Source organism: Gallinula chloropus, assembly GCF_964237585.1.
Source record: "Gallinula chloropus genome assembly, chromosome: 15".
NCBI lineage: Eukaryota > Metazoa > Chordata > Aves > Gruiformes > Rallidae > Gallinula > Gallinula chloropus.
This window is the reverse complement of record NC_140100.1, coordinates 14074073-14189364: the sequence shown is the minus strand read 5'-3', so window position 1 is coordinate 14189364 and position 115292 is coordinate 14074073. Positions and strand designations below refer to the sequence as shown.

At 43.9% G+C, this 115292-nt stretch overlaps 1 protein-coding gene across 2 annotated transcripts; it reads left to right on the top strand.

Annotated features, from left to right (window-relative positions):
* Positions 1–43858: 43858 nt before the first annotated feature.
* USP7 (ubiquitin specific peptidase 7) lies at positions 43859–113010 on the top strand (the record flags this gene model as incomplete). Of its 2 annotated transcripts, XM_084270965.1 has the most annotated exons (30): positions 73995–74058; positions 79851–80049; positions 81312–81450; positions 82186–82274; positions 82971–83079; positions 86403–86533; positions 89302–89356; positions 89875–89955; positions 90046–90136; positions 90921–91003; positions 91852–91961; positions 92743–92899; positions 94149–94293; positions 95517–95647; positions 96727–96861; positions 97052–97153; positions 97818–97923; positions 98305–98397; positions 99239–99306; positions 100856–100956; positions 102337–102490; positions 103630–103697; positions 104729–104837; positions 104933–105010; positions 105368–105468; positions 106049–106148; positions 106933–107052; positions 108328–108399; positions 108997–109087; positions 112210–113010. In XM_084270965.1, 30 exons carry the CDS (start codon positions 74016–74018, stop codon positions 112314–112316), a joined length of 3168 nt encoding a protein of 1055 aa, XP_084127091.1. The 2 variants fall into 2 exon arrangements, with proteins under 2 accessions (XP_084127090.1, XP_084127091.1); XM_084270964.1 differs by lacking the exons at positions 98305–98397; positions 99239–99306; positions 100856–100956; ... (8 more) ...; positions 108997–109087; positions 112210–113010 and adding an exon at positions 43859–43940 and having other exon boundaries at positions 73954–74058; positions 97818–97940.
* Positions 113011–115292: the final 2282 nt, after the last annotated feature.

Below are 115292 nucleotides of genomic sequence, written 5' to 3'. Positions count from 1 at the left end.
GAGAAGAGGGTACTAGGGACCTGGGGAAGGGAAGAGTCACACGTTTTCTGGGACTGGAAGAATAGTGTAGCAAAGGAGTCCTGCAAGAGTGAATGACCATTAAATGGGGAATGAAAACATTGCTTGGGTAAGTTGTGGAGGGGGCAGCAAAGGAGGGAAGAAAAAGGAACCAAAGCACCATATGCAAAACCCCCTTAACACACCCAAGCTGTTTTCTCCCCTAGGATGCTTGGTGCCTGTATCCTCTGAACAACACTGATTCACTAGAGAATCTCCCCACCCTGGTAAACAGAGGGTGAACTTCATGCTGAGCCACTCTGACCTGCCATGGGTGGCCTGGAACAAACACAGCTCTGCTGGTTCTGGTTGCTGTAAGTAACTTGTTGGCCAGAGTGAAATGCAGAAAGATTAGGAGATCAGTGACACCTCTGCAGTGAATGTGGCATCTGAGTAATCTGGGTGCTTTGCCTCTTAATTTCCCCCATGGGAATGCTGTAGTGATGAGACCAGTGTGGCATCCCCAGTCTCAGGAGATAATTACTGGAGTATGATGAGCTAACTGTCAAAGGCTCTGCAGGCTTCCTTGAGTCCCTTATGCAGACACTTACCAGGAGTTTAATTTAATGATAAATAAAGGAAAACATTTCTACATAGGATAATATGGAATGGGAGGGTTTGCTGATAATGCAGAGCGAACACTAACATTGTAAAATATTTGAGAGATGGTTCAATACAGACCTGAAAATGTTTGCTCAGTGCTGTGGCCAAATGTGGGAGTATGTGGACAAGGGAACTTTCAGGGTAGTTTAGGATAATGGAGGAACTGAAGGGAACATCAAGAGGAGTGTGGCCAGCAGGTCACAGGAGGGGATCCTCCCCCTCTGCTCTGCCCTGCTCAGGCCCCACCTGGAGTGTTGTGTCCAGTTCTGGGCTCCCTGGGATAAAAAAGACAGGGATCTCCTGGAGAGAGTCCAGAGGAGGCTACGGAGATGCTGAAGGGCCTGGAGCATCTCCCCTGTGAGGAAAGGCTGAGTGAGCTGGGGCTGTTCAGCCTGGAGAGAAGAAGACTAAGGGGGGACCTGATTAATGTTTATCAATATCTGAAGGATGGGCTGCAGGGGGAAATGGGCAGCCCCTTTTCAGTGTCTGTGGGGACAGGACAAGGGGCAATGGCTGCAAGTTGGAGCATAGGAAGTTCCACAGCAACATGGGGAAGAACTTTTCCCCAGTGAGGGTGAGGGAGCCCTGGGACAGGCTGCCCAGGGGGTGTGGAGTCTCCATCTCTGGAGAGATTCCAGCCCCATCTGGACGCTGCCCTGTGCAGTATGAGCTGGGGAGCTGGTTTGGCAGGGGGTTGGACCCCATGGGCTCTCCAGGTCCCTTCCAACCCCTGGGATTCTGTGAGTGTGGGATAATGAAGGAACTGAAGGGACCAGGACTTCAATTCACCAAAGAGGAAATAAAAACCAGATCAGAGTGACAATATTTTCATTTCACCATCCTGTCCTTTGGGCTCAGACTGTAGGTGTGCCAGCCTCCAAAAAAGCAGGTCAGCAGGGAGGGAAATTACCTAGCTGGAAACTGGAATGTTTCTCAGGCAGAAGTTTTCAGCCCAAGTAGGAAGCATAAGCAAGCAGCAGGTATCTGTGAGAATCCTGGCTTACAGAGAGCAGCAGTGCACTGTTGCAGAGCAGATAATTGAGCCTGGTATCGATGAAATCAGTTGGGCTTTTATGTATATTGACTTGTTATTGCTATTCCCCACTGAAAAGCTTGAAGATAGAGCACCCTTACTGGAAACACTTGCATGGGTCTGACAGAGAAACAGATTTACAAGAGGTTGTTGGCTTCAGTGTGTGAGGGTTGGTATGATCTCAAAAGCCTCATATTCTCTTGGAATATGGGAAGTAGATAATAAAGGAGAGAAGGTGAAAGGATTTATTTCCCTGTTTGTGTTCCTGGGTAAAGGTGTGTTCTGAAACACAGAACTCATTAAGCCCTGTAAAAAGGCTGAGTGGGGGGTTGGCTTTTAAAATGTGGATAACCTTAAATAAAAAAGGAATGTTGCAACAGTCTGCACCCCTCTTGCAATTTCCTGGGAGCACTTTAGTAGCAGCACATCTAACACTGTGATCAAAATACTGTCACCAAGAGGCAACTTGAAACTGTATCATTCAAGCTTGGTCCATTTATTTTTGCCTGAAACTGAGATCCAGAGAATGTTTGCCCCAAAAGCTGTGCTTAAGATGGGAAAGAAAACACTTTGACACTGTGGGGGCAAAAGATGCTCAAAACCTCATGTCAGGGCTCTGATATCAAAATCATTACACAATCCAGAGATGGAGCAAGACCTCCCTTTGCCTGAAGGACTACCTGACTGCACTGGGGTGCAGATCCTTTAGGGGTAAATTCAAATTCCACCAAAAAGGGTTCCAGACAGTTTTCAGTGTAACTGAGGGCAGAGCAGAGAGGGACAATCCCCTCCCTGTCCCTGCTGGCCACATCTCTGGTTACACTTTCAATAGCAATGGCCTTTCAGTTTTTGACCAAACTATTTCTTTCAAAACCTACATCTCTTCCCACACTCTTCTAATCAGTTGAGTAGAAAAAAATATCAAACCACCTACTCCCATGTTATAGGGACTGACTGTTCGAGTTTAAAGCATTTCAAGGGCTAAATATAATATTTGCAGTTCAGCAGCTCAGCTACTGGAGGATTCAGTAGCTGTTTGAATACCAGTAATCTCTTGAGACCCTGGCCAGGGAAGACTTCATTTAGTTTATGTGGGAGGAGGATGCACAGCACACTCCCCAAAATGCATCCTCTAACTTCTCTGCTCAGCTCTCCACCTATACAAGGAGATACCACACCTCTGTTCCATAAGAAGCAGGGAATGAATACCTGCCTTCAGGGATGCTTGTAGTGTCAGTTCTTTAAAATCTCCCTAACAACTTGTCCTGAGCAAACAGGATGTAGTAAACTGGGGATGGTGACAGTCATTTGGGCTCAATGAGTAACACAAGTGGTTTCTTTTCTGGAGTGTCTGGTTTTGTAGTGCAAGCAGAGTAAGAGTGATGTCCTATTGACTCCACGAGTGCTTATGGAAATACCTTCTTCATCAGGAAGATTGCCTAAGATCAGATATTTGTCATGAAGTGTTAAAAAAAATATTTTAAATGAAACATGACAAAAATACTAAAGAATACAAGGTTTAACAGACATGTGCTGGATTAACAGGTATAACCTGACAGTATCACCTCTAGCTGCTGGCCTGGCACATACCAGAGTCACAGCCATGGCAGCATGGTTAGTGGGGCTGTATGGGAGACAAACACCAGCTCCCATGGTGCAACCCATTGACTTAGTCCAAAATCTCTTCCAGTGGGGCTCAGGCTGTGAACTAAGCCCTATTTCTTCATGGTAGGAGCTAGCTGTACAGGGGAAGAGGGTAATGTTGTAGAGAAAATGACTAGAACTTCATCTCAGGTCCATAAATCTGCACCTGGAGTGCTGGGTCCAGTTCTGGGCTCCTCACCATAACAAGGACATTGAGGTCCTGGAGCGAGTCCAGAGAAGGGCAGCCAGGCTGGGGAAGGGGCTGGAGGGCAAATCCTCTGAGGAGCAGCTGAGGGAGCTGGGGGTGTTCAGCCTGGAGAAGAGGAGGCTGAGGGGAGACCTTCTCCCCACCTCCCCTGCCCTGCCAGGAGGGTGCAGAGAGGTGGGCGATGGTCTCTTCAGCCAGGGGACAGGAGCTGGGACAAGGGGCAATGGGCTCAAGCTGTGCCAGGGCAGGGTGAGAGCAGATGGGAGGGAAAAGTTCTTCCCTGGCAGAGTTGTCAGGGCCTGGCCCAGGCTGCCCAGGGAGGGGCTGAGTCCCCTTCCCTGGGTGTGTTTAACAGAGGGGAGATGAGGTGCTCAGGGATCTGGTTTAGCTCAGGATGGGAATGGTTGGACTGGATGATCTTAAAGGTCTTTTCCAACCTTGTGATGCTGTGATTTCTGTGAAATCTCCCTGATCCACACCACAGAGAGGAGCGTTGGACCACAAAATGTTGCTTGTTTGGGAGGAATTGGAAAGACTCTCCCAGGTTTGACCCCATTTTTCAGTAACTCTGCAGCATGAGAGAGATGCTGCGAATGCTTCTTCCCATTGCAGCAGTTCAGTGGAGTACAGGGGACTTTAAGTGGCACTGCAGCTGGGACTCAGGCTTTGAGTGCTGCTTCAAGACTTGAATATATTAATTTCCTTTGAGAAGGATGAGGAAAGATGCAGAGAGTGGAAACATCCTCCGATGGGGCAGTTTTCTGGGTTGCTATGGTGAGACTGTGTCCTGCTGTGCTCTGGTGTAACAGCCTTAGAAATACAATGGCTAGAGTCTCTTCCAGTGCAGATTTATGGGGATGCTGGAGCACTTACTCCAGCCTGTATTTTTCTCTCCCCATTGCTAGAGTCAGTTGTTGTCAACAGATATTCAGTGACACTTCCTGCATTTCACTCCTGGGAACAGGACAGAAACAGAGCCTTGAATCCAATAAATATGGAAGTAGGATAAGCTTCCTTTCTTTAAAAAACTCTTTTTTTTTCTTTTTTCTCCTGTATTTTCTTTGCCTTTTACTCCAGATCTGAAGTTCTGGTTCTGGCCTGGCAGTTTGGGTCATCTCTGCCTAATTTTACCATTTCAGCTCATCCCTGTTTTATTTCCTGGGAGATGAGGGCAGTGTCAACCCAAAGGAGGTGTTGGCAAAGGACAGGCACTGACAAAAAGTCCCTCCCCACCATTTCTTTTCTGTCACATCTGCATACCAGGTACCAAACCAGATCACATCAACACCAGCTATTTTTTTATCTTTCTGTGTTTGGAAAAACCCACTAGTTTTCAGTGAAATCAGTTGCCTGAGCTGGCTTGTTGGCCCCGTGTGATATGGAGGTGGTCAGACACATTCTGGGGACAGAGCAGGCTTGAATCAATATAAAGTCATTAAGAAACAACAGCTAAATATTGTGGTGTAAGTCATTCCTCTCTTTTGTGGTGTGAGCTGTCTAACTCTTCCACCTTTAAATTGTCTTTTTGGGAGGAAACCGAAAGGAGATAAGAAGAGGGGGTTTGTTTTTAGGCTTTGGCCTTCGCTGAGGAGAAAGTATCAGCTCAGGTAATGAGAAAATCTCATAAATAATTTGAGTGCAACCTGTAGAACACATAAGGCATGCCAAAAACTCAGATCAAGTTTATTTTTAGATTTGTGCAGGGCTTTAGGAGGCTCTGGCAGCCCCCTGGGGTGGTGCTGTGCCCATCCAGATAGCTACTAACCATTATTACAATACCCTGGTGCAAAACAGAAGGTGAGGGGTCTGCTCTGTGGGGAGATGCTGGATGCCTGATAGCCAGTGGAACCTGGAGGGGCTGCTCATGCTGGGGAGTTCTGAGCTTTAGCATCATTTGGAGGGCTGGACTGGTTTTCTTTGCTGGTTTGACTCTGTCAGAAGTTTTAAGAGACTATACTTTACCACTCCTGGAAGGACAAGTTTGGTAGCTTAATATTTCTGATGAGTAAAACAGAGCTAGAAGGGACCTGTGATGTGTTTTCAGGGGCACTAGATTGGTCTTGTTAGATGTTTTATAAATTACTTCTAGATTTGGGGGTTTCCTGTACCTCTGTAATCATCCCAGGGAGTCAGCAATGTCATCAGCTGTTTGATAAGTGTCGCTGCTTCTCCTGACTTCTTGCTGGTCTTCTCCTGAAGACACAGTTTGCTGCTGACACTGCTTTTCTGTTGCTTTTATTTCCCCCTAAAACTGGTGTGGGTGACACAACAGAAGGGAAGGAGCCATCCAGAGGGATCCTGACAGGCTGGAAAGGTGGGTCTGGGGGAACCTAATGAGGTTCAACACTGCCAAGTGTCAGGTGTTGCACTTGGGCTGGAAGAATCCCAGACATAGATACAGGCTGGGAGAAGAGCTCCTGGAGAGCAGCCCTGCTGAGCAGGACCTGGGAGTCGTGGGGGATGAGAAACTTCCCCTGAGCCACCAGTGGCTCTGGCAGCTGGGAAGGGCGATGGGATCCTGGGCTCCATCAGCAGAGGGGTGGCAGCAGGGACAGGGAGGGGATTGTCCCTCTCTGCTCTGCCCTCGGGAGGCCCCAGCTGGAGTCCTGTGTCCAGAGCTGGGGCCCCAGCACAAGAAAGATGTGGGACTGTTGGAGAGGGGTCAGAGGAGCCACGGAGATGATCAGAGGGCTGGAGCAGCTCCCCTACAGAGAGAGGCTGAGGGAGCTGGGCTGGGTCAGCCTGGAGAAGAGAAGGCTGTGGGGGGACCTCATTGCAGCCTTCCAGTCCCTGAAGGGAGCAGAGGAACAGGAGGGAATCAGCTTGTTCAAAGGGCAGAGACTGGCAGGACAAGGGGGATGGAGTGAAGCTGAAGGAGGGAAGGGTTAGATGAGATATTAGGGGGAAGTTCTCTCCAGAGAGAGTGGTGAGGGGCTGGAACAGGCTGCCCAGAGAGGGGGTGGATGCCCCATCCCTGGGGGTGTTCAGGGCCAGGTTGGATGGGGCCCTGGGCAACCTTGTGTAGCTCCAGGCCTGGAGGTTGGTGTCCCTGCCTGTGGCAGGGGGTTGGAGCTCTGTGATCCTTGGGGTCCCTTCCAACCCAGACCAGTCTGGGATTCTGTGATTCTATGAATTGTTCTGGTGCCCATTGCACATCATGTTTTGCAGAGAGTTTTCTTCATTTGGGGGAGAGGTGTCATTGTGTATGTCTTTCAAAAAGCATGCTTGTATTTTTTTCCTCTCATCTAAAGATGACTGTGCCAGGTTCTTGCCTGTGAATCAGTGGAAACAGGTTCTAAGAATACATATGGGCTAAAAGATGTCTAAAGTTCCTTGTCTGGGGAAGCCTTGGTGTCTTGATGTGACCCAGCCAGCTACAGAGATGTTGGGAAGGAGGATAGGGGAGAAAATATTTATATGGACATTGAATATTTGAAAAAAAAAATTATTGATCTGGTCTAAATAATTATTAATCTGTTTCTGTAAATAGCCTTGAAGTATCACACTGAGTTATAGTTGGGAGGGGAAGAGATGTGCTGCTGATTTTCAGTTTGAGGGCTTAATACTGCATATATATATATATATTTATAGATGTTTTATCTGAATTCATAACAGATTATCCCTTGGCTTTACATTAGTATATAATATTTCTAATATTCAGAGATCCATAATTCAGCACCTGTAATCAAATACTTGGAGATGCCATCAGCTGAGTTATTACCCCCATCTGTCTGTATTTCAATGGGTAATAATTTAATTAAATCAGCACTTAACTTCTGGAGTCCTCTGCACAGAAATGAAGATCAGATGGAACTGCTACCCTGAACTTCCTTCATTAAGGAACTCCAGCCTTGATTAGCAGGATCTGAAGACCCAAATATTTAGAACTTGTTTTCCTAAATGTCTGCCCACAGGGGCATTCACAGGACAACCTCACATTAAAAATAGAACAGAAACACTTCAGAACCCCCCATGAGAAAGGAGATGAGAGCAGTGATACCACCTGCCCTGGCCACGCTGATGGAGCAGGGCACAGCTGGATGGCTCCTTTCACCAGACCTTCTGGGGACAGGCACTGGCACACAGGGAGCAGGTAAGAGGGGGAAGTGTCTGCACTCCTTTCCTCCCTGAAAGCTTGTGTGTGAGAGAGGTTGCTCTTCAGAAAGGTCAGGAAGATGGTATATCACACTGGGAAAGAACAGCAGAGGGATGCTGGTGTTGCCCTCCAGTGTCTCAGACATGGGAAGAAGGCTCAAGTCCAGGTACAGTGTTGGTTACCCTCATGATGACCTTTGTCATCCCCTGCAGCCCATGGACAAGACCATGGTGCAGGTTTTCCCCCTGCAAACCATGGAAGATGTTGGGGAGCAGAGATCCCCACCTGCAGCCCGTGGAGAGGCACCACTCTGGAGCAGGGGCAGACATATGGAAGATGCTGTGACCCACGCTGGAGCAAGCTCCTGGCAGGACCTGCAGCCTGAGGAGATGCCAGGCCAGGCTAGAGCAGGTTTGCTGGGGGAGCTTGTGACCCCATTGAGGACCAGGCTGGAGCAGTTTGGGCCTGAGGGACTGAGAGACATTCTGTGATTGATGGCTGCACCCATAGCAGTGACCCACGCTGGGGCAGCTGGGGAAGAGCTGAAGCCCCATGAGAAAGGACTCAGGTTGGAGAAGTTCCTGCAGGACTGTCTGCTGTGGGTGCAGCAGGGGGAGGGGGTGTGGAATGGCCCCCCTGGCTAAGAAGGAAACCAACTTGGCAAGGAACTGACCCAACCCCCCATTCCCCACCTCTCCAGTGACACTTTGGGGGCAGAAGGGAGCGAAATCCAGACTGAAGTGCAGTCTGCTGAGAAGGGAGGGGTGGGGGGAGCTGCTTTAGGATCTGGTCACACTTCTCATCCCCCGACTCTGGTGTCACTGGGGGTGCAGGGCAGGGCCATCAATCAGAGAGTTTCCTTTCCTTTCTTCTGTGCTGAGTCTGTTCTGCCTGTGACACTGATTGTGGAATGATCTCTCCCTGCCCTTATCTCCATTCTTGAGCCTCTCAATAGATATTTTCTCCCCTGTCCAGCTGAGAAGGGCAGTGATAGAGCAGCTTTGGTGGGTGTCTGGACTCCAGCCAGGGCTAAACCACAAGACATCCTGGGCTGCATCAAAAGAAGTGTGGCCAACAGATTGAGAGAGATGGTTCTGCCCCTCAGCTCTACTCTGCTCTGATGAGATGTCACCTAGAGTACTGTGTCCAGCTTTAGAGCCCTGAGCACAAGAAGGACATGGACCTGTTGGAGTGTGTCCAGAGAAGGCCACAAAAATGATCAGAGGGCTGGAGCACCTCTGCTATGAAGCCAGACTGGGAGAGTTGGGCTTGTTCAGCCTGAAGAAGAGAAGGTGTTTCCTGGCAAACAAAAACGCTCAGAGCCCGGATGTCAGGAGCTGCTTGTGGGCTGCTTGGGGAGCTTTCAGGCCAGCTATGTCTTTCAGTCCTGGCTCCTTTGGTTTGGGAGCTATTGCATGTTTTGAAGTGAGTGCTGCTGTGACCAAGAAAAGCTCCAGGGGGACCTTATAGTGGCCTTCCAATACCTGAAAGGTGCCTGTAAAAGCTGGGGAAGAACTGTTCACACTGAGCAATGGGACAAGGGGTGATTGTTTTAACTAGAACAGGGGAGATTTGGCTTGGATATTATGAAAAAAATTCTTCAATATGGGGGTGGGGGATCACTGGAACTGGTTGCCCAGAGAGGTGGTGGAGGCCCCATCCATGGAGATGTTCAAGGTTGGGCTTGATGAGGCTCTGAGTGACCTGATCTAGTGAAGATGTCCCTGCTTAGTGCAGAGGGTTGGAGTAGATGGCCTTTAAAGGTCCCTTCCAGCCCAACACATTCTGTGATTCTATGACTCCTCATTACCTTCACTTGAATAATCTGCCTCTAAGCCCATCTGTGCTGTACTTGCAGGTGAGCTGTTTTTGTGAGGAATGTTGAATGTGTGATTTGGGAAAAAAAACCAACTCCAGAAAGAGATTTTTAAACAAATAAGCCAGCTTTGTCAGCAGAGGCCAAGTCAGGTCATAATCCAGAACTAAGTATTCTTTGTACCACTACAGTTTAAAACAACTGTGGCTCCAACATGTCAGCCTGAGCTGTGCTTTAGACTCTGTAAAAACTCAGTCAGACTCTTCCTGTGAGGAGATGTGTGCCTTGGGCAGTGTGCAATCCAGCTGGTGGGCTTGGGAACCCAGGGAATTGCTGACATCCCACTGCCCCTTCCAACACTCAGGCAGCTTTGATGGGCTTTGGCACCAGTGGAGCCAATCCTTGAAATGACCCTGCTGAAAACTAAGGCATTCCCACGTGTGTACAGGCTCTGCAGAACAAGAGCTGCTTGGTGGTTCCTGCACATCTATGTGTGACTGAGAGGTCCCAGAGCAAGGTGTGACAGCCCTAGAGATGGGACAGGAGCATCCCCTGTGGCACAGGCTTTGAGATCACCACTTCATACAGCATAGGGCCAAGCAAAAGCTGCCAAAGGCCAGAGAGCCACTTAGCTGGACGTACACTGTGCACCTGAGCAGGCAAAGCTCTTCATTGCTTCCAAGAGGAAAGAACCCTGGGAAAGCATTTCAGATTGCTTCCGAAATGCAGGTCTAGTTTTTCAGGCCAACTGAACAAAATGTCTGTCTAGAGAGCTCCAGAAAAAGGAACAAAAGTAAACTATAAATATTCAGCTCTTGACTTCAGGTTTTAATAAATGATGAGCTCTGGGAGAAGCATTTTTTCCTTCAAATATCAAATTTCTTGATTAATTTTCTAAGTTGGTTATATAGTGCTTGTCACCTTCTCTCTGGGTATGATACAGCAGCGTCTGGCAATGCTTTAAGATGACACATCCCAAAGGAAATTGGGTCCAAGGGTCTAATGAGAAACAACCACTCCCCTGTGCAAGCTGTATCTCTGTATCTGTGCCTGTATCTATAAATAAAATCTCTGGCACAGGAAGGTCTGATGTGAGACATGATGTTCAAAGATTACTTGACCCATTTAAAAATCACTGAGAGCTCTGGTGGCAGCCCCAAGGCAGGGTGATGGGCAGAGGCTCACCCTGCTGCTCTTTGCCAGCAGACCTGCAGCGTGAGCTCTCTGTGATGCCCTGTGCCAATCAACATGCTGACTGACACTCAGCTGCCTGCCACAGGCCTGGCACAGGATGGGATGGATCTGCTGCTTGTCCGTGGTTCAGAAGCACAACCAGCACACCTGTGTTCTTGGGGAAAGCCAGGCATCCTCAGGATGTGTCTCGTGCCACCCCCTGGTATCACTGGCTTTGAAAATCATAGAACCCCAGACTGGTCTGGGTGGGAAGGGACCCCAAGGATCACAGAGCTCCAACCCCCTGCCACAGGCAGGGCCACCAACCTCCAGGCCTGGAGCTACACAAGGTTGCCCAGGGCCCCATCCAACCTGGCCTTGAACACCCCCAGGGACAGGGCACCCACCCCCTCTCTGGGCAGCCTGTTCCAACCCCTCACCACTCTCTCTGGAAAGAACTTCCCCCTAATATCTCATCTAAACCTTTCTTCCTTCAGCTTCACTCCATCCCCCTTGTCCTGCCAGTCTCTGCCCTTTGAACAAGCTGATTCCCTCCTGTTCCTCTGCTCCCTTCAGGGACTGGCAGGCTGCAATGAGGTCGCCCCACAGCCTTCTCTTCTCCAGGCTGAACCAGCCCAGCTCCCTCAGCCTCTCTCCGTAGGGGAGCTGCTCCAGCCCTCTGATCATCTCTGTGGCTCCTCTGACCCCTCTCCAACAGTCCCACATCTTTCTTGTGCTGGGGCCCCAGCTCTGGACACAGGTCTCCAGCTGGGGCCTCCTGAGGGCAGAGCAGAGAGGGACAATCCCCTCCCTGTCCCTGCTGCCACCCCTCTGCTGATGGAAACAGGAAAATCTCCATCCAGATGCAGACACCTTCTGCTCCAAGGGAGGTTGTTGTGAAGTCAGAGCAGGCTTAGGCCCATGTGAATGATTAATGTGACCTGTCAGCAGTGGTTGTCATGAAGCACGTGGCACACGTATTGGCACCGCCCGTGTCTGGCGGATTCCGTCAGCCACAGGGCAGCTGGGATGCGTGGCCAGCTCAACATCAGCACACCAGTTGAGTAAACAGTACGGAATCCTTCCACCAGCCTGAAACATGCCAACTGTTCTGTTCAATCTGGTTTCTAGATGGATACAAGTAGGAGAGAGCTGAGCACTCGCTGGGTCCTGCAGCACTCGGGCCATTTGGTGGGAACTGAGGGAATGAGAGGATGTGAGTTCCACTCAGCTGATGCAAAGACAGCAATTCTGCCTGTGTTGTGAAGCTGAATTTCAGGGGACAGGCAACATGCAGTTTGCTCCAAATTCCCTGTAGTTGTTCGTGAAGTAGTTGTGTCACTCACAGTGTGCTGGCTCCTGGCAGTGGTGGTTGCAGGGACTGTGGGTTGGTTGGGGGCAGCTCTATGAGGTGTTAAGTCCAATTTAAACTCTGCTTTTCCTGGTGTAGCCATAAAAAATGCAATTTGCCAGGCTAGGTGTGAGATATGATGTGTTTGGGCAAATCCTTATGATTTTTGAAGTGCTCTGAAAGTGGAAGAGCTGTGCTCAGTGATTTACACTCAAGGCAAAATACCCTTAAGCATATAATACCCCTCCCTCACCCTCACTGGGGAAAAGTTCTTCCCCATGTTGCTGTGGAACTTCCTATGCTCCAACTTGCAGCCATTGCCCCTTGTCCTGTCCCCACAGACACTGAAAAGGGGCTGCCCATTTCCCCCTGCAGCCCATCCTTCAGATATTGATAAACATTAACAAGGTCCCCCCTTAGTCTTCTTTTCTGCAGGCTGAACAGCCCCAGCTCACTCAGCCTTTCCTCACAGGGGAGATGCTCCAGGCCCTTCATCATCTCCGCAGCCTCCTCTGGACTCTCTCCAGGAGATCCCTGTCTTTTTTATCCCAGGGAGCCCGGAACTGGACACAACACTCCAGGTGGGGCCTGACCGGGGCAGAGCAGAGGGGGAGGATCCCCTCCTGTGACCTGCTGGCCACACTCCTCTTGATGCCCCCAGGATCCCATTGTCTCTCTCAGCCCCCAGGGCACACTGCTGGCTCATGGCCACCCTGTCCCCTGCCAGGACCCCCAGGTCTTTCTTTCACAGCGCTCATCACATTGTCTCCTCCAAACAGCCACACTAGCAGAAGACTTCACAGAGCCAGCACAGGAGATCAGCTTGGACATTTGTCAGTGGATCTTCTCTGTAGCAAAGGTATTTCCTGCTTGCACAGCCATGAATGTTGCCTACCGTAAGGCACCAGAGTGTCACAAAATGCTGTAGCTGTCACTCAGCAGCTGACTCAGTATATCCCAAAGCAACGTGATCCCTACCTGCACTTTGAGGAACTTCATTTAGCAGCTCTGGAAAAGTGATCTCCAAATACACCGAGATGGCATGAGTGGGTTCTGCACTGCTGCTTCCTGAGTTCAAGAAGTTGGGTCAATCTGTGCTCTGTCATTCTTCACTGATGGGAAATCTTGCTCCCAAGGCTGCTGTTTTCTATGTAATCTTCCTAATTTATGCACTTCATAATGCATACATTTTCCTACTTTCCCCAAGAACTGTTTTTATAAAATACTTTAAATGCTGCATTTCTGACATGTGGTATATTATTAATACTTTTAACCACTTAAAACCACTTTTAAGGCTTAAAATTGGAAAAAAATCCCTAGTTGATAAACATAATTTTCTTAACCTGTGCATCTGCCAATTGTTCATTAAGCCCCCTGAACACCAGATCAAATATATAATCAATGTTACAGTGGTTTACAGGGCTTTTTCTTTTTTGTTGATGGAAAAAATTATTGGAAACTTCACAAAGACCTTGAGATTCCTTTGCCTATGGCCATAGGTGGTTCCCAGGACACAGAACTCACTTAACCCCAAGTATTACCAACCTAAGGATGGGATACATTTGCTGTTGCTTGTGACGGCAGCTGGATTCTCTCAGCTGCTTCTGGGGTTTAAGATGATTTTGGATGAGCCCCTAGGGGGTCTGCAGCAGACCTGGTGCTAATGATACTGCAAGGAAAAAACGTGAGCATCTGAGCTCGAGAAGAAAGTTTAGATGTGTCTGTTGTCCTGTGGTTCCCAGAGGAGCCCAGCCCTGGGAAGAGATGTATTGGAGCTTTATGCAGCCATGTATATGCTGCAACACAGCCAGTGGCTGTGCTCGGAGGCGCCTGATGCAACAGGTTTGTTAGACAGGCGGACACGGGGATGAGCTCTGCGGGTGTCTGTCCGTGCACCACACTGCTCAGCAGAGCCGAGGGGAAGGGCGGCTGCTTGGGGCACTGCTCAGTACGGCCGGGGCAGCTGGAGGGGCACTGTGGCTCTTCTCCCATCCCCTGCCTGGAGCAGCCGAGCCAGCAGCCGTCAGACAACGCTGCGTTTACCCTTTGTGAATGCAGATGTCCGTGTTCCTTCACTCATCTCTGTTTGCCTTCCTTGCAACGGTGTGAGAAGATTCCCAGCTGAGAAGATTCCCACTTTTCCCCCGTAAGGGTGAGGGAGCCCTGGGACAGGCTGCCCAGGGGGTGTGGAGTCTCCATCTCTGGAGAGATTCCAGCCCCGTCTGGACGCCGCCCTGTGCAATATGAGCTGGGGAGCTGCTTTGGCAGGGGGTTGGAACTGATGGGCTCTCCAGGTCCCTTCCAACCCCTGGGATTCTGTGATTCTGTGATTCCTGCACCCATACTGGGATTCCCTGCACCCATACTGGGGATGTATGTTCCCCAGACCCCCCGGGTGAGCCTCGCCCGCGCCCCGCTCCGCACCTCCCGCACTCTCCTGCTGCCGCAGCAAGCGCGTCTGATCCCCTCTCCGGGTGTGTTCCGGCTCTCCCAGCCGGGAGACGCTTCCCTGGGCCCGCCCCGCACCCCTGGGAAAGGGGAAAGTGCGGGGGGGGGCCCGCGGGGCTCGTCCCTGAGCGGGACCCTGCTGCCTGCTGCTGCCCTGCGCTGTCCCCTGCTGCCCACTCCTGCCCGCTGCCGCCATCTGCTGCCCGGCCCCGCCGCCCGTTGCTCCGGCCCTGCTACCCGCTGCCCGCTGCCGCCCCCTGCTGCCCGCTGCCGCCCCCGCTGCAGCCCCCGCTGCCGCCCCTGTTACTCGCTGCCCGCTGCCGCCCCCGCTGCCGCCCTTGCTGCCCACCCCTGTTACTCACTGCCCGCCCCCCGCTGCCCACCCCTGTTACTCGCTGCCCGCCCCTCGCTGCCCACCCACCCCTGTTACTCGCTGCCCGCCCCTCGCTGCCTCCCCCCCGCTGCCCGAACCGAGCTCCCCCCAGCCACGAGGGGTGTGTGCGGTGCTGTGTAACCCCTGACGCAAGCTCTGCCTATGGAAAGAGGTGGTTTCGGGATAATTTCTCGTCCCTCTAGGCTAAGGCAGGTTCCCTCATTCCGTTAACCCAATCCCCACCTCAAGGGAAGGCGAAGGATGGTCAGGCTTCCCAGCAGGCTCCCACCTGCTGACCTTCCCTTCTTCATCTATTATTATTCTGAAATTGACCCAAAATATATTTAGAAATTCAAAAAAACCCAACTTTTCATCCAGAATAAACCCTGCCTGGTGCTGTGTGGGTTGTTACACCATCACCCCCAGCACTTCAAAGTGAGAAAATAAATAATTAACCATAAATGTCACTTGAGGACTAACGAGACGTACACATCCCACGTGTCATAGGGAACGTTTGCCTCTGGCAGAAACCATCGGTTTAAACTCTACCTGCTGCTTCACCTGGGAAATCTCAGTTTCCCCTGCAGGTCAATAAGTACTACTGGGATCCCAAGGTTGGGAATGTGTGTAAAAGTGTTTGTTCCCATGAAAGGAAAAGCTATTGGGGTTAAAAATAAACTGAGTGATGCAAGGAGTGAATAGGAGGAACTCTGTGGAGACACATCCCGAAGCATTGATCAGTCTGTGCACCACCTCTCCGTGGTACTTGAAGGGCCATTCAGACCCCTCTTACTCCTTGCTCATGAGAAACCACAGAAATCATGGAATGCTTTGTGTTGGAAGGGACCTGAAAGATCATTGAGTCCCAGCCCCCCTGCCATGGGCAAGGACACCCTCCACTCAATCAGGTTGCCCAAAGCCCCATCCAACCTGGCCTTAAATCCTTTCAGGGATGGGGCTTCCGCACCCTCTGAGCACCCTGTGCCAGGGCCTCACCCCCCTCAGAGCAAAGAATTTCTTCCTGACATCTAATCTACACCTGCTCTCTTCCAGCTTGAAGCCATCCAGGAGAGCTCTGCTCTCCCATTACTTGGCACTTTCTTTTGGGAACAAATCTTTACCAGGGGTTCTAGGCCACATTTAGTTTCCACCTCATTTCAAGTGGCAGCTTCACCTCCTCTCCTGATTTCTAACCCTGTGCTCTTGAGAGGGGTGGGGAGGGAAGCGAAATCTGTGCTGAAATGGTCACATATTGATGGGATTCTAGTGTATGGGGTTTTTTAAAAAATATAAAACCCCAAACCATTGTGAAATGCCTGAGCTGGGAACTGAGAACTGGCAGAGCTGCGGGAGCTTGGGCACCTGAAGGGCCTTTCCTGCCCACCAGCCTGCTTCAAGTACAAATGGGTGGTCGTTGCTGCCATTAAGAAGGAAAGATAAAGGGGGAGCTGGGGGAGCCCAGGAATGCCAGACTGTTAGCTGAGGCTGTTAGCTGACATCCCCACCCATCTCAGCGCAGGGGCTTGGGGAGCAGCCACCCTTCCCCAGATGGCTTTCCTATAAGGGACATACACACACACACACCAAAAAATCTCCTTTTCTCTAAAAGAGCTCACCTTTGGACCACAAGCTTTTATTTACTGCTCCCAGCTTTGCATACAAATCCCAACCAGCACTATTTTTAGCTTCTGCAAAGATGGACCGTGATTTACTTTGTTCCGATGTCCTTGTGCCTGCAGCAGAGAGCAGATCCCCGCTGGCTTCTGCTCTGGCAACTCTCCCTCACTTCACATAGAGCTACATTTCCTTGGCCAGCATCCTCATGTAGCAGAGGGGACTTGCATACAGTACTTGGTAAGGGGTCCTTACAGGCTGACTCATTTGATTATCAGCAATGCTTGGTAGGGCCAGACTGCAGAGGTTTAAACACCATCTTCTGTCCTCCCCAGTTCCTGCTGAACACTCGATGTGTTCAGATCCCTCTTGGTGACTCCTGAAGTATGAATGTGCTAAGATACAGAGCCTCTGTCATTGTGCACACTGAATGTCTGTATCAGTGCCATTGCCTGTGGCCAAAACAGCGAAACTTTCCTCCCTGCAGAAGTGGGAGCAGAGATGGCCCTTACAATGCTTGGCTCTGCTTAACATCACAGCCAGTTTTACAAATTGAAGATTGTTTCAGCAGCTTTGAGAAGGTCCCCCTTCCTGCACCAATGGCCTCACCTTTGAAAAGCCTTGTGCAGAGATAAAGCCTTTGGGAGAGGAAATCAGCTGGCAGGGCTCCTGGGAGTGTGGCCCTGACAGCCATGGGTCTGGGGAGCAGCTCTGCTGCATGCTTGGTGGTTCAGCACTCCGGAGGGAAGGACGGAGCTGGTCTCTCTCCCCAGCCTGTACGATGGATGGGAACAGAGCAGCAGACAGGCATTGCAAACCAAAGGGTGTCAGGGGGCTGTGTTCCACTTGGTAGGAACGGGGCAGTGCAGCATCATCACCCCCCGATGCTGCTGCCTAGCATTAGGAGCAGGTTCAAGGTATCTGAGTTATCATGACATTGTGATGAAAGCCACTTGCTCATGGCCACAGCACCCCAGGAAATCCCTCTGTGCTGGTGACAGCAAGGTACGTGCATTGCAGAGCATGACGGGCGGTGGAGAACGGGGTCGGCAGCCAGAGGGAGCAGCTTGGCCTCCCAGCCTACTGCACTGCGAGCTGCAGGAGCAGCCGGGCCCCAGAGAGGCTGAGCAAGGGCTGGTTTGTTCGAACAGACATATATATATCTACATAAATCTCTCTGAATGGTGTCTACAATGGGCTCTTCCTCTCCAGAATCATTTCTCTCCAGTGTATTTGCACAGTGGTGCAAATTTCAATCCAGTGGGCCGCAGGATGTTACAAAGGATAGCTATCCCACATTGCTCCCGCTGTCCCAAACCACCAAAGGGACTCCTGTCCTGCCCCAAGGGATTCCCGCAAACCTCCCGCTGGGCGCAGCTGCACACTGCCCTCAGGGATTCTGCCCTCAGGGATTCTGCCCTCAGGGATTCCCCAAAGCTCCCTTCCCGGATTCGAATCCACCCGCGGGGCGAGCACCAATGCTCTTTACCTCGCACAGGACGGCTCCTCACGACTTACAGGTGTCCCCAACCCGATTATATTACAAGACATGTCTTTCCATCTCCCCAAGGGACTGTCTGGAAGGATGTTTCTGGGGTTTCTCTCTCCGCCCCCCCTTTGCTTTTGAAGCCGGCTATCCTTATTTCCCATTCGGTCCCTCGCAGACTTTTTAACAAGAAACCCACCTTTTCTTTGCCCTTCCTCAGCCGCTTCCCTCACGGAAAGGTGGAACCGCGGCTCCAGGCTCCGCGCTCGCTCCGCGCTTCACCGCACATCTCACCCACACCCGTCTCCCCGAATGTCCCGCCGCCAAGGCAATACCGAGCGTCCGACTTCCTTACCTTGGTCCTGCACGGAGTTGCCCGGTCGCTATGGCAGTGCCCGCTATCCTCCCCTCTGGGGCACTAGGTCTGCCTGTAAAACTGCTCTCAGGATCTAGTCAGCCCCGCGCTGGATCCCCCGTCGACGGCACACGAGAGCCTTGAAATCCACGGGACGCTTCTGCCCGTCCTGGGGCGGCAGGAGCCCCTCACGGCCACGAGGTCGATCCCGGGTGAGCCCCCAAAGGTCCCAAGGGAACGCTGGCAGCAGTTGCTCTAGTGAAGCAGTGATTTATTACGTTCTTGCCAGGGCGGGTGGCCTAGCAAAGCAGGCACGTCTGTGGGCAGATCTTGCAGCATTTTTATACCATATTCCCGTTCGAAATCCCTTCCCTGTTTACCTGTGGGTTCGGCGTTTCCAAGGTTTACGGGCTCAGCCTTATTCACAACAGCACACGGTGTAATACACATCGCGTGTCTGGCAGGGTGCTGCTTGCCATTGTTGAAGGAAACAATATTCCTGAGCTTACTGAGCAAAATGCAGTATCTTTCTAAGTTACTATTGTTTCTCTCACATAGCCCTTAACTGTTGCGCATCTTTGTTTTGTCTGGGCCCATTGAAGCCAAATGGGGAGCCTCTGGCTTGCCTTTGTCTCGCTGCCGGGCAGCTGAATAGTGGGGCTTGGTTGGGACTCGGGGTATATTGTTTGTTGAAGGAATTCAAGGCTCAGTCCAGGTTTCAGTTCATTGAATTATGCAGCAGTGCCCCGATTAATCCCGTTTTACAGGACAACTCAAGCCCGAGCCGATACTCAGCTCCCTGTGGGCTGTCTCTGCTGAGATGGGGCCTCAAGGCGATCCAAGGATGAGTCGGGGTACAACCCCCACCGTGAGTCTCCTGATGGGCCGGACATTGCCTGTTTGTGGAACTCTGAGCCAGACGATTCCTTACATTACACCCCATGCCCTGAGTCACAATTCAACTACTTCTATGTTCTCACTGTCCGTTGTATGGGTATAAGTTTCACCTGTATCTTTCAGCAGAGCTCTATTCCTCAGTTTCTCATTCAACCCTTACCCAAGAGAGCAATTTTACCACAATTCTTCAACACAACCCACAGCAAAACTTACTACAATAATGCAAATTATAATCATTAGCTGTGTTCTCCTGTATCTTATGCGCTATCGGTTGCGTATCCTGATTGACAGTCGTCATTTACCTTCCTAAATCAGCATAGAAAAATGCCACAAGCCCATTTCAGTTTGCAAAAGCAACATTCCCCAGCATTTTCCGCATTTTCCTAGCCTGTAGTGCTTATCTTCCACATAACACCCCCCCCTATTTACCTGTTAGAGGGAACAGCATCTCTTTAAATTACATGGGGTCTTTTTTGCATTATATGAGTTTCGATTACACTCAACCCACCGACTTCCACTCCCTTTAGCTTAAAACAAATGACCAAGTCCTGTCACATGGTGAAATTTTGCACCTCATCGAAAACATTCATTTAGGGCATCAGGTTGCTTTGCTGAAGCTGCGTTACAGGCTCCCAGCAAGCAAAGACTGCTGTTCCTCCCCTTTCACAGGGTGGAAAATCCATCAGGGAGACTGGGAAGGGTGGGTGTCCAGCCAAACCGGGCTGGCTACCTGGGCCACCCCTGTGCCTGGGGGGCTAGCCAGGGGCAGCATGGTATTTAAGGGAGAAAGGAGGTTGAAAAGGTACGCCCAGTGAACTGAGTGCTTTGCAAATCACGGCCATTAGGTCAGATTATCATTAAATCCCCGCTGGGGCAGAGCCCTGGGGCCACACAGCGAGCAGTGTCTGTGGCAAGGAGCACCTAACCCTGCCCGGGCTGCTCGGCCGGGGCTGGACCGCGGAGGGGCTGCGCGACCGCGGAGATGTTGTCCTCCAGGCCTGGAGCTACACAAGGCTGCCCAGGGCCCCAGCCAACCTGGCCTTGAACACCCCCAGGGATGGGGCACCCATTCCCTCTCTGGGCAGCCCCTTCCAGCCCCTCACCACTCTCTCTGTAAAAAACTTTCCCCCTAATATCTAACCTAACCCTTCCCTCCTTCAGCTTCACTCCATCCCCCTTGTCCTGCCAGTCTCTGCCCTTTGAATAAGCTGATTCCCTCCTGTTCCTCTGCTCCCTTCAGGGACTGGAAGGCTGCAATGAGGTCCCTCCACAGCCTTCTCTTCTCCAGGCTGAATCAGCCCAGCTCCCTCAGCCTCTCTCCATAGGGGAGCTGCTCCAACCCTCTGAGCATCTCCATGGCCTCCTCTGACCCCTCTCCAACAGTTCTACATCTCTTCCTGCTCTGTATCCAAGCTCTATATTCTGGTGCAGTTTGCAGAAACAAACATTTAATTTTCTACTCTAACTACAGCTGGAACGAGGTTTAGGAGACACAAGTAGTTTCACTTCAGAGAACTGGAAAAGTGCCTCTGTGGGAACAGGGTTGTGTTAGCAGAGTGGTTTGGACTGAATGACTCTGCACACAGATTTTGCTGTACAACAAAGCAAAATAAAAGATTTTTTCATCCTTTTTGGCTGTTAATTTTTCCAGAATTTGGCTACCAGGGTAATTGTCTAGGATGGTAAGCAATTGAAATCTGTTTTGCATATACGAGTATAATGAGGTGTTAATATCTGGCATTTCCACAGTAATACCCTAGAATACTCATAAGATAAAAATACACAGCCAGGAAGAACAACAGGCATCTCCTGGGTTGTCAACAAGGAGTCTCTGGCTTCAGTGCCTTTTTGCAGCTTTTTTAAAATACAAATTGAGATATAGGATTTTAATTCTCTGTGACTCAACACAATGGTCATAATGAGAAAACAATACTCCTTGGACTTCAAGCCAGGGCAGCACCAGCCTCTTCCTCTCTCTGTCCCTCTGACTGTCTGAATTACAAGTAAAATATGACCTGGAAGACCAGGAGTGATGTCCATATGCAGAGGACAGCCCTGTCTTGCTGCCCTTGAAGCCCCACTCCACCACGAGCCATCCAAAGGCCCCCACGCCACAATAAAGTGCGTTTTGGGCCCACGCCAGCACCCACATGGGAGGATATTGGACCGGTTTTTGCTTTGACAACAGGAAGCCTGAGACAAGGCATTTCCCATCCTTGTTCCAGCATTATATGAATGGCCTTTAAAAGTGTTGTGGAGAAGGAAACACAAAGGACTGTCCCACACAGGAATGTTTTTTAACAATGCCCCTGTTTTCTCCACATTTAGCTGCCTGGCTGAGCACACTCCCTCACAAGTCAGTGCAATTCTGCTCACATTGTGGCATCTTCCTCTGTTCCCTCCTTTTGGTGGCACTAAGCAGGAGACCATGTGCACTCAGGAAAGGTACTCTCAAGTGGGGCTCTGCAAAATGCTGAAGATCCTTCCTTGCCTGGCTCCCTGGGACACATTTCCAACAGTATGTGGGGATTTAGATCCAGACCAATTTTCCTGGTACTGACCAGATCAAATGTTTCATATCATTTGATCTTCAGTCATCATCACTTCCTACGCATGGGTGAGCAGTTCTCCATTGTGCTTGATGTCTAGGGAGAGCTTCTCCCAACTCTGACCCCACTACCTGACCCTTTCTGGCTTCTGTCCCCTTCTGCGGCCCCTCCTTCCTGCACCTTGTCATCTCTGCAAATGCCTTTTCTCCCCATCCCTCTCTCCCTGCCTTAATCCCTTCTTCCACTGTACTTCTAAAATTGAGTCTTGTCTTCAGCACCACAATTTACAGCTTAGACTCATCCCAGTCATTGGGTCAACAGCTGGATCTACATGAACATAGGTGATGCCTTCATCATTTCCCTTCGTGTCCTCTTCCTCACCCATCTCATGGAGCAGGTGAGATGTTGTCTTTGCACCTCAGGAAAAGAGGATCTGTTCTGAGACCAGCCCAAGGAAGGGGAAGGACAGGACAGGCCCTGGACCGACTCATGGAAAGAAACCTGCTGCTGAAGCAGCTGCTGAGGCTATCTTCACCTAGAGCCCTCGCCTGAGCAGCTCTCAGGTCTCCCAAGTCCTGTCCTGAGCAGACATGTTGAGCCACATCTTTCTGAATATTCTTAAACTAAAACCAAAGCCCAGCTCAGGAAGCTGTAACTTCTGTTGCTGTCCTTGTCTGTTGGTTTGTTGGGTTTTTATGACAACTAACGGGGAAGCTCAGTTTCCAGCTCATTCTCCCAACACAGTGCTGATTGTGGCTTATGGTCTGTGTTAGATCCCCCTGTTCCCACTTGTCACTACAAATCCATTGCTGACAGCGTGTTAAAAAGGGATTTCCAAGTGATGGATGATAAAATGGAAATTTTAATTCCCTTTCCTATAGATGCTGAAACTCCAGGTCGTACTGGGTTCAGTTCAGCAGCCATTGCTGGCTTCTGGGCAGCACGTCTCCAAAACACCATGCTGAAGGCTGATGCAGGCTAACAGCAAGTACTGGGACAGCTGGTGAAGCTACTAGTAGCCTCCTGAGAGTGTATTTTTATTATTTTGATTATTGGCCATGATGTTTCTGCACTTTTACAGTACAAAAATAGTTGGCATGCCTTCTGTCCATTAATCAATGCTTAGCTAATTCACAGATAATCCATTTAAACTCTTTCTGTAGGTCTTCCAGCCCTTGGGCTGCTCTGGAAGCTTTGCTAGAGTGCTTTTTGGAAAGAACCTTTCAATGCTTCAGATAGTGCCTGAGTTTTTCACAGATCTGCTGAGTGGGGTGATGTTTATCTGAGCACTCACCTTTCATTGGCACCACATGGGAAATGGGGCAATGAAAAGGTAAATGCTTCCCTGAGGGTCATGCAACAGTCCAGGGAGAGATGACCTGGCCTTGGACCATGTGGTGAGTAGATATCTGTCTCTTTAGGATTGCCAAACTGATCTCATCACTGGCTTCTTGCACTTGCCACTTTTTTATCTCTAATGATGTACTGACAAAATTATCCTTCATTACAGAAAGTGCATGCTGTGTACACACAGACAGGAAAATAAGCTCTGTAGTGCAGGTGGGGCATGCTTTACTCTGTCAGGAGGTAATATTTACCCACCAGCATCAGTCTGGAACTATTGAGAATAATAGAAACTGGTTAAGGGTTGAACTGCCCTTGTGTCGTGGTCTACAGTTCATCCATAAAGATACAAGTGATTCTTTATTTTCCATTTTATTTTCTTTTCCTGTTCTGCCATTTTCTCCAAGGTCCAAAGCATCTTCTTGAACAGATCTGACAAAACTGTGACCATTGAAGCTTTCAGCTTGGTTCAGGGTGCTTTTCCCCATGTCTTTTACTTGTCTTTATTTCTCCTTTATGAGGCTATAAACAGAAGAGATGCACTATCATCTCAGTATAATAAACTAATTGTTAAGTCACTGGATGGAAATAAATCAGTTGTTTACTGAAGAAGAGGTGAAAAAGCAAAGGATCCCAGGCCTGAAGACTACCACCCATTGTGTCATCCATCAGTGAGCTTCTGCAGAGGAGACTGCAAGTGAGACTTGGATGTTGTGCAAGTTGAGCTACACATCTGCCCTTCATGAGAATGGTGACCAGACAAGTTGACCCTCCACAGTTGGGCTGATGTCACCCTAATGATGGTGTTGGTAGCCACACACCAGGTCCACGGTTTACACTTACTGCTCACAGATTCCTGAAGAGGCTTTCCTATGCTGTTATTGCCAGTAATTCTATCTCTACCCTTCCTGACTGACTACATTCAGTTAGTGTTATTGGATGTAAATGAAGAATAGAGCCCTGCATTTGGTCAGAAGAGTGCTCAACTAGCAGTCATTCCGATGGGACAGTATGGAGGACTGGATTAAATGGGAGAGCCAGCTCTTGACAGCAGACAAATTTCTTCCCCAGCTGATATCAGACATAGAGGTTCACATCCTCATCTATGAAAACAGATGTATGCTACACCAGAAACCACTGCTTTTCTTTCTTTCTCCAGTTGGCTCTGATAGGAAAGGTGAAAGGAGGTTCAGAAGGTTAATATTTATAGCACTGACCTATGACCAGTTTGGACAAATTGGTCTGATGGATTTTCAGGGGAACCTCAGCCTCCCAATCTATTTTACTGTTATGCATAAAACAAAGAACATATTTATTTGTGGGACATATCAACTTGCTTAAAACAACACAGACAAATGAAAACGCAGCCAACTTCCAGAGAGGGAGGCTAATGGTTGTTGGGTGCTCAGGGTTTCTCAGGTGGCATGCTGTGCTCCCAAAACCTCAGTGTCCGACGCCAGTGGCCTGTCATTGGTGTCTGGCTCTCCAGATAACCAAGCCAAGACAGGAGCTTATTTGTCCAAATTGGTCATAGGTCAGTGTTCCTCAGCCCACCCCACCTGAGAGCAGGCTAGGGGTGAACAGGGAGCTGTGAGGGGACACAGCCTGGACAACTGACCCCAATGACCAAAGGGATGTTACAGACCAGATGGCACCACAGTCATATAAACCTGGGGGAAGAAGAAGGAAAGGGGAGGGCATTTAGGGTGATGGCATTTGTCTTCCCCGACCCTGCTGTTCTGGGGATGGCTGAGGACCTGCCTGCCATGGGAAGCAGGGAATAAATTCCTTGTCCTGCCTGGCTTGTGTGTGTGGCTTTTGCTTTACCTGTGAAACTGTTTTTATCTCAACCCACGAGTTTTCTCACTTTCACACTTGTGATTCTCTCCTCCATCTCACTGGGGAAAATGAGTGAGCAGCTGCGTTGGGCTTAATTGCTGTCTGGGGTTAAACCATGATGAAGCCTTTTTCTTAAGGAACAAGGTAACTGAGTTGAGATTGGTTCTCAGATGCAAATGGCATCTACATATCCTCTGGCATACTAGAGCTTTTGAGTGTGTTCCTGTCACATGGAGGGTCATATGTTTGGAAATATGCCCCCAGAATCCTTTATTTAACCAAATCCAAACTGCAGACTTGAGTGGCTTTTCCATGAGGCACTATTTATGTTTACCCAAGAGCAGAACCACAGGTGCCTGGAAGCTGACAATCTTTCCACCTTCACTCTGGAAAGAGTTCTAGTAGTCATTTCATATAAAATTGCTTTTATTTTGTCTTGTATTTGCTTCTTACCTATCTCTTTTCAGCCCATTAAGAAAAAAAAAATCACTTAAGAAATATCTTCCATGATGTTTTGCTGTCACCTGTTTCTTTAAGCTGTGATCACCAAAATCAACCCTGACCTAGTCAGGTCAGGATTCAGCCCTCATGCCTGGAGGGTCCATGTAATGAGGAGCCAGGAAGACTGAAGAGAAAAAAAAAAAAGCTATTCTCCTTAAAATTCTCACTGGCATTTTATTTTCAGTGAAGATTTGGAAATTCTTCCTACAAGAAAGACCCAGAGCTCCAGAGCTTTTCCTGGCTCTTTGGCATGGAAATATTTTTACACATCTCGTAAGGACACCAAGCTCTGGTAGGACATAGAGAAATTAAATCATTCTTCAGTAATGGCTACATCTTCTGGGATGCAATCAGTGACCTTTCCAGGTACATTATCAGTTTCATGCCCTCTGATTTGCATCGCTCCCTAAACCCTACAAGCTCGGACACAATGTCCACTGAAAAGTCTTCCAACCTGCCTAGTCTGCTCCCAGATGGGAACTTGTCAGTCCTGCTGCTGCTCTAGTATCAAGCCCAGACTTGTCAGCAAAAGACTTTTCTTTCAGGAGTCCCATAGGCTGGAAAGCAGATTTAGTTTCATTATCATCTCCTGTGAAAGCAGGATGACTCTCAGTCCTGGGAAGAAGTAGGTCATATTAGGGAGACTAAAGAGATTACGGCCAGTTCAGTAGGACGCTGGGAAGGCCACAGACTTCTCCCCTGCTGCAGTGGACAGACCCTGTGCAGCACATCTGAATGTGCTGGATGTTCCTGACAAGGGAAAGGCTTAAATCCTTGTTCCTCCAGTATACACCTACTTCCACCTCAAATACAGAAATGAACAGACATGATGGGGCCCAGGGAGTCATTGCAAAGATGATGCAAAACGACTCCCATTTCACTCTTGACTCATCTCTTCATTCACTAGTCCTTGAAATTCCCACCGTCGGGGTGGGAGCTGTGAGTGTGGGGGGGGCGTAGGGCTGGGCTCAGACCACAATCCCTACTCTAAATCTCCATCAGCTGTCATAACAGCAGCAATTATATCCTCTCCACTGCCTCTAGAGGGTAGAGCAGTCATGAGTCTTGAACAGGGCGGGCAGGTTGAACAGTGCCATCTCCTAAAAGTGTTATAAATCCCTTTAGGAACCCTGCACCAGCCCTGCCAGTCAGCACAGCCAGCGCTGGGCCTGAGACTGGTGATGCAGCAGTTCTGCAGCGCTCTGCCAAAGTCATCCCACTCCAAACGTATTGATAGCAGTCGCATGGAAGTCCCAGGAATGCTATGGCAGCAATTGTGCAGGACAAATAAAGCTCCCATTGTTGCAGATGACTCTGCTTTCAATCGCATGGGAATCGGGGACCGCAGGGACTTTTGCCTGATAACAGCACCATTTGCACTACTTTTCTAGTAACACAGGGCTTGAACTGCAGCATTAAAAGACACCTTTTGGGTTTTCTTTTGGGGCAGCTGTTTCCTAACTGCTTGCAGTAGTTTTCTAAGCAGCTAAGCCTGCTATAGTGTTTAATTCTCGTGTCCCCAGCCTCGCTGCACTGTCATTTGAACTGGCACGTGTTAATGCATCATCAGCCACAGACATGTCTGGCTCTTCACCTAAATACAGAGGGAGTCCGCCTCAAAGACTTTTGGGGGAGAAGATGTTTATATCACAGGAGCAGAAGACAAGTCTGTAATCCAGGGCTTGTATGATTTCTGAATTGCTGAGTGGAAGAAATAATGCTCCTTCCAGTATATCCTTTGATAGAAAGACTTTTTATATTTAAGTATGAAGTGTGCAGATTCACTTCAAGTAGTCCTGCTCACAACCTCAGGAAGCACTTCTGAAAACCCTTTGGATTTCACTTGCTGTAAATATTTCTTCCCTAGCATAAGTAAAAAATACCCTAGGCAACTCCTCATCTGATACTTTAACGTTACAATCCATACACTTGTGCCCCCAGTCATCTGCCAAACTGCAGTTACTGAATATACAGCACATACAGAACAGTGATACAGCTTCTTTCCAGACAACAAGTGTTTCATTCGTTTAACAACATTGTTCGTAAAGCATTGAAGAAACTCCACCCAGCTTCTGCAGAGAAGGACCCGGGGTGGCCATGAGCCAGCAGTGTGCCCTGGGGGCTGAGAGAGCCAATGGGATCCTGGGGGCATCAAGAGGAGTGTGGCCAGCAGGTCACAGGAGGGGATCCTCCCCCTCTGCTCTGCCCTGGTCAGGCCCCACCTGGAGTGTTGTGCCCAGTTCTGGGCTCCCTGGGATAAAAAAGACAGGGATCTCCTGGAGAGAGTCCAGAGGAGGCTATGGAGAGGATGAAGGGCCTGGAGCATCTTCCCTGTGAGGAAAGGCTGAGTGAGCTGGGGCTGTTCAGCCTGGAGAGAAGAAGACTAAGGGGGGACCTTGTTAATGTTTATCAATATCTGAAGGATGGGATGGAGGGGGAAATGGGCAGCCCCTTTTCAGTGTCTGTGGGGACAGGACAAGGGGCAATGGCTGCAAGTTGGAGCATAGGAAGTTCCACACCAACATGGGGAAGAACTTTTCCCCAGGGAGGGTGAGGGAGCCCTGGGACAGGCTGCCCAGGGGGTGTGGAGTCTCCATCTCTGGAGAGATTCCAGCCCCATCTGGACGCCGCCCTGTGCAATATGAGCTGGGCAGCTGCTTTGGCAGGGGGTTGGACCCCATGGGCTCTCCAGGTCCCTTCCAACCCCTGGGATTCTGTGATGCTGTGATTCCCTGAACCAGAAATTCCCCATTTGTAGGCACCCAAAAACTAAAAGTGTTACTGAACTTTTATTCCAACAATCTGGTCTGCCTGTATGGCATGTGTTATTTTGAGATTAATCAGAACTCGGTTTATATAAATCAGCCTGGGGACAGTAATATGTGATAGCAGCCGCGCTTGTTTATAACACAGCCTTCTATATGGTGCAAAGTCTGAGTTTGGTTGTTTATAGCAGGCCATGGAAAGGCATGCCATGCCTTGGTGCTGCATTTTGATTGCTCCCCTGATCTGAACCACTGAAAGCCACAAAAAATGTTGGCAGCCCTTTTTTCTAGAGGTTTATTTCACTGTGTTGCAGCATGTAGAATAGGGGGAAAAAAACAATAATGAAGTTAAGGCAGACAGTTTCTAGGGGGAGTCTACGCTCCCTCACGCAGCCCCGAATGACACTGTAAAAGCACATGTGTCTCCATATTGGTGTGGGGACAAGAACCACTCCAGCATGCTGAAGTGCCAGCCCCGCACATCCAGGCCCTGCACATTCAGGCCCAGCACATCCAGGCCCCACACATCCAGGCCCCGCACATCCAGGCCCCACATGTCCAGGCCCCGCACGTCCAGGCCCAGCAGTGCCACAGCTTGTTGCCTGCAGACTTGCAGCCAACTCAGCCAAGTGGGTCTCAAAGAGGATGCAAAAAGTGGAATTGGGATGGTGAGAGAAATGTTTGTTTTCCCACTTCACCAGATGCCAGACATCTCAATCTGCCTGCAATTTGGGGAGGGAGAGATCCCCAGGGGAGGAGGAGGGAAGAGCACAGAGGAGACTGCTGCTTCCTTCACTCTCTCAGCGTGGCAACCCATTGAGAAATAAGAGAAGACAGACAAGAATCTTGTTAAAATATAGTCAGTTAGGGCTATGGACTCTACAAAAGGAAGAAACGTATAAACAGTGCTCTAGGAACAGCAAAACCAGTAAGACTCAGTTTCTGAATGTTCTCTGGTGCAGATTCTCTGATGTCTCAGTATTTGCACACTTACACTCTTTTGGCAGCTTTTGTACGTGGGGAGACACGGTGGTTTTCTTCCCTGTGCAGCTCTCTCACAGTGATGTGTGAAGCATTCTGGATTCATTCATTTGGGAGGTAATCTCCTCGTTTCTTCTGTGGAAAATTAAGAATGTGCCTGACTCCACACAGACACACTGAGGCCAATGCAGAGGGCACTTCCTTGCTGCTAAAAGCAGGCTGGCACGCTTGAGCTTTGCCCTAGGCAATCGCAAGTAACATCACGTGTCTGACTTGGGGATCATCTTTGATTTATAAGCCAAACAACAGGCTTTTTCCTAACGGACTTCCCATGGTTCTTCCCCAGCTGTGCAGAAAACACATGGAGGCTGGAGATGGCAGACAGCCCATCCCAGCGCTCCCAGTTCACCCCATGCACTGCAGGAGCAAATCATCAAAATAATACCCCTGGTGACTGGGTCTCCATCAGCTCTCTCATAACTTGTCCTCATAAAGCTCTCAGTGATCATTTGTGAGGATCATTTGTGAGGCTGTAGGAGGCAATGGGAACACAAGGGGCCAGGCCTTGCTTTGCAGTGAAGATGGTTGTTTTTCTTCTGAGTGTGTGGTGCTGGTGGGTGGCACAGACCTGGTTTATGGCCGTTGTAAATGCTCCATGGAAAGTCACCCGATGCTGCTAGCTTAGCATGATTTTGGTTTGTGGCTCATTGTTTTCCCCTTTGTTGTGCTTCTCCAGTGACACGATGTCTCCTCAGACTTGCAAGATGCAATCTCTGCAGTAGATTAACAGCACCGGAACCATCCAGTGCCCTGAACTGGCACACAAATGTAGTGACTGCATTGAGCTGTCGGGTTTATGGCAGTTGAGGATTTAGCTTGCAATTAACAATGTTGTCTTTGTAATTCTGTTATTGGACTGCCCTGCAGCTCCCTGGGAGCTTTCACCCATGGCTGTCCTGGGATGTCCCCACAGCATGAGCTGACGTGGGTGAAGGAGCTGATGCGTGTGACTCTCTGGGAACTTGCTCCGGGCTGTGCTCTCCGTGCAAGACCAAGATATTCAGAGGATATGCTTAAGTAAACCTTTTGGTTCCCTTTATCAGTTTTTGATATCTTCCTTTAACCTTAATATTGTATTTCTAGTTTTGGTGATCATAATGACTGCTTTCCCTTCTCTATCTGTGAACATTGCTGCTATACAGTTGGATTGTCCCGACCAGGGTACAACAGTGTAAAGTTTCAGGAACTGTTTTTAATTCCATCAAGAAAAAAATCAGACTTTTAATAGTTACTTTGGTGCCAACCTTTTCTATTATGGATGGGATACAAATCTCAGAGTGCTTCATTATTGTTACCCTGGTGTCCAGTTGCCCCTGTTTTTGAATTAGCTGGCATTCCTTCCAGACACCATCAGTGTGCTAAGATGGTGCTAAACCTTACAGCAAATTATACAGCAAAAGACCATTTTGCTTTTCTGTTATGAAATTCCTCTGGAATAAAATGCAGAACACCTACAGGGTAGTTTTATTCTTTTGTGCTCCTTTTATTTATTTAAACTGTTTTTCTGCTTCCTAGATTCAACCATTATGGCAAGCAGATCCTTCAAGGAAAGATTCAAATTTCCTATCAGAGAGGCCATTGATACCCTGCTTCTCTACTCTGCCCTCAGGAGGCCCCAGCTGGAGTCCTGTGTCCAGAGCTGGGGCCCCAGTACAAGAAAGATGTGGGACTGTTGGAGAGGGGTCAGAGGAGCCACAAAGATGATCAGAGGGCTGGAGCAGCTCCCCTACGGAGAGAGGCTGAGGGAGCTGGGCTGGTTCAGCCTGGAGAAGAGAAGGCTGTGGGGGGACCTCATTGCAGCCTTCCAGTCCCTGAAGGGAGCAGAGGAACAGGAGGGAATCAGCTTGTTCAAAGGGCAGAGACTGGCAGGACAAGGGGAATGGATTAAAGCTAAAGGAGGGAAGGTTTAAATTAGATATTAGGGGGAAGTTCTTTCCAGAGAGAGTGGTGAGGGGCTGGAACAGGCTGCTCAGAGAGGTGGTGGGTGCTCCATCCCTGGGGGTGTTCAAGGCCAGGTTGGCTGGGGCCCTGGGCAACCTTGTGTAGCTCCAGGCCTGGAGGTTGGTGTTGGTGTTTCACTGAGATAAGCCTATTTCATATAATTTATATGTTATTTTTTTCTGTACAAACAAACTCCCAGTTACTACAATAGGCATGTAATTGGTTGTTGTGTTAGTTAATTATGTGGCCAAATAATCTCTCCCTAAATAAAGCTCGAAGAATCACACACCATCAATCTAGGAAAACAAATGAAAACAAGATTTTCTACATAAAAATTTGTAAAAAAGACTTAATTCCCTTACTCTCAAGAAAGAGGGGACTGCTACTGAGCCCAGAATCTCCTGTTTGCCTCTGGTGAAAGCTGGTATCCCCCAGGTAACTCTCTGTCCTGGCAACTGATGGTTAGGCATGCTCAGGGAGTATTTTCTGCCATTAGGGAACACCAGATCAGTTATTTCAGTGGTGGGTGTCCCATCCCTGGGGGTGTTCAAGGCCAGGTTGGATGGGGCCCTGGGCAACCTTGTGTAGCTCCAGGCCTGGAGGTTGGTGGCCCTGCCTGTGGCAGGGTGGTTGGAGCTCTGTGATCCTTGGGGTCCCTTCCAACCCAGACTAGTCTGGGATTCTATGATTCTATTCTATGGTTTCATTGATTAATCTGCTTCGTGTTCTGTCTTTTGGAAGTGGAGAGAGGTGGATCCAAGTGTAACAGGGCAAGAACGAGGAAGCTCCTCTGGGCAGGAACCAGCAGACAGCTTATGGAGCCAGAACAACAGGAAAAACAGCATGAGGACCAACAGGCCTTTCTCCTTCACCAAGGTCATTGCTGTTTCTCTTCCTTGAAGTCTCATATCCCCAGAAATTATTCCTGAACTAGCCCTGTCTCCCTCCAGTTTCCAAATGTGATGGTTTCTGGTGGGAACCTTCAAAGTGCTCTGAAGAATTAAGCTTTGGAAATTTCTAGCCTCCCTGATGATTATAAAATGTCTCTTTTTTTCCCCCAAAACAGTGATTTTTTTCCCCCCAAAAAAATAATGGGGAAGAAAAAGTACTGAACCAGAGTTGTATGTGATAGAGAAAGAGAAGAGTGAGTGTGGGAGCATAAGCATCACACAAGGAGCATGTGCTTACATGTCTCTATGAAACAGCAGTTTCCTTGCAGTGCTTCAGACCACAGTGACTCCTGGGCAGAGAGCCACCCACAGTACCCGCTGTCTCACTACGGAGTGACCTACACACCAACAACTGCCTCCCCCTGCAGAGCTGTGCCCTGTCAGTGGACCCAGGTACATTTTGGGCTTCCCTGCCCTCAGGAACCCCCATCTATGGTATCTTCCCCCTCCCTGCCAGGGCTTCCTCCTACCTGTGGAATTTCCCTTCCCTCCAGGCAGCAGGTAAGCCTGAGCTACCCTCCTGCCTCCTCCCACCACCACACTCAGCTGTAGCTCTGCTCAGCCACCTCCCAAAACCAAATCCTTTATTGCAAACCATCAAATGTCAGCCAGAGTCTTTCTGGCTGTGACTCCTCCATGTTTCCCTGCTGTTCTGATGCTGTGTATATAAGAGAAATTCTTCACTATTCTGTCTCCTTCATTGGGGAAGAGAAGGATTGAGGATGTTTCATGAGTTTCTAGATAGACAGTGCTCAAGCTTTTGCCTGTAAATGTTCAAAAATAGTTTATCAGTATGTCCAAGCTCTGCACTGCCAGCAAAATCAGAAGAACAATCTGCCTGGCCTGTAGTACCTGCACAGCACCTCTCCATCGCTGCTACAACCTGGTACTTATCCAAGCTCCAGCACACTTAGGCCTGTAGATTAAAATCTGCAGTTTGAGGTTACACTGCCTTCAGCCCTACTCCTCTCCAAGGAGGAGACATCTGATCCTCTGAGGAATCAGGTCCTAGGTTGCCACCACAATATACTGAAGGCAAAGAGCTCTAGCCTGGGTTGGCCTTAAAATAGAACAGCAGCAGTCCCCAGGCTAATTCACAAAGGGTTGTCCTTGCTTCTGAAGGTGGTGACACTTGGCAAGAGGATGGGAAATGTGGCTAACAGTAGTGACATCTTTAGGCATACTGATATTTGCAACGTCTCATTTCTGGGACTGTGTGATACTGGTATAAATCACTGCTCAGGAACATAGGAAATCAGGATGTCAGACTGACAAAAGTTTCCTACCTTCTTGGAACTAGTGCTTAGTTGTTGTATGAAGAGGTGATCAGCAACACGTTGGAAGCATCCTTAAAAACCAACCAATTTAACCACTAAGTTACCCTCATGTTTAAACAATACTCTTCCTACTATAAATAATTTTCAGCTCTCAAATTACAGGAAATAAACAGGAAGAAATCAATTGCCTTAGATTGCAGGTCTGTAAATGGGTGTATGTAAAGTTATGAATAGGAATATCCCCCTTGAAAAAACCTGTGTGTGAGCCTGAAGGTCTCAGGACTCATCCTTTCCCAGATCTATCTGGGCTGGCTAGGGCAATCACTATCTTCTCAAGTCCTAGGAGTTGGTGTAAACAGTACTTCAGTCTATCTGCTAATGCAGGATTGTACCCTACTATTTTAAACCTCTTAAGGGACAGGCTTCTACCTCTTTCCTTGAAAAGTATGTCCATGATCTAGTAAGTAGCACTGGTAAGATATTTTTACTTAGTCTGCCTAAAGGTTTTGAGAAATCTTCTCTCTCCTCTCTTGCCTCAAATTCCCAGAACAAATACTGGCTCTCTTTACTTTGTGCCAGTTTAAATCCCAAATATTTTGCAGAATAATCCACTTCCACATTAATGTATGCAGGGGTTTGCCTAGTTGTTGGTTTGTTCTCTAGTTTTGGTTAAGCTTTAATGCTGTTAATGTCTAACGAGATCTTATACTGTACAAACAACATCTCAAACAGTATTGATTGTGAAATATCAACTGCCTACAAAAAGAAAGTTATTGACATATAATTTTTCAATTTGAAGAGAATATTGAGATTTTTGTTACATCTTGATTACTCAGAATCAGATAAATGCAGATCTTTATACCCCTAAGAGGTATAAAGATCCATACAATAGTGGTACCAGTTCCAAGAACAAGTCAGTGGTCTTCACAATTGGGTCAGCTGCTCTATGTAGCCCTAGTTTGAGCAGGAGCTACTGCTTTACCAGAGAAATAATCAGCCAAGGGTGGCAAAACATAAAAGAGAATCACAGACTCACAGAATCCCAGGGGTTGGAAGGGACATGGAGAGCCCATGGGGTCCAACCCCCTGCCAAAGCAGCTCCCCAGCTCATATTGCACAGGGCGGCGTCCAGACGGGGCTGGAATCTCTCCAGAGATGGAGACTCCACACCCCCTGGGCAGCCTGTCCCAGGGCTCCCTCACCCTCACTGGGGAAAAGTTCTTCCCCATGTTGGTGCGGAAATGAATGAGTGGGAAAGGAAGGACAAGGACAAAAGCAACAGCATTGGATCCATAGGCTGCATTCAGCATATTCCCATTCAGGATTTTTGTTGTTGGTTTTGTAAGTATCAGTAGCCCTTGCAATGGGTTCTGCCATCAGAATTTGGAAAGAATTCCAAGGTGTGATGTTGGCACCAACTGAATGTTTAAATAAGTTTCATATTCAAATAAAAAACCAGCTTGTATTAAATATAATTAATATTCATTGCTAAATATTGAGGAGGAATAAAGGTAGTCAGATGCTGTGTTTGGCTTTGACTTCACTGCTGTGGAAATGTTAATTCATGCTCTCATCTTTCCTCCCACACTCTATTGTCAGTTCTCCCTCTATGTTCTTTGAAAGTCCAGCTTCCTAACCTCCTCCAAATGTAAACTACTGCTGAAAATAGGAAGAGCAATTATGTGATTCCACAGGCAAACAACTCTACCAGCTTCTGTTCCATTTCGGGATCCCAGTTAAATTCATCCTTCTTATTTTTAAGTTTTCAAATGCAATTGCCCCAGGGAACCTTCCAGATCTTTATCTCTGTGCTCCCAGCACTGCTTTCTCTATTTCTCTAATTGGTATCTTCCTTCTCCCTGCAACATTCTGCACAGCTCTGTCATTGTCGTGGTGAGAAACTCCTCCTCCTCAGACCCCACATACAGGAGCAGTTTTGTAGCAATTATTTCTCAGTGTCTACTCAAATATCTGTAGCAATCATTCCTGTTCACATATGCCTCTGAAATTATCTCAGAGGAGGGGGAGGAAAAAAAATCTCATTATCTCGTTTGTTTCTTATTGGGTTTTTTTATTATTATTTAGAAAGGCTGAAGATTTCTTTTGTTTATTCTGCCCTGGGTTCTGGGTTGCTTACACTTTGATCTCTCCAGATAACTCATAAACACCCAGGAGGATGGCAATGACAATAGGGCTGACATAAGAACAATCAGAGGACAGGGGTGTCTAACTAAACTACTTCTTCTTCCTTCCACTGAACTCAAATTCCCAGTAATAGTTACAAGACAACTTACTCTGGAAAATATATCAGCAGTTCTATCTGTATCAAAAGCCAATGGGCTTTCCCAGCAGCAGCTCCTTGTAGGAACAGTAAAGCTTCATAACTCTGACATTCCATCCACACACACACGCACAGGCACAGAGTGGTGGTGGGGTTAAAAGCTTTTGTCCACTTTACCCTGAATTTCTGCCCTGAGATAAAAACTCAAGACACTGCATTGGTTCTTGGATCTGGCTCTACAGGGGTCCCCAGCATCACCACAGGATCAGGGTGCTCATTTGCAAGTGATGGCAAGAGTCATATCTACTATAACTTAGTTTTATTCCCTGCAAAGCAAAAGGTCTATCTTCCCAAGTTTATATTTTAAGAGTTTGTTTCTGTTATTAATTTAACTTCTTTTAATTCATTCCCTTTCTACTAGCTTTTCTTTTTTCGCCACATAACACAAATGGATTAATTCAGCCAAGGCTATATAACATTCTTTGAGGTAAAAACTGCTGTCTCAGTTGTCATGTTTTCTTTAGTCACTCTGTGACTTCAGATTTTGTGGTGCTTGCTGGTTAAACAGTTTACAAGACTAATCTCAGTACCAGAATCTGTACAGACTCCACTGACTTCAGTGGGTTTGTCTGGACTGATCAGATTGCAGGATCAGGTCCTCCTACATTTGTACTGAGCTCTCCAGATGATAAGTAATGCATTGAAAATAAATCAGATTTACCCCTTAATATATCACAGATCATTCTAATATGATAAAGATTCCACGCAGTGACAGCATCACCTACGCTAATGCTGCCCTTGCCCCCTTTTCAGGGTTTGTTAAACCTTCAGGATGAAGTGAAGACCGGGATGATGAACCATAGAATCATAGAATTATCAGGGTTGGAAAAGACCTTCAAGATCATCAAGTCCAACCATCAGCCCTACAACACTGTAACCTCTAAACCATCTCCCAAAGTGTCACATCTACCCGTGTTTTGAATAGCCCCAGGGACAGAGATTCCACCACCTCTGTGGGCAGCCTATTCCAATGCTTCACCACTCTTTTGGTGAAGAATCTTTTTCCTAATATCCAATCTGAAAAAGAACCAGGGGCAGAGAGGAGGGAATCATTAATGTGGACTCCTGAAAAGAAAAGATTTCTGGAGGTTTTTCTTCTGAGGTAGAAGGTAGAGGAAGGAGATAAGGAAATCACAGTGGATAGTTGGCACTGTAGGTCTCAAGCTGATGCCTTGGCTGCCATCAACTTCATGGCACAGAAAAGTTAAACTCAGTACCCAGGTGGGGATATGATGTGCAGACAGGCAAAGGGAGGTGATCTCAGGGAGGACAAATGGCTCAGACTTTGAAGTACTCCAAATTTTCCTGTTATACTCTGTACTTAATTTCACTTGAACATAATAGGTTATGTTTGCTTTTCAGCTTCACCTTCTGGCCAGGAAAGCCAATGGCATCCTGGCTTGTATCAAAAATAGTGTGGCCAGTAGGTCTGGGGAGGGGATTGAGCCCCTGTACTGGGCACTGGTGAGGCTGCACCTCGAGTGCTGGGTCCAGTTCTGGGCTCCTCACCATCAGAAGGACATTGAGGTCCTGGAGCAAGTCCAGAGAAGGGCAACCAGGCTGGGGAAGGGGCTGGAGGGCAAATCCTCTGAGGAGCAGCTGAGGGAGCTGGGGGTGTTCAGCCTGGAGGAGGCTGAGGGGAGACCTTCTCCCCACCTCCCCTGCCAGGAGAGTGCAGAGAGGTGGGCGATGGTCTCTTCAGCCAGGGGACAGGAGCTGGGACAAGGGGCAATGGGCTCAAGCTGTGCCAGGGCAGGGTCAGAGCAGATGGGAGGGAAAAGTTCTTCCCTGGCAGAGTTGTCAGGGCCTGGCCCAGGCTGCCCAGGGAGGGGCTGAGTCCCCTTCCCTGGGTGTGTTTAACAGACGGTGAGATGAGGTGCTCAGGGATCTGGTTTAGCTCAGGATGGGAACGGTTGGACTGGATGATCTTAAAGGTCTTTCCCAACCTGGTGATTCTGTGATTCTGCCTTCTTGTTCAGAGCATGACATCATTTTCACAGCTACCCTTAGTTGATTAATTACAGTTGTACAGAAGAAGATGGACCACTAAAGTACCTTTAATTCTTTGTTTTTCACTTTGGATATATATCATGGTAACAGTTGACTTTCTCTGTCCAACAAAATTTGATGATTAAAAGGAATCATTAGACATTTCAAAGATGGGAAACAGAGAGTGGGTCACCACCTATGACCTGACATGTAAACATACAACTTCTAGTGAAAATGGCTTGTTTTCATTGTGAAAATTAAGCTTAACCAATTTTTTTAAATAGATATGACATTAGATATCTTAACTGTATGAAAGTCATATAAGGATGTGGCTTTGAAAAACTGCAGAAAATTATACATTAAATCATGGAAACCTTGGAACTATGGCATGTATTCAGATGTAATGGATTTATATCTTCTATTATTAAGGAATAATGATTTATATCTCTCCTTGAAATATAGTTAAGGAAAAATCATCAAATAAAATATATTTGAATTTAAAATATCCCTGAAAATTTTGTAATTATGTATTTTAGGTTAGTTTTCTGAGGAAACAGAGCATAGGTTATTGCACTGCCTGCCTGTCACTCTCAACAACAAAAAAATTATACAGGTGTTGAAGAATGAACTAATAAATTCCTGCAAACTTTGAGGAAATTGCCAGCTAAGTAAAGAGGATTATTTCAGTTGAGAGGGACTTCCAGAGGTCACTGGATCCATCCCTGCTCAGAGAAAGACTGGGGTTACTTGGAGGTATCTGTCACTTTGTGGAAAGAAAAGCCATGAAAGCCCAGGGTTACTGCAGGGTATCGAGGGTTAGAAAATACATTTATAGGATGGGAAACTTCATCCATCCTACTACTTGTGCAACAAGTTGTTACAGTTAAATACATACGTTGGAGCCAAGCAAATTACCAATTTTTCCATCGAATTTTGTGCCTTTAACAACATTTTCCCCAGTTGCTTTCCTGTCTTGTGTTGCATTTTTGACTCTCTAGGTACAAAGCAAGTCCAGCAGCACTAGCAATGAGGTCAAGAGTCAGAAGGACCATGAACAAGAGAACAGAGATCTTCTGGCAAGGAGGAGAATATTTTAGCTCCCTCTTGTCACTGTAGCACCAAGCATCTCCGGTCAGGATATGGGGAGAAGAAGCAAAACTGTGAGAGAGCAGAAGAGACTACCAGTGTGGGGAAGGCATCCTGGTACGGGCTGGTGTAACTGTGGGAATGGTCCCACAAGTGCAAACTCAATGTCACCAGGCAGTTTGGTGCTGGCACAAAGGCACGTTTGCCTCAGTGTATGTTCATCCAGAAACAGGGTAGAAGCAGCTGCACAAGTGACAACCCCAGTTTTGCTGGTTATGTGCATGTCTATGAAGGGTGGGTGCTGATGTAATTGTCCTTCTGTCATTACATGGCTATAAAGCTCCTTAATTACAGATGTGGCCACCTGCACACATCACAGAGCACTGCAAGTGGTGCTGGAAGTAAGTGTAGAAATTGGCCAGGGGGACGACATCTCTGAAGCTGAAACCAGGGCAGCAAATGCAGCCAAGTGAAAAGCAAGATTCCTGAAGCAGGGAGTAAATAAGCTGGGTGGCAGAAACACTCCTGGTCCAGCTGACTGTAACATGGGGCAGAGGAAGGACTAAGCATCCTCCTCCTTTCTTCCAGCTCAGTTGTCTGGGGTTCCCTCCCAGTTCTCCCCGGGGTGGCCATCGGACCCTGCTGGAGAGTATCCCACTTCAGGATCCTCAGGAGCAGCAGGGCAGCAGCAGGGCAGCAGGGCAGGGTGAGCCTCCCTGGCTCCCCCACACTCAGGATCACTCACCCAGAGGGCAGAAACAAAGTGGAGACACAGGGCTCAGCTCTGGTTCCTGAAGACTCAGCCTCACACATAGGCAGGCAAATGCCAGCGAGTGTTTTAAAAATTAACAGGCTGACTTGGATTTATGTTTAAATTTCAGGGAGGCTCCAGAGCAGGTCAGCCTCAGAAATGAAGCCCACTTCTTGAATGGCGTTTTAAAGATGACAGCACCTCTTTAACTTCAGCTCTCACTGTGATGACCAGCGTGGAGGGAACGCATCTGGTCAGACAGGGCTACCGACCCACAGGGTAAGCAGCAAGGGATCTCTCCTTTGCTCAATCATCCAGGATCGTGACCTGAAGGGTGAAATCCTCTGCTTGGGTGCAGCTTCACCAGATTCCCCAGTGTTTTCTGTGGGCACACAGGCCAAGAACAACTGGATTAGTTGACAGGATAGAGACAAACCTAGACAAGGTTCAGTAAGTGGGTGCAGGAAATCACAGAATGCCAGGGGTTGGAAGGGACCTGGAGAGCCCATGGGGTCCAACCCCCTGCCAAAGCAGCTCCCCAGCTCATATTGCACAGGGCGGCGTCCAGACGGGGCTGGAATCTCTCCAGAGATGGAGACTCCACACCCCCTGGGCAGCCTGTCCCAGGGCTCCCTCACTCTCCCTGGGGAAAAGTTCTTCCCTGTGTTGGTGCGGAAATGAATGAGTGGGAAAGGAAGGACAAGGACAAAAGCAACAGCAACGGTTCCATAGGCTGCATTCAGCACATTCCCATTCAGGATTTTTGTTGTTGGTTTTGTAAGTATCAGTAGCCCTTGCAATGGGTTCTGCCATCAGAATTTGGAAGGAATTCCAAGGAATTTGCCTAGGGCGGATGGGAACCACTTGCAGAAGGACTTGTCAAGGATAAGTTGTGCAATACAGAAATAGAAGGAAAAATTAATAAAATGGAAGGGATTTCCAGAAGAGTTGGATAAATGAGCGATTGGTCATCAGTGCTGGAGCACAGGTGGGGTGAAGCATGGGCAGAGTCTCCTTCTCTGGAGATATTCCAGCCCCATCTGGACGCCGCCCTGTGCAATATGAGCTGGGGAGCTGCTTTGGCAGGGGGTTGGACCCCATGGGCTCTCCAGGTCCCTTCCAACCCCCGGGATTCTGTGAGTCTGTGGTATGACTGGGTGGTTGTACAAAACATGGCCATCCTCTCCTTCATCCTGTACTGCAGAAAGGTGAAGGGCAAGAAGTTTCAGGCAATGGGCCAGAAACATTCAGCAGAAATATTCCTCATGGAGCTGGGATAAAAGGTTAGCATGTGTTGAGATCTGTACTTCACCTTAGGGTTGGCAATTGGTAAGATTTCCATTTCCTACCTAGAAACAATCAAATCACAGTGCTGATGGTATAAAATGCCCACTATTTAATGTTTTCAGAGATGCATTTGAGATTATTATACACACATACTTTAAAAACGATTCCCTCTGAAATAAAAGTACCTGAATCAATTTTCAATAGATGTTTTTTTACTACTCACAGTTATTTTCACACAACAGAGATGACATATTTTCCAAAAGATTTCAGGGTACTTCAGTTCCTGTTGTAGCTGGACTCTGAAAAGATAAACTTCACTTAAATTTGAAATATACAGAAATAGTGGGTGTGTGTATATGATTGCAATACCATGTCTTCACAAACCGAGGATACCTTGTTCCTGTGTCCAGTCACTGACAGGAAAATTCCTCCTCCTCTTCCCTATTGCCCTTCCCACAGCAAGGGGATTATAAAGATGTGTTTTCATGACTTCTGCTCCTCTGAAACAGGAGAACTCAACAATTTTTGAAAATGAACTGCCTTAAAATAAAGCCCAGAGAAGTTTTTGTATACAAAATAATGGTTCATGATGACATCAGCTTACGGTTAACTTCAGGGATTCCTTCATTCTTTGCAGTAGTGAAATTGTTTTCCTTGCCCACAAACCCAGCGTCTGTGGCTGGAGAATCAGGTAATAACCCGTTGCCACCTTCTTGTTGTGACATACTGGTTCATCCAGTACTGGGGATCAGTCACAGAGGGAGGATGGAGGGATGAGTTGAAACCCGTGTATGATTTAGGACATTGGAATGGAAGTCATTAGGAAAGAGCAATTGTTCTGGCAGGTAATTATAGACTGGCAGTGGGGAATACAAAGCTTAGGACTTTAAGAAACTAAAGATACATGCATGTATCTCTCTCTGAACCACTGTCCTAATCCCCTTGTGTTTAGCAGATTTGCCAGGTTTTTGCCTGGGTCAGTAGCAACAAACCTTTTCCCGGTTTGTAAATAGTTTTTATTTAAACAGCTTTTGAGAATTGAGAGGAACCACAGGGAAAGCCAGGATCTACTTTTCAGAATGGAAACTATCAAATCTTTTCAAAAGCTGATTTCCCCACCAATAGCCTCAACTTCCCTTATTTTTTCTCTTTTTAGCCCTAGACTTTTATTATTTAAGGCAGTGCTTCACACTTACCCCTCCTGCCGACTCCTATGCTGCTAAGGGCCAGCCAGAGCCTGGACAGGCTGGTCTCATCCCCCAGGTAGTTTTTGATGTGTTTATTTTATAAACTAGAAAACAACAAACCCCCTTTCACTTCACTTAACCACTCGCAGTCAGATCAGTGCCGATCAGGTACATTTTCAGGTCCTTGGAGAGGCACAATTTTGCATGTCCTGAGCCCTTCCCTTCACAGACCATTCTCGCTGACAGTGTTGCCCAGGATCAGGAAGGAAACACTGTGCTGTTTACAGCCACTCTCCACAGCCTCCCAACTACTCTCATCCCTTTTATTCCTTCTTCACTCTAGCTCTGAACTGGGTGGGCCACGTGTTATTTATTCACCTCCACCCCTGCCTTTTCTTTTCCTCAGAGGAAAAGACAGGTCTCTTCCCTGGGATGGGCTGCATCCTCCACACAAGACTCACGAAAACCAGCGTTATCCAGGGGAGGAATAGTCTTGTTTACAGATGTATCTTTTTCCCCACAACACAAACGTGTCCTTCACCCACCTGCCCATGCCTTACAGAGGCGGCGGCCCGGGGACAGGGGGCAGCGGCGTGCCCTATCAAGCCCCAAGCAGGGCCCGCCTCACACGCGGCGCCCCCCGCCCGGCCGTACCCTGGCTCCCGAGCCTGAGCACGGCGCTGGGAAGGGCCCCCACCGAGCCCCACACCCAGACACCCAGATCGGCCCGGGTACAAGGCGGGAAGCGTGCCTGCAGCGGGCACAGAAGCACCCAGGGCCCACACGCAGCACGGCGGGTGTCCCGGGCCCGACCCGCAGCCCCCGGCAGGCCCCGCGGCGGGGGAGCGCGAGGCCGAGCGGTGGCGATGGACGCGAGGGCTGCTCGCCGGTGAGGCGCGGGCGGCCCGGCGTCCCCGCAAGGCGAGCGTAGGGCGTGGCCCCGGGCCTCCCGGTTCCGTCAGGTGGAGCCGGAGCCTCCGCTCCAGCGGCCGAATAGGGCCCAACACCTCGGCCGGCGACCAGCAACGCTCGCGCGGGGCTCCTCGGCGGCGGCCGCAGCGTCTGCGTACCGCGCGCAGGTGGCGGCGGCCTGTGGGGAGGCCGCGCCGACGCCTGAACCCGGCCCCTGTGGCCCCGCCTCTCGGGCCTCCTGTGGCGGCAGCAGTAGCTGCTGTTCCCGGGGCGGCCGCGGCGCTGCCTCCCCTTCCCCGGCTGGCTGGGCTGCCCCTCATGCGGATGTGACATTTCACGGCGTTTACCGCAGCCGCCATTTTGAGACAGAGAGCGCTGGCGGCGGCGGAGAGGCACCAGCGCGCCGGGGCACAGGCAACGGGGGCGGCCCGGGGGCCGGGAGCAGCGAGGCGGGCGTCGGCCAGCGGCTGTGCTGGGGCGCTGGGGGGGGCGGGAGGGCAGAGGAGGGGCCCCGCGGCGCCTCCCCGACTTCGCAGCGCCGGGGACACCTCGCCGGGGGAGGGGGAAGCGCCGGACCCTGCCGCCGGGCCCTGACTCCTGGTCTCCCGTTCCCCCCTCCCCCTCCTCCCGGTCCCCTCCCCTCCGGCCCCCGGGGAAGCCGCCACCCCCGGCCGGTCCCTCCTCCCCACCCCTTCCCCCGACCGGGTGCCGCCGCCGAGATTGGGCGAATAGCGAGCAAATACGTGCGCGTCTCACTGCCTCCGCCGGCTGCCCGCTCCCTGCCCGACGGAGCCCAGCCGCAGCCCCCCGAGGCGGGTGCCCAGTCCCGGCCGCTGCCCAGGCCCCGCCGCTCCTCCGCCCCTTCCCCTCCCGACACAGGCCTGCAGCCCCCAGCGGGAAAGGCCCAGGCCGCCGCCGCCGCCGAGCCCGAACCCCAGCCCGACATGAACCACCATCAGCAGCAGCCGCAGCACCAGAAGCCCGGGGAGCAGCAGCTGAGCGAGCCCGAGGACATGGAGATGGAAGGTAAACCCGAGGCCGGGCATGGCTCCGTCCCCTCAACTCTGAGGAGTTTTCCCCCTCGCCTCGCTGCCTCCTCTCCGTGCGCCGCGTCCCTCACGGGGAGCTCCCGTCCTCCCTCCGCGGTAAACGCGCCTGGCCCTCTCCTCCTGGGCGAGCGGGGCTGGTCGGCCGCCGCTCGCCGTCCCGTGTCCGGCCAGTCCAGGCAGCCGGGCTTCCCCTTCCCGGGGCACCGGGAGCACTGCCCAGTGGTGTTTCGGCGGGAGTGGGGAAAGTTGCGGCCGTGAGGAGCGATGCGGAGCCGGGGGAGGTGGCCCGGGGAGGATGGGGGTGGGGTGGGGGGGCTCTGCAGGAATTTGCATCGTGGAGGGGGAGGGTGTGGGGGAAGCGCTGCTACAAAAGGGGACCCGCTCCCCCGGGGCGAGGCGTGAGGCTGCGAGCCCGGACCTTCGGCCTGGCGGAACCTGCCAGAGGGAGGTGAGCCGGAGAGGGGCGCGGCAGGGGCGCACAGCCGCGCCCCGAGGGCGCCCGGCCGGGGGAGGGGACCGGGGTCAGTCTGGAAGTACTTGTGATTTCGAGGGGGGAGGGCTTGGCATTCCTGGGGGGGGGGAAGGGGACGCGACTGCCCCGGGGGGCTGCCAGGCCCCCGGGCGGTGAACGGTGTGCTGCGGGGCTTGGCCCGGCGCCGGCGTCCCCCCGCTCCCGCTGGCGGGGTGGGCGGTGGGTTTCAGCCCTGCCCGGGGCCGTGCGGGGTGGCGCGGCGGCTCGGCCGCTCATTGTATGCAGCCAGCCACGCTGCTCGCCATTTTTAATTAACCCTCTTCTGAGGGTTATTTACAGAAACCGCTGCCGGCCGGGCCTAGCGCGGGGTCGGCGGGCTGCTCTGGCCATGTGTAGCGCCTGCACAGCCCTCGGCCCCGATCCTGCACCGTCATGCAGTTGCGCTGGTTTCATAAAGGAGGCACTACGTTTTCAGGCTTGTTCCCTTCTCCCGTCCGGTGTCGTCTCCAGTGGTGCCTTTTTTTTTTTTTCCCCTCTTCTTCATTGTGTTGTTATTTTTACACACCCTCTCCCCTTTGAACGTCACCTTCCGTGTGAATTGAAGGATGTAAAATTATTTTTAGGTATATGTACGGCAGGATTTTGTTCCCTGAGGAAGGGCAGCCACAGTGTGCTGCTCTTGATGGTGGTATTTGACTTGGAGGTCAAAAACACCAGCTACATAAATATCGTTAGCAATGCCTGGCTGTGAAGATGCCAGTTCTGTTATGACCGTTTTAATCAGCAGTGTCATAAATATTTGCTAACACAAGATATTTTGGTTGGAAACGTGTCACTTGATGTAGTAAAATGTACCTATCTGCTCAATAATAGCCACTGAAATCAGGAGAAGCAAAGGTGTTTCAGTGGAAGTTTGTCACAGTGACTGTGAGATTACATTTCGAGATTAGAAGGTCATTACATAAAGCCTTGCCTTCCTAAACATAAATATTGAATAAAATAATAAAATAATTGCTAGAACTTAGTTGCTGTCGGAGCAACTGCTTTTGGTTTTCTGGTAGAAAAATCTCTGAACTGGTGTTTATAGACTGTGTGACAAGTATGTGCAAGGAGGTGATTTAAAATGTACCTCATATTTGTTTGCATGCACACAAATATAAACATCTTGTGGCTTGTATTTTCCAGCAGATTGTTTGATAGCCTTTAGCAATCTACTTTTTCTCAGTATCCTTTTCAAGTCCTTTAGAAGATTGACTGTATTTAATGTTTTTCTTTTGATTTTTATGGGCTTGATGTTTTACCATGATGCACACACTGTGAAATGCTGAACTTTTTAATGTGGTTTAAAGGTGTCCTGAACTATTCTGGATTTCATCCCCTCTGTTAGTGGGGACACAGGAGTCCAAAATACATGCAGAAGTCCTTTTGGTGGCTGCAGAAATCTTATGCTGGTAGCCACCTCCATTGGAGGGGTGAGGAAAGACTGTATATCAACATAGTGACATGGAGAATACAGGGATATCTCAGAAATGTATTTGAGATCTATTAGGCTGCACACAGCTGACTGGTGATATTAGGAACTTGATAATCTGTGAGAGTTTACAGAACTACCTGTTTATATAGAAAGAAAAGCAAAAAAATTTAACCTTTGGAGATCTTTTTGCAATACTGCTTTTCCTTGAGGAATGCGTTAAATTTACAAGACTGCAGTGATCAGATTATTGCTAACTTTTATTAAAAGCTGAAGTGATGGATATACATTCATTTAGCATGTAAACTAATGTTCATCATCTTAATGTATGGCTGTGCTTTCTTGAGAGAGATATTTTAAAGCAGTGAGGAAAATAATAACATGTAGTTAGCTTAATTTTAACATGCACTGAAGAGTCTTGGATGCCATTCTTCAGTGAATGATCATGTTAGATTTAGGAGGCATGTGAAGAATGCACAGTGGAAAATTGCACATCTTCATTTTGAATTACATGAAGGTTCACTTATTCTGTGTACAGCTATACTAGATGAACAATTTTTGAAGAGTGAAGTAACTTTCAGATGTAGTAACGAAAGTGTGTGATTAAATTTGTTGGCATCAATTCAGATATGGTATTTTGAGTGTCTGCTCTCATATCCCTGTTTTTCTCCATACCCTTTCCCTTATGACTAATTTACTCATCTTTGGTGACCTTATGGACACTGTGTAAACACAAGTGGTACTGGACAGGGCTGTCATACTTCACGAGGGGGAAGACATTCCCTACAGAGCAAAATTAATCTCTGCATCATGAAGGACAGAAGCAATGACAGCCTTGGTAAGGGGCAGGTACCCGCTCAGGTGTGGTGCAGGTTTACCTATTTGCAGTATTTAGCTAGACCTTTGTTGTGTTACAGCTCACTTCTTTGTCTGTTTAGCTTTCTGTTACATGTGGATGTTGTTTGTAATCAGCTTTAGCCTCACTGGGGCTTGGCAGTAGTGATAGGTAGACAGAGAAACTTTAGATTTATGAGAACTGCCCGAAGAGGTTGTGTACCCTTGGCTGAAGGCAACTGCTTCCCAAGCTGAGGATGCAGTTGGACAAACCCAGGGTTTGCTGCTGCTCACTTTCATCTCATGTGCCATGCCTGTGACTGGGAAATGCTCAGAATTTAAAATAAAAGGTGGGGTTTTAAAATGTAGCTCCATTTAGTGTTGTATGAATGTGGGGAAGGTTTGGCATTGGGATGGGAAGGAACAAGAAGGGCTGCTTGAGGTGGTGTGGATGCTGGCAACCGTCGGGCAAAACTCTGTCACTAGTCGTGTGTGCACCCCTGGTCTGTGGCCACGTAAACGTGTGTGATTCTGGCTTGGGGCAGAAACAGCATGGGAGTGTCCACCTGAGTTGTTGGCACCTGAGTTTTGGGTAAATTGACACTTTGGGGTGGTGACTAGTAAATTATTCTGTAGAAATTCTGAAGTGTTTACTAACTTAGTGGAAAAAATAAAGAATAGCTTTCCTGTACTGCAGGTGTAGGATATGTAGGTTGCTTTACCCTGCAAAGAATTGTGTCTGTTTAGTTGCTAGTGAGCTGCTCTATACAATGTAATTGAATCCAAGTACTGATAATGTTATATACTTCCAGTGTGATGTCCTTTCACAAAGGTGTCTGAGCTTCCAAGGCTTAGTACAAAGCTACAGTTACATATTTTATCAAGTTCTTTCATGGAAAGTCATGCTTGAGACTGACAGAATTTCCTGGGCTGCTTGACCCACTGCATGATACTGGTCTCAACCTTGTAACTTGGGTTTTTTTTTACTGTCATCTGAATGCTTGCTTCCCCTTCATTAGAATTCTCAATTCCTGGCATTTTAATATCATTTGCATACATAACACAGTGTTTGTTTCTTTTTTTTGCCCACTTCCATGCCTTTCTCCTGAAAGCCTGTATCCCTCCTCTTCCCGTAGCTCCTTTGCTGTCTCCTCTATTGCTTCTGGCCAAGTGGTGATAACGTGAGGCTGTGTGAGAGGAGAGTGTGCAGACTAAATTCATCATTCAGCTGTGGGTATCTGCTGCTTCCTATGTTCTTCCTGCACGTTTCTCTGGCCTTGATCTTTTCCTTGAAATAGATGATGCTGATGTGAGGGGAGATGAAAACACTGATGCAGCAGGCAACAAGCAAAATTAAGTTAATTCTGAGGTTATATCTAGAGCGAAGAACCAGGCCTCTTACTCCTAGTGATGTCATGTTTAGTACCTCTTGAAACCCGGTGCTTGGCCTTTGGAGAACACTCTGCATTGTGTCAGTCTCAGCTGCTTGGTGCTAACAGAGAAAGTGGCATCAGTGACTTGAAGAGTAGTAGAGTTTCTTCTGTGCGTGATTTGGGTGCTCAGTTGGGTCATCAGGTTTAGTAAACATTCTGTGCAGGAGAAGTGGAAGTAGTAGAATAGTGGAAAATATGTGTAAAATTCAGAGGGCTGTGCAGAGTGAGCTGTGTGCATCCAACCCCCACTTACTCCACTCCGCTTGTTCTGTGCTATGGAATTCAGAAGTAAAATCTACTAGGTTGTTACACTAAGTAAAGTAGCAAGTTGGTTGTATAGAAGTGATATAAGCACAAACTTTAAAAAATGAGATGGTGGTAGTTGTTTGAGACTGAATTGGTTTCATTACTGCAGCGTAATTTATCACCAGAAAATCTAAACAGTGTATCCAGCATGTAGCAGTTAAACCAGTTCAGCCAGTATATCATGCATGACATCACTCTATATTTGGAGTAAGGGTGAAAATGAACTGGTTTAGAGCTTGTGAAGCACCCAATTTTTCTTAAATGATAATAAAATTAAAATAGGGCATTGTTTACTTTGGTTTGTGCTCTGAGGTGTCTCAGATCAGTTGCTTTAACTTTGTGTCTGGTGGCTGTAAAATGATGATTGTGAAGGAGCGAGGTCTTGGGTGGCTGGCGATTCGAGGCACTTGTAATCCATAGCAAGTGTGCTTTTTCCTCTCAGATACATGTGTGTATTAACACATATATAAATCCATTGGGTGCTAATTTGACATTACAGGATTAACAATTATTACACAGCGTCTTGCAAGCAGAATGGGGGCTGGAGCCTGGTTATCTTCTTTGACAAGTTTTTAAATATGCAGTACTGTTTTCTGAATATTTTTTGTTGTTGTTGGTCACTTAAGATTATGTATTTTGTTCCCACAGTTTTAGGGTTTTTCTTTGATACATTAGCAAAGAGTATAAGTGTTCCTAACCAGCTGTAGCATAATGCATCTGGGCACAGAGCTTTGCAGGCTCAGACTTACCACATTTTAATATTTCTGCTAAATGTTTTTTCCCATCTTGGCTGACTGATAGTAGTAAAACAAGTTTAGAAACATTCAATGGAGTTTGAATGACTTGCCAGCAAAATGGAATGGTCAACTTGCATATAATGTTTTATTCTGACTTGTAGGCTGAGATTTTGTCAACTGGAAATTAGTAGACTGATTTTGGAAATACTGAAGCTGTACTGAATATTTGCAGTTTGGGGAAGACAGTGTTGGTCTTTTGCCATAGTGCCTAGGAATCTTTGGGAGTCTCTTAAGGATATAAAAGCATTTGAAGACTGTTTGGTATTGGACTTGATATGCATCTAGAATAACATAGTTTGATTGTTCAGTGCAACAACATGTGCATATTTATTAAGAAAAATATCTTTAAAATATTGGCATTAAATGGTAAACTTTGATAAAACTAAAATCCTGTGATGTAATCAATATTTCAGTTTCTCTTTTTAATTCCTGCTTGTCAGCTGCTTTAAACATTACTGAAATAGGTAATTCCTGACCTGTTTAATAGGAAGATCTAAGCAGCCCTGTCATGCTTTATAGCATCAGACATCTTGGGAGAACAGGACTTTCAGAGCCTGCAGACCTGGAGTTCTCCCTCACTGCAGCTGTAAAGCAAGCTCCAGTGTGATGCCTCTTGGAGCTGGCGTGCCAGGAGCATCCTGTTTAAACTGGAGAAGAGAAAACCTTAGTACCTCAGCTCATTCTTGGGTCTGTGCTAGTATGTGGAGATAACTACTGTTCCAGGCACCCTGAAGAATTGGGGTGTTCCACATGGAAACTAGTGCCTTGACTTAGACTCCAAAGCTATTTCAGAGGAAGGTGATGTGGATAGTGAACTGAAACATCCTATGAAAAGAAAGTTTAAAATAAATTAAAACCAAATAATAGTCTGTTTGCTGTGCTGGAGTGTTTTTCAGCCTTGGAGAGGCGATGGGGCTTGTTTATTTTTAATAAAACATAACTCTGATATGAAATACCACAAAAGTGCTGGAAAACAGAACTTGGGGTCTTTATGTTGTTAATGTTAAGGAGTTGAATGCACTCCACTAGATCTTTGTTTAAGTGCAGAGATCTGTGAAGATCCTGAAGGTCTTTTTCTAACGTCGCTGGTAACTGCGACGGAACTTTGGAAGTTTGGTGAAAGGGTGAGGCTGCAAATGCCTGTTAACTTGGTGAAGGTTTTAAATTCCAAATACATCTTAGTGGGTTAATAATCTTACTGTTAAATAGATCAGGGATCAGTGGTGTAAATTTGTTTCATGAAATGGCTAATTGGTGAATTAAAAGGCTACAGACTTTAAATTTGTAGTAAGTGTTTTAGTAAATGAGTTGATACATAAAATAAAGAGAAGGGCAGTTGTATTTTTGAGTAAAGAGATTTTCCAGTATAAGATCAGCATGTTATTTTGTGATTAGAAAGGAAATTCTTGTAAAACTTGATTCTGAACCATTAAAGTGGTGGATAAATTGTGGACTGTGCTTTCAAGTGTAGGCCATGCACTAGCTGCATGTGAGTGGTCTGTGCTCACACATGGTGGCCCATGCCCATGGCTTGGGGATGCTCTGCAACCTGGGGGAAAATCTGACCTTCCACATGAGGGGTGGGTAAGGTGCCTTGCACAGGCACTGGGGCAGGCGTGCTAACCCCTCTGGTTGCTCACCTGTGCAGTGTAGCCCTCATCTCTTGGTACAGTGTGAGGAATTTTGGGTAGGCATTTTAATCTTGCACATGGCAAACTGATCTAGTGAAGGGTGTCCCTGCCCATGGCAGAGGGGTTGGAACTAGATGATGTTTGAGGTCCCTTTCAAACCAAAGCAGTCTATGATTGTGTTGTGCTGTACTGATTATGGTGGTGGCAGTGGGTTGTGGCTTGTAGTGATGCCCTCCTTGCATCTGGGATCTGTATTTTCATGCCTTCCTGTATGGGTCAGTATGTTGTCCATGAGCTGTGATAGGGACTGTCACCCATCTGGTCCTGGTAGACTTCCCCAGACACTGTGTGACTAGAGTTCAACTGCTGCACTTAGCACTATACAGCTGCATTTTTTTGTCTTTATGATCTCTGATGACTAGAAAAGAATGAGTAGTTTAAAAAGTAGGGAGTGATCCATTTCTTTCTTTTTTTTTTTTTTTCTTCCTTTTTTCTTTCCCCTTTATCTAAAAGTACATTTTGTTTTAGACAGCCAGTGTGGAGTTGGCAGCCCTGGTACTGGGGCACGGTGGTTTCTGCATCAGTATTGTTGTTTTCAAGAATAGAGATCTGGAGGTGAGGAAAAACCTACTTTCTCCGTCTCTGCTTGTAAAGCCAGGCAGCTCTGTGCTGTTGCTGTTCAGTAGCTGTGAAATACCCCATGGTTCTTCCCTACCACCAGAGTGTTTCTGGTAACTGTAATCAGGTAACAGTTTTCAGACACAAGTTTGCCTTTGCAGCATTTCTTAACTATTCAATTTAGATAAGTGGTTGGATTGTTTCTGTTAGAGATGCCAGTGCTGACTAGGCATGGGCTTGCAGGCTTGAAGTCCTAAGAGGTGATTTTTTTTGTGTGTACGATAGGAAATCTAGGAAATTTAGCAGAGGCTGCGTGAAACCTCATTTATTGTTCATTAAATCAAGGATAGTTATGTTTCCTCCTTCACTGGAAGTAGCAAGGATCTGACCCAAAGAATTTTTCACCTGGTTAAGTGTCAGTTGCTTAATAATATCAAGTGGTGAACCTAATTTCTGGAGAACAGTAGATACTATTAGAAGTTTGAACACAGAGATTGCTCAAACATGCCTGTAAATTATATGAATTAAACAGTGGTCATAAGCCACATGCAAAACTCTCCTTGCTAGTAGCAATTGCAGTAGTGGTGTTTCACAATTTTCTTCTGCTTTCCTTTCCCTAGTCTCATGCTTCCTCTGTGGTTTTTATCTCCTCTGTTTCAGTCTGTTTCAAATACTTCTTGGACTTCAACAGTGCACCAGAAAAGAGAGATCCCCTTAAAATGAATATAATGGTTTGTAATATTTCTGTCATGCCACAGAGGTAGTAAGTGTAAGTTTTAGGGTTTTTATTTATTTTTCTTTTCATTCTTAAAGTGTCCTTATAGTCAAGGAATTAAAAATAAGCAGCAGTAAAATCTGCCAGAAATAAAAACTTGCTAATAGGTTTTTTAAAAGTAGTTTAATCTAAGAGTTTAATCACAGGGTTTGATAATTGTTTATTTCTTCTATTGTATTGCTTTGGTTCCATATTGTTTTTTAATATATTTTCTTGTTCTCAGCAGACTTGTTTTATATTTTTTAACCTGTTTTGTTTGTCAGATGTGTGCTTTGACTTAAAACCTGTGCCCTGAGGTGTGTCATCCAAAGCAGGAGAGGGTCCTACTCTGGAGAGGAAAAGATTCTTGGGGTTTCTCTCTGAAGGGGGGAAAGCTGTGCAGCTCCTGTGCTGACCACTGGAGCTCTGCTGGGGAAAGTCTTTCTTGATCTTGATAATAGCACAGAATAAGGACAAAAATATTCAGAAAAGTGCACAGAAATGGATCTGGTTTCACCTCAGTTGCCTGTTCATAAGCAGCTCTGTTCAGCTGTGCATTTGTTCTGTCCCCTCTGATTTACTGGAGATCCATGGTAAAATGGGTGGGTTCTCTGGTCCTTGAAGGTAACCAAAGAGCGGAGCTGGCTTTGGAGAAGAACAGGGTGGAGAGGCATGAATGAGCCTGGGGACCAGCTGCCTTGGCATTGCCTCTGAATAAATACACGTGGAACTGCTGGACTGGGCATTGGTGAGGCTGCACCTCGAGTTCTGGGTCCAGTTCTGGGCTCCTCACCATCAGAAGGACATTGAGGTCCTGGAGCGAGTCCAGAGAAGGGCAACCAGGCTGGGGAAGGGGCTGGAGGGCAAATCCTCTGAGGAGCAGCTGAGGGAGCTGGGGGTGTTCAGCCTGGAGAAGAGGAGGCTGAGGGGAGACCTTCTCCCCACCTCCCCTGCCCTGCCAGGAGGGTGCAGAGAGGTGGGGGATGGTCTCTTCAGCCAGGGGACAGGAGCTGGGACAAGGGGCAATGGGCTCAAGCTGTGCCAGGGCAGGGTCAGAGCAGATGGGAGGGAAAAGTTCTTCCCTGGCAGAGTTGTCAGGGCCTGGCCCAGGCTGCCCAGGGAGGGGCTGAGTCCCCTTCCCTGGGTGTGTTTAACAGACGGGGAGATGAGGTGCTCAGGGATCTGGTTTAGCTCAGGATGGGAATGGTTGGACTTGATGATCTTAAAGGTCTTTTCCAACCTGGTGATTCTGTGATCTCTCTTCAGACTTTAAAACCTGGGGTAAAGCTGGAGTGTTTTTTATTGGTCAGTGACCTGTCTTGCTGGGTTAAGAAACCATTCCAACTGATTCTGTGAGGCCTTTCAGGAGTCTTCAACCTAATGAACTGAGGTGTTAACATGAATGTAGTGAGAGACTGTGCCTCAAGTGTTTTTTATCTAGTATTTATTTACTGGTTGTCCTGCAAATTATACTTGCACCAGAAGCATGTGTGTAAATCCAGATTGCAAACTAATAATAAAGATGGATGAAAACTTAGATACTTTGTGGCGCATCTGAAGAGCAAAACTGAAGTCAAATGGAAGGAAAATACTTGGCTGCTTGAAGTACAGCATAGTCCAGGTCAGAACATGGGCCATGGGAACCTTCCTAGTGCCTTATGTGTCCAAATGTTTAAACACGTGCTTTGCTGGTAAAGTTGTACCAGTAACACTGAATTCAGTGCAGAGTGCCTAGCCAAGGATATTATTTCTGTTACCTAACTTCTGGTTAAATTGTGATAGGGGAAGCCCACTCACAGTTAGCAGGTGTGTGACCTCTGGAGTCAGCGACGTCAAACATCTCCCACATCCAAGGAGTGTCTCTTAACTGACACAGTGTCAGGTGGCTGTGCTGTGCAGCAGTCCCACTGAGAATTGTGCCTGCAGGAAAGAGGAGTCTGACTCAAAATGAAACACAAGCTGTAGGTAAGGTCCTGGATTTTGGTTGAGCACCGTGCTTCATTGTATCAGGTGACTTTTATGTGCTGCTGGGGGCCAGATGACTTTGTGTCTAGTTTGCTCTAACACTGCTACAGAGAAAAGGTATCTTCTTGAGCAAGTTTTTTGGACCTCTGCACCTCTCTTTCCCTTTCTTGCTTACGCTGGCACAACTGTGTGGGACTACATCATAAATTAGATGAATGAAAAGACCTGAATTTAAAATAACTTCCTTATTCTGGGTTTATTTTTAACCTATCTCAGTTCACTGATTGTGCGTTACTGTTTGGTCCCACAAACACTTGGGTCTGCTTGGCTGAGGAGGTAGGAGGGAGAGAACACTTTTAAGCTATTAATAACTTCTGTAACTTTTTCCCTTTATTTTTCCCAAGCCCCTTCATTTGACACCTGGGTTTGTCTCCCCAAGTAAGTGCATTAGGAGACAGGGCAGTAATGAAGTTCCCAGGGTATCAAATCAAAGTTTACAGAGCTTTTAGTGCAGACACATGGGTTTACCATTATAAAAATTGAATGTTGTTCAGATGCAAACCACTTCTGGGGATGAAATTGTTCCCATTGCAAGTGTGCTTCTGGATGTCTTCTGTTACTTTTTTTTTCCACATCTGTATTCCTTTTAGCTAAAAATAGTCTCTTGCATTTTCCGACTTGGAAATCCATTTGAAGGATCTTTAGCTTTCCCACCTGTACTAAGTGGGGAACTATTTTCTGGTTTAAGTACCTATGAAAATCTCAGCTGCCTCAATCTAAAGGGGATGGGGGGGAAGAGGGACAGGATGGACCTTAACTTCCTGTCCAAACTAGCTTTTCTTATGATAGTTGCAGCATAGTGGTAAAACTTGTATTCAATCCTGGAGTTGGTGCTTACTGCTGGTGTCCTGTGGTTGGCTGGTGTTATGGTCCTAGTTTAAGCAGTAGCCACTGGTTTCTTGGATATGGTTGGACCATACATGTTTGTAATAGATCTGATAAAAGAAACTTTGGAGTTAACCTTTTTCCTTATCTGGCAAGTATAAGGGAGAAGATGTGTGAAATTTTGGTAATTTAAGATTAAACATTAAGTATACCTACTGGCTTTTGGCATCACAGGTTCACTTAAGAATGTAAAGCTGGCTTAGTGCTAACTGGCTTAATGCTAGACAGTCTAGAAAATATACCTGGAGCGAAATATTGGCAGAGATTAACTGGGGTAATGTTAATTTTTGATATATCATTTTTAATGTACCATGAAAGCCGTATTAACCACCTCAGATATGTGCTTTGTTAAATCAGAGGATATATGTAAAAGTCTTCGAAATTTTGACAGGATATGACTTTGTAAATAGAGAGATGTTTGTGTTTTCTGAAGTGAGAAACTTTTAAAAGAGGAGTTGTTGAATAGCATGTGGGTTATTTTTACCTAAATACAGACAGTTGCATACAGGGAAAAGCTAGTTAACCTCTCAGTGTTACGAAGCCATTCTTGGTGGCAGTGTTGGTGCTTTTGACTCCTATGTTGTGCTGTGCAATTTGGGGGGGGGGATGTTAATTAGTAACTTGGTTCCCCAGTGGGGATTCATCCCATAGCCATGTGGTGTGCCAGGCCAGTTAGCCTGGCCACCATCCTGTTACTAGCAGCACTCTTTCCTTGGGAGGAATCTTCCCACTGGGTCACTTTTTGTGGAGATGGCAGAGCCTACTTTTATGCCCCTGTGTCTCCTAGATGATGATGCACCAAAGGTGGAGGAAGGGGGGTGCCTTGGGAGAATATGCTTTGAAAATAGGTCACTACTTCCAAGAGAATCTGTAACTGTAAGTCATGTGTTGTGGTTTGAATGCATACAGCCACCTTCTAGATCTGTAGAGAAATTTGGATGCTCCCCTTCTTCTACTCATCCATAGCAAAAGTAGGGTGTTTTTTTTAAAATTATATTTTAATGGTAATTTAGTCTGTGGACATACCTGAGTAATTGGGTTTATGGCCTGCCCAGAGTGTTTGACCGCTTGGCTGTGTTGTAAGATTGAGGAGAAAATACAAACTGCTGTACTATGTGACTTGTAGCAGCAAGAAATACCTTCTCCTTTCCTCAGAGCTCTACTGAGTCTTTCAGATGTGTTTTTCCAGAAGTGGTAATCAAATACAAGGGTCAGAGTTAAGTGGCTGGAGTTGTGCTGGAGCACGGGCAGTACTGTGGAGTAGCTGGAGTTTGTCATTTACTGCAGGTTCTTCAGCTGTAGTGGGATCCTGTGATTCAGCCAGAGTGCTCTGGGCACTGGTGTCGTGAGTCTTAGTTTGCATGTGTGCAGATGGAGGGGTGGGGTGGGGTAGGGGGGACATTTATTGGTGGAGTGGGGGTAACCTTTGCTGTTCCTCCATAGCTGGGACTTGGCATTTGGGTGCCTTGTCCCCGTGCAGCTCAGCAGGGTGAGTTCAGAGTCGCTGTGCCTGGGAAGGAAGGTCACAGGGATCTGAAGTGTGCTCAGACCTCAAGAGTGCTGGATTGTATTAAGTGCTATGGGATAAGTACTGTTGGCATCGAAATTCTCATGCTTCATAGCCTTTCCTTTCGGTCCTGAAATTCATGGAGTTGGTTGCTAAGAGCATTTTCAGAAAATAATGAAAATATTTCATCCCCTAACAGTGTCCCTTGAAACTTCAAGAACAAATTTGGCTGTGAACATTGCATCTGTTAGCCAGATATGGTGGCATAAGTAATAGTAAAAGCTGAAAACCCACCTGTAAGATCTATGGAAAGGTGTTTCTCTTTGTTCTTGGGTCATTTATTCTCTCTCAACACTTTGAAGCAAATATTATGATTTTCAAAGGGGAGAGTGTGGTCTTTGCAGCCATTAGTGCCATGCAGGAACACTTGTACTGTCTCAGGTGTTGCAGCCTGGCAGCAGTGGGCATTCAGGCTGGTCCTTCTGAGAGGACTGCCTCTCCTGCCATGCAGCTGCCTGGGGGTTAAGTCCAGGGCCTTGCCTTGAGGAGCACAGGGGAGATTCTACAGCTTGATTGAAGTTCTCTAATGGCATTTCAGAGATCTTTAGCATCACACAGATTGTCATCTGGATGTTCAGTGGAGTCTCACACTACACAGACTGTCCAGGCCAAAGCAAGATAGACACCCTGTCCTTTGTCTGTCTGTCTTTTTGGTCTTGAGGGGTTTCTTTGATCTTAAAAAGTGTGCTGAAAATGCATCAGTACTGAAAACATCCGCAGGGACATTAGAATACCTGAATCTGTCTGTATTTGGCTGAATTTGAGCAAATCAAATCAGATCTTTTTATTTCTTTAACATTTTTGTGGTCAAAGGATGGAATGGGGGTGTGTACATCTGCTAGATAAAAATCTAGACGATGCATTGTGTCTGATGGTGTTTGTGAACAAGCTTAACCTGTTACATGTGCACAGATAAATATCCTTTTGTGTCTCTTAGCTGTTAAAAGGATGCAAGCGTTGTGCTGCCACCCTGATTAACACAAGACATTGCCTCTTACTTGGAGGCACCTGCTTTTGTGAGGTGAAATAACTGAATATTACATTAAAGGGTTGGGTTGGTTCTCTTGCTGGTCTGAGTGCTGTGTCCCAGAGTGCAGTTTCCCTCTGGTAACCTCCAGCAAAATAACAAGTCTCTTTTCAACCCCAGTCATTTTGTATTTGGTTTTGCTGTCTGTTATGTCTCTTATTCTTTATTGCAAAGGCTTGGATTTTTTTTTTCCCCCTGAAAGGGTATTCCTGCATGGATAACAGTTGCAGTTAAACTGTTACTGTCTAGTAATTTCTAAATCCTGGTCTTATTCTGACTTTGACCAGTAACATCTGGAGCTCCTTTCAGGTTTGCGTCAGACCTGACTGTAATGACATTTCAATTGGAGCACTCTGCTTCCAGGTCAGCAGTTGGAGTTGTTTAAAAAGTGATTTTTTTAAAAAAAAATTAGAAACCTTTAAATAATGCATGCTAGTTGCAGATACTTTTTTTTGTACGTGCTTTTATTTCTTCATCAGGATATCTTCAATTGTGTTCTCTCTGTTGCTGCATGGAGCAGTGTCCTTATGGATTCTAATTGTGGATGTTTTTGTGTGGGATTTATTTCTCTTTCCTTCCTGGGATCTACTGCCATGTGCTGTCCTGTGCTCCCCACCCCCTGGAGAGCTGTTAGCAGTTTTAAAATCATGGAAAAGTAGTCAGGAAAAAAGAGAGGAAATTAGTTGAGGATTCAGTATTGGGGGGGACTGACCAGAAATCACATTTAGGAGAAAAAAACCACAAGCAGCTGGATTTTTTTTTTTTTTAGAAGAGAGCAAAATCCTGACTGAAGTGCAGTCTGCTAACAAGGGAGGGGTGGGGGGAGCTGCTTTAAGATCTGGTCACACTTCTCATCCCCCGACTCTGGTGTCGCTGGGGGTGCAGGGCAGGGCCATCAATCAGAGAGTTTCCTTTCCTTTCTTCTGTGCTGAGTCTGTTCTGCCTGTGACACTGATTGTGGAATGATCTCTCCCTGCCCTTATCTCACTCCTGAGCCTCTCAATAGATATTTTCTCCCCTGTCCAGCTGAAAAGGGGAGTGATAGGCCAACTTTGGGGGACTTCTGGCCTCCAGCCAGGGCCAAACCACCACATAGGGAATATTTGCCAGAAAGAATAGAGTATTGAGATTGGGAGTGTATCTGGGGAGTCCTGGTGTATTTTAGAGCCATAAGAAAGATGTAATTCACTGTGTGACATGCAGCAGTCAGCTGCACATTTTCAAGTCTGTTTTGCTGCCTTTATGCTCTGTGAATAATTGACTAGAGAGCTATTGAAATACTGTCTGAGGGTTTGGTTCATGAAACAAAACATTTAATATAAGATGTAGTAAATAAGGAAATAAATATACAACAGACATGGAAGCAGTGAAGTACAACTTCCTCTTCAGAATTTTTTTTTCTTCAAAAATTTGCTGGTTCTAACTGCTGCCACATGTGAGCTAACTGGTTTTCCAAAGAAAAAGCAGAAGAATTTTGACCAACTTTTGTCTCCCTTCTCAGAGAAAAACTAATTTGTGTGGTTATTTGGGGTGGTGACACATGAGGGTATTAATGGGAATGCTGAGACATGTAAGAGCCTCAGCATATAAAATAAACTCAATCTGAAGCATCATCCCTCTGCTCTTCATCCACACAGCTCTGCTGCAAGATAAAGTAGCAGTTGCAGAGGTGCAAGCTCTCATTTCTTGAATGTGTCTCTCAAATTTCTGTTTCTAAAATAGTTATTTTCATGATTTGCATAAACCATGTCGCTTTGAAGTTTGCAGCTGCAAATGTTGCTGCATGAAGTACATAGTTGAAGAAGCTCTGTCTGTGATAAAGAGTAGCTTTAGAAATGATTGGTACTTTACAGGTGTTCCACTGTCAGTAGATACTTGTAAAATTCTTTATGTTCCAAGTAGCTTGATTTTGGAGATCTGAATTTAGCTGTTCTCAGCTTAGGTGGGTACAGAGGAGTGTGCAGGAGTTTGTGTCTAACTGAATTCATCGTGTTTGTATTAGGATTTGAAGAACAAAGGCATCCTCAAAAAGGTTGTGTCTGGTTTTGTATGTATCTTCATCATTTCTCATGGCATTTGCTTTACTAACGTGTGACTTGTCCTTGTGGTCCCATGGCAGCCTTTCTGTACCAGAACCGCTGGTAGCTATTTAACACTAAAGAGTTAAGCAGGATTTTTTTTATGTCACCTAGAAGATTTATTTTGTTTTCATTAAAAAATAAAAAAAGAGATTCTTAATATTGCTGACAAGTGATAAAATTGGCAGTTTAACTGAGGATTATAAAATTCTTGTTCTGCATTCTTTTAAGAATTCCTTGGTAAATAATGGAAGCCAACATCTGAGATTCCCTGTGTTTTTCTATAGAAAACTGTTTTTCAGCTGGGTGATTTGTTTGGGGAAGGTTGTTCTACATGTAGACAGTATTAAATAATTAACACAGTTTAGTGCTAATTTTGGCATCTGCTAACATTTGGATCTTTTGAGAACAGTAGCATACATCTTCAAAGCAGTAGAGAAGCTGATCTCTGGAACATTTTACAACAGTAATCAGTTCTTTCTCCAAGCCTAAATAGTTGTTTCTCTGCATTAACACTTGGGGATAGAAAGGTTGCTGTCAGAGGGGAAATGGAAAATAATGGTGAAATGTTAATTAAAAGTGAATGCTGATGAAAACCTAAACTGTTTTGGGACCTAATGGTTCTGTTGTAAAGACTAGGCAGGACTGGGTTCAGTCCTCTGCTGAGGCTTTGAAAACTATTTAAATGTTTGCTGGTGTTGGTGCTACAAAGTAGGAGAAGGTAGAGTAGCCACCTGGCAGATGGATCAGTCAGTGAAGGCTGGCCAGAAATGTAATGGTTGTGGTTTCTTGGGAGTGTCCAGTCCTCAGAATCTTTGTGGAGACTGATCAAAACAGGGACACTTCTGATGTAGGGAATGGAAAACATTTTGCCAAACAGGAAAGGGATGGACTGAAGTACACCACACTCCCTTCTCCCTGGGGCACCAGCCCTGAGCCTTCTGTCTGCTCAAAGCCAGGGCTGTGGCAAAGTCCACTGTCCCAGCCTGGGCAGTCATCCCAACTACAGTCACTCTGTGCTTGTCCTCCTTGGCTCAGTCCTGTTCTGTAGAACATGGAACAGTGCTAACAGATGAGGTTGGAAAACTCAGCTTATTAAGTAATAACCTCAACAGCTTCTGGAACTGTGTCTTTTAGGAATTTGGGAAACTGGAGGAGAACAGAAAACCTCTGAAATTGGTTAGAGAAAAAAAAAGCCTTTTCTCACCCGGCTCACTGTAAAGCATCCCATTTGTTTCTGTTTTGCTCATTCTGCAATTTTTGTTAGTTTTAGATGAGAGCATAATTATCTTGATAATTAACAGTGAAAACAAATAATAAAATTAACTCAAAGTGTAGATTTTTTTTTTTGGTAGCAGGAATCTCTCAAAATCATAATTCACCATTATGCTTGAAATGTGTGTGCTAATAAACTTTAAAAGAGCAAAACCTGCATTTCAGTAGAAAATAATGGTCTTTCCAGCAGTGCTCCTTGTGTTGCTGTGAGGAAAGGCTGAGTGAGCTGGGGCTGTTCAGCCTGGAGAAAAGAAGACTAAGGGGGGACCTTATTAATGTTTATCAATATCTGAAGGATGGGATGCAGGGGAAATGGGCAGCCCCTTTTCAGTGTCTGTGGGGACAGGACAAGGGGCAATGGCTGCAAGTTGGAGCAGAGGAAGTTCCACAGCAACATGGGGCAGAACTTTTCCCCAGTGAGGGTGAGGGAGCCCTGGGACAGGCTGCCCAGGGGGTGTGGAGTCTCCATCTCTGGAGAGATTCCAGCCCCGTCTGGACGCCGCCCTGTGCAATATGAGCTGGGGAGCTGCTTTGGCAGGGGGTTGGACCCCATGGGCTCTCCAGGTCCCTTCCAATGCCTAAGAGTCTGTGATTCTGTGAAACAATAAGTGCTCCTCTGTTACCAGGACATGCACGTGGACCAGTTCACATAAAGCACTCAAAAAAAACCCCAACCAAACAGATCACCAAAAAACCCAACCCAGATCAAACCCAACCACCACACTTTGAATGGTTTAATTGTTGTCATTTTCCCCACGGTTAATCTAGACTTGTAAAAGTGACCCTGACTTTGAGGTTAGGATTTATCAGTGCTGGGCAGACCCACGCTAATTGGTTCAGCTCTGTGCTTTACTGCTCTGGCCACAAACCTGCCTGTGATGCTGTTCCTCATGCGGCTCGCTCAAAGGAGGAGGAAACTGTCAGAAGCACCGACACTGCCGGGAGGTGAAGCCACTACCAGTGGGTGCAGAGCTGGGCAGGGAGCCCGGGCTGCTCCTGTCCCATGCTGCAGCTGGGATCGTTTCTCTTGAGGTGGAAGAGAAGCGTGACCTGGGTGCACACTTATTTTGAATGCAAAGTGCTAAATGCTTCTGTGATCAGTTTTTTCCCCCCTTTTTCTATGGTAAATTTACAGGCAGTACAAAACTGCTCTGAGTCAGGGATCTTGAATGTTATTTTATATTTCTAAACCTCAGGCTTGTAACAGGTCTTTCCAGTATGAATGGTTTAAAGCTCTGTATGGAAGCCCTGCATGTTTGCATAAGTTAGCTGCCTTGGAATTAGCAAAAATTGTTTAACCTGTTGTCTTGAGGTTCATCAGTAGCAGATGCTTATGTTAAAGGGTAGGGCAGAGGAGGTGTGGAGGGTTCCCTTAGTGCTGTGCTCGCCCCGAGGGTGTCTGCACCTGGCCAGGCAGCCTACATGAACTTTTCACTGCTCCTTATGGAATCTTCTACCATTCATTGCTTTGTCTTCAGAAGTGAATGAGGAATAATATATGCTTTGTGTGAGTTTACTGTGCTTCTGCATCCTGAACACAGTGCCAGCCCAGTTAGCAACCTTGCCTTCCTCCTCTGTCTTAAAAGGGTATGGAAGTAAAGAAGTTACAAGGAGGAACACAGAGGTCATGAAATGTATCAAATAGCTGCTGTAGCAGTAATCACCAAGTAGGCTAGGAAGTATCCTCCTGGCTCTCATATTGTGGATAACTGAGGAACCCTGTGCTGCAGGTCTGGAAAGTGCAGGTGGCAGGAGGAGGTGAAATGGGAACAGTGTTAAGACCTGGGGAACGTTGAATGTAACAGCAGAGGGCAGGTTGCAAACAAAAAAGTTTTTTTGTATAATGCAGGTAAACTGTGGCACTCCTTTCTGGGATGTTGTAAATACTGTAATGTCTGTTGGTGTGAGAAGATCAGGAACTCCCAGAGCTGTGTGTGGGAGCCTGGGAGGGTGCCCTGCAGCCGTGTCCCACCTCATTCCTGTTCCCTTCAGCCTGCCATGGCTTCCTTTGTTGGCCTGTGTCAAGCCTGCCTACTGTGCTTTGGGGACCTCCTGTTTTGTGCTAGTGCTGCAGCCTTTGAGCCAGAGATGGCTGGAAGGTGTCTTGGCCTCCACAGAATCTTCTGACAATGTGTTTTTTGTACCTTTCAGAATTTTCCTGTGAAGCATGAAAGGGATTTTATTTGTTTCCTTTAAACTTCCCTTCTAGTAATTTCACGTAAAGCCCCCAGTATTTTAAGTAGCAGAATAGGGCTGTTCTCTGGTGGTTTTGTTTTGTTTGCTTTTCTCCTCCATGGTATTTGGGGTATTTGTCAAGCATATTCCCTATTCCCCCTTTAGTTACTGTCTCTGAAGTGAACATACCTAGTCTGTTTTCTCTGTTCTCATTCTTAACCTGTTCCTGTGTAAAATGAAATCAATGCAGCACACACAACAGGCTGTATTTACAGTTCTCCCTTATGGAAGCAGAAAGATACTGTTTATATTGCAATTCAGATAGCATTCAGCACACTGTGCTAATTAGAGCTCATAGTAGTACTTGTTTATAGAAGCAGTGCTTCAAGAGATATGCAGTCAGATACTGTGCTTGTGGAGTCCCAAGGCCTTCCAGTTGTGCATCCCAGCTGAGCAGTGTGTGCATCATAGCATGGTGCAGGTCACCACTGCCTGTGCGCCTTAGGGCGTCTTTGCATTTTTCTAGCTTCACACCAGGACTATCAGATCAAGTCTGTAGATGATTTGGCTTGTGATTTCATGTTCCTTTGCTATAATAAACCACCTTTACAACAGGTTTAGTAGTTGCATCGTTAGCCTAAAAGGAGTGATTTCTTGTGAGCATGTTTGATTTAGACTCCCTTATTATTCAGCAAAGAAGCCTGGATTTAAGTTTATGTTGTCAGACAAGAAAGAAATCGTAGAATATATAAGGTTGGAAGTAACCTTTAGAGGTCATCTAGTCCCACCCCCCTGCAGTGAGCAGGGACATCTTCACTAGATCAGGTTCCTCAGAGCCCCATCAAGCCTGACCTTGAACATCTCCAGGGATGGGGCCTCCACTACATCTCTAGGCAACTTGTTCCAGTGATCTACCACTCTGAGTGAAGATTTTTTTACTAATACCCAACCTAAATCTCCCCTTTTCTAGTTTAAAACCATCACCCCTTGTCTTATTGCTCCGTGTCCTTATGAACAGTTCTTTCCCAACTTTCTTAGAGGCATCTTTCAGGTACTTGGAAGGCTGCTGTAAGGTCCCCCTGGAGCCGCCTTCTCCAAGCTGAACAAGCCCAGCTCTCTCAGTCTGTCTTGGTAACAGAGGTGCTCCAGCCCTTTGATTGTTTTTGTCATGATCATGAAATCCCTGATTGCTTTCTCTTTCATAGTTGTATAACAGTTCTTAAACTGAAATCCTGAATCTGATTTGTTTGCCTTTCCTTCTTCTCACAAAAGCTTAGTCTCCACTAGCTACCTGTAACCACTAAGTCAGATTTCTGTGAATATATTTCATATTTCTGTCAGCTTCTCTGCACAGCAGAAAGCGTAAGAAAGAAGATGTAAAACATGATCAATACTAGCAAATCCAGTGATAAAGGAAGACCTTTAAAAGCATTACTGAGAATAACAGGAAGAAATACTGAAGGTGTTAGATCCTAGGTACGAGGTCTCTGATGTGCACATTGCATGGGTTCTCTAGCTCAGTGTGATCTGGCCTGTTTAAAGGTAAATTAGGCTATGAGGCTAAAAAACTTTTTTCTCCCTCCTTGTGTCTGTAAAATTAATTGAAGTGCAAAATCTGTCATCATATCCACTGCTGTTCTTCGCTAGGAAATTTATTTGTGGGTTTAAACTGTAACATGGACAGAAAACAGTCTTTCAACTCTTTAAAAATTCAGGTTGTCACTAGAAAAAAAAAAAAAATGGAATGTGTTCATGCTGCCTTTCCATGGTACTGCTGGTGTAAGCAAAGCTTAGCATGCATCCAGCCTGAGGTCAGGAGGGAGCAGTGCCATTAGCATTTGCTGTACATATGAATCTGTTCTCAAACAGACTTTCAGAATCTGAACTAATGGAGAGAAATATTTTAACTTCGTAACAAAGTAACTCCACAGAAGCAGTCTACCTTCAGAGGTGATTTGGGCAGGTCTTATGTGTAATCACACTAACCCATTCTTCAGAAACAGTAAGGCAGCATTTCATTATTACTGTTAAACCTGTAAAACCTTTTTGCTGCTGAAGTATATAGTGAGCATTCAGTCATAGTAGATATACCCCTTGATAGATGTACCCCTTGACAGATACCCCCTTTCTGAAACTGTGGACTGGTGTCATCCAGAATGACACAGAAGTGAGTTCTGGAAACGTGTGCACCTGACATGCCTGCTGAAAGTTACGCTGTTCCGGGTGGTGAGTGTGTATGTTTTCCTCTGACAAGAGGGAGGTGTTAGTGGGAGTGTTGTAATCACTGATCCCATTACATGCTCATATTATTATCCAAATAAATTCATTTTAACTGCTGTTTAATTGTCTCTTAAAACACTAAGAATGTGATCCCAGCACTTCTGCATGCTGAGGATAATGTCATGTGTAAACAGAAATGCTCTATGATGCTTGGACTGCTCAGTCTCCATTTAAGAGTGTTTCCTTTTCTTCATGTGAGAAGTTAATTTCTCTTTGAGTAGTTTTCCAGCCTTTCTAGTGATGATTGTCAAAGAGCTTAGTGTTGTTGCAGGAGAAGCCCATCACTCAGTACAGCAGTAACACGTCAAAGGGGCGTGATGCTGGAAAACACCCGGTGTTTATAGGGCGTGCTCAGTAGGTTGGGACCGAGTGCTACCTCGTCTTCAGCAAAGACATAATCATGCTGCCATCTCTGGAATGTGCAGAGGCAAGACGTGACAAGTCAGGGTAGTTGCTTCTGTGGCCTTGCTGCTCTAGATACAGCACAGAGAAGGTAGGCAAGTCCAGTAGCTGTTGCCATAATAGACTGTGACACTTGTGATGTTTCAGCCTTTCCTTATTGTGGAAGAAAATAACTTGTCTGGTCGACTGTTCAGTTACTAGGTTTGGAGTATTACATGGAAGCCAGAAGTGCTCTTCCTTCCTTCCTTCCTTCCTTCCTGTTCTCACAGTTCTCTAGAAGTGTAATCTAAGCCAACAGAGCAAATCAGCCTAAGAAAAGGAACTGCAAAAGATTTTTCAGCAGACCTTTGCTTGCCCTGGAGACTGACAGGGGTTTGTGGTGCTGTAGAGTGGGTGAAAGCCGGGTTAGTGAGACAGGCAGGCTGGTAGCTTTCTGATAAACAGCATCACTGTGATGAAGAAAAACTCCTGCTGGTGCTGCTGTTCCACCCCAGGTTATTAAACTCAGAGAACTTAAAAACTGTATGAAAAATGTTTTTAAATGAGAAGGTTGTCTATAGGAACTGCTTCAGCAGAGTATAAAGTTGTACATTTGTTGGATAATTGTAGGTGTGTTGTAGTGTCTCAACTGAACTCTGGTTCATGCAGTCTTTCATTTAACACTGAATTATTCATTAAACAATGAGTTAAAGTGCCAAAAGCAGGCAGTCATTTAGTCAGTGTCTGTTGTAGTAAATTTTTTGGGGTGACTTCTTAAATGGCAGCTTTTGGCCTACTGAATAATAATACCCCATGTGCTTTATACATATCTATAAGAAATTAAACACATTTTTAAGACTTAAGTTTGTTTTGTAAAGTGCCATCAGACTGCTTCTGTCTTTAAAGATGAGCCAGATACATGTGTTGCTGCAGCAAAGTACCTGGTTTATAGTGCAGGTTTTCTGTAGGCTGCTTGTTCTCAGCTACTTTTCTATCTGCAAAGTTACGTTGTCCTTCCTTTTAATTTCATATCACTTTCTCAGTAGGATGAAGGTTCAGATACTATTTACTCCAGAGATCCTTGTCTTTCATGCATGTTGTTTAATGTTCAGAAGCTTTTTAGAGTAATAATTTGTTTGACTTAAGGATGGAATTGTCATGTAAACTATTAATATAACTCTTTTTAATATTTATTAGGCATACTGGCACAATTCCAAACCAGTCTTGCCATCCTATGTTTTGTCAAAATAATAATTTTTGACAGGCAGACATAATAATGGGAGTACAAGGCAACAGCAATATAATGGTTGATCGGTGTAGTAAGTGGTGGCTGCAGCATTACTGTCTGCCTAATCATTGCTAAATATTTTGTAAGCAAGGCAGGGATGATGAGTCTGCTTCTAGGAAGTTGTCCTGTCCCAGTAATGTTTTCTTCATTTACTGTCCTGTGTAGCATCATCTGCTTCTGGGGGGAGTTTTGCCAGTACCCAGTCCATAATACAATAATAATTTGTTTCAGATGACAATTAGAGGGCAAGAGACTTTCTTGTAATATTGTTTCTATTTTTTGAAGATCTAATGTTGGCTGCTTTCTCTTTGGTAAATAAATGTCCTTTCTACTTCTTCTGAAATTTTGTAAGGCAAATTTTGAAAGCATTGAAGACCTTTCAACCTTGTCTCCCTAGCCTCGAGTCATCTTGCTTCCTATGCTCCTGACAGCTTTCTCCCTTAGTTTGTAATCTTGCCTCCTGATACTTCTCTAGAAGCCTTTTCCACATAGAACTTCCCATTGGCTTTCAGAAAGTAATATTCTGTCTTTAAGGTTTTCTAATTCAACCTCACCAGTGTCCCCTTTGTACCACCACAGGTCGGTAACTGCTTCAGAAAGCACTGCATTTACTGCTTGCCTTGTGAACCTTTCAATTATATATTTTGATATGCTGCCCAATAATTCCAATAGGAAATGTCAGTTTAGTGGTAAAAGAGGGGTGATATTTGATTTGGAGTCACTGAGTGTTTTTTCAATGTAACTTCTAGCACTGGCAATTATTTTTTTTTTTAAGTGTGTGTGGTATTATCCATGTGAGACTGGTGTTCTGAATTGTGCACTGAAGAACTCAACATTTAAAGAGCTTTTAAAGAGGTAATAGTATGTTGCACCACTGGAGAAGAGTTATGCAGTGAGCACTGAGGGCCAGCAGCTTGGTGGGGTCTTCATGGGTTCCTCTGCTGTGAGGTGATCCAGTGAGTTCTGACACTGAGCTGCAAAGCTGGGCCCGGGCTGCATGTTAAGGATGCAGTGGATACCCTTTCATGTTGATGTGATTTGATTGCTGTGATACTGACACTGCTCAATTTTCAGTAAGATTTACATAGCCTGACTTTATTCTTAGCTCCTGCAACCTATTTCTGTTCAATAAGTCACTTTTCTCAATGTTTACTGCAGCTTTACTCATCCATTGGAATTCACACATCACTCCCCATTTTTTCCTATCACAGAATCCCAGACTGGTCTGGGTTGGAAGAGACCCCAAGGATCACAGAGCTCCAACCCCCCTGCCACAGGCAGGGACACCAACCTCCAGGCCTGGAGCTACACAAGGTTGCCCAGGGCCCCATCCAACCTGACCCTGAACACCCCCAGGGATGGGGCACCCACCCCCTCTCTGGGCAGCCTGTTCCAGCCCCTCACCACTCTCTCTGGAAAGAACTTCCCCCTGATATCTAATTTAAACCTTCCTTCCTTCAGCTTCACTCCATCCCCCAATATACATTCCTATCTGTACACACAGTGCTGTTTATACTTTAAAAAACAAATGTATTAATATACCATTAAAAAACTTGCCTGAGGGCTTTGGTGCTGCAATGTCCGTTTAGTCCAGCAGCAGGGGGGGAAGGAAAACCTTGTGTCTTTAGCTGTCTCCCCCTTGCAGTCAGAATCCTGGCTGTGAAGTTTGGAGTGTCAGGGCACCTCCAAGCTACTGCTGGCAGTGGATGCCTGTCCAGCTTCTCTCAGTCCTGCTGGCCGTGCTGTTAGTGCAACTCCTCACCCATCCTGGGATAGCTGTGGAAGTTCTACACAGATGGCTGTGCAAACCACCTCTAGCAACATATAAGCAAGTGTTCAGTACTAATGATTTCCATCACGAGGCGGTTGTGTGAGATAAATTGTAAGTTATAATATCGCTATTACTGCACTGTGGTCACTTTAACCTCAAAAGGAAGCAGAATTGTTTCATAACCTGCTGGGGAGGCTGCTTCAGTTTCTCTCTATGGCTGCCAGATCCAAAAGCTACTTACAAAGATGATAGGTAATTGTTCAAAGTTTTAATATTTGGCGTGGTATGACGCATGCCTGAAACCTATGAAATTAGTAGCTTGCTGTCATAATTGTGAAAGTAGTAGCAGAAGCATTCTGCTGTAACTTAATGCTGCAGTAGTAGGGTTATTGTGTAGCTTTTCTTCCCTTGTAACTGCAAGCACATGTGTACTGCTGAGCAACATCTCCTACATCTTGGACAGAGATGAGATTCTACGTAACAGTTTTGTAACAGGAGTTAGTTGTGCCAAAAGCCACATGGCCCTGACAAAGTCTTTCTGCTTTCTCATCAGAAAAAAATGTTGTGAACAGTAGAATAGAGCAATATCTTTTTTCAGTGGCATTGAGTTAATCTTATTAAACCATCTGAATCCATCTGAACTGCTTTTTTTATTTTAATATAGTCCTTTTTAATCATTGGGGCTATTTTTGTTCTGATTGCTTAACAGTGTGAGTATTTGAGTAGGATAATGTTGAGGTCATAGTCCATAGCAAGGAAATGATTTTTTTTTCAGTGCTTTCTGTAAGGTTTGACATCCCAAGGCAAGATTGTAGTTTAAGAGATTTTGTCTTTTTTCTGGTCTCTTCTCCCCTCCCATTTCATTCATCCCCACCCCCCCACCCTCCCCACCCCGCATCAATTGGAATAACCATTCTGCTTTCAGGCTCATGTCTCAACTCTTCAGTGACAGACTTGATTAATAAGCAATGAGAAGTGTGCACATGCAGAATTATTTATGTATGATCCAGTAATCTGGCTGTATAAGGTGATGGGCAGTTATCACTAATTTCCTGAGTGATATTGACATGGTCCAGTTTCTTCCCAGTTGCATATGTCAATTTTTTTAGGCTTGATTTCATTTCAGCATTCATGATCTTTCAATGAATAAGTGAAAGCTCTTGTTTTCCTCAAACTCAGTAATATCTGAAATGCCTTTTCTTGGAAGGTATCTGAACCTCCAAATTGCAGGGGCCCCTTTGAAACACTTCAAGCTGTATTGTTTGTTTGTAATGCGGCAGCATAGGCAGATAGAAAAACTGTATATAACCTTAGATATTTCAGAAGAAATGGTCTTCACTATTCTTTGTGTTGCTTTGCATTCCTCTTTGTAATGGAGAAATATCTGCAAAATTCTGTGTGTTGCATTTTGGGGAGGTAGAAAACAATTTAAAGGTCTTTCATGAAACAGTCTTGACAGTGCCTAAAATTCTTATATTGAAAGCTATATTTATTTTATATTTTGCAGTACTGTATTTTCCGAGTTTAAAACATTCCTTACTCATAAGGACACTTCATGCTTTGTTGTAAAACTTACTTAATTTATGTAGTTTCTCTTTTGGTTTATAATTAAACTGCATCTTTATTCCAAGGATATGATTAAAGCTGGGTATGCCAATCTATGAACTGAGGGGTGATATGACTGGGGTGGCATTGTCATACTGTGGTTTAAACTCCATCAGAGCTGGCAGTGTGTTAAGTATTAGTGTGTTTGGTAGGAAGGTTTTCCTGACCAGTTGTGGACAGGTATTTTTTAATTAATCCTGTATTGTATAATTGCATAACTCTTCAGCATTGTTCTGCTTGAGGCGAAGGAAAACATATTTCTTAATTAAATTTTGGTGTGACCTGACAATTCTTTCCTATGAGCTCTTAAGGACAACAGAGGAAAACATAAATTACCAGTTTTCAATGCTGTAGTTGAATATAAATGTCATGCAGCTTGCTAGTAAATCTGTTGAACAAAGACTGTGCTTTGTTTGTGCAAAGTATTTAATAGCTGGATTTTATTAGAAGTTAAAGACCAAACATTTACTAGTTATCTGGGTTCCATCTCTGAAAGCTGTGATGCAAAATTGGTGTCAATATGTGTCAGAAGAAGCAACAGTGACATACACCAGGATTCAGTTTCTCATCGCTAAATAGTATCTCTCAGAAACGGCTTCTGTTTATCTTTTAAGTTGATGGCTTTTACTATTATCTCTTCTCTATTTCCTCCCTCCTCTCTTCTAGCCATTCATATTTTTGAGGAGCACAGAGCAGTATCTCATAGCAAGTTCTTTATTTCCTTAGCTAAGGACAGGTTTTTCCCCATAAAATGTGGTATCAACATATAGCTGCTCCTTTAAAAGAATATTTTGGATGAGCTTTTAGCCTGTTCCTCAGGTGTTTGCTTCAGTTTGTTTCTAGACACTAAGTTACCTTGGTGATAACTTGGAGAAAAACCCAAACCAGTATTAATTTACTGTGAGCAATTGTTGCATTGCCATAGGCATGCTGTAAGCTTCTGGACAGAAGTGACCCAGAGGACGGCTCCCTTCTTGCACTCTCACCATGCTGCTGTTAAAAGAGATATTAAAAAAACACCCCATAACCAAAAAAACCCCAAACCCAACAACAACCAAAAAACGTTGTGATCTCAAGTTCTTACTCTTCTTTTTGTCCCTTTTGCTGTTCATGAGTTGCAGCAGTTAAACTTGCTCACCCCTCAGGTTTTTTGTAATTAGGTTCTCTGAGGTTACTTTAACTTGCTGTTCTGTCCGACTGCAGCATTGCCAGTGCTGACGGCTGCTGGTGGGGGGCTTCTGCAGCTCCATCACTTGGGAGCCACTCTCCTGCAACCCCTCTCCTAGTAAAACTAAAACCTTAACTCGTACTTGATTTTGCTGTCACAGGAGTGGTGAAGACAGGCATGCTTTACTGAGGGTGTTGGGTGCTGTGTGTTTCAGGGTGCGCGTTTCTCTCGGGTCTCAGATCGCTGTAAGCCGTGTTTGAGCCTTTCATTCCTGATCTTATGGAGCTGTAACCCAGAAGTGAGTCTCTAACACGATCTGTTCATGCCCAGAGCAGAGGTTATTAGTTCTGTGGACTTATTAGAAGAGTAAATAATTAGAATAGGAATGCCAGTTGTGAAGGTTACCAGTTTCTGATGTACTCTGGATTGAAATGAAGCTGCAGAAACAGGTTACACACACCTGGGTCGGCATGGCCATGAGGAGAGGGAGGGCTGGGAAGTAACCAGTGGCTGTCCCCACTGTGGCTTACTGTACCTATGGCTGTATTTCCCTGGCTTTTGAAAGGATCCAGTGGCTGCCACAGCTGGAAGCTCATTCTACTTCTTGTCAGCTGTTTGTCCCTTTTCCGTATAGGAGAAATCCGTCTGCATTCGGATAGGAGATGCCTGGGCTGGCTGGTTCCTCTCTTCTCGGCCGTCCTTGTGAACAGCCAGGCGTTGCTATCCCTAAGCAGCCCCACGCCTGCCGGTGGGGAGCACGACCGCGGCTGGGGAGTTGGGCTCAGCCCGCCGTGCCGTGCCGTACCCGGGCGGGTCGGGACGCGCCCGCAGACGGCTCTGTCCAGGGTGCTGACGGGCGGGACGCTGCGGGCAGCGCATTGTGTGAGCCGGGGTTCCCCTAGGGACCCGCTTCCTTCCTGTCAGGCATGTGTTACCCACAGCCCTGGCAGCCCGTGCACTCGGTAACTTGTGTGTAGCTTGTGAATGTACAACTTAGTTACAGAAATGAGTAACTTCGGGGGTTTTGTGGTGTAGTAGAATACACGAGTTAGCAGCAGGACTGGGATATCAAAGAGAAGCTTATCAGACACTTTAAAGAGTGTTTTCTACATAGGATTTGCCCATGAGATTATTGTAAGGTGTTACAGATTTTACAGCTTGATGATGGAAAGCAGTTTATACAAGAATATGCCCACTTCCCTGTAATGGTGTTGGAATAATCCACTGGCTTTTGATGCCTAAGGAGGAGGTGGTGTTCAGCTGCTGAATGAATCAGGAAGATGCTTATTCAAAGCAATGTGTCTTTGAAATAGTGGGGTGTTAGTTCATGGTGATCATAGAATCATAGAGTGGTTTGGGCTGACCTTAAAGATCATTTATCTCCAACCATTTACGTGGCAAAATGCTCCTGCCTGCAGTTTTTTATCTCCTAAATGTGATTCCCCGAGGTGCTGTGACCATCAGTGATGGGCTCAGCCTTGGTCAGCAGCGACTCTGGCCCTGAATCAGCCACTGTTTGCTCTCTGGGGCCTGCAGAGAGCTTCTGGCTGCTTCTTGCAGCAGCCACCCCTGCAGCCTCCCCTTCTCTACCAGCACCCAGCCATGTAAAACTGTGACAAACAGCAATGGCTAGAAACTGGAAAAATGTTACCTCTAAATGGTTCCTGAGATAATAAAGGGTTGCCTTTCCAATTTGTCCCCAGTAAGATTTAAATCACAGTTACAATTGACAAATTGTCTAGGGCTTTTTACAAAAAGAGTAACGCTGAAGAAGTCTTAAAATGAATTGTTATTTTGGAAAGTCTGCTATTAGAAACTTGTATCTGTATAAAAATGTAGAATGCCCGAAAAAGTTAACTTAAAAGTTCTGTTTTATTTAATGAGACTTGATTCTGAGATGCTGACTGGAAGACCATTTGGAAACTTAGGAATCAAAGTTCTTCATACTTGTACTCTGCATTGGTGCAGACTGTGTCATGTCTAAGGATTCATCTATTTGAAGGAATTTGAGTTAGAGATATATTAGTACAATTGTACTATAATTTAAGTAGATAGTGTTTTGCAGAAAAGTGAGCCATTTTTGTGTCTTCTAAGCACTACCTGAGACAAATGTTATTATAGCTGATTGATTTTTATTTTTTCCTGTTAGCTGGAGATACAGATGATCCTCCAAGAATTACTCAAAATCCTGTCATTAATGGGAATGTAGCAATGGCTGATGGACATAACAACACTGAAGAAGACATGGAAGATGGTAAGTAAATATTTGATAAAAACATGTGGTTTATTTTTATGGTTTTTGAGAACTAAATTGCCTCTGTCTTAGCTGCGTCCTCTGAATTGTAGCTCCTAAAAAACCTGAAACCCTCTGTTGTTATGATTGCTGGCTTTCTGTACAGGAGTCCTTTGAACATAGCTGTGCAATAGGATTAACCATCTGAGGGCTTGGGTTTTGGGTTTTTTTTCCCTCTTACTCTTTCTAGGTAATTATTTAAAAATTGCTGAAAGTGGTAGTGGCCACTGTGGTGTTTTGTGAGACATCCCTTTAAAACTCCTGCAGTTGGTGCTTTGCTGAGTAGTAATTTTGTCAGTTATGCAATTCCTTCAGGACTTGCACAATCATCATGTGTCCTGTGCTCTGTCAGGTGGCAGCTGCCATCAATTCTTGTCTTCATATGGCAAGTCAGTGGTAACTATTTGTTGAGAAATGTTTCCCCCCTCAACTCTGATCCCCTTGTACTTGCACATGTAAAGGAAGAGGTATGTGTTGGTGTCCTGTTAATAAAAGGGGATGTGTTTTTGCAAGCTTTTTGTTGGTCTATTAAATGAAAATAAGGGTGTATATTTCTTTTTCATGTTTCAGAAGATCAAATAATTTTAAGTATCTGTGTCTGGTTATCTTTAAATAAAGCTAGTGAGTCTGTAAGTCACTCAAATCTGTTACAATGTTTAATGGGGAACAACAATATACACAACAATATTTCTTTCCTTAGAGGATATTGAGGTGGGGGATTGCTCTTAATTTTAAGAACTAGGTGTTGGAGTTTATAATCATTGTGGGTCCCTTCCAACTCAGTATTATTTTATGAGCTAAGTAAGATTGAATTGGGAGAAGTGGGACAAAATAGGAGTGGAATTTATTTCCCTGTTTCCTTATTTCATGCTGTCTTCTGAGAGTACGCTCAGGACTGGGCTTTAAACATTTATTTAGATTTGTGTAAAATGTTCAGTGATTTTTGAGAAATGTCAGAGATGGAGGTTAAAGGTTAAAAAAAAAGTGCTTACTTTCATGTATTCAAGGAACATGTAATAGAGTACAGATGACAATGAATTATCTTCCATGAAGAAAGTATGGGTTAGATTCAGGAGAGAAGCATCTTATGCTTGGGTTGCAAAAGTTAAGTTTTCTATGATCAGATTGTCATAACAAGTTGAAAATGAGGTCTGCTTAGCCTGTGAATTTCACCTGATCTCATTCAGGGGACTTTGGTTTCTTTTCCAGAGAAACTAGTTGAGACTAAACCAGGAAATTCTGGTTTTATCCAAATGAAACTACCTGTTATAAAAGGTCTTAAATGTCTTCATTTGGAGGGTGGCAAGAAAAGATCGTGTGGGTTGCCACTGACTGGCAGGGACAGCTCTGTTGAACTGTCTCAGTAATAGTATTTGTAGATAGAAAGCCTGATAGTGTTTTTGGTATCAGTACAGCCAGTAGGTAACACACTGGTCAGTTAGTACTGCAATTTGTCCAGAAGCTGGTCTGTATATACTCACATGAATCAAGCAAAAGGGAGCTGGGCTGCAGAAACAGCAGGTGAAACCCAGGCACATCAAGGATGGCAAATGACCAGATGTGCACCTCTTCATTGAGAACAACATTGGCAATTTTTAATTTAATTTAATTTAAAAGGCTACTGTGAAATAGTTTCTGTCATTTACCAAATCCTCGACTCCTCTCTGAGAGCTGGATATATGAAGCTGTTGTGGTAAGGAGAATTAGTATCTGAAGGTACTCAGTGAAAGGAGGAAGCTTATGAAAGCTTCTGTGTTGATGGTGACATTCATGTCTTTGTAGACTTTTCAGCATGCTCAGTTTTGGCCCACTCTGCTCTGGGATGTCTTTCAGGGTTAAAACATGATTATTAAGCAATACTGTAATAGTTGCTCACTGTCACATTAGAATAAGGAGTGTCTGGCTCCATCGTGAGACTGTTACAGGTCTGCATTGGCACAGATAGAACATTGTGCAATAACACTATTTTCTAATTGCAAAAACATTCCTGAGGACTTGCATCATTTAAGTAGATGATTCCTCTTTTCCAAGTCTTGTAAACCAGATAAGTTGCCTACTGTTGCATCATTTACATATGAGCAGAGTTGCTTTCTTGCTGTTTGTTCTCTTGCTCTCCTGGTTTGAAGCATGATGTACGTGTGTAATGGAGATCCACAGGAAAAACTGGAGGGAGACATTGGCCTCTGATAAACATGCTCTGTTTTTCATTGCTGTTATTCATAGCAAGCAGGATCAATCTGAGCTGATAAAGAATGCATGAAGAGAATTTAGATACATCTTCAGTGAAAATCTTAATGAGTTTAATGGCTCCTGTGAACGAGGTGAAGAGTAAGATAAAAGGTTGATGCTTCCAGCTGGATCATAGAAACAGCTCTGGTGAATTTCTGAGCTCAAGAAACTTTAGGTGATTTTGTTCTTCCTGCTTAGCACAAATGATTGATAAAACTGGTAAGAAGTGCAGCTCTCATCCCATTTGCTAGGCAACTAACCACCAACACTGTGAGGAACGTGCAGTGGACCACCACCAGGACTTTCAGATAAGGCAGTGTTCTCCCAAACAACTTGACCAGAATCTATTTTTGCTATGTATGATGTCTTTGCAATTAAAAAGAACCAGCCAAAGGAATGTGCTGTGCCTTGTACAGAGAATGACTTAATGAACTAAGCTTTATGAGCTGGAATAACACCTGCTCCAAATAAAATAAAAAATAATAAAAACAAGGTTCTGATAAAATGTTTGTAAGTGCATCAGTATTCAAAACAGCAGATAGAATAAATTCTCTTAGACATTAAAGTTCAAACAGAAGGTCCCTAGCTATACATAAACCCGTGACTTTGCAGTTACCTACTGAAGTCTCATTTCTGTGAAGAATTGCAAAGGCTGGGAGGCTTTCAGAATCATCAGTCTTAGCCATATGCTAGTATTGCATGCTGTATTTGGATCATTATTAAAAACTCATAGAATATTCAGCCAGTTTCTCCATTAATAATTCAGGTTTGGAATATTTTAATAACCTCAGTGTACTTTAAAGGTAGCAACATTTACTAAGAGAATAAAGAAATCTGCTTTTCTCAAAGGTGTAAACACTTGTACTTCAGTCTTAAAGTGGATCGTGTTCTGTATTTGGATCTCTGATTGGAAGGCTCTTTTGTCATATCAAGGTGCTAAATGTGACTTTGATCTCATCAGTATTTATGTAGCAAATACCTGTGGCATGTAACTCTACCAAGCATCATCAGCTGGGTCTGTTCTTTTGCCTTTGTTTGGGATCATATGTCAGGTTTGTAGTTCAGGGGTGTATGGAAGTGTAACTTGTCAGTTGGTGCCATTAGCCTGTTGCTAATTGCAGCCTTCTTTTGGAAACTGGCTGACGTGTTTATGATGGTGAAACAAGTTCTTATGTGCTCAGAATACTCACCATGCTATTTAATTTTTTAAATTATAATTCATGTTTTAATTGATTACACTTGCTAAAAATAGGGGGTTTCTGCAAGGAAAAGGAAGGTTGTTATTTTGGGGGGGTTTGTGTGTTTTCATTGACCCATGTTACGAGGCTCCGTTTCTGTGGAGTAGTTCCTAGTGATGGCTCAGATACTTTCACCGTGAAGAGCACCCTTCCCTGGTGAGCTCTCATGCACAGCCTTTCCTGAAAAGAAACCAAGAAATGCAAGCAGACTTTCTCTGAAGCATCTGCAGATGCTGCGTGGGCTGCCTTTTTTAGCTGACACCGTAGCAGTGCTGCATCAAAGAGGCTCATTTTTCAGAAGCTTAGACTAAGCCCAGAAGTACTGATCTTGATCGGGAGTAAGGGAGGTGTTCTTGAGCTGGTTTGAGACACATGTGATGCAAGACTGGTTTTTAAATTAACTGTGTTAGGATTTTTTTAAATTCTCCCTGTGAATCAAGTTTCAGAGCATCCTGCTCCTTTAGCTGCAGCCTTGGCTGGCTCTTGGTTGTAGAGGACCAGCTCCCCACTCTGTCCACAGGCATTGGATAGGTAAAATGGGTCAGGAGCAGTTGTAAGTAGGTGGTAGGCTACTGATCAGCTACACTTAAATGTAAGGAAAAAGATGAAAAGATCATCTTTTGAACTCTCTGGTCACCGAGGAGGCTGACAGCACAGGTTAACACAGAGGTGGTTGCAGGTGTAGGGGAGAGGGGAAGCTGGTTTCTGCTGTAGTGCGGTTACTTTCAAGAGATAATTGGGAATGCTTAGGGCTGTCAGTCCATATGCAAATAAGATCAGCTGTGTTGCCAAGATCAAGATGAGAAGTGGGACGACTGCATGAGAAAAAAACCCAACAACTGGGTTTTTTTAATGAAGTAGAAGTAAATCTGTCAAAGCTCCCCAGAAGTTGTGGGTAAAACTGTACTGGAGTGTATAATCCTTAGTGTCATGTGTTGTAAGCAAGAGAGGTTAATTTTTAAAGTAAGGTAGCAACCAGGGCTCACCTGGCTTTTAAAAACCCATTCAGCAGTGTCTCTGGTGCCATGCAAGGCTTCTGAGAGAGCTACTACTTTGCATGTACAGGTGTAATACATGTGTGTTACACTGTGTGCCTTGTCACGTAATTCCATGATCTGATTTCTGACCCGGTGTCATTGTACGTCAGGGCTTTTGGTTTGGGTGTCACTGCACATCTTTGATACATCTGCAGTGAAAATCTTAATGAGTGATGTGTCTGGTTTGGTTCACCATGCATGGTGGTGTGAGAATAGCCATCGGACCGTGGTTGCTGTCTGCTGCCCTATATACTTACACCCAGTAGCAACACTGTCTGTGTTACACAGGTTTTAAGTTCAAACCACAGAAAAGAAGGGGAAGAGGAGCATCTTGTGTATGCTCTTTGCTTCATCCCTGCCCTGTAAAACCACTGGAGTAGGTTGCAGGTTTTCCCTTGCTGTATGTGATAGGAGGCATGTAACAATTAAGAGAGCCCAGCCTGGTGCCTTCCTGAAGCTATTGCAGTCTCCAGCACCCTGATATAGCTGTGTACAGCAGAAGCAGAACAGATTGTGGTATATGAAGAACAGGGGATGTGGGAAGAAGGCAAAATTAGTTTAATTGTGTGTGTCAAAATAACATATTTTAAAAAATTAGTGTCTCATTTAACTTTGATTTGGACCAGTAAATATCTTTACAATTTTCATATACCACAAAGAATACAGGACCTTGCTCTTGAGCTGCTCTTCATCAAACTAGTATGAGACTTCAAAAAAACTCACCCATCAACCAGTGAGGTTCATCTGTTTTGAAAAGATACTGTTGCAAGCAGAAAACAACTACATGGTGACTTGGTATCAATAGAGCAGTTGAAAGATTGAGAAAATCCTTTGCAAATCTTGGTTCGTGCAAGGAGCTAATTTAAACTGGGTTGTGAAGACACTGCACAGCAAGAAGAGTTAGAGTGGGTTGTGATTTACCTTGTGAAGTGTTTGATGTCTCTGTCTTGATGTACCCACTGCTGCAGAAGAAATTTGAGTGGTAGCAAGTTCTAGTGTTAAGGAATTATTTAAGAAACTAGTGTACAAAAGGAATGAGTCTGAGAACTCTGTTTTCCTGAATGGAGTTGCAGTGTTTTTCAAACTGAAATGGAAAGTTCAGTTGCTAAGGAGTTCAGTGCCTCCTGGGCTTTGGGTTTTCATTGTCTTGCTGCATAAGACATGCTCGTGTTGAATGGTTTTTGAAAATGATCTTTTGAAGAACACCAAGTTTTTCAAATATTTATATGTGTATGTATGTGTGTTACAGATACAAGTTGGCGATCAGAAGCAACATTTCAGTTTACAGTTGAACGCTTCAACAGATTGAGTGAGTCAGTTCTCAGCCCTCCTTGCTTCGTACGGAACTTGCCATGGAAGATCATGGTGATGCCACGGCTCTACCCAGACAGACCACACCAAAAAAGCGTAGGATTCTTCCTTCAGTGCAATGCTGAGTCTGATTCCACGTAAGACCCTTTTAATTATCCTACAAGTCTTTATTCCATACTAGTTTTTACTTCTTTCAATGCAGATTAACATCTAAGAAAACAAGTATCTAGTGTAGCTACAAGTTTGTGATAGAATTTATATACATTTCTGTTTGATGGGGGGTGGAGGGAGAAGTCTTTGACTATAGTTTCTTCAGCATGGGAAGGCTTCTCTTTTCAAATGAAAATAATACTGGAGCTTCTCTAACCCATCTGAGCTGTAAATCCCATTCTGTGAGGTGTGTGAGCAGGTAAGTGCTAGCAAATGGGGCAGAGTGTATGAGAGAGTCATCTTAAATGGAGTTCATCACTCATCAAATGAACATGGACGTGTTCTTGGAGTCCTGTGTGCAAATCAAAATTGACTATCTTTGACCCCTTTTGTAAATAATATGAAAATTAAAAAAGATAAATACAAATTTCTGGGACATTACTGCAGTGTATCCAGCTGCAGTGAAGACTCTTCATAGATGTCCTTTCCAGTACGGGTAACACCATTCTTGCCCCAAATCTCTTACAACTTGTACTTCACTCTGAGTAATAAGTTGCTCTTCTCTGTTAGTCTTGTAATCTAAATGGTAAGTCCTCAGTGCAGAAGGTAAAGAAGAAAGTTGTAGGTGGTCACAGTGGTTCATAGGCAAGTAGTCACAGAAAAAGGATAATGTGGTCTTTTTCAGGTGGTAGAACTAAGCAAGCAGTAATACCACTGTGTGAAGCAATTACAATGCCTTGTCTGAACTGATACTTTGATCGCCTTGTACAAGTGGGATGAATTTGAACAGAATGGTCACAAAGAGGTGCTGCTGAGATGAGAAAATGAGTGTTGGTGAATTTATTTTGTGGTAGGGAGGATAAAGCCGTCTCCTCCTTTCCTTAGCCAGAGGCTGAGTTATCACCCTCTGTAGGCACAAGGGCTACTTTGAGTTGACCTCTCACTCTGCATTGAAGTAGATCAGAAATAGCTCACCTCACAGAGCAATTAGCTTCCTCAGTGACTGTTACCTGCAGTTGCCTGATGATACATTCTTAACCTCTCTTGCCCTAAGAAAATCTCCATTCCAGCCTCACATTCGTGTTGTGGCTTCAGAAACCCAAGGGGATTTATGCCCTCAGTAACCAAATCTTAACATGTAATAAGGAAAAAGCCAATAAACTCCTATATTTGAAAGTAGTGTATCAAAAATCATAACAAAAAATACTTGATTTTGAATGAGTTTCAGATCTTTCTTCTGTTTTGATAGGTCGTGGTCTTGTCATGCGCAAGCAGTTCTCAAGATAATAAACTACAAAGATGATGAGAAATCATTCAGTCGTCGCATTAGTCACTTGTTCTTTCATAAGGAAAATGACTGGGGCTTTTCCAATTTCATGGCCTGGAGTGTAAGTAACTGGATGTGTATTATTCTATTACTAGGTAGGAGTAGTTTTGGACTTGCAGTCGTGAATACTGAGATACCTATATAAAAGGTGGGGGGTTCCCCTCACACCCCCTCCTGCCCCAAGCTGTGTGGTTTTGGTTTTTGTTTTGTTGGGGGGTTTTTGGTAGATTCTTTTTCAATTTCTTACAGATTTATGTCCTTAGTTATTGTAGATAGCTTTTACTTATGTTGTGATTTTAAGCGTTTCCTCATAATGTTCTGTAGATATGAATGCTTTTTCCCCACTGTGTGTTAGTCATATTCTGAAGTAACATAGGTTTTCTTGCATTTCCATATGTTCTTTGTAGGTTTGTACATGTATCTAATGCTCTCATAATGTCACTAAGGGTTATCTTGAATTGAGACAGCTTTTTGAAGTATTTTCTTAGGTTAGGCCCTTAATTTTTCATTTGTCTGGAATATTGTCCAGAAGAAGCAGAGCCTTTGTTTACTAACTTTTATTATGCACAGAAAGTTTAAAAGGTACTGCAAAATCTTAAAAGCACACAAGAAGTTTCCTGTATTGAGACATTAAGAAATAATTAAAGTGTATTAATCAGCTTAGTTTGTGTCCTTCAATTTATTATTACTCATAGCTCAGACTTGAAAATTAAAAAGTGGTATCTAAATGGATGCTTCACTGCAGTCATGTTGCAAGCTCCAGTTTTCATGTTCCCTTGGCGTTCCTATCTTGCAGGAAGTTACTGATCCTGAAAAAGGCTTTATAGAAGAGGACAAAGTTACCTTTGAAGTCTACGTTCAAGCAGATGCTCCACATGGAGTGGCGTAAGTATCTTTGTTTAGAGTTCTTGATTCTAATTATTTTTATCTTGCTGAGTTTGTTCAAGTATTTTGTGTTACCAACCCTTGTCAACAGACATTCTTGCTGTGTCACCTTTAATTGGTGAGCTCTCCCATGACAATAGTTGTCAGTCATGTAGAGATTCCTGTGTATGTTACAGGTTTCCATTGCATTAGTTGGCATAATGCTGTGGAGCTCTCCTGGGAATTGATTTGTGATTTAACACTTGTGCAAATCTAGCTTTAACTTTTCTGCTCTCACAGCTGATACGGGTTTCAGACACAGGGGGAGCTCTCTGACTTGCTTAGGTTTTACACTTGGTTTAAAACTGCCTCCTCTGAGTTAAGCTGCTGCTTGTTGCTTGTAAACAATGTGGTTGTATTGAAATGCGGTCTTGCCCTTAAAAGTACAGCCCTGGCTTCTAGTATGCTTTCAGAATATGCACTACTTTCTGCCATGCAGAATATCTTTAAAAATAAAACCTAACAAAATCGCAAAGCATTTAATTGTAAAGACTGAATTGCAGTGACTGTTGTTCCTGGCAGGTAGTAATGAAGTGCAATTTACCTGAACCTTAAGTAACAACAAAGAGTAGCTGGTATCTACTGGCAGTGCTGCCTTAGAACAAATACTGTTCTCATTAATATAGTCCAATGTTGTTTATAACCACTCTTTTCTAGGTGGGATTCAAAGAAGCACACAGGATATGTTGGCTTAAAGAACCAGGGAGCAACTTGTTACATGAACAGTTTGTTACAGACTTTATTTTTCACCAATCAACTACGAAAGGTAATTAATACATGAAAGAAAATGAGATTCCTAATTGCAATATCCAATATGTTTCATTTTGTTACATGCTTCCAAACAGAGCTGTATGTTCCTTTTGTTTCCTTCATGCTTTCAGAAGTTGTCACTTACATGGTGATACACTTTTTACTTGAGGCTGAGTGCAGGAAGCTGCTTCTTGTAGTTGTTTGAACATGAGCTTTTGTTTTTTGAAAGCAAAGGTAGAACCTGGTGAAGACTTGAGATTAGGGGTTGTTTTCTAACTCTGTTATTTGTTAATGTTCTGAGTTGTTGGGGGGTGGAGGAGGAAAGAAAGATGACCACACATTGCAGATGAGACACAAGTAGTTTCCCTTTCTTGAAATAGTTAAAACAGACAAGACAGAATTGACTTCTCAGCCCATAAATAGTACGTGAAGATAAACATGTGCGACCTTTGTAGTTCATTTATTCCATCTTTTAATCTATATTGTACAGTTGAATTTTCTGGTGTTATGGTTAGCATCTTTCTAGTGATGGAAAGTGTTATAACTTGAGTAAACAACTTAATTTTACATTTGCTTCATTCATATAAGTTTTATTTACTGTACATGTTATTCCTTTGCTGGAAGGAAAGAAATTGTTTTAAATATCAACTTAATAAAAATGTCATCCAAACTCAGGATGAAATTTATTAGGTAACATATCATCCTAAAACTGTGCAGTAGCCTTCCTGGGATAAAAACTGCAATGGTGACTGAGATGGGAGGTGGCTGTCTGGAAGAGGGGATATACTTGGGGGGAAAAAAATCTTAACTCAGCACCATTTAGTTGAGTGGAACACCCTATTAATACAGGAATGTGCAAAAGGAGGAACTAGTGCTTATTGTAACACTCAGTGAAAAGGAATTGTGACTTATGCTTTCTCCCTGTGTATGCTGGTTAGGTTTCTGTTAAGCTTTCTTCTCTCCAGAATTTCCCCTACTTTCCAGAGTCTTAGATTTTTCCACTATCTAATCATTATTAATATCACTGTGGCTTGTTAAGTGTGCCTGCTGGGATGTCTTTCTTTTTTTCCTCTTTTGCAACATGCTGCTTACTCTGAGGTGTTGCGGAAAATAGTCCAGCACACTCCATTAGACTGTGACTGATGATCTTACCAATGCCATGTATGAGGAATAAACACTTGGCTTGGTTTACATGATGCACCTGTTTCTTTTTTTGTAAGAGGTGTAATTTACTCATTCAGTTCATCATAATACCTGTTCTTTTTCCTCAGTGCTCATAATGTTTATGCATTTTACTTTTTTGGACAACTTCACCTTGCTCTTGAAAGAAAAATGTGGTTTTATGATAGCTACATCTAATCCAATTGAGTAGTTCCTTTCAAGACTGTCTTGTAGTCAGTAAATCAATATGTACCATGAAATAATCTTATTCAGTGAAGAAGAAATTCTTTTTGTGACACAAATTTCTTTCAACTGAACTAATCTTCTCAGGCATTCCCCTGCACCTCTCTCCCAGCTCCCAAATAATATATCAGCTTTTAGAGAGTGTTAATGTCTGGATAGTGACCAAATGAGAAATCTTGATTTACTGGAGGCTGGTGGTGGCAGCCTCCTTTATGGAGATGTTACAGGACATCAACTGAGATGCCCAATTCTTTGCTCGTTCTTCAGGTTTTTCATCCCCCCTACAAACAGAACAGACCACAGCAGTAGTTTTAGACAGTTTAATGCTTATTTTTCACTATTACAGATAAGGAAGAATCAGTACTCATCTTGACTGAAAAAATGAATTGCAACATTTCTGTTTTCACTTAGAGCAAGCTTGTTCCTCTTACTGCACATTTGATTTTACCCACTTTTATTCTCAGTTTGCTTATCACTAATTCCATTATTCCTGTTCATTCTCCTTACTTAGAAGAAATGATGATTTCTGTTGCTCTTAGAGCTTTGTTACCAGAGAAGTTGGTGTGAGGTGCAGAGTTGGGAAAACAACAGACAGTAGCAAAGTCAAGCACATACCTATGGAAAGCCCAGCTGGTGAAGCATGGGTGAGGACTGATGGAGAGGTCCTTTCTTCAACCTTCCTTACAACAAATGGGAGGTTCTTGGGTCTTTGAAGTGAGACCTCCCTTTTATTAGCAACCACGTGGCCTCAGTGCTAGGGAGTAAAGCAAAGGAACTTTCTCTTCAGAGCATATGTTTGTCTGTTTGTGACTGGTAAATGCATGCTTAAATATAGCCTGCCTAGGCAAGGGACAGTGGTAACTTGCCTGACAGGTCTAGGTTTGGTCTCGGACCATGACGGGGGTCTGCAACAAGGTGATCTTTGAGGTCCCTTCCAACCCAGAAAGAACAATGAATGCATTTCACCAACATTTGACCTGCACCCTGGGAGTCCTAATCATACTCTCTGTGTAGGGAGCTGAAATGCAGGGTGGGTTAGAGATGCTGGACATCTCTGAAAGCTAGGGTGAGGCAGAAACCAGGTGAGAACTACTGAGATTCAGTTCAGGGCTTCACTCACAGAAATGTATCACTTCATCTTCTTTCACAGGCAAAAATTAAAGTGGAATTTTTTTGTGTTTGACAGGTCATTTTCTCATATGCTATTCAGTACTGGAGTCTTTATGTTTCCATGTGTTGTTACACAATCACCCTCCAGACCTGTCTGTTTTCTTCTTATACTTGTGCTCTCTCAATGAGCATCTCCTCATAAACAGCTTTTCTTTCCTGTTCACTTTCCCCAGATACATAGGTGTACACTTCTAAAAAAGGAAATCTCCTTTCACTGCCTATCAAGCTCTCCTAATCCCTGGTTGGTCTATTTAAGTTCTCTGTTCTCAGCCCTTCCCAGTTCAGCATTACCAGTGAATTGACTTGTCAAGCTGTTTATTTGCTGGACAGCGATGACGTGGCATAGGAATGAATGTATCTGGGAATCTCAAAGCTTCCACTCATGTCCTTCTCTTCCATGTGGGTCATTTCTGTTTGCATTCCACTGTTGCCCTTTATGGATTCCTGTGGTCAGTGTTTGTTGGTTTGGTTTTTGGGGTGTGATGTGCCCTGAGCCCCCAACTCGCCCTGCATAGACGTACCATGTGTGATGAGTTGTTTGAAGGTGTTGGCTGCTTTACTGCATTTATTTTTCTTGGGTGGGATAAGGGTCACTCCAACTCACTGATGCTTTTACACCCCAGTAGGACGTTTTCCTCCAGACTCTTCTGGAGTGATGATTAAGTGGAGTTAGATGAAGGAAGTCACTGAAGAGGACAGAATGCATTAAACCATACGAGCAATAAACTTTTCTTTAGATGCTAATTGAACTAAATGCTTTTTCAGGCTGTGTACATGATGCCCACAGAAGGAGATGATTCATCCAAAAGTGTCCCTTTAGCATTGCAAAGGGTGTTTTATGAGCTGCAACATAGTGACAAACCCGTTGGAACGAAAAAGTTAACAAAATCTTTTGGGTAAGTTTCAGATATTGGACTGTTTATTGGCCTGTTATATGCTTCATAAAGCTTTTCTTTTAAAAGGTTTTGTTTCAATTAGATTGTTTGCAGAGAGGTGCAGAGCAGTGTTGATACAGCATTACGGTAATTGCTAACTGTTACTTGAGTTGGTTGGTACTGAAGATCCATAAGTCAGATTTCTTCTGGGAGGGGAGTGGTACAGCTGTTAGTAGCAGGGTTATAGTTTACCTGTTACCTGAAAATCATGAGATGCATTTGACTTAAGTAACTTCAAGACAAAATATGCTGTTGAAATATTGCAGTTCATGTACTCTTAATGTATTTTTAAAAATGTAAATCTGTTTAAGTTTTAAAGAAATAGCAGTAATTCTGTATTGCTAGCTCTGCATTAATAACTGCTGTAACATTTTCATATTACACATCAAAGATGCATTTATTTTTGCCCAAGCACAATTTAGAACCTTTTAATGCTGTGTTCTGTTTTGTGATTTAAAGCTTGAGGAGTAGCTGTTGCATAAAATCAAGGTGTCAGAGCACACATTCTTTGCATTTTCCTCATTCTAGTATCCCCTTTTCCTCCATAAAATACCTACTAAAAAGGATGAGTTTTATTTTTGCCTAGTATCCAGTTCATTGCCATTTTTCCCAGTCTGGTGGTACTTTTTGTGAGATGGTGTAACAGAGTGTAATACTCTGTCTGGAGTATCTAGACATAGAATTATACAATGCAGTTGTATTTGGGGGTGTTGGGGTTTTGTTTGGTGGTTTTGTTGGTTGGTTTGTGTTTTCTGGGATGTTTTTTTACACTAGCTTGTGTTCACTTGAGCACAAGTTAGGACAGAAGGTTGAGATTAACATAACCATTAAGAGTCTTCTCTTTGCAAGTTTTGTAATCATGGAATAGGATTTTATCAAAAACTTTTTAAAAATAAAGGTGCTATTTGTGGACTAGTCTTTCATAGTAATATTGACAAGCAAGATTAGGAAATTTGGATCATTCTTTTTCACACAGCTGTCCTAGTGTCCATGCCAAGTCTTCTGCTAAAGCTTTTGTGGTAGTGCTCTGTCCTGACAAGACTCTTTGTAACCTTGTGTCTTTGTAACTTTTGCTTTTCACCTTTCAGGGGAATTGTAAAATGAAATAATAAGCCTCAGTGCTGTATGTTTACATCTGGTCATACCTTCTTCCTCCTTGCATGCTCTATATTTAGTTTATCACCACTCCTGCTGTCCTGTTATACTGGAAAGACTTGCTGTTGTAAATACTTCATCTTGAGTGAAGATCCCAACCTTGTCATCCTTGGTAGCATTAAGAGACCTTTCCTGAGGGTGTTGCAGATACTTTTGTATCTGAGAGCAAGGTTTAAAAATATGTTTGTGCCTGTCATCATTCTTAGGAATTTTTGAGTATTTGTGAGGATTTGGTCTTTTCCCCCTCATTAAACGAGAGAGGAGGTTCTGATGTTGAGACATACCTGTATGCTGTGCAGAGCAGAACTCTTTTCACTGGGTTTCTAACCAAGTTTGGCTTCTTTTAAAAGAAAATGATTGTCAGCCATTGTCTGAAGGAGCCCTTTTTACCCTAATAGTAGGATGTAACTTTCTTCTTTGCTTTCTGTCCTTTAAACTGGCTAATGTTTTAAGCCTAGGGAGTCAGGAGGTTATTTTCCATTTTTAATTATCCAACAGGTCACTTCCTTCAGCTTGTTTAAGTGTGGACCCACACACAGTTGTTTGAGCACACTTTGGGGAGTAGTATGCTGATGTGTGGCAGTGGTGGTGAGTCGCTGAGGACAGAGTGGGAGGGGAAGACAAAGTTAGTCTTGCTCATGGTCACCCCTCTGCTTGTGGCTCCAAGGGCTGGGGGTTGAACCACACATTAAAGCCAGAGCCCAAGGTAAACATGGATTGTTCCATATGGTTAGGAGTGATGACTGTTGCAAAAAGAGTTGTTAAGAGACTTAAACTCAAGAATGCTCTGAGTTGTAAGTTAAAGAGCTTGTAGGAGAAAGTATGTCATGCTGAAACTAAAACCACTTTGTGCTTTGTTTTAATTGAAGGCAGGAGTGCTGAATACCCTAGCTGCAGTGTGCCACATAGGCTGCAAGGCCTTTAGAGACTTGCTCTCACCCCTCTTTCCGTATGAGTGTGTTTGCACATGGACAGCTCAGAAAGCTGGATGCCTCCTTGCATCCTTGGAGTTACTGTGCATCCAGGGTTAACTGTTTACATATGCACAAAGGAGCCTGTATTTCCTATAAGTCCATTTACTTCTTTTCATGTGCTGCAATAACCCCTGAACACCACTTGACTGCACCTGAATGGCCCTCAGAAGAGAGGGAGATAGAAGCATACTGCAGAAACTATTATGACAGCATTCAATTGCTCCCAGGCCTTTTCTTCAAAGGTTTATTTTTTTATGTGAACTACGTTGTAGATGGGAAGAATTCTGCGACCAACAGCCTGGCCCTGGCCTCTATGGCTGGCTCTGCTGCCTTCCTGGTCCTTGTCCCCAGCTACACAGACAGAGAAGGCAGGTGGGCTGAGAACAGCCACCACAATGTCCCACAAGTTCACTGCCCCTTCTTCCTGCCAAGTAAATGCTACAGAAATAAAACAGCACCAGCCAGTACCAGATCTCAGAATCTTTCACTCTTGCTAGGTATTAAATTTTTGATCTGCAAAGAAGTAAGAATAAAATGTCTTTTGAGCTTGAAATTTTTCTTAATTGTATAGTTAATTTTGTATTAATTTGCCTTACAAAGGTGGGAAACATTAGACAGCTTCATGCAACATGATGTCCAGGAATTATGTCGAGTGGTATGTTTTTACCATTTCTTATCTGTAATGCATATTGCTGTCTCTTGATACTCTGTATATATAATATAATTTAGTAACAACCCTAGTATTACTGTCACTGTTTAATTTAAATTAGGCCTCTAAGATCTAGGTTTAGTTCTCTTTTTAAAGAATGGGATTGATTGTGGGTTTTTGTGGCATTTCTAAAGGATAGGGAAGGTTAAAAATCATGGGGCATATACTAGTGACCCTTACGTAGCCATGGAGAGAAATGCAGTTTTGAAGATGCAAATGTGTTGTTATGTATTTGAGAGGAATTTCAGACTCAAAGGACTGTAGCTGTAGTAGCCCTAGTGCAGTTTTTAGGGGGAAGAGGAAGATTTAAAGGACTAGGAAGGAGATGCCAGTACAGATAGGCTAACACTTCATTTTTATGTAAGTGACTGAAGAGTTTAATCAGTGAAGTAGTCATCTGTGTGTGACAAATAAATTCAAAACCTCCCAAGTTTCTCCTATGTAAAACCACATTTTTCTTTCAGCTGCTTGATAATGTGGAAAATAAAATGAAAGGCACATGTGTAGAAGGCACTATTCCCAAATTGTTCAGAGGGAAGATGGTGGTATGTATTTCATTTTTTTTTTTTTTAAATTTAAGTTAAATCTGTTGCTTGTACACATTGCACTTATCTGGGTGTTTTGTTTGTTTGCAGTCTTATATCCAATGCAAACATGTAGACTATCGATCTGAACGAATAGAAGATTATTATGACATCCAGCTAAGTATAAAGGGAAAGAAGAATAGTAAGTGATACATTGTCATCTGCACTGATTGAACATGTTGGACATCTTTAGTGCCTGTTGATTTCAAACGGGTTTGTTGGTGCTCAGCACTGTGAAATAACCATACTTTAATTTCAGAGGAAAGAGTTTTTCACACCTCATCAAAACCATTTTCTGCAGAAGGTGTTTTTTCTTGCGTTACCTTTCCCTCCCTTTCTCTTCCCTACCTTTTTCTCCCTGATTCTCTCATTGATATGTTTTTATAAAACTGAATTTTAGGGATTTTCCTGGTTCTGATAAAAGTCCATACTGTGATCATGTGATAATAGTGGTGTTGTTGCAGTAGGTTGTAAGTTATATTGGATTGGAGGAAATAGATTCTTATTTAGACTGGACCATATTAATAAGTAAATAAAAAGAATGAGGTGATTGGAGCAACATAACACTGGTCCCTTATCACTCCTGTACCAAGTATTTGGCATACAAGACACACAAAAGGACAAGTAAGAGTTCAGCAAAAAGAACCATCTAGCTTGATACTTACCAGTTGCAAAGTGAGAACAGGAGTTCTGGTAGACAGTTGTAACTATGCAATTTTAAAATCTAATGATATTCTTCTGTGTGCCCATAGAATTTGGTGCATTTCTCCATGTTCTTAAGAAGTACAAAATTAAGACAGAAATGTTCAGACACAACTTCTGATGTCTTAACATGTTATTTGATCAGCACATTAAGCACTGAATCTTGAATAAACTTACATTTTTCTTCCTCCTTCCCTACAATTCCCCAATCTTTTTTCCTTTAGTTTTTGAGTCCTTTATTGACTATGTTGCAGTGGAACAGTTGGATGGCGATAACAAGTATGATGCAGGAGAACATGGCTTACAGGTATTTTTCTTTTTGAAATTTTGTTTCTCTGGCCTTGACAAAATAACTTAATAAAGCCATCGTAGCAAAAAAATGTTGCAAAACCTATTCTAGCTTGTGTCAACTGGTTTTTGTCCTTTTACATAGTTCCTTTTAATTGCTGTTAGGTTTCTTAAAATGAAGCTTAGATTTTAAAACAGTCAAACCAGCAGTGAATTTCTGCTTGGATGCCTGTAAACATTTTAGTTACCTGAATGGCTAACTTCTCTATTGATTCCCAGACTGGGAAGCTTTTCCTCCCAGAGTAGTCTGTTCTGTATGTCTAGTAAAAGAGCAGCATAGTTCTGAAGGTAACTTTAGAGAGGTCCTTTTTGGATTGTTAACGTGAATGTCAAATGAATCTGTGGAATTTGTAAACATCCATGTGTGCACATGTGTGAGCATGTCAGCTGCACTTTGCTGTGCCCACTGGAGGAAGCTGAAGTCCTTTTTGAAGACCCTTGCTTTACTAAAGCTTCCATACGCCAGCTCTTTTGAGTAATGTTCTACATATTCTTTAGCACTTCTTAGGAAGGTACCAAGCAGTTGTTGCAGAACACAATGAGCATGACATTTTCACTTGATCAAAAATGAGTTTTCTCCCCTATATTCTTTTAATTTTATTGATGTAGGTAACTTTTTTTAATGCAGCTAGTTGATGCAGCATTAAGACAGTTAACTTCCACCCCAGTTGTGAACACTCTTTGGTGCACATTGTTTTGCCAAACTTCTAAAATAAGAGTTCGTAGGAAGAGTGTCTACAGCAAACAGGCATTTTGAGTTGCTAAAATGTTGCAATTTCAACTCTCCCTTTCCTTTAAAATGCTTAGGAGGCAGAGAAAGGTGTGAAGTTCCTAACATTGCCACCAGTATTACACCTACAGCTCATGAGATTTATGTATGATCCTCAAACTGACCAGAACATCAAGATAAATGATAGGTAAGGTGATTTTTTCATTGTAGAGTTCGGACCCATTAATGTATTTTATCAAAAATAATTTGCCAAAATCCTTTTAAGTCCTTTTCAATCAAGTCCAAGATGAAAGTATGTGCACTGGCATATGTTAGAGGTTGCCAAAAGGTGCCCTGGTTCAATATTAAGGTCTGAATGGCAAGTAGGCATTTGTATCTGTTGTTTAGGATGTGAAACAACTGAATGTGTCTTTTAAAGCTTTGTGGAACATTCTCTGTGGCATGTGCAGAAAACTGGTACGTTCCCATAGGCTGCCACAAGAGTGAGTAGAACAGAGAAACAGTGTTCTCTGCTTTCCTTCTATTTCCATGCCTACTCGCTGTAAGTAGAGGCTGAGTATTTTCTCAGGGAGACACACTGTTGGTTGTATACTAATTCTGTCTTGCATCAAGAAGGTGAGAGTGCAGCAGCTGAAGGACACTACAAATAATGTCCCTGTCCAGTCGTACCTGTGCTAGAAAGGCTGGATTTGTGTACTAGAAAATAGCAGGTTTTGAGCTCTTTCCTTGGAACAGTGAATCCAAACCAGCACTATTTCATTGAAGTGCTTTTGCCTTTGTTACTGAGGACATGATTTTTTTCTCAGGTGCTTATAAAGATTATTTTTATTCCATATTAAAACAGCATGAAATTTACTACTGTATGCAGTACATACTGGTGATGGAACAACTTGTTTAATTTGCTTTAGGAAGAAATACTGATGTCCTGTGTAATAGCATGTGTCTGTCTTCATTCTTTCCAAAACTAGGTTTGAGTTTCCTGAACAATTGCCACTAGACGAATTTTTACAAAAACCAGATCCTAAAGATCCTGCAAATTACATTCTTCATGCAGTTCTAGTGCACAGTGGAGATAACCATGGTGGACATTACGTTGTTTACTTAAATCCAAAGGGAGATGGCAAAGTGAGTATTGAAAAGCACCTAAACATCTTTGTATTGTGCAAATACATTCTTGCAGTTTTCATAAATGAGTCAGTCCTTGGAGTTTTTGTTCCTGGACAGAAGACATGCTGGCACACTCCATCACACAGGTTTTTGATTTCTCCATGTAGTTCCTAGCTTGATACCTTTTCATTTGATGTGTATTCTAATGTATGTGGGAAACTAACTTTTGTATTTATACAGTAAAACCCCATCAGCTCTCATGTCTAGCTTTTACTCTTTGGGAGGGAGCTTGTATTTGGAGGTGTTAAAGAATCACTTGCCTTCTTAAAAGGAGCAGCTTCATTTTTGCTGTTGGCTTTTGACAAAAGACTCTATTAGCCAAGGGGATCCCTTTAGTTGGGTGTGTAAATGTGGTGGAGCTCTACTGTAATCCAATTTTATCCAGCATTTTTTTAGGCTGAATTTAAGCTGAAGCAAATATAAAAGCTTAAAATGTTCCCATGCCTCAGAAGTTCGGTACCTTTGCATGTCCTGCTGTTACAGGCTGCCCAGGGAGGTGATGGAGTCACCCTCCCTCGAGGTGGTTAAAAAAAAAGATTGGATGCAATACTTCAGGACATGGTTTAGTAAGTAATATAGGTGGTAATGGAATGGTTAGACTTAGACGATCTTGGAGGTCTTTTCCAGCCTTAATGATTCTATGATTGGGTTGGACATTTGTAGGTCAGGTGTCTCTTCCCTTGACTTGACTGGTTTTATGTGCACGACTCTTTACAGGAAAAGTAGAAGTCAGGTTTTGCTGTGAATGTGTTGCTATTTGTCTGTCTTAATTGGCTTTATTGGTTTAATTTTAAAATTGCTGGAAATTACTTTAAATGGACCAATAATTACTAGGTACCCTGTGCATCACTGCTTTTTATTTTAATTTGCAACATGTAAGTGCAATTTCCTGAAGTTCTTATAGAAAGGTAAGATTTGAGTATCAGTCTTAAGCAAGTTCATTGAATAATTATTGTGCTTTTGATACTCAGTGTAAAATGTTCCAACATTTCAGTAAAGTTTGGTATTCATGGCCAGCCTGAAGCTGAACACAATTAGCAGGTACTACAAATTATACTGAATTAGATTTTTTAAAACTCAGGCTCCTTGAAAGAGCAATTTTAGTTACTTCAAAGAGCCAAAAGACATATCAGAAGTAGGATTAATTTATCATTCAAGAACATGTTTTTGTGTGTAAAATTATATTTATACAAATTTTTCTCTCTAGTGGTGTAAATTTGATGATGATGTTGTATCCAGATGTACAAAGGAAGAAGCAATTGAACACAACTATGGAGGCCACGACGATGACTTGTCTGTACGGCACTGTACGAATGCGTACATGTTGGTTTACATCAGGGAATCAAAACTAAGTATGTATGCTCTCCATCTCTGTTCCAAGTTAGATTGTGGCTGTATTTTACTTCACAGGCTGGGGGTGACCTGCTGGAGAGGAGCTCTGCGGAGAAGGACCTGGGGGTCCTGGTGGGGGACAGGGTGGCCATGAGCCAGCAGTGTGCCCTGGGGGCTGAGAGAGCCAATGGGATCCTGGGGGCATCAAGAGGAGTGTGGCCAGCAGGTCACAGGAGGGGATCCTCCCCCTCTGCTCTGCCCTGCTCAGGCCCCACCTGGAGTGTTGTGCCCAGTTCTGGGCTCCCTGGGATAAAAAAGACAGGGATCTCCTGGAGAGAGTCCAGAGGAGGCTACAGAGGTGCTGAAGGGCCTGGAGCATCTCCCCTGTGAGGAAAGGCTGAGTGAGCTGGGGCTGTTCAGCCTGGAGAGAAGAAGACTAAGGGGGGACCTTATTAATGTTTATCAGTATCTGAAGGATGGGATGCAGGGGGAAGTGGGCAGCCCCTTTTCAGTGTCTGTGGGGACAGGACAAGGGGCAATGGCTGCAAGTTGGAGCATAGGAAGTTCCACACCAACCTGGGGAAGAACTTTTCCCCAGGGAGGGTGAGGGAGCCCTGGGACAGGCTGCCCAGGGGGTGTGGAGTCTCCATCTCTGGAGAGATTCCAGCCCCGTCTGGACACCGCCCTGTGCAATATGAGCTGGGGAGCTGCTTTGGCAGGGGGTTGGACCCCATGGGCTCTCCAGGTCCCTTCCAACCCCTGTGATTCTGTGATTTACTTGTGAATTGTTTACAGTCTTCCTATACAAAAGGAATTTGTTAGTTCTAGTTGGAAATTGTAGATTCCATGGCATTGACCATCCTTTCTCTTGCCTTACTGTGCTGTCTCTGCAAAGTGCTTTATGCTTCATTGCTTTATAGGATGCAAGAATTAGTGAACTAACTTCAGTGATGGAAACTAGATCCGTTTGACTTTAAATCTGTACATATCTGTATTAAAATTAATGGTGGTAAATACATATTTTTTTAATCCTGAAAAATGATTATTTAATTCAAAATTCTATGTGTTCTGTGGAAGTAATTATTTGGCTTAGGATATAAAAAGCTTCTTTTGCCAAAACCTGATGATATCAACCCATGTTTTTAATGAAAAGATGAAAAATGCTGGTTTTGACTTCAAATCAGAGCAAACTTGAGTGTGTGTGAGGAAATCTTGAAATGACATCACAAAATTTGCTTTGTAGGTGAAGTTTTGCAGCCTGTCACGGACCATGATATTCCTCAACAACTTGTAGAAAGGCTACAAGAAGAGAAGAGGATAGAAGCTCAGAAGAGGAAGGAGAGGCAGGAAGCTCACCTCTACATGCAAGTGCAGGTCAGGTTTTGAGACAGTCAGTTGCAACTTCCTTACCATTGAAATTCAGACCACTGAGCCACCCAAGACACCCCTTGATTTTCAGTTCTTTGATTTTGTGTTTGGAATGAGCATTTGAAGTGAAGTTGCAATTTTAGTGCTTTTAACTTTATTTCCATGTGCAAAAACCCCTAGTGAAACAAAAAATACTGTATGTTATACACACTTCTGTTTCCTCTAGGAATTATATATTTGCAAGTAAAAATAGCAAGGTGAAAGGGAAAGGACCAGGTTATTTTAAGTGGCTGCCCTGCCACTGTGTTTTTATCTCCTTCAGGAATTATTTTCTAAAATTAGAATGTATCTAGCCATAGGATGCAAGCCTGGCCTGCTGCCAAACTGAGCTCATCAAGTAGAAGCAGAAGGAGAGAGTGCTTGTTTTTGCAATTATCTTTTTGGAAAAGCCAGATGGACTAGATTGAGTTGCCTTAAGGAACCCTGTTTATGGCTCTTTCCAGAGCCCATCTGGTAGAACAAAATAGAACCCCTTTTCCTTTTGCCTCCATGTTTCCTTGCATCTTCTTTCTGGTGCTCATTAGTAGAGATGCTGGTGAAGTTCAGCTTGTTTTACACTGTGTTTACACTAGAGCTGTGCTCAGTAAAGAGGTGGGTAGAGTTGCACCGTTTTTCTTTTGTTGACAGAGAATGCATGGGAGCTGTGGGAGGTAAATATTTTAGGCTGGCACTCTTGCATTACACCAGGAAAATAATTATATAGCATTTTTTAAAGTGCCAACATTGTTAGAGCATGTGTTTCCAAGACTGGACTCTAAGCACATCTGGTGTTTAATGGTTTGAGATTTTTAAAAATTAGTGTATGACACAGATTTGACTATTAATTGCAGTGAAAAGCACTATAGTGAAATTAAAAAAAATTAATTATAATGATTTAAATTTTTTTTTCATGAGAACATAAATCATGTTAGCAGGCTGGCCCTAGCCAGAGAACTAGTGATGTTGTGCAGTAGAGCATCATAAGAAGGTGTTACACTGTGCAGCTGAATTCCTAGGAATAGTAACCTTTAAACCTCATTTTTCAGATAGTGGCAGAGGATCAGTTCTGTGGTCACCAAGGCAACGATATGTATGATGAAGAAAAAGTGAAATACACTGTTTTCAAAGTATTAAAAAACTCCACACTTACAGAATTTGTTCAAAATCTCTCTCAAACAATGGTAAGTTTTCTGTAGCTGAAGATCTGTTAATTTTATTACATTATGGTTGCTTTATGGTCTTTATCTTTGCCAGGTAATGGCAGAAATCCTAATTGAGACCTTTTAAAATAGAAGATCCGTTTGAGTTTAATTAATAAAAGTATGTTAGCCCTTTTTTGGGGGGAGCTGTCACAATTTTTCTTTATTTTAGGGATTTCCCCAGGATCAAATCAGATTATGGCCAATGCAAGCCAGAAGTAACGGAACAAAAAGACCTGCAATGTTAGATAATGAAGCAGATGGCAATAAAACGGTAAAGATTTCTTGAGAGAGGACATTATTTCTGTACATCACCCAGGATTTTTCACTTCTCTTTAAGAACCTATGTTTGGAACGTAGGATTTTTCATTGTTTAGTCGGTTTTCATGAGAAGTCTTGAGATTTAGTGGATTGATTTGGATGGGAGAGGAATGTTGTGCGTGATTTTTCTAGGGGGGAAAAAAGAACAATCATGATTTTTATGTTAGAGTTCAAACAGAAACGTCTTGAGCCCTTTGTTTGGGCAAAATTAATGGACTTAATAGAATGTGTTGCTAAATATAAAACGTGTCTAAATACCACAGCAAACAATAATTGGTTCCAGTGTCCTGTTACGTCTGAAGTGAAGTAACTTTCTTGCCATAATCAGATTGCTGTAGGTATATTTTTTTTTAAATTAAAAATGGTCCAACTTAAATACAATTTGTCCTTCATTAATGCTTTTTTTTGTACTTTAGTATCTGTCTTTGTTTCTTTTAATAAACATCAAATGCTTCCTATCACTAACACAACTAATAAGACCCAAATAACAACTAATTAAACCCAACTGTCCCACTCACAGAATGCCATAAACGTCTTGTGTCTGATGAAAGTGCAGGTATCAGGTTATATTATATTCTCTAGAGACTTTTTGTGTTTTTCTGCATCTTTCTACATAGATGATTGAGCTCAGTGACAATGAAAATCCATGGACAATATTTTTGGAAACAGTAGATCCAGAGATGGCTGCTACTGGAGCAACGTTACCCAAGTTTGATAAAGATCGTAAGCATATATGCTAAAACTTGAGTAAATGTGAAATACTTTGATATTGGGTACATTTCAGAAAACATTGATGCTTTTCTTTTTTCACTGATGTCATTGATGTTCTCATCAAACTGCACTGCTGCAATGAGTTTTTCTTCTGCAGATTTCCCTGCTTTCTTTTGAAGTGTAAGATGTTTTACAATTCTTTCAAATTACTGGGTAAATTTTTATGCATATAAAAATGATTTCTAAAAATTGACCATTTGAGAATATTTTAAGAGCATTAATCAAATTAATAAACCAAAGACATCTTTTGTCACCACTTAAAGAAAAATATCCAGGTCGTCTTTCACCCCCTCAAGTCTTACTTCAAATTAAGTTTTGTTTCTTACTTTGTAGATGATGTAATGTTGTTTCTGAAGATGTATGACCCAAAGACTCGGAGTTTGAATTATTGTGGACATATCTACACACCTATATCCTGTAAAATATGTGAGTTCTAAAATTCAACTGCATTGTTACAATTTAAGTTTCTTAAAGACTGTAGATTGTGGGTCTTTTTCTTCTAATATTATTTTTATCACTGAAATCAAAGGTAGGCTAAAATAAATTTTGATTCTCCCACTACCTGATAGTTTTCTTCCCCTTGGTCATTACTACACAGGGACGTGTCAGTGAGACTTTGTACAGGGCTGAGAGTTGCCTTAGTGCACTGCTGGCTGTCAGGCTACCTTTATTTACACCTTTGTTGTATTCACTGGGTGTTGCTGAACATGAGCAGCTGTTTCAGAGTTCTGTGAAGCTTTGTGATTTGATGTTGCTCTCACATTTTTTCTTTTTCCTTCTAAACTAACTCTTCAACTTTTCACTCTGGTACCCTGAGAGCAGCTGCTCAGGCTGAAATGGGCCTGAGCCTTGGTTTTCATGTGGGTCCACTGCAAGAATTCAGCAAATGTTTGCTGTGCAAAAGTAATTCATGTTGTCATTTTGAATGTCTCACTTTAGAAAGCTTGTACAGATTCACAATTTTGTGGTTTAGCTGTCTCTTTTTTTTTTAAAAAAAAAAAGTATTTTTTTTCCTTTGGGGAGGGAAAAGCGTTAGTTCATCTTTTTGATCTTGGATAGCCTTGCACATCTTTTTGTTACTCTTCAGATGTGAAGAAAGCCTTAAAGTCTATCTCTGGGTTGATGTCATTAAGGGAAGCTTGAAACTGGAAGGTGCTGTTTCTCAGGCTTTTTACACCTGTTTATCCAGGATTCTGTCCCTTTCTGCAGGAGATCTCACTCCAGCAGTTACTGCAACAGATCTCACATTCCTTTTCTTTCCCAATAGGTGACTTGCTTCCCGTTATGTGTGAGAGAGCAGGATTTCCACAAGAAACTAGCCTTATCCTCTATGAGGTTTGGATTGATTGACTTATAACATTTTTGTCTTTTACATGCTGTAACTAGAGAAAAAGAAGCTTTATTGGTTAAAAATGGTTGCTCATAACAATGGGGATTTATAAATCATAAGCACTCTGTAATATGCCTGTGGCAGGGGGGTTGGAACTCTATGATCCTTGGGGTCCCTTCCAAGACATGCCATTCTATGTAGCTTTGAAGCCTACTGTACTGCAGGAGAGAATCAGCAGATAGTTTGCTTCAAAACAGATTTAAAATGAAACAACTAGAAGTGTGAAGCTTAGAAACAAAAATCTACCTGAAGTCCTCCTGCAACTTTGCTGTGCTGACCCTGTGAAGATCCTCCAGGAGCTAATGCTGCCAACCTTCCTGGCTGTTGTATTTTAAGCACCCCTCTTAGATAGCAGTGCTGAGAAAATGTTGCATCTTCTTTCTTCCCTTAGTTTACAGTTCAGCAAACAAACGACTTACTCTGCCAATGATGGAGGTGCCAATGGGGAGACCTTATTGTCACCTACAACTACCTGAAGGGAGGTTGTAGAGAGCTGGGGGACAGGAGCTGGGACAAGGGGCAATGGGCTCAAGCTGTGCCAGGGCAGGGTCAGAGCAGATGGGAGGGAAAAGTTCTTCCCTGGCAGAGTTGTCAGGGCCTGGCCCAGGCTGCCCAGGGAGGGGCTGAGTCCCCTTCCCTGGGTGTGTTTAACAGACGGGGAGATGAGGTGCTCAGGGATCTGGTTTAGCTTAGGATGGGAATGGTTGGACTTGGTGATCTTAAAGGTCTTTTCCAACCTGGTGATTCTGTCAAATACAGAAACAGTAAATCTTTGTAACTGCTGTATCTATTGAGTGCTGAAGATGCAGATCTTGCCAAAGCCAAGTCCTTGCTGTAGTGAGAATGAGGAATTGGGTTTTTTAATCATGCTTTTCGTTAGCAGTGGTGCTGCTCTCTCTGGTGGTTCCAAGGGAGCACACACACTTCCTTCTTGAAAAGCAGAACTGTCAGGTATTCTCTGCAGGTCTGTGCAGTTTGACTCCAGTTGATTTAGACAGGTGCTTTTATCCCAAGATAAACCTACAAGTATAAATACATGATATGCAAGTAACTATTTTTATACTATAAGCATTTTTATATGATTTTTTTTTAAAAGAAGTGAATTGTTGTACAAAATTTCTGCACTATTGAGTGAGAGTAATCAGTGTCCTCTCAGCTTCCTGGAAGCTGCATCCGTAGATAACAAATCGCTGAAATTTGGAAAATTTTCAGGGCAAACAAAATAAAGCTGAATGATTAAACGCTTTTGCAAAGTGTTTTCAAAGATTCTCTCAAGAGAGTCTCCCACTTGAGTGAGTCTCTAAAGGTGAAAATCAGCAGCCTTCCTTATCAATAATAATTAGATGTATCTGGACCTTAGCTATGATAACGTTTAATATATATCTGTATATCCATTTGTTTCAGTTGAAAGAATGTTGATTTCTTCACTGTTGTGACCTTTATTTTTGTCTCTTGTTTATTTCTGTCAGCAACAATTTTTGTTCTTTATTGCAGGAAGTTAAACCCAATTTAACAGAAAGGATTCAAGACTATGATGTATCTCTTGATAAAGCTCTTGATGAACTCATGGATGGTGACATCATAGTGTTTCAGAAGTATGTATTTTAAGGGGCCATTTTATCATTGCAATTAAATCACCTGGTTCACTTTGAAAGCAGAACTTCCTTTAATGTAGCATTTTTAACAAGAGCGAAGTATAATTTTCCAACAGTTGACATGTTCTCAGCATTTCTCATTTGTTTATTCAAATAGCAAATGAAAAAATATTGGTAGCATTTTAATTATTGCATGCCACATTAAGGAGAAGAAGGTTTCATCCTAGTTTAGGAAACTAATAATCTAAAATAGGTCTTGCTACTACCAAAGAGTGTGGTTCAGCAGCTCTTCTTGAGTTCTGCAACATTTTACTTGGAGCCACTGTAACTTGGACACTGAAGAGCCTACCAGCACTTCAGACCTTGGGCTCTGTACTGTTACAGCTGTACAGGGCTCCTGGCTTGGAGCTCCCTTCAGCCCAGAACTAAACTAAACCGCTTTCCCTTCTTTTCCCCTGTTGCTCACAGTAAGTTCCATATTGGTCTACAGTGCTAAGAGGCTCTCAATTTGCCTGAGCGTATGCGACTCATGGGTGTACTGGTGCTTCAGCTGGAGCTTTCTCCAAGGCAAAAGGAGAACTCCTGCATCTTGTATCCATTAAAGGGATCTTTCATAAGCTTGTCAGGGCTTAGCATTTCTATGCTCTCACTCCTGATGGTCACACCCAACTGTGTTGCTCTGTTTCTCTCCATGGGCTGACAGTGGGTGGAAGCCAGCTAGTCTATCTTCAGCACTCTTACCCCAGATTATGTGAGATGAATGTATTTCTCATGTCATGCCTTGGAACTCGCATTCCCTGTTGACCCAGTTGTGTTATGCACCTTTGGCTGGCTGCTGACTCCTGGGTAAGTGCACAGCTTGTACCCTGGTGCTATTTCTCCACTGAGAAGATAGGGGTACCCGTCAGTAGTGACCCAAACCAGCATCTGTGCCGACTGTTTGTTTCTGTGGTTGAAGGAGTGCTGTTATTATACCTCTGGTCTCTGCAAAGCAGTTCATAACACAGGAGTGTATAGAAAGCTGTGACAGCATGAGTACGGACATGCAGCCATGTACTAGGGTGGGAGGGAGGGATGACTGCTGCTCGGATGCCGCTGTGAAACACCTGGACCTGGAGTCTTGCTGGGTCACCCAAAGAGCGAGCACAGGATGCGGGTGCGCTTGCCCTTGCAGTGCACAGACATGCACAGGGGTGTGGGTCACTATTGACTGTGTTAGTTCCACTGTGTACAAGTGGTGGCTCTCTAAGGAGGTTTCTAAACTCTATTTCTGTATCTCTCAACTGTTGCTGACTGTAGCAGATGTTTTTGAAAGTCCTGACTGCTTGTGTTTGGAACAGTGCGACGTGTAACGGCGTTACCGTGTGTTTGCTCTTGTAGGGATGACCCAGAAAATGATAACAGCGAGTTACCAACAGCTAAGGAATACTTCAGAGACCTCTATCATCGTGTGGATGTCATTTTCTGTGATAAAACCATCCCAAATGACCCAGGCTTTGTTGTTACTTTATCCAATAGGATGAATTACTTTCAGGCATGTGTCCTATTTGTTTCTCTGCTTTTTTGACTTGTTCTGATAGTAACTTTTCTGTTAGTTCTAAAGCACATCATACAGATTTTTTAGATCTGTTCTTCCAAACTGTTTGCATTGTAGTAATGAAAAATGTAAGAAAGCCACTAATGCTTGTGAGATACTCTTTAAAAAGCCCTGGTTTCATTAATAATGAGATCTTTGACAATAGAATTCTGTCTTTATGAGCCATTCTGCTCTTTCATGGAACTGATACTCTAATACCAGTATTTCCTTTATAAGTGACATGTAAAACTTGCTCAATTTACTTGCTGTTTAAAAAATGCTTTGGGAAGCTAGCAATACCTCCTTTCTGCACCAACAGCATTAATTATGTAGACCAAATATACTTCTTTCTTCATACAACGCTGTTTAATGCTCAGTGGCACTAACAGATCAGACCTGTTGTGTTCAGAAAAGGTGATTGGAGTGTTTAGAAGGGGAAAACTGGACGATAGAACTTTAAAAAAAAAAATAATTAAAGTTGGTCTGATCTTTAAGAGCCTGAGTAGAGTTGTCTCTCTACAGTTCTGCAGGTGCTTTTGTCAGCGTGAAGATCACTTGAAAACAGACAAGTTTATTTTCTGTCACTAAAGGCAGGAACTTTGAGCACCTTTTTATACAGAGGACGTCAGGGATGACTTTTGTTACCCTGTCCTCAACTCTTCAGCAATTCCTTTTCTCAGCTTTTTGTGAGGCACTGATATGAAAGACACTGATGGGAATAATGTGGTGAGATAACCCAGCAAGCCAGCTTCCTTGGAGTGAATTAAAGAATGGTGGGGTTTTTAAAGAGCACAACTTATTTTTTCCAAAAAACCAAAACCCAAACCAATCCAATAAACCAAAAGAGGAGTAGAGCTATTGCTGTGGATTTTTGTGACAGGGATTTATTGTCATAAAACAGTTTCTTCCTTTGACCCCTTCCCCAGTATACCCTATTCTGTGCCCAACTGTTCAGAAGCCAAAGATACTTTATTTTGCCTTGGGTAAGTGGACCTAGTGGGTCCCTTTCAGAGTTTCAGTAGCATAAAGTTCTTGGTCTGTGGTGAATGTTATAACTGTCTGAAATAATTCAAAATTTATACAAAACTTATTTTCAGGTTGCAAAGACAGTTGCACAAAGACTTAACACGGATCCAATGCTATTGCAGTTTTTCAAGTCCCAAGGGTAAGATGAATTTCCTTGGTGTTCTGTCTGTAAGCTATTCCTTAATTTACTTAGCCCAAATGTAGACAGGTAGTGGTTATTTTGTAGCCAGTAAAATGTTAGCCTTCCTGCATGCACAGCAAGTTGCTTGGGTGGAAGTACTGCAGTGGGTGGCTCTGGACATTGAGAGAATTGCACATTGTAGAAGAGTTCTAGTAAATGTCATTGAAAAAGGATGCATGTCAAAGGATAGCTGTTCACATTGCTGAAATCATTAATGACTTAAAAGCCTCCCTCTATGGGAGTGCTGTTGCAGTGAATGCAGGTTTCTAGAAGGGAGGAGAGTAGAAAAAAAGCAGGATTTTTGCTGATTTTACAGACATAAATACAGGAGTTGATTCACTGATTCCCACTCCACTCCCAGGTCTGCAGATGAGGTTTTATGAAGATGATCTAACAAGTTCACAAGTGCTAAAAGGGGCATTTCTGGTTAAAGCAGTGTTCTTGGCCACAGCTGAGTAAAACTAGGTTTGAACCTGTATAAAACTGTAGGAGAGAACAGCATATAACTAGTTGTATATATGTGCTGCAGTAATAATGGACATAGAAATGACATCAGCTTTTGTATTCCTGTAAATGTGGATTGCTCTTTATTAACTCACTTCATCATCAGTGAGACTGTAATTTGAGCAGCTCTCTGTAGCTTGCAGAGTGCCCTGGTCACTAAGGAATTTGCTGTGTCATACAGCTCCACAAATTAACCTCTCACAATCTAAAGCACGTGCTGCAGCACTGGTAGTTTCAGAGGAATGTAGGTCTGCCACCTTGCAGCATTAAAGGTGAGCTTGTAAACATCCAGGGGAGTTACCGTGCACAGTGGGTATTCCATTCCCACTCCCCTCTTTGAATCACTAAAGCTCTGACTCTGGTGCCGCTCAGGTTGTGCCAACAGTCATGTGAAACTGGAAACTAGGAAGCAAAATGTACTTGGTACTTGATTTTACTGGTTGGTGATGGATTGTAAAGAGATATTTATGTTTTTCTTTCTGTAGTTACAGGGATGGCCCTGGTAATCCTCTTAGACATAATTATGAAGGTACCTTAAGAGATCTTCTGCAGTTCTTCAAGCCTAGGCAACCTAAAAAACTTTACTATCAACAGGTAAGAGTCTCTTGTCTTTGTTAGCACAGTTTTTTTAAAAAATAATTCTGCCCTATACAAAGTATGCCTAAAGTGTTTTTCTTTTCTTCCTTAAGCTCAAAATGAAAATAACTGATTTTGAAAACAGAAGAAGTTTTAAATGCATATGGCTAAATAGCCAGTTTAGGGAAGAGGTGAGTGAGGCTGGCTGTTACACACTTGCTCTCATTTCGGTTCTGAAGCTGTTACAGTTGGGGTTGGGGTGCAGTTCACACACTGTTATCCCCAAAGAACACAAACTAAACCAAAGTTGTACCTTCTGTTAAAAGTCCCAACCACCAACAGGAAAAAAATCCCACCTAAAACCCCATGAAAAGAAGTTTTTTAAAATGTCAGTTCTTAACAAAAAGTTTTGAAGATAATATAAGTGTTAACCAGCAATTGTTATCTTTTAAAGATGGATTTCTGATTGAGAAGAATCCATTGTGTTCTGTGCTTTAATATTTACACTTTGAGATTTTTAAACCATTTTTCTGTTTCACATTCCCTAGGAAATAACAGTATATCCAGATAAGCATGGGTGTGTGCGGGACCTGTTAGAAGAATGTAAAAAAGTTGTAGAACTCTCTGAAAAAGGGTCAGGGAAATTAAGGTAAAACTGGCATACTTGTATTTCTTTTATGTGATCACATGTATTTTATGCAGAAAAGTATCCACAGAATTTTAAATACTCCAAAACCATGATTTTCAAATGAAGTCTGATACTATGTTCCAAATAAAAAGCTTCCAGATTCACATTAAGAGAGTTCTTACTAACTTTGAATATAAACTTAATATAATTCACAAGGTGCAACCTTGAGATTCATAAGCTTCATCAATCACAGTTGTTTACTCACAACTTAGTAATTGTTTGTGATTTAAGCACTGCATGCTGTTCACTCTTCAGGAGTTAATAGGTCATTTAAAGAGAGTTTAAATTAAAGACCTTTGTCTTGTAACTGCACGTAGTGGTTTATTTAGGTTGTTTTTCATAAGCCAGGAGTAAATTAACCTCTTGTAAAAATTAAGCTGTAAAGTTACTAAAGACTGAATTTAAAGGTTTACAAATAGAGCATAGCATTTGTTTACATCCTGACTACACTAATCCTTCTCAAGATTTGAGAAAGAAGTGTTGCATTAAATTTCTTTAATTTATTTTTTTAAAATGCTTTTCCTGTTTGCTTATTTTTAAGGCTGCTAGAAATTGTAAGTTACAAAATAATTGGTGTCCATCAGGAAGATGAGCTGTTAGAGTGTTTGTCACCTGCAACAAGTCGAACGTTTCGAATAGAGGTAAATAGTAGTTTCTTCTCCCAAAGCCAAGTTTTAAGGTTTATGAAAGCATCTCAAGCAATGATTCTCTTTTTCTGGATTCTGATTTTCAAATACAGTGGTACTTGCAGCAAGCTAGATTACATGATACACACACACACACACATATTTAAAGGTAATACTTGTAATTTTTTTCCTTTATTCCATCTTCTTCCCTGTAATACATGAATTCTCTATTTTTTTGGATGTGCAGCAAAGGCTCATTCATAGGATATTTGCTGAATTAGCAATAATTCCAAGGTTTATTTCAGGACTCATGATATGAGTGTTTATATTTAGAACCCATTTTCATACTCTTAAGTATTCGAGGAGACCTTGTTGCCTTTTCCTTGAAGTTTGAGGTTCTTGAGCCAAATTTGCTGCTTATCATGTGATTTGGGTTTTTTTTTCATCATTCAAATCTGTTAACTTGCCTCTAAAGTCAGAAATTTAAAAGCCAGTTTCAAGTGTGAACTGTAATGAGGAGAGCACAAGAGGTCTGTGATGTTGTTGTTGGCTGCTGCTACAGCTGATAAAAGATTTCATGTCAAAAGAAGCCATTTGGGGAACCACAAGACTATTTGTAGAATTAAGGGAAGCTGAAATGCTGTCATGGTAGGGGTGAGTGACTTGTAAAATGACAGCATGATTCTCTTAATTGTTTTACATCAGTAACAGCTCATCAGTTATGCTTTTAGTTACTTAGTAAGCTACTTTGGGGGGGAATTTTATCTGATTTTAGTCATAATTTTATGTCTGGCTTTAGGAAATTCCTCTGGACCAGGTAGATATAGATAAAGAAAACGAGATGCTAATCACAGTGGCACATTTCCACAAAGAGGTTTTTGGGACATTTGGAATTCCATTCTTGCTGAGGATACACCAGGTACAGTATGCCTCCCTTTTCCTCCCCATGGCATCATATTGATGATGTTTTCTTAAAGTATTGTCAAAGAAATCAAGTAGTACAAGAAGTGCCTGAGATCCACCCACTCTGTGGTACCTCTCCCAGTTAAATCAGTTGCTGTCTCTGCTCTCTTCGGCATCCACAGATCATTTGGTGTTTCAGTGAGTCTCTGCAATAGCCAGAAAGTAGACATTCAGCACCAACTGAGACCTGACATGCTGTCAAAGTAATGCTGTCCCTTCCCCCAGATGCCACCCTCCCTCCAACAACCCTCAAATCCTATTTCTAATCCACCTCAGGAATCAGGATGCAAACTTGTTTTGCATACAATTATGTGAAAAGAGTTGCCTTTTCCCCAGTCTTTTCTCAGATGGCTTTGCACTTCAGAGCTGCTGAATTTTATGTGCTTTATGTTCTAGGGCTGGAATTTAATGTAAGAAAAGAGCCAATTTTGAATGCTGAATTTTACTTAAATTCTTATGTGATGCAACTGAATGTCACACTGTTTTTTGTTTGTTTGTTTGTTTGTTTTTAAATATCAAATTGTATTTCTGGGGCACCTACCAATTTGTGCCTAAACATTTTCTGGTTGATGTTACGTTTGTTTGAAAATTGCCTACTTGTCTGAAAGTTTTGGATTGAGAAATATATCCACAGCTCTGCATCCCATAGAAATGTACCATGTTTCCATTTTTTGATGCATGTAGAGTGAAACCTGTGTGTTGAACTCTGATGGAAACCATCTGCACTGCATTTCCCTGTCTGTGAGGGTTCATATGTGGTTCTGACCTTTAATTGATGACACCCATCACATTTTATTGGGCCATTTACGTACAAAGCATGCATAAACACACTGCAAAACAGTACTAATCGAGGGGGAGCATCACAGAGAATAAAAAGTAATTTCCTTAGAAAGGATGTGTAAAATTCTTTTCCTAAATTATTATTTTGCTGCTAGTTTCCTCACTTTGTTTCTTAACTTTAACCTGACTTACACGTATCACTGTCAGTGCTTTTGGTTTATGGGGCAGTTTGCATAATGATGAGTCAATAAGACTGAAAGTGGCTGAATTGAGAGCAAGCTGTATGTTGTTATTCTGTACTGTAGTGGATGATGGTGGCACTTGTGTTATTTTGTAAATAACTGAGAGAATAAGGTAATGTATTTCAACAGCTTGTAGTGGGGAATAGTAACAGCATCCCTTTTCCCCTGGATTTATTTTTTTTTACATTAAATCTTGTTGTAATCATTAGGGTGAACACTTCAGAGAGGTTATGAAGCGAATTCAGACAATGCTGGACATACAAGAAAAAGAATTTGAAAAGGTAAGGGCAAGTTGGGAGACTTTTTATTGCTGATGGATTCTTAATTAGAGTTGGACCAACACAGCTTTGGGATGTGTGGATTCTGGTCAGTAGGATGGTTGCTGACAAATAATACGTTTTCTTGTAATAGGGTGGATGTCTGGGAGTTGTATTTCTGTCCTGCATCGCAAAAGATACTTGACAAAAGGTTAAAAGTCACCTAGGAAAGTCTGGATGTGCAGAACAGCTCGAGGCCCTTCAGGGTCCTGCTCAGAGCAGAACAAGTGCGAAGTTGCTCAGGGTTTTACCAAGTTGCAATTTGAAAACTCTCAAGGATGGTAATGGTGCCGTGTTCTGGACACTGCCTCTTAGAGCAGTTGCCTCTGTCACTGTGGAGGCTCTTTCGCCTTGCGTGTAATCAGAAACTTTTCCCTTTGCTGTGCAGCACTTTGAGAAGAGCCCACTTCTGTTTAACTCCCTTCAGTGGGTGGAAGACTAGATGTCCCTGTTAACCTTTTCTCCTCTCAGCTACGCAACTTACAGTATTAAATTAGACTCAAGGCTTTCTTTTAACACAGCATCTTACCAGTTCCTGATGGTCTCTCTTCCTTTTTGTAGTTTAAGTTTGCAATTGTAATGATGGGCCGACACCAGTATCTCAATGAAGATGAGTATGAAGTGAACTTGAAAGATTTTGAGCCCCAACCTGGTGAGTTCTTAGACAACCTTACTGTCCTTTTCACCCACTGAAGTTGCTCTGCCAGTTGCTGTATGTGATTATCCTTAACTCAGGATGCAGGAGGAGTTCATTCTTTGTACATGAAATACTTTATAAGTAGTGACTAAACAAGTATTTCTCTACACTTGTGTACACACTTAATAGTGTTTAATGGGTGTGTTGGTCTGAGAATATGTATTTTATAGGCATGTAAATAACTAAATCTCTCTCTTTATGAGCTAGAAGGTTGCATTTGGGTGACCAGATGGGTTGAGTATCAATGTAATGTGCTATACAGATCCGGTGCAATAAGGAGCAATGGATGGAACTCTCTTCTGTAAAGCAGGTCTCCTGCCTTGGGTGCTTTAGCTCTTGCAGTGGTACTGGAGTTTGTGCTCAAGCTATTCCTAAAGAATATCTAGGTGCATTCTCATAAGATTCTTATTTTAAGTGTGCTGCAAAGAGGTATTTGAATTCCCATGTTCAGTGAAGATACTTGTTCCTGATAGATAGCTTCAGTGAATCAGAAGAGTCTAACCAGAGTATTACATACATGCAAATGATGCTGTTGGGATTTTTTTTCCCTAAGAGCTGATTCACCACACTACAAATGCAGCTCTCTTCTGAATTTGTCTGTGGATGGTCTACTATCTTCTTTACTTGACTGATACTTAAAGCTTTGTTCTCTGAGTAATTAACATGCAGGAGAAACCAGGTTAATCCTTCAGGAGTGCCACCACAGTCATCTTTTGATGTTTGAGTCAGGAATGGCACCTTGGAATCTGCAGTCAGGGCTCTGTTGGAAGCCTGGAATTCATCTGGGCTTTCTTCCCCAAGCTTAGCTGGGTGTTCCTGTCTGTGAGCTGCTCTGTCTGGTGGAAATGAGATTGAGGACAACTTGCATTCTGCAGTGCTATTTTTGTGACAATTACGAGTTCTGGGTTTTGTTGGCAGATTGTGCTAGGGCCAAACTTTCTCTGGTTGGTTTTCAAGCTTTGTTCAGGGTTTATGGAACAGTTGTAAAAATTCCTGTAACTGTCCCATTTCTTTCAAACCCCAGAGAGTTAGACCTATAGCCTTATTGAGTATTTCTCCTCTTATCATGGTACATTGCACAGCCAGGTTTATGGCTGTGAGTATGAGAGGACTTGCCAAAACTTTGAATGCCTGCATCTGCCCAAGTCATCTGTGAGCAGAGAAGCATGTCGCTGGAGGGGACCCCCTCTCCTGCACTTAGTTGTGAGGGGTCTCTGACCAACTCTGAAGGGGATATTTCTCCATGGGCAAAAATAAACTCTTATGTGTTCAGAGCAGAGGGAGTTCTGGTTTTGAGACATCTTTCTGGCGATAGGAAGGGGAAGGCAATAGTCTGTCAGGCTTTCTGAGCAAAGCAGAGCCACTATTGCCAGAACAGTGTGAAATACTAAGCAGGTAGCTAGGTCAGAAGTACAGAACGTGGCAGAAATGGGAAGAGGGAGAACTTAAACTGTGTGTAGGAGTTGTAGGGAATGTGAGATTAAAGGGGTTTAGATTGAAAGTTCACAGGAAGCTGCTCCTTTGATAAAATACACTGATTGAACTCATTTCCCCCCCGAACATCTTCTATGGGGTGATAACACGACACGCTAATGCCACCTTTCCTAAGTAGCATTTCAAGGTGTGGGGCTTAATGTGTTTCTACAGCTACCAGATTGCAACACACAGTGGACTGATTGAACCAGAGCTTTGGCATTCTCTAATTTGATTAATGCAGCTGGTGTCAGTAGTGAACTTCTGCTTTTACAAGGGTGCATTCTAGCAGTGATGATGCTGGCACTAATGGCATAGACTTCCTTTCATTGTTTAAAAGGCATGCAAGTGATCTCAGTTCAATTCAAGATTGGCAGTTCTCTTATATTTGACATTGACCCTTATGTCAAGCAAAAAGACAAATAATTTTAATTGAAGAAAATATATTAAAAAATGCAGAAGCAGGCAACCAAAAAGGTGAAGTGTTTGATGCTTTAGTGGTTGTGGTTGATGGCTTTGAGTGTAGGAATATGCTTTTCTTGCTGGGGGGCTATTTAGTTTCTGCTTCTATCACTTCAAAGAACATTCGACGCTCTGCACTGAGGACATCTTCAAGAAATATGCAGAGTGTGGATTTTCATGAAAACTAGTGGTAGATAAAACCATGTTGGGTGGAATAAGTAGAAGAAATTGTATGTTTCCTTCCTGATATAAACATGACTACTTTTTTCCTCAGAAAATAAAGAGGTCAGTTACCTTTGGGATCTGATGAATGTTTATCAATATCTGAAGGATGGGATGCAGGGGGAAATGGGCAGCCCCTTTTCAGTGTCTGTGGGGACAGGACAAGGGGCAATGGCTGCAAGTTGGAGCACAGGGAGTTCCACAGCAACATGGGGAAGAACTTTTCCCCAGTGAGGGTGCCAGAGCCCTGGGACAGGCTGCCCAGGGAGTGTGGAGTCTCCATCTCTGGAGAGATTCCAGCCCCGTCTGGACGCCGCCCTGTGCAATATGAGCTGGGGAGCTGCTTTGGCAGGGGGTTGGACCCCATGGGCTCTCCAGGTCCCTTCCAACCCCTATGATTCTATGAATCTGTGAATTATGTCTTTCTTAACTGATTGTTTTCATTTACATGAATTTAACAAATGTCCCCAAATGTTAAAACAGGTGATAACGATAATTTGCAGCAGCAGCAGAACCTTACAGCACTGCACATACTAAAGGCAGTCCTATTTCCCGTGTCAAAGCGCCTCGGTGCTTAGGTGAAAGATGGTATTTGATGTGTCTGTGGCTGTAAATTATAACAGGAGTTTTCTTGCTTTAGCACACAGTTTGCTGTAAATAAAGTCCTGTTAAGTGACTGAAGAGGAGAAAAAAAACAGGTACCTGATCCAGAAAGAGCTGTAAAATGTATTATTGGCAGGGCAGAGGTGATCAGGCGAGCCCCACTGTTGGCTGTGGACTGTAGGACTCTTCTGATGTCCTCTCCTGTACCTTGCAACTCCTGGCAAACTGAGCAGGGCACACAGGAGTCGTCAGTGTAAAGGAAACTTTCCAATGGAGTCTTAAAATTTCCTTATTTTTTTTTCTCTTTTCTTTTCTAGGCAACATGTCTCATCCAAGGCCATGGCTAGGGCTTGACCATTTCAATAAAGCCCCAAAGAGAAGTCGCTACACTTACCTTGAAAAAGCTATTAAAATCCATAACTGACTTACTTAACCAGATTGTCAAGGCAAGGGACAAAAATAAGTGTGTGTGTGCACCTTTTTAACAACTGTAGAACTTTGGTACACGTGCACTATATCTGAAGTCTTCAGCAAGAGGATTTGCTGCTGATGTTAATTTTATTTTGTTGAGGCTGTTCAGTTTGGCTTCTCTGTATCTATTGACTGCCCTTTTTGAGCAAAATGAAGGTGTTTTTATAAAGCTTGGATGCCAATGAGAGTTATTTTATGGTAAACGTAATGCAAGGCAATTGTCAGCATAATGAGGGAAGAGTTTAGTAGAACAGTTGACATTGGCAAAATATTTGTCTGTAGTACGTTTCTAGATGGCATAAGCTGGCTGGCTGCCCTTCCTGGTGTGATGTTCGCCATCACTGCAGCTAGTAAGTCTTATGTTTAGACTCACATCAGATTTATTTCCTTCAGTTATACTTTAAATGACATTTTTGTGCATTTGTAAATGCAAAAAAAAAACCTCACATCATCAATAAATAGCAATCTCTACTTCATTGTGTACATTGTTGGCACTTATTCGGGATTTTTGTCTCCTCCAGCTGCATAGAGTCTTTTTTAATAAACTAGTTTTCCTTTAATTTAGTCACTACTTTGCATCCTGTTTTGCCAAGTGGATGCCCTGAGTTCTGAAAAAATAAAAGAGATATTTGGGTCTTTTTATTAAATTTTCAACCCTTGAGAAAGAACCTTTGCGATACATGATGCCATCTCCTGGCAAATAGAATGACACTCAAAAGTTGGCAAAAAGCAAGTGAAAGGCTTATAAATATCCTTAATTTAGTTAACATGGGAAGAGATGGGTGAAAAACACAAGAACTAGCCTTTTAGCACAGAGGGCATGCTCACTAGTGTTTAGTAAGCTGATGACTTTGTAAAAAAAAAAGAAAAAAGGAACAAAAAAATAGGAGGAAAAAAAAAGACAAATGAAATTGTATATTTAATGACCATGTACAATTTAACACTCGGAGGTTAATTTTGTTGGGTAAGTCTGCAAGTGAATTTCACTGATGTTGATATTCATTGTGTGTAGTTTTCTTTCAGTCCCCAGACTCTGCTTCCTTTTCTTTTGGAGCTAATGCCAGCCGTGTGTCTAGTTTTGAGTGCAGTAAAGATAGAATCAGCAAATCCACACTTAATTTTACATTCTTTTCCAGTATTTTCTTTTGTTTCTGTAGCCGCAGTGTACAACAACTCTTCCTGTATATTGCCTTTTTTTGCTGGAAAATGTTGTATGTTGAATAAAATTTTCTATAAAATTTTTCTTCAGTGAGTGATGACATGGACATTGAAGAAGATTTCTTCTCTCCTTGGAAATCAGAGTTTTTGGGAAATGTTTTAATTTGTGAGGTTTTGCTAAAGGTGTGTTGTCTTTGGGTTTTTTCTTTGTGGTTTTTTTTTTTTGTTTGTTTGTTTTTCTCCTTTTTTAAAGTGTTGACAGTTGTATAACCCTTGTATTGGTTGTTTTAGAGAATATTTCTGGGGTTTTCTGTTTAATTATTTTGGAGGTTTTTTTGGTTTTGTTTGGTTTTTTGTTTGTTTGGGGTATTTTTACCTCCAAACTAGTTACATTTGAGCTTAACAAATAAAAGATTTTCCAGGAAGGAGCTGTGTATAAATAAGACAAATGGAAAAGTTATTTTACTAGTTTGTAAAGCTTGTAGTAGAGTCTGTGTGGTAGACTTTGACTCTGCCTGCCTGTACAAAGTTCTGTGGTCCAGATTCTGAAGTCTAAAATTATAAATGGTGTAAAGTGAAATCTGGAGTCTCAAAAGGTAAGCTCAGTTAATAGAGTAATAGATTCCCACTGTAATGTGTTCCCAGTGTTCATAACCAAACCAGAAAGAGCTTTGAAGTGTCCCTTCCTCATTCAGTAAGCATTGAGTGGGGGTTGTGGACATGTTGATGGCCTTTATGCTTTTTTCTGAGATGGATTCTGGTGATTACCAAACCCACCAGCAAGTATGTGTAAATTAAATATTAAGATCCATTCCATTCTTTTAGCTTTATACTGAATTAAATCAAGTTTTAGGTATGTTTGGATTTCTTCTTAATTTGCATCTTGCAGAGCTTTTAACTGTCTTATTTCCAGCCAAGGCAAGCTAGCTGTTTGCTGGGTTTTTTGGATCATCTGAGTGTGTAGGTTGCAAGTAGAAGGCAGTACTTAAACAACATAATTAAAGCAGGTAAAGCTTTCCTTTGGATTGTGTTTGTACTGCACTGGTGAGAATTCCAGCACCATCCATGTGGTGGTTTTACTCATACTGGGACTATCTCTACAGCTTTGGGGAACATCAGGGGTTGGGTTCCAAATCTTCCTGTAAAACCAGAGGCTTTGGGCAGCAGGAATGAGCCCCGATTCCACTTGTGAACTTAATGCTATGGTAGGCTGATAAAACTGAGCTTGTGTCTCAACGTCACTAAGCTTTCACATTAACTTATGGAATGTTGGCAGCTTTTAGGGAATATCTTAAAATCACAAGATTTCCTATTTCAGAAGGAAACATCTCTAACAAGGTAAATTTTGGGTGCCTTTTCATTTTTAGATGACTAGTTCTCACATGCTTCAGTACCTGTGCTATTCCCACGCTAGTTTTGAAAAGACTTTCAAGGGAAAAACATTAAGGAAAAGACATTAAAAACATAAAAAGAGATTTTAAGGAAAAGACATTAAGGAATTCCGTAGGCAGCTTTCAGTAACTGAAGTTTTTAATGAATTTTTTTTGTTTTGGAGCACAACTAACTTATTATTCCAATATGGAAACACACACCTATGGAGAGGAGAGGAAGACAGGAGGTGTTCTCAGGTGCAGTATGTTTGTCTGGTGCATTATAAAAATATTAAAAGAAATACAGTCTTCAAAATTACTGTGCTTTTCCATTTCTTATTCAGATTTTGGAATGATCTGGGTGAATGCATTGAGTTGGTGGTAATCTGAATGTTAAGCAA